This window comes from Bufo bufo, chromosome 2, assembly GCF_905171765.1.
Source record: "Bufo bufo chromosome 2, aBufBuf1.1, whole genome shotgun sequence".
Taxonomy (NCBI): domain Eukaryota; kingdom Metazoa; phylum Chordata; class Amphibia; order Anura; family Bufonidae; genus Bufo; species Bufo bufo.
The window spans coordinates 250,841,404-250,973,026 of NC_053390.1; the positions used below are offsets into that span (position 1 = coordinate 250,841,404).

Consider the following 131,623-nt stretch of genomic DNA (forward strand, 5'->3'; position numbering starts at 1 on the left):
ATTCCAATCATCTTAAATCTAGCGCTGTACTACTTACTACTAACCTCTTGGCAGTCAGGAGGCCGGGTGGGTGCTCGTAGCGTAGCTCACTACGTCACGCGCCTGCTCCGCCCACTGTATGAATGAAGCAGGCACCGGGCCCCGCTGCCATTACAGAAACAGAAGCTGGCCCCCATTCACTACACAGGGACACTGTTATGGGGGGGATCTGTGGATGACACATAAGATGCTATATATGTGTCATTCACAGATGCCCCCATAACAGTGCAATCCACAGATGCCCCCACAATGATCCCCCATAACAGTGCCATCCACAGATGCCCCCATAACAGTGCCATCCACAGATGCCCCCACAACAGTGCCATCCACAGATGCCCCCACAAAAGTGCCATCCACAGATGCCCCCATAACAGTGCCATCCACAGATGCCCCCATAACAGTGCCATCCACAGATGCCCCCACAATGATCCCCATAACAGTGCCATCCACATATGCCCCCATAACAGTGCCATCCACAGATGCCCCCATAACAATGCCATCCACAGATGCCCCCATAATAGTGCCATCCACAGATGGCCCCCATAATAGTGCCATCCACAGATGGCCCCCATAATAGTGCCATCCACAGACGGCCCCCATAACAGTGCCATCCACAGATGGCCCCCATAACAGTGCCATCCACAGATGACCCCATAACAGTGCCATCCACAGATGCCCCCATAACAGTGTCATCCAAAGACCACCCTTAGTTCAAACCCCACCAAAAGCACACCTTTTGGTTCAAAAATTTTTTTTTTTCCTCCTCAAAAACCTAGGTGCGTTTTCTATAGGGCGAAAAATACGGTAATTAATTATAACTTTTTTTAAATTGGGACATTTAAACTTGCTTTTTTTTTTTATTCCAATTTAAATCTAGTAGGAGTAGGTTCATTTTTTGCCGACTCTGACTCCAGGTACCCAAAATTGCCTCCGACTCCTCAACTCCGACTCCACAGCCCTGATATTAGGCATCGCCGCGTCAGTAATAACCTGCTCTATAAAAATACCACATGATCTAACCTGTCAGATGAATGTTGTAAATAACAAAAAATAAAAATGGTGCCAAAACAGCTATTTCTTGTTGCCTTGCCTCACAAAAAGTGTAATATAGAGCAACCAAAGATCATATGTACCCTAAAATAGTACCAACAAAACTGCCACCCTATCCCGTAGTTTCCAAAATGGGGTCACTTTTTTGGAGTTTCTACTCTAGGGGTGCATCAGGGGGGCTTCAAATGGGACATGGTGTCAAAAAAACAGTCCAGCAAAATCTGCCTTCCAAAAACCGTATGACATTCCTTTCCTTCTGCGCCCTGCCGTGTGCCCGTACAGCAGTTTACGACCACATATGGGGTGTTTCTGTAAACTACAGAATCAGGGCCATAAATATTGAGTTTTGTTTGGTTGTTAACCCTTGCTTTGTAACTTTGTACTATAGGGGGAACTATAGGGGTCATTATGTGAGGAAGTCCAGGCACCATGCTGAGGGTAGGGCTGGCTTGGTGTTGTGGCCTACATCTCACCTCCTAAGCGCCCTGCTCCATATCCATATCAGAGAGAAAAGAGGACAGAACATGCAGCTATTGATGGTCACCACAGAGGGACATGGTTCTGTGGGATGGTAATTCTGTGCTGCACTATGGTATTACTGACCCTGGCAAATTGTATTGGCCCCGTCTACTTGTTTTGTCCCACCTTCTATCAATTTGGACCCACCTACAACATTGGGGCCACTTTTAGGTTTTTCCAGGGCTACTTTAAGTTCCCAGTCCCCATTAGACCTCTTACACATATTTCCAACACATTTGTATGGTCAGAACCTTATGGTTCCTTGTGTGAAAAGTCAATTTTTCAGGTATAATTATATGCTTGAACAATTTTTCATATAGACATTAGCACAACAATAAACTGAATATAGACGCGTACACCAAATAATACCATAATATCCACAATTATTTAATACACATGGTGTCTGAGGGTTCTGGAGCAATATGCTATAGGTTTATCTATTTCCCAGGTCTAGAGAGAGTGAGCACTGCGCCTCCAGGTCATGGATGATGATGACGACCTCCAAATATATTCTTCATACATCCAGCAGGGGGAGACATCCTCACAAAACGCTTGAAGACCCCCGCTCCCATTCTATGCCTCCATAGTAACATTCCCACCCCTGAGCGTGCGCCCATCTTTGAGTCTGCGCAGCCGGCTCGTCAGTGCGCCTGCGCGGGTTAGACCTCAGTCATACCGTGTGTCCCGGGCGCCGCCGGCGGATTCTCCTCAGGACACGGTTTGAGCTGCGCTTGGAGCCCGAGGCCGGACTTGCAGCCATGGCGCAGATCTTACCTATCCGCTTCCAGGAGCACTTTCAGGTAATCTATGGGTGTGAGGGGAGAAAGGGCCATTAGCAGAAGGAGAGCAGCTGCAGCAATGGTGAATAGCGGATATTTGGGGGGGATGATTGGTGATGCTCGCTGGAGGGCGACGGACGAGACGAGGACCACTCAACCTGTGTGAGCAATAACGCAGCTGTTTAGGGGGCTATGCATTATGGCGGGGGGGGGGGATGCGTCTTTTGTGGGCAGTAGGGGTTTACCGATGCATCCCTCCAGGGGAGGGGTTAGTAGCTCTTGTGCCCCCCTGTGTGATGTAGGTATGTATTGGTGCCAGGTCCACAGTGGGCCTGTCATAGCTGATCTGCCCTCTGATATATGGCTGATTCTGTCCTTTGTAACCCTTGAATGTCTGCAGTCCAGTAATACTGTGTGCCCCCCCCCCCCCCCCAGATTTGGCCTACGCAGGTTACATGGAAGCTGCGGCTAATGCAGATGTGCAGATCCCCCCCCCCACCCCACCACCTCCTCTTAGGGTTATTGATTTCCAGCAGTGAGGAGGAAGGAGGGGTGCTGTGTGCAGGGGCGTCTCTGGGTACCAGTGGAGGTGGCATAGACACAGATTTTGGATGCCCATGTCATCTGCTGGTATGAGGGGACCTCAAGACATGGTAGTCATTCATCGTCGACGCACTGGAATGGCTGGCAGAGAACTCATTCATCCTTGTACAGTATTTCTCTGTAGTCATCGCAGCAAATATCAGTCCAGCACTAAAGAGGTTAATCTGCATTAAAAAGAATTGAGAGCAGGAAGTGAGCCTTTCTTATCACGGAGGGTCCTCAAGTGCCGGGACCCCTGTCCTCCCTTTTATTTGTTGCTTGTGATTGCGCTGGAAGACCCTGCTCTCAGCTGCGCTTCTGTAGATAGGCCGCAGTTGTGACCGAGCCGATGACACAGTCTCCTGCTGTGCCAGGGTAATTGTGAGCAACTTACCCAAGGTCAGGAGGAAATGGAAGACTTGTGTCAGGGATATGTGCTGTGCTCGGCTTCTGCCGCGCTGCAGAGGTCTGACTCATTCCGTGGGGTTACGAAGGGCATTGCAAGCGAGTTCTGCCGATCGAAGGGGCACGAGATGGATCCACCAACGTGTGGGATCTTGTTCCTGGAGACCTGAAATGCAAATGATGAACCAAGACAGGAATCTGACAGATCGAGATGTTTTGAGTTGCCCCCATCATATTGACTTGACGTAGGTTGCCTGACAGAGCTTCAAATGTAGGAAATATATGTGCGTTTTCAGTTTTTTGCACATTTGTAGCTGTGTCAAAAGTGAAAAAGGCAAAAAATCTTTACATTCAGAAAGCAGCAGTTCTGGGGACACCTTAGCAATACCGCCATGTAACGTAAAGACAACCTGCACATGTTGCGGATTTTCCTGCCAGGAAAAAAAGCAGTGCTATACAGTACCAGCAAAGTGTATGAGATTAGCCAATTGTCATGGACACATTACATATTTTTATTTTTTTTCCGCGCAGATTTTGAAATCCACAGCATGTCAATTGTTTCCCTGGATTTTTGGTACAGATTTGCATTGCAAAGGATGAGATTGGGGCAAATCCGCAAGTGACGCATGCAGATTTTGGTGCAGAAAGGCCTCTTGCACACGACCATTGTGTGCCCGTATCGCAGCCAACATATGGCGGGTCCGCAATACACAGGCACTGGCCCGTGTGCCCTCCACATCACGGATGCAAACCCATTCAGTTGAATGGGTCCACATTTGCGGAGATGCTAAACGAAAGCACGGATCGGAACCCCATGGAAGCACTACGGAGTAGGGTTGTTTCGGGTATCGAACTTTCGATACCCAGTCGATACTTTTGTCCCGGTATCAATATGATACCGGGATTTGCCTTTTATCGATACTAGGCTGTGCTACTGCACAGCCCAGTATTGGAGAACATGGCCGCGCTGCTCTCAGTGCGGCCATGTTCCCTCAGCAGCATGGGGAGAAGGAAGTAATCTCTCCCTCCCCACTGTGCCGCTGCTGCCACCAATGGGAACGAAGAGGACGGGTGGGCGCACTGCGCCACCAATGATAACGTTAACTATCATTGGTGGCGCAGTGCGCCCCCACAGTATTAAAATCATTGGTGACACAGTGCGCCCTCCCCAGTATTAAAATCATTGGTGATGCAGTGCGCCCTCCCCTGTATTAAAATCATTTGTGATGCAGTGCGCCCTCCGCTGTATTAAAATCATTGGTGGTGCAGTGCGCCCCAACCCCTCACCCCCCAGTATTAAAATCATTGGTGGCAGTGGCCACAGAGTCCCCTCACCACCTCTCATTGGCGGCAGTGGCAGCTTCTGATTGGAGCCCCAGCGGTGTAATCCTTGGGCTCCGATTGTTTACCATGGCAGCCAGGACGCTACTGAAGCCCTGGCTGCCATGGTAATCTCCCTGATGCTGTGTGTGCTATGCACAGGGCAGCAGGAAGAGTGTGAAGTCCTATTCACCCTAATAGAGCTCTATCAGGGTGAATAGACAATCCCAGGTTCTAGCCCCTAAGGGGGGAAATAGTTATGTAAAAAAAACAAATATTAAGTATAAATCACCCCATTTCCCAATTTTATATATAAACAATAAATAAATTAACATATTACATATCGCCACATCTGAAAAGTCCAAACTCTTAAAATATTTTAAAAATCTCCTATGCGGTGAACGCTGTAAAAGAAAAAACAAACACTGCGCGATTCCCAATTTTTTTTTTTTGTCACCCTTTCCCCCAAAAAAATAGGATAGGACTGTTCGATTATGGGCCGGACGTTCAATAAAATGCAGAATGAATGCTGCTTTTTTTTATTTTATTTTTTTCATGGTATCGAGTATGGTGATGCTTTTTATGGTATCGAAACCGAATCAAAATTTTGGTATCGAAACAACCCTACTACGGAGTACTTCCGTGGTGTTTCTGTCTGTGCCTCCACACCAAAAAAAAATAGACTTGTATTTTTTTGTGTTGTGTACGGATCACGGACCCATTCACGTTAAAAGGGTCTCAATCCGTCCCTGCTGCCTCACGCACGTTGCCCGTGCATTGGGGACTGCAAATTGCGGTCCCCAATGTACAGGTGAATGCACAACGTTCGTGTGTAAGACGCCAAAGGCAGAGAAAAACGACTTGTTTGCTGGTAGCCTGAAGGTCACCTTCCTGGTAATCTCCAGCAAGGTGGGCTCATTGTGGCACAAATGCAAGTGGCTTTACCAAATCTGATATGAAAATGGGCTAAACAGGAGATTTTCCCCCATACGGTGACGCTAGACGAGTCTCACGTGACACCAGGGCTGCTAGTCCCCAAGTGGCAAGTAGTGCGCCTGGTGGTATGCTACTGGTGCCCAATTGTTTGGATGTTTTCTGTTATTTTTTTCACCACGGCACTGCTCCATTCACACGACTGTATATCGTTTCTGCATCCGGTCTGCATTTTTTTGAAGATCCCTTCATTTCAATGGGGCTGCAAAAAATGCGGAGAGCACACATGACCGGCATCTGTGTTTTGTAGACTACAAAACGAATGTGGTGGAGTGAATGGGTCACATTGGCTCTTGGAGTGGTAAATATGGTTTCTAAAATCTATCTGTAGGAGTACCTTACAGCAAGTAACCGCGGGTATCAGACTGGCCTCCTGCCGTTGTATGACAAGAACCCTCAGAGTCAGGCCTTATGTCCGTGACGGACATAAGGCCTGACTCTGAGGGTTCTTGTCATACAACGGCAGGAGGCCAGTCTGATTTCTGATCCATGTGGCCATTCTGCAAATTAAACAACATGTCCTATCCCAGTGATGGCTCACCTCCAGCCGTGGTGAGAACAGCCAAGCAAAGGGGGCATCTTGGGAGTCGTAGTTTTACCACAGCTGGATTTCCCGAGGTTAGCCATCAAAGTCCTATTCCCTCCATGCTGCGTGAGAGAATAGTCCTTTTTATTGACGGGAGTGAGAAAAATGAGGAACGCACTTGGAAGGTTTCCATATTTTGCCGATCTCTGGTTTGTGGAGGCTTCTGTTGAGCACAGTCAATGTAAAGCTGTCCATGCAGGTTACTTATAATCCTGTCTACATCATTATTTCGGGATATGCCGTTGTATGAAAAGTGTAGTCTCACCATTGACCGACCTACGCAAACTTATTAGGAAATTGTTCCCTACAGTCAGCTGAGTTTCTGATCGTAAGCCGGCAAAACTGTGGGGACTTCACATTCTTTATCGTTTCCCAGCAATCAGCCTGTATCCGGTCCATGGAGCAACAGGCACAGGGAAGTCCATGGCCGACAGTTTGCTTTCATGGTATCTTCACCCACAGAAGATTTATCGCATTCACATTTTTGTGGGTAAAAATCAATTCCAAAAAATTTTGCAGTAAGTTTGACCGCATGGCGACATCTATACATGACGTAAATTAAACAGAAAAACATCTGTGGATTTGGTTTAGGCCGCAGGCACCCGGCCGCGTGCTCCCCGCATCACGGATGCGGACCCGTTGACTTGAATGGGTCCGCAATCCGGAGCTGCGGTGCGGAACTGAGGCATGGAAGCACTACAGAGTGCTTCCGTGGTGTTTCTGTCCGTGCCTCCGCTCCACAAAAAAATAGAACATGTTCTATTTTTTTTTGCGGTGCGGACGGATCACGGACCCATTCCAGTTGAATGGGTCTCGATCCGCCCTGGCGGTCCCCAATGCACTGAAAAGGCCGCACAACGGTCGTGTGCATGAGGCCTTACATGCAGATTCTGCAGATGATTTGCCGCAAATTTTATTCTATGCGCTGCAAGGCTGAAAATCTGCAACATAAAATGAAATGCAAGTCATTTTTCACACTTATCTTCCCCTCACAGCTTGTAGGTGAGATCTCATCAGCTTTAGGACTCGTGCACATGAATGTATTTTTTTTTTCCGTCTCTGTGCCTTTTTTTTGCGGCCCGTATGCAGATCCATTCACTTCAATGGGTCCGCATAAAAAACTGTATTTACTCCCATGTGCATTCCGTTTCTGTATTTCCGTTCCGCAAAAAAATAGAATATGTCCATTATTGTCCATATAATTTATGGCCATTTATAATACATCCGGATAGGGTTTTCAGAACTGTAGTTGGGAAAACCCCTTGCAGATTTTGGGTCATGCTCTGGATCTCCAAGTCTAACAGGCCCACTGTGTATATAAAAATCTTGGCGATTTCATATATTTGTGGTACATGTGGGTGGAGCTTGTGGGAAGAGGGTGGGGCCACAGCAGCCTGACACATTAAAGGGGTTGGCCACTTTCTGGTTACTGTTGACCAATGTGTATGTAACATGACTATATGGCACTTCCTAATAAAGTCTTTGTTGATATCCTGCGCCATTTTCTATATTTTGTAAGGTATGGCCCCCTGGTAGGGCAAGTCTTTTGTGCTATCTACACAGAGGTCTTGTCCATAAGATGGCCACTGATGGCGGGTCATGTGACCAGGCTAATCACCCATTTATGTACACTGCACTTGCACGGTTGGAGTTTGAATGTCGGAGGCTGAGTGATTTGCTTGGTCACATGACCCCCGATCAGCGGCCATCTTATGGATAGGACCTTTATGCAGACAGCACAGGACATTTGCTCAGCAAGGGGGAAATTGCTTAATAAATGTGGACATCTTACCTACACCTGGTCAACAGTAGCCAGAAAGTGGCCAACCCCTTTATCTATAACTTATGCCAGAATATTGGCCTAAATTATAACAGAAATCTCCTTCAGCTCTAGGCTGGTGTAGATTTCAGCTTCTGGCGCACGGACAGCAGAAAATGAGACGGATATAAATTGGTTGGATCTTTCTCCTGCAGGCACCCATGCACATTAGTGTATTGTTGCCTGAGCTCGCCAAGTACAGCGGGTTCGGCTGACGGTCTAATGTGTATGGGGTGCTCCCTACACATGATTTTGAGGGAGAGAAGGATCAGACGAAGTGCATATTTTTGCCTGATCCTTTTGTTCTCCATGTTATGGAGACTTATTGACAATGCTGCATTGGAAAACATTATGCAAAGAGGGATCTCCCAAGGAAAGAGAACCATCTTGTTAGCGCCACCTTGAGGAAGTGGCTCCCTATGAGTCAAAATCTAACTTTCTAACCAGCCTTGGAACATATGGAAAAATAACCAAGCCAAATATCCATCTGTAGACAGTTATGTGGTGCTTGCCCCTCATCAGTACAGAGACCAGTCCTGTATGGAGTCATACTGTAAAGTGCTCCATGGTATGGAGACCTATTAGCAATTCTCCATGGGGAAAAAAGTATGCAAAGAGGGATCTCCCAATAAGCACCATGAAGTACTTCCAGTAAGTCTCCATACAGGGCTGGTCTCTAAGGAGAGCCCGTACCCTACCTGAGCTGCATACAACGCATCGCACTCAGCCAGCCAGAATCCTAGTCCGTACTGATGAGGGGTAAGCACTGTATAATAGCTGTTTATGGATGGATATTTGGCTTGGTTATTTTCCTTGTCATGTCCCAAGGCTTGTTAAATTGTCGGATTTTGACTCATTGGGAGCCACTTCCACAAGGTGGCGCTAGTGAGATGTTCTCTTTCCTTGGGAGATCCCTCTTGGCATCTTTATCTTCCAGGGGATAAGCTGCCCTCAGAAGTGTCTGTCAGTGGCTTTCTCCTCTCTACCCATTGAATACACATACATGTGCAACAGAACCATACATACTATACAGTATGTGTATGGGGAAGTCGGGCGATACAGCTATCGGCTGACTGATCGTTTGGCCAACAGCTATTTAATGTCAGTAGGCTGGCTTTAGACTGGTGTGTGAAACGCAAGTCTATTGTAAATGACCCTCTCTATGTTAATTCTTAGAGATACCCTTTTAACTAATGTAGTTGCAGTTAAAGGGGTTGTTCGGGTTCATAGCTGTACCCGGACATCAGTGTATCAGTGGAGCATTGGATCGTTTCTAAGGCCTATTGCACACGACTGTATGGCTTTTTTAGTATTTTGCGGTCCTTTTTTTCACGGATCCGTTGTTCCGTTTTTTGTTTCCGTTGTGCTTCCGTTTCTGTTCCGTTTTTCCGTATGGCATATACAGTATACAGTAATTACATAGATAAAATTGGGCTGGGCATAAAATTTTCAATAGATGGTTCAGCAAAAAACAGAACGGAAACGGAAGACATACGGATGCATTTCCGTATGTGTTCCTTTTTTTTGCGGACCCATTGACTTGAATGGAGCCACGGAACGTGATTTGCGGGCAATAATAGGACATTTTCTATGTTAGAACGGAAAAACGGAATGCATACGGAGTACATTCCGTTTTTTTTGCGGAACCATTGAATTGAATGGTTCCGTATACGGACCGTATACGGACCGCAAAAAACGGCCAGTTAACGGGGAAAAAAAAACGGCCGTGTGCAGGGGGCCTAACTCTGATGCTCCCCTTTGCCCTGCGCTGCATTGCACAGAACAAAGTTTTTTTATTTTTTTTGGAACGGGTGACGTACTGGGCTTCTCATGAGCATGCTAGATGGAAGCTTCCTCCTAGCAGTGAGCCTGGTGACATCACCGGCACAAATGGGGTGGTTCGCCCATTAGTGCTGGTGACATCACCGGGATCACTGCTAGGAATAAGCCTCCGATGCTCCACTGATACAGGCTAATTGTGTGAAGGGGAGCTTATGTTCGGGTTCTGAACCCAGACAACCCCTTTAAAGGGATTCTGTCACCTCGTTTTAGGTTATAGAGCTGCGGATATGCACGGCTAGATCGCCGCTAGCATGTCCGCAATATACCTGTCCTATAGGGCTGTGTGCTTTTATTTTGTTTAAAAAATGATTTTAGAGATATGTAAATGAGCCTGGTAAGGTGCCCAAGGGTCTGTACGAACCTTCCTGGTGCCCAGCCATGCCCCTTGTGAAGGAGCCCAGCACCGCCTGCGTCCTCCGAATCTCCTCCTTTCTTCATAGATTACGGCTATCTAACTGTGAAGAAAGGAGGAGATTCGGAGGACGCAGGCGGCACTGGGCTCCTTCACAGAGGGGCGTGTCTGGGCACCAGGAAGGTTAGTACAGCCTCTTGGGCACCTTACCAGGCTCATTAACATATCTTTAAAATCATTTTTTAAACAAAATTAAAAGGACACAGCCCTATAGGATGGGTATATTGCGGCGATCTAGCCGTGCATGTCCGTACCTCTATAACCTAAAACGAGGTGACAGAATCCTGTTAATGGTGTATAGTGTCTGCGTATTGACCTGACAAAATGCTTTCATGTGACAGTCACGCTGACAAGTCATGTGGCTCCGAATTAAACCCCTTGCATTAGAGTGTAGAGGACCATCACTTTTACAAAGTGATGGCGATAAAATGGGAATAGATGGGTTAAAGTAACGTGATGATGTTGGTTTATCCTTTTGTATTGTATGTTTTTTGTGGTGCGCAGTTGGAGGCCTTCTAACTCTGGCTTGCTGTGCAGGAGAATTTCAGTAAGCAGATGTTCAATATCTATAAACGTATTTCGGAGATCTCCGAGCTGTGCACGCGTCCTGATGCAGCATCTTGGCCTGTAAGAAATGACTGCAGTAAAAACTGATGTTCTTTTATAGACTGTTACCGGTCGTGTCTTCAGCCTTCACTGCTAACACTCCAGCAGTCTGCAGATACTGGCTCACATTTACTAATGTGGGTGCACCTGGTTTTGACATCAATTATGCAAAAAAGTGGTGCAATATGGCACATCTACTGTAAATTTAGAGAAAGTTTAGTCCAGAAAGGGGCAGGCTGCAAGATGCGCCATTTTGTACCAAACACGCACAGCAGTTCTGGAATAAAATTCTGTCTGTGTAAACCAAGCATCAGACACGTGCCTATCCTTTCACCACACTGGTCATCCCGCATGAGGCCCTGTGATACATTTGATGCATGTCTAGGCAGTCTGGGTTTACACCATGTATTGGATTAGCACATCTACCTCACTATTTTAAGAAAGGCAAGTTTTTTATTTTAATTTTTTTCTATTGTGATTTACCAAGATCATGGCTCAGCATGGACATATGGCTAAAGGCATTGTGTCAAGATTTAAACTTATCCCGTATTCACATTGTAAGGGAGAAGTGGAGGCATGACTGTTTGGATCCCCACACCAATCACTAGAATAGGTGCCCTCTGTCCTCTCGTATGAACAGTTTGGTTGCTATGGTGGCCTGGGGCCTTTTGAAGGCTCTGAGGCCTGCCATAGTAAAGTTGCTATCAAGCCCTCCTGTGGCAGAGCTTAATAGGAACACAGTGATTTTTCCCATAGATTGTAATGGTAAACCCTTGCAATCCAAGCTATAATGATCACATGGTGAAGGTAAAAATAAAAAGAACATAATTGGTATCACCGCATCCAAAAAGGGCTTAACTATTAAAATATAAAAGCATTTATCCTGTAAGGTGAATGTTGTAATGGGTGAATCAACGTTGATTTTGGTTGCTTTGCTTTCCAACAAAATTAAATGAAAAATGATTCAAAATTCATAGATGCCCCGAAATAGTATCAATAAAAACTATAGCCCCTCTCGCAATCAGTGAGCCCTACATAGACATAAATATAAAAAAATTCTGAATATGGTGGTGCAAAGAGATTTTTTTTAAGTTTTTTTTTATTTATTATTTTTAAGTATTAAATCACTGTTCCGCTATAATTTGTAGAATTAAATATAAATATTTTTTTAAAATATTTTTTTTACCACCCCATTTAGAATATTTTTTTCCCCCCAGCTCCCCACTGCATCTTATGTAATATGGGCCTGAGCGAGATACCAAGCACAACCGCTATGCAGTGTACGCCGCTGTACTTGGTGAGCTGCGAGAAGGCAGCAGCGCTCACAGGAACGGCGGTGCCAGCTGATTGGTGGGGTTTCCTGATGTCGGACCCCCACGATCAGATACTGATCACCTATCAGGTTTTTTTTTTTTTTTTTGCAGACAGTATGCGGAACCATTCATTTCAATGGGTCCGCAAAAACAACCCTGAAATTACTCCGTGTGCCTTCCATTTCCGTTTTTCCGTATTTCCGTTCCGAAAAAAAAATAGAACATTTCCTATTATTGTCCACATTACGGACAATGATAGTACTGTTTTATTAGGGGTCAGCTGTTCCGTTCACTAAAATACAAAATGCACACGGACGTCATTCGTATTTTTTTCGCGGATCAATTTTTTGCAGACAGCAAAATACATAGTCGTGTGCACGAGCCGTAAATGGGAGATTCAGCAAGGATTCCATCCCAAGATGGGGCATGGTGCTTCTTTTTTCCTATTGAAATGAATAGTAGGAGGCTGTTTTGAGGTGTCTTTTTTGGAGCTGATTTTGAGGAGGAAATGTGCCAAAATCGGCACCCAAAACTAGAGCTGCATAACTGGTTCTGATGAATCATGGGAAATTTAGGTGTTGCATCCGTAATATGGGAGCAAGCTACAAAATTATTTTCTTTTGTGAAAATAATTGAAAGCTATTGTTTATGGAGACAGTCTGTTGGAAAAGTTGCCTTTTCCCTGTGTCCGAAATATATTAGATATTCCCCTCTAGTAATAATCATTATCACTATTACTGTAGCATGTAATTGATATTGCTAGAGAAGCAATATCAAAAGAAGGACCGGACTTGATTAAGTGCCGTTCCTTCTTTTGATATTGATATGTGGGACGCCAACCCTAGGACACGTGCACCGCTGATCCCAGGCTGCAGTGCCGACTGAGTTTACAATATATTGCTAGAGAAGCAGTCAGCATATCTAAGGCCTCTTTCACACGGGCGTTGCGGGAAAATGTGCGGGTGCGTTGCGGGAACACGCACAATTTTTCTGCGCGAGTGCAAAACATTGTAATGCGTTTTGCACTCGCGTGAGAAAAATTGCGCATGTTTGGTACCCAAACCTGAACTTCTTCACAGAAGTTCGGGCTTGGGATCGGTGTTCTGTAGATTGTATTATTTTCCCTTATAATATGGTTATAAGGGAAAATAATAGCATTCTGAATACAGAATGCATAGTAAAATAGCACTGGAAGGGTTAAAAAAAATATTTTTTAAAAATTAAACTCGCCTTAGTCCACTTGATCGCGCAGCCGGCATCTCTTCTGTCTCCTTCTTTGCTGATTGCAGGAAAAGGACCTGTGGTGACGTCACTCCGGTCATCACATGATCCATCACCATGGTAAAAGATCATGTGATGACCGGAGTGACGTCACCACAGGTCCTTTTCCTGCAATCGGCAAAGGAGACAGAAGAGATGGCGGCTGCGCGATCAAGTGGACTAAGGGGAGTTTATTATTATTATTATTATTATTTATTTTTTTTTTTAACCCCTCCAGCCCTTTCTTACTATGCATTCTGTATTCAGAATGCTATTATTTTCCCTAATAAGCATGTTATAAGGGAAAATAATAATGATCGGGTCTCCATCCCGATCGTCTCCTAGCAACCGTGCGTGAAAATAGCACCGCATCCGCACTTGCTTGCGGATACTTGCGATTTTCACGCAACCCCATTCACTTCTATGGGGCCTGCGTTGCGTGAAAAACACAGAATATAGAGCATGCTGCGATTTTCACGCAACGCACAAGTGATGCGTGAAAATCACTGCTCATGTGAACAGCCCCATAGAAATGAATGGGTCGGTATTCAGTGCGGGTGCAATGTGTTCACCTCACGCATCGCATCCGCGCGGAATACTCGCCCGTGTGAAAGGGGCCTAAGGCCTGTTTCACACTGCAGGCAGACTGTTCCACGATCGTCATATTTGCTGGATCGCGGTCAGATCACCACCGGACCCTATTATAATTAATGGGGCCGGACGGCGTTCTGGCAGCATCTGGATGGGAACATCCTGCCGACACAAGTCTGAAACACTAAAGATCAGGTAGGACAGTGTCAAATGTAAACTTTATTGCTGTTTGTGTGTGTTTGGTGCGACTTTAAAGCTGTGGTGCAAACTGTAGTAAATGTCTGGGTGATGTGGGATCAGTAAACAGCCTAACTAAGCTCAAAGGTGTGCTTATCTTTCTTTCTTTCTCCTTTTCTGGTAAAAAAAAAAGGCCCCCTTCCCATGTGTGACAATCAAAGCAGACATGTTTTTTTTTTTTTGGGGGGGGAGGGGGATAATATGCACACAAGGCCACGAGCGCCCCCCCCAGCTTAAGTATAGGGGAGATACTTCAACCTGCTCTATTTCAGGCTATATAGCAGCTAGAGATACAGGTTTTGAATTGTGGCTTTAAAATAAAACTGGGATAACTACTATACAGCCAGTGAACCAGTAGGGTTGGGAGAATATGGGCTGCAGGTATATGCAGCTCCAACGTCACCCAGCTGCATCTCATAGCTATGATTCTCAGCTTTAAAGCAAGACTTGTATCTCTAGCTGCTATATATTCTGGGATAGTCCGCCTTACTATTGGCTCTATCTAATAATCCTTTGGCTAATGAAATGCCTCCCTGTCAGCATGTATGAGATACATCCTTGGCAGGAAAAAGGGTTAAAGGGCATATGTCAGCTGATTTGTACCTATGAAACTGGCTGACCTGTTACATGTGCGCTTGGCAGCTGAAGACCTCTGTTTTGGTCCCATGTTCATATGTGTCTTCATTGCTGATAAAAATGAAGTTTTTATATAAGCAAATGAGCTCCTAGGAGCAACCGCGTCGTTGCCATTACTCCTAGAGGCTCAGCTCTCTCTGCAGCTGCTGAGTCCTCTGTACTTTGACAGGGCTAGGCTTGATGATGTTTATACTGCCTGGCCCTGTCAAAGGGCAGAAGGTGCACAAGTTACAGAGAGAGCAGAGCCTCTAGGTAGGCTTATTTGCATATATTAAAACATCATTTTTCTCAGCAATGCGGGCAAATATGAACATGGGACCAACACAGATGTCTTCAGCGGCCAAGCGCACATGTAACAGATCAGCCAGGTTCATAGGTACAAATCTGCTGACAGATGCTCTTTAACGCATTGCACCCGCACTGAATCCTGACCCAATAATTTCTATGGGGCTGTTCACATCAGCGGTGATTTTCACGCATCACTTGTGCGTTGCGTGAAAATAGCAGCATGCTCCTCTTTGTGCGTTTTTCACGTAACGCAAGCCCCATAGAAATGAATGGGGTTGCGTGAAAATTGCAAGCAAGTGCAGTTAACCCCTCAGGTGCGGCACCTGAGGGGTTGACTGCCGCTGATCTGCCAGTACCCGCCTCCTGTATTAAGGGGTAATTATCATTGGTGGTGCAGTGTGCCCCCCCCACCCCATTAAAATCATTGGTGGCACAGTGCGTCGGCCCCTCTCAACCCCCCCAGTATTAAAATCATTGGTGGCAGTGGCCACAGGGTCCCCTCCCCCTCATTGGTGGTGTAGTGGCAGCTTCTGATCGGAGCCCCAGCAGTGTAATCCTGGGGCTCCGATCGGTTATCATGGCAGCCAGGACGCTACTGAAGCCCTGGCTGCCATGGTAACATCCCTGATGCTGTGTGCACAGAGCAGCAGGGACAGTGTGAAGTCCTATTTACCCTGATAGAGCTCTATCAGGGTGAATAGGACAAGGGATGAAAAAAATCCCAGGTTCTAGCACCTAAGGGGGGAAATAGTTATTAAATAAAAAGTGTAAAAAAAAAAAACCCCAACCAAAATATTAAGTATGAATCACCCCCTTTTCCCTATTTCACATATGTAATATATTTATTATTTATACATTTTATATCGCCACGTCAGAAAAGTCCAAACTATATTAAAATATTAAAAAAATCTATGCGGTGAACGCCGGAACAGAAAAAATAAATAAAAACTGCGCAATTCGCCATTTCTTAAAATGCAGAATGCACGTGGCTTTTTTGGTTTATTTTGTTTCGCGTGGTATCGAGTATCGCAATACTTTTTCATGGTATCGAAACGGAATCAAAAATTTGGTATCGCAACAACTCTAATTTTAACCATATAGTTGGTACAGTTGTAAATGAACAGAGCTGTAGCAGAGACCCATTCACATTAGGTTATAAACTTCAGATAAATAGAAATGTGGCTTTGACACGTAATCTTATATAAGCAATCCAATAGTTTGGGTAAGAGCTTTAGGGCACAACCCTGTCAGCTAGTCTGCTATAGCTATGACGTTTCTGTTCATTGTTTTGCAGCATATTGAGGGCACTGTATAAAATATAGACAAATCTGTACAATTTATAAGTATAACCATTGCCTCGACTACTCTTGTGTTAATAATGGAGATGGACCCATGCCGCTGTTGTAGAGGCACTTAAAAAATGGAGAAGAATAAAACTAGTTCCCCCTGGGTATTCGCTGCGGTGCTGTCTTTGTGGAACATCCTGCGCGTATCTTGCTTCGCTTACCTTTTCTCGCAGTTTGCCTCTGTAATAGTCGCCTCGGGTTAGTAGTTTATTCAAATGTGGATTCATGTTCAAAGCTGTCCCAGAGATCACTATGGGTATGGCAGTCTCTGAACTTCCATTGCTGTATTGTGTTGGTATTTAGAGCAAAACCTGTCATGGCTGTTCATTGTAAGAATGTATGAAAACGAAAGTCCCTATAGAAGAAGTGGAAAAGGTTATTTGATAACAGATTGACTTGTACTTTAGCTATAATGATAAATTCTAATATTAATACAGGGTGGCCCATGAGAAAGTAGCCCGCCTCCAGTGATAGAATGGCAAGATGAACCAGCAAGTGGATTGTTTTGTTGTTGTTGTTGTTTTTTTTTTTTTTTTTTCTTTTTTTTTCTTTTTTTTTTTACACCCACAAATCTAAAAAGATGCTGAAAGTGGTCCCCGTTCGCGCCTATGCATCTTTGGGCACGTTGGATTATGTTGGCTGATACAGTTCATGAACTGTGAGCAAGGGGTTATGGCCGCCACGTTCTCCAGACTTGGCCACATGCCATTTTTATCTGTGGGGAAATGTAATCCAGAAAGTGTCCGCTAACAATCCACATCCTCTGGATGAGCTCACGGAGAGGATCACAAACCCCATCCGCAGCATCACAAGCCGTATCCGCCGGCATAATCCGACCTGCCCAAAGATGTAGAGACCTGAATGGAGACCACGTTCAGCATCTTTTGTGATTTGTGGATAATATGAACACACCAAAAAATAGCACCAAACACATACATGTATGAACATGAAAAGTCTTTATTAGATATACATTACTTGTAACATGTATAAAAACAGCAGCAAGGAAGGGGAAACCTTCAGCGAGGAACAAAAACAACCCTAGAGAGGGCTGAGGGGTCCACACACAGCAGAAAAAGCCACACATAAGAGCCAATGAGGCAATAGAAGCCACCAGACATATGAATCCGATAATAAGGCATAATAGCAGGCCTATGTGTGGAAATGAAGAAGCAATAACTACCCCAAGGTGCGTGTTGATCCCTCAGCCGCCTCCTCCCGAAGTCGTTACGCCAGTAACACCTGGCTTCTTCCAGATTCTTATCCCCGGAAGAAGCCAGGTGTAACTGGTGTAACATGCATCGCGAGATTACAGCAATCTAACTGTGAAGAAAGGCGGTGCTGGGCTCCTTCACAGGGGGCGTGGCTGGGCACCAGGAAGGTTAGTACAGCCCCTTGGGCACCTTACCAGGCTCATTTACATATCTCTAAAATCATTTTTTAAACTAAATAAAAGGACACAGCCCTATAGGACAGGTATATTGCGGACATGCTAGCGGCGATCTAGCTGTGCATGTCCGCATCTCTATAACCTAAAACGAGGTGTCAGAATCCCTTTCATATCAGTCATGTCTCAAGGCCTGTTTATATGGTTGAACATTGAGTTATAGCAGACATACTCAACCTGCGGCCCTCCAGCTGTTGCAAAACTACAACTCCCAGCATGCCCGAACAGCCTACAGCTTTCAGCCTATAGCACGGCATTGTGGGAGTTGAAGTTTTACAACAGCTGGAGAGCCACAGGTTGAGCATGCCTGACTTATAGGATAGCTACCTTACATCTGGTGGCATTAGAGGCAGAGCTTGTTAAGAGCTCATTTGCATCCCTGTCTTGCCATGCTATCACCTGATGTGGATTACTTTTTCGTGGGCCACCCTGTATTTACAGTGGGTTTCCAGGCTCCTGATATTGATGACCGATCCTTCACGTCAGTGGGAGCTCAGCTGCAGTAACCCACTACACTTTGAACAAAGCTGTGTTTCCAACTGTTCAGGTGGCTAGTTCTGGCGCTGGAGGCTGCAGGAAAAGGGCGCAGGGTGTCAGATCCCCACTGACTGGGTATTGATGACCTATCTGATGGTAGGTCATCAATGCCAGGAGACTATAAAGTGGGGTACTCCAGAAGTTTAATGCTGCATCAGTAAGATAGGGCATTAATATCTGAAAGGTGGGGATCTGACACCCTGCATCCCCTGAACCGGAAGTCGGCACTAGAACTACATTGTGTAGCAGATGGAGCTGGTAACTGCAGCACTATTCCCATTTACTTTAATGGCTGCAGCTCCATCCACTACAAAGTGAACAGTGCTGGAGTTACAAGGTAAAACCTGATCAGATATGGGTGGCCTATCATGATATTAAACTCCCGGAATACCCCTTTAAAATGAATGGCCCATCCTTAGGTCAGTCTGTGAATATTAGGACGATCCTTGGAAACAGCCGTATTGTCATACAGTATATTTATTGTATTTTTTTTCCCCTTAAATTTCAGCTTCAGAATCTGGGAATCAATCCAGCCAACATAGGCTTCAGCACTCTAACCATGGAGTCTGATAAGTTTATCTGTATTCGGGAGAAGGTCGGGGAACAGGCTCAGGTGGTTATCATTGATATGGCAGATGCAAACACTCCACTGAGACGTCCAATATCTGCTGAAAGTGCCATCATGAATCCAGCCTCCAAAGTCATCGCTCTGAAAGGTGAGTCTCAAACTTGACCACTGCAGCTCCATTACAAGGAATTCTCTTATATGCGCTTATTATTCAGGACTTCGGGTGTCCGTACAGATTATCTATGGAGATACAGCTGGACTGGACGGCAGTTCTCTGAAGATGAATTTATTTATGGCCTGCATTACTATAATGGTCATTCGTTTATTAACCTTTTTGTTTTTCTAAAGGTACTTTCACGCTAGCGGCAGGACGGATCCAACAGGCTGTTCACCCTGTCGGATCCGTCCTGCCGCTATTTCACCGGACTGCCGCTCCGTCCCCATTGACTATAATGGGGACGGGGGCGCAGCACGGCAGTGCGCGGTGAGAGGCCGCTGGACTAAAAAGTCGGACATGCAGTACTTTTAGTCTGGTGGCCTCTCGCCGTGCTGCGCCGGAGCTCCGCCCCCGTCCCCATTATAGTCAATGGGGACGGCACGGCGAAATAGCGGCAGGACGGATCCGTCCTGCCGCTAGTGTGAAAGTAGCCTAAGTAGCTATTGTAATGTTTTTTCACATGCCTGGACACACAACTCTATTATGCAGTGAGGCTCCTAGAAGGTGGTTCTAATATAGATACTGCTGTTGAATAAAATTTTCTCGTAATCCATGTTTTTCATCATTTGCCATAAATGAAACCCATGGCAAGTAGTATAAAGATCCTTTTTCCCCTCACAGTAGAAAATGTACATATAATGTCTGTCTTGTTTTTGATAATGTCACATGCAGTATAGAATAGACGTGCAATGTTAGTAAGTCAAAGGGGTTGTCTCACTACAGCAAATGGCATTGATTATGTAGAGAAGGTTAATACAAGGCACTTACTAATGTATTGTGATTGTCCATATTGCCTCCTTTGCTGGCTATATTGATTTTTCATCATATTATACACTTCTCGTTTCCATGGTTACAATCACCCCACAATCCATCAGCTGTGGTCGTGCTTGCACACTAAAGAAAAAAGTGCCAGTCTTTCTAGTATAGCTCTTTTTCCTATAGTGTGCAAGCAAGGCCACTGTTTCAGGGCGGTTGTCACCATGAAAACTGGCAGTATACAGGTGAAACTCGAAAAATTAGAATATCGTGCCAAGTTCATTTATTTCAGTTACGGCTCATTCAGACGAACGTATGCTGTCTGCAAAAATGCGGATCGTTTTTTTTTGCGGACAGTTCAGCAAGTACGCAAAAAAAACAGATTGCTTTCAGTTTTTTTGCTGATCCATAGACTTCAATAGGGCCATGTCCTGATTTTCACAGACAAGTATAGGACATGTTTCATTTTTTTGCAGAGCCGTGCCATGGAAGTAAAGTGCCCCATAGATGTGAATGGGACAACATCTAATCCGCAAAAAAAGATCCGCATTTTTGCGGACAGCATACGGCCATCTGAGCCCTAATGCAACTTAAAAGGTGAAACTAACATATGAGAGACTCATTACATGCAAAGCGAGATATTTCAAGCTTTTATTTGCTATAATTTGGATGATTATGGTTTACAGTTTATGAAACCCCAAAGTCCCAATCTCAGGAACCCTTTGCTCAGGGGATATGGATTAATTAGCTGACTAGAGTGTGACACTTTGAGCCGAGAATATTGAACCTTTGCACAACCTTTTAATTTGCATTACTGAAATAAACAGACTTATGCACGATATTCAAATTTTTCGAGTTTCACCTGTATGTGATAAAAAAATAATACCAGCCAGCAAAGGAGGCAATATGGATAATCACAATACATTAGTAAGTAGCTTGTATTACCATAACTTTCTCTACATGATAAATACCATTTGCTGAAGTGAGCCAACCCCTTTAAGGCTGTGCACACTTTTGGTGCCTTTTTAGGGCTCATTCAGATGACCGTATGAATGGGTCCGCAATTGCGGAACGGGTGCGGACCCATTCATTTCAATGGGGCCGCAAAAGATGTGGACAGCACACCGTGCTCTATCCGAATCCATAGTTCTGTTCCGTGGCCCTGCAAGAAAGATAGAGCAAGTCCTATTCTTGTCTGCAGTCGCGGACAAGAATAGTCATTTCTATCATAGTGCTGTCCGTGTGCAGTCCACAAAATGCGGAACGCACACGGCCGGTATCCATGTTTTGCTGATTCGCAATTTGCGGACTGCAAAACGCTACAGCCGTCTGAATGAGATCTTAACTGTATTTGGGGCTCAAGAACTTTTTTGTAGCAGGTTTTTATTAAACATTTAGCTTTCTTTTGGCTTCTACTGATTCTGCGTTTTACCCTATGCTGCAGAATACCGTTCATAGTGAAATCCATTGGTCTGGCTCAGTTTAGTCTTTCTCCTCTCTAAGGCCTCTTTCACACTTGCGTTGTCCGGATCCGTCGTGTACTCCATTTGCCGGAAGTGCCTGCCGGATCCGTAACACCGCAAGTGAACTGAAAGCATAGTTCAGTGTTACTATGGCAGCCAGGACGCTATTAAAGTCCTGGTTGCCGTAGTAGTAGTGGGGAGCGGGGGAGCAGTATACTTACCGTCCGTGCGGCTCCCGGGGCGCTCCAGAATGACGTCAGAGCGCGTCACCCATGCGCGTGGGGCGCCCTGACGTCACTCTGAAGCGCCCCGGGAGCCGCACGGACGGTAAGTATACCGCTCCCCACTACACTTTACCATGGCAAACAGGACTTTAGCGTCCTGGCAGCCATGGTAACCATTCAGAAAAAGCTAAACGTCGGATCCGGTAATGCGCCGAAACGACGTTTCGCTTAAGGCCGGATCCGGATAAATGCCTTTCAATGGGCATTAATTCCGGATCCGGCCTTGCGGCAAGTGTTCAGGATTTTTGGCCGGAGCAAAAAGCGCAGCATGCTGTGGTATTTTCTCCGGCCAAAAAACGTTCCGGTCCGGAACTGAAGACATCCTGATGCATCCTGAACGGATTTCTCTCCATTCAGAATGCATGGGGATAATCCTGATCAGGATTCTTCCGGCATAGAGCCCCGACGACGGAACTCTATGCCGGAACAGAACAATGCAAGTGTGAAAGAGCCCTTAAATAGTCTTGTATGACCAAATCAAAGTTCAGCTTTGGTCATCATTCAGTTTTGACATTTGTTCAGAAGAGGAGAAAGTGTCTAGAGACCGAGTCACCAGACAGTCTGATGGATTTCACTGTGAATGGCATCCTGCGGCAAGTAGTGTAAAACATAGAGGCTGTAGAAACCAAAACAAAGCTAAATAAAAAAACATAGCAAATCTAATGCAACAAAAAATGCTTCAAATGTAGCAGAGCCTTTAATCTTTATATTATTGCTTTTCTGAATGAGGTCTATAGTCTCCCCGATCTCTGTTGGACATAAACTGAGAACATTATACATTTCCATTAGCTGCCTGCATGTCAATAATGGTTAATAGAAACCAATAATGTTCTGTCCTGACCTCACCATGAATTTGTGACGCCCTTACTTTAGCTTAGTGTCCTGCTGGATATAATGAAGGTGAAAAGGCAACCAAGACGTTAGTATTTACCATGTGCATTATCCAGGTAGAGCTGTACAGCTGTCATCTACAGGGAGTGCAGAATTATTAGGCAAGTTGTATTTTTGAGGATTAATTTTATTATTGAACAATAACCATGTTCTCAATGAACCCAAAAAACTCATTAATATCAAAGCTGAATATTTTTGGAAGTAGTTTTTAGTTTTAGCTATTTTAGGGGGATATCTGTGTGTGCAGGTGACTATTACTGTGCATGATTATTAGGCAACTTAACAAAAAACAAATATATACCCATTTCAATTATTTATTTTTACCAGTGAAACCAATATAACATCTCAACCTTCACAAATATACATTTCTGACATTCAAAAACAAAACAAAAACAAATCAGTGACCAATATAGCCACCTTTCTTTGCAAGGACACCATGGATTCTGTCAGTGTTTTGATCTGTTCACCATCAACATTGCGTGCAGCAGCAACCACAGCCTCCCAGACACTGTTCAGAGAGGTGTACTGTTTTCCCTCCTTGTAAATCTCACATTTGATGATGGACCACAGGTTCTCAATGGGGTTCAGATCAGGTGAACAAGGAGGCCATGTCATTAGATTTTCTTCTTTTATACCCTTTCTTGCCAGCCACGCTGTGGAGTACTTGGACGCGTGTGATGGAGCATTGTCCTGCATGAAAATCATGTTTTTCTTGAAGGATGCAGACTTCTTCCTGTACCACTGCTTGAAGAAGGTATCTTCCAGAAACTGGCAGTAGGACTGGGAGTTGAGCTTGACTCCATCCTCAACCCGAAAAGGCCCCACAAGCTCATCTTTGATGATACCAGCCCAAACCAGTACTCCACCTCCACCTTGCTGGCGTCTGAGTCAGACTGGAGCTCTCTGCCCTTTACCAATCCAGCCACGGGCCCATCCACCTGGCCCATCAAGACTCACTCTCATTTCATCAGTCCATAAAACCTTAGAAAAATCAGTCTTGAGATATTTCTTGGCCCAGTCTTGACGTTTCAGCTTGTGTGTCTTGTTCAGTGGTGGTCGTCTTTCAGCCTTTCTTACCTTGGCCATGTCTCTGAGTATTGCACACCTTGTGCTTTTGGGCACTCCAGTGATGTTGCAGCTCTGAAATATGGCCAAACTGGTGGCAAGTGGCATCTTGGCAGCTGCACGCTTGACTTTTCTCAGTTCATGGGCAGTTATTTTGCGCCTTGGTTTTTCCACACGCTTCTTGCGACCCTGTTGACTATTTTGAATGAAACGCTTGATTGTTCGATGATCACGCTTCAGAAGCTTTGCAATTTTAAGAGTGCTGCATCCCTCTGCAAGATATCTCACTATTTTTGACTTTTCTGAGCCTGTCAAGTCCTTCTTTTGACCCATTTTGCCAAAGGAAAGGAAGTTGCCTAATAATTATGCACACCTAATATAGGGTGTTGATGTCATTAGACCACACCCCTTCTCATTACAGAGATGCACATCACCTAATATGCTTAATTGGTAGTAGGCTTTCGAGCCTATACAGCTTGGAGTAAGACAACATGCATAAAGAGGATGATGTGGTCAAAATACTCATTTGCCTAATAATTCTGCACGCAGTGTAATATACCATGGTGGAGTTACATGTACTTTAAACTGAGAATGAAGGAGAATTATATAAAGGACACTGTTTTTAGACATTTCCACTTTATATATACCTTGCTGCGGTGATCATCAGTATACATGTGACCACTGCATCCACTTATTGGCTGGAGCAGTAAAGCGCCTCTATCAGCGAGGTATATAAGGTATCGCCTATATTTTGCCTTATTGAAACCAGAGACCAGAATTTGGGCTGTGTATTGCGGTTCATTCGCATGAATGGGACTGAGCCATGTCGCTGATGGATGTAATGTCACAGGCCAAGCAGGAGGCCGCAGAGCTTGCACATGCACAGTGCCCCTTTTCAACAGTTGGTTGGCGGGGGAGCTGGAACCACACATGCTCGGCCACCCTTACCCCGCTTTGGGAGCTCTGAAAATAGTGATGAATGTAGAGATGGCCATGCTCTCCATTTACCAACAGAAGCGGAGCATGCTCTCAGATATTTTCTGAACTCCCATAGCAGTTGAGAGCATGCTGTGCATGTGCGGTGTGCTCTCCTTCACTTTGGGGGGCCCCGTTCTGAAAATAGGTGCTGGTCTCAGAGGTGGTACCAGCACTTATCTGACATTGATGGGGTATCCTAGAGAAATCATGTCTGAGATGGGTATTACCCTTTTAAAGTCAGTGTTTTCATGATAAAAGCTTTTTTACTAGCAGGGTAACTTCCTTTTAAGTCCTAATTTGCTTATTTTCTGATTTTCTTTTCAGTGTTGGCATGGTGACACATGGCAGAAGCAGCCATTTTGGCCCTTCACAGGGTAGCCATTCACCGTGTGCTGGTGGCCGCCTCTGCTGTGTGTCGCTGCTGGTTCCACCGTATTACTGCATACTTCAGCCTGTTGTCTTGTATCCTCTTGCTTCTTAGTATTTAATATGCTGTTCCCTTCCCTTTCTCTTCCGTTTTTTTTTTTACTTATGCTTTCTATCTTTTGTTTCCTTCTGCTTTCTCTTCTCAAACAGACGGTGAGTTTTTACTTGGTCCTGTCTCTTATGACTTTGTGTGTGAGGTAACGTTCATCAATATGGACAACTGTTATGTCTCATGTAGGTTGTACATGACTTCATGTTCTCAATTCCCTGTTTGATGAGAATCACAATCACAACTACATTTGTATTCACCAGTCCGCTGCATTTCATCATCCACTCTCCATTATTGCCTGTATCGTTGTGGAGAGACGCAGGCAACGCACTGGCCAAGGCCTGAGTCCTATTCTAATTAACAGGACCTGTACATGAGACTCCTCGGACATCTTATGGTTGCCTGGGAAGCTTCACAAGACTTCTCGGGTGTCTTGCAGTTTTGATATTTAGTCGTCACGCGGTGCTGCTCATTGAACAGCAGGGGCCGTTATGGGGGATTTATGATCCACATGTTGCATCAAAAATTAAACTAAAAACTCCATGTTAGTGCACTGCCTTTTTAAAGGTAGCTCACCACTTGAACTGATAAACCTTAAAAAGGACCTGTTACCCCTCCTGACGTGTCTGTTTTAGTTAATAGTTGTATCCCTCATAAAATAACAGTTCTGAAGCCTTTTTTCTTAGAATTGACGACTGGTCGCAAGGCTTTGGGTACACAGCGATTTAGGTCGCCACAACCGTTGTCTGGTTAAAGATCTCAGCAGCAGTGCAGCCACACAACATAATGGAAGTCAGTGGTGTCACCGTGAGACTTGCAAGTTGCCATTCCAAAAAATGTAACACTGTAGCCACAGCCTTACCATTCCCTTCTCAGAAAGGTCTGTTATGTGTCCAAGAGGAATGGCAACCACAGAGAAAAGTTGCTCCATGATTGTTACTGAATAGGTAAGTATTTAAAGGGGTTGTCTCACTTCAGCAAATTGCATTCACTAATGTATTGTGATTGTCCATGTTGCCTCCTTTGCTGGCTTAATGCATTTTTCCATTACAGTGCACACTACTAGTTTTTTATGTCAATATAAATGCCATTTGCTGAAGTGACACAACCCCTTTAACAAAGCAGGCAGGTTCGATTAAAAAAATAACTTTCAGAGAGACTGAAAGCCCCATAGCTCTTACCAAAAGCACATTATTTAAAAAAAAAAAAAACACCCCTACAACAGGCGTTCTCTCCACAGCACTATTGACTGGCAAGCAGCGGCGTTCTCTCTGCTGCTATACTAGCAGCTTATATTAATACATAGCACCCGCAGTGGTAAATCTGAATGTTTTCATTTTACTGAATCATTTTTAAAGGGGTTCTCCGGGGCTTTGACTAAATCCTAGCTGTCGGAACAACCTGCGGAAGGAAGATCATTTCACCACTACCTACCTTCCTGTTGCACCGCCAATCCCAAAATCTGGGCTTTGCTCACTTGACCGTCTGTCTGGCTTCTGGGTCTTCTGCTCAAATAGGTGTGTTCCTGAGTCTTCCTTTACGGCAGCATTTACAGTATGCAGCTGAACAGGACTCTGAAACGCGTCCAGTCAAGACCTGAGCGGAAGACCCTGCAGTCATAATGAGTGCAGATTGATGGAGATGTAACTACTAACCAGGCTACTTCCAACAACAGCTCAGAAGGCTGCAGGACTTTTCATAAAGCTTGGCGGACCCCTTTAATGCATGCAAATATTTATATATGTAATATATGTCTTTTAAAAAAACCACATGGCCCGTCTAGTCTGCCTTTACATTATTTTATTGTTTAATTTCATTAATGCTGAATTCATCTTCTCATCTGCTGCAAGTTTGTTCCAAGCATTTACTATCTTTCAGTAAAATATTTTCTGACATAACATCTGTTCTCACCCCCATCTAGTTTAAGATTTCTGTTTAATCCACATCCTGAAAGAATGCAGAAGTATTCCAAAAGTTACACTTTTGCACTTCACCACAAAGCCTTTTAGAAAAGAGAGAGGAAAAAAATATTCTTATCTATAGCCAAAGTGGAATGTGAATTTGAAACATCCTGTGAATTTGGGAAACGGAAAGGGTTGGGTCCAGGGTGGAACAGCAGCTTGGTGTGTACCGGCACAGACTCACACTATCCAATCAGTGCTGCTGTTTTCAGACTGTGCAGGTACACCCCCCAACTGGTTACCACCCTTCTGTACCCTTACTGCAGACTGCTAGCAATTCACTCATAACTTCTAGTAGAAATAATAAAGGAATGGCACAACGTACAGCCATAAGACTAGATGCTCTAGAATTGTTATTACATGGGGAATGCATTTATCTATGAAAACAGACATGTCAGGAGTGGTGAAAGGTTCTCTTTAAATGAGCTTACGGTTCACTGTGGCCTTTTGGTGCTGTTTGTATCTACATTGTGGTACAGTTCAGCACCCATATCAGCATTTTTAAGCCATTTATAATGGATCTGCCAACCTTAAAGGGGAGATAACAACAAAATTAAACTAATTCCCCCAAATGCTGTAAATGTAATAAATTTGTGAAATGCTATAAATGTAATTAAAGTTAGTAGAATGTTTTATTCTCTTGGACAACCCCCTTTTCCTTCCAGCTTTACAACGCATTCTTTTTAGTGGTTGGTATGTTGTTTTTTCCTCTTCTCCTGATTGCATGTGCCGAACAGAGGCTTCATACATAACCAAATGAGAGAATACATGAAGTCCATCAATAAATCGCATTGATAAATAAGGTAAAGAAAGCGTGTTTGTGCGCTAAGAACTGCAGAAATGTTCTAGATGTATCGCTGAATTCTGCAGTCATAACAAACACCCACTGACTATGCTGAGCGCTATCCTGCTGAAATATCCCAGGCTGCCCGCTGAATTCCTGGAATCTTCTGCCACAAACAGCCACGTGTTACATACATTTCTCCTGCCTGGACCCGCTCTTCCCTATTAATATGGCTTACTCATTTTATACTTAACCCACAACCTACTGCCGATCTAATTCAGCCCAGTAATAGTTCTGGCAGGGAATCAAATAATGGGGAAATATATTCTGATTCACGTTTTAGTATGTATCGTGAGATGGCATTCCCAGTTTCCCGTCAAGACAAATGCAGAACATATGACTTTAGTAGACGTGTATAAACATACATACTGTCTGAGCATGTGTCTCCAGTTCTTTTTTTCTTTTTTCCAAAGACTTCCTGCCAGGAAGTTTATTCACACCCTTACATCCACATATTTTTTTATGTATTAATTACTGGAACAGTTTTAGAGTGTTACATCATTTTTTTAATTGTGCGTTTTATCTCACTTGAACCATTTGAGGATTCTGCAGGTTCATTTGTCTGCTAGATGAATCTAAAAAAAAATCGATTAAATGACACCAAGATGCCAGAAGTGAGCTCCAACTCCTAAGTTTACTAGCAAACCTTTTTATTTGTATTTTACCAAATAATGATAGTTTTGTTATTAAAATGGTTATCCCACAAAAAGTATTACAGTGCAGTGAATAGAGCATTGCAAATGAAGTATTATTGCAATATATATGTAATAATAAAAATATTGTTTAGTTTTTCCTCTCTGGTAGCGCCCCCTTCTGTTTATGCTTCTGGTCCACCTTCTCCTGCATTCAGTGGTCGGCTAACCTGCTTCTCTGTTCCTCTCCCCTCAGTGCTGGCATACTGATCTCATAATGAAGAGGTCCAGACACCTTACATTCATTCATTTATTCCTACTGCTAAATTCAGAGAGGGGTATATGTATGTGTGTGTGTATATGTATATATATATATATATATATATATATATATATATATATATATATATATATATATATATATATATAATATAGCTGTATCTCTATCTACACCGAGAAGATGGAAATTTTGGAGGCATTACATACCATAGTGTGTGTCTCTTGGGCTATATGTTTGGGCTATTTTTTATGCAGGAAGGAAGGGATTTACTTGAGCTTATTGCAGTGCATCCTGGGAGATGCTGGTGAATGATGACAAGCTGTACACCCACAGAAAGGGAAGAAAGTCCTCCAGATCTGTAAAAAATTAAAAAAAATAAAGTTTTAAATTTGTGGGATTACCTATTTGGAGGTTCTGGAAATGAGGCTACATTCACATGGCTGCATTTTTTTTGTGGTCCGCAAACTGCTGATACCGGACGTCTGTGTCCCACATGGATCCCACTCTCAAAATGCCTATTCTTGCCTGCTAAATTGACAAGAATAGGACATGTTCTATAACTTGTGGCACTGACGTGGACAGCACATGGATGACATCTGTTGGGCAGGGACACACCGCATTATGTATCATTATAATGCTTTGAGGTCCCATCACAGGAGCAGAGGTCAGGCCCCACACTGTTTCCCCACGATCAATACTCGTCTGAGATTGGCCATACACTTTTTTTTTTTTTTTTTTTTTTTTTTACTGCTTTAATAAAACCTGTCCTACCGTTCTGTGTCAGGATGTGAGGAAAAGATTTATTGTGGAATTGCCTACTGCATACGCATTGGCTGAATCTCTGCCTATTAAGGCGCATTCAGACAACCTCGCCGTGTTTTGCTGTCCACAAATTGCAGATCCGCAAAACACGGATGCTGCCAGTGTATCTTCTGCAATTTGCAGAACGGAACTGCTTTCCATAGCATATGACACAGTTGCTGCTTACCGTGCCTGTATTGTGGGAATGAAGCTGTCAATAGAGGGAGCTGAAGACACTTGGAGAGGTTTTTAGGAAAAGGCAGCATTAAAAGGAGTCTCTCACCTCCAAAATTTGTTTCAAAATAAGCATATCACCATGTAGGGTAGGTGCCTAAAAAAATGAAATCCTGCCCTCTAATCCTGGGGAAAATACGGTTTCTGGTGCACGTAGCTTCCCCTGCATCATCACTGCTGGCTCAGAAATCTCAAGGACCATCATTGAAACAAGAATGTGCACCTAATGGATGGTCACAGTGCACCAAAAACACTTGCATAACGATGAAAAGGAGCATTTCTCAGGTTTAAAGGCAGATGAATTTACAGTAATGGTAGAGCATAAGAAGACTACCAGCTACTGTGGTGCTCGGTGGGTGCACAATATGAGCCTGAAGTGTTGTTTGGGTCTGACCCCTATACAGTATATCAGGCTTGACATGTTCTTTTGCACATTTTGAATATGGGCCTAAGAATGGGTTCAAGTGGAGTAAACATTCCATAAGGCCTCCCTCCACTTGTATATATTACATTATTCTGTCATCTGATGCTCCAGCATACACCCATAGGAGAAGCCATGGAAGACATCCAGGGGAGGATGAACTCTGTGTCACGTTTTTTGTATTTTGATCTGCTGCTCCACTCAACCAGAAAGCACGTGCCGCTTCTCTGGGTGTGGGTGGGTAGCTGTGGTACGCTTAGTGGAATGTCATTTTTGTGCTATTTGATGTCATTTTAAGAAGGCAAAGCAGAATGATGTGTTCTAAAAAAATCTGCCCAAAATAGTAAGACATCGAAAACCTACCTAACCCTAAACGGGTTTCAGGGATTTTAATAAATTAGATTCGCACCTGAAAGGTTGAAAAATAAATCGTTAATGGGGGGCAGGGGGATATACCATGAGGGTAATATTTTGTCAGTTTTGATTGAATTTGCTTTGACGCACTTTGCACCAAATTTATCAGAGATAGCATGTTTGATAGGTTTAAATGCTTCATATTTTTCGTGTCATCATGCCTTGCGCAGGAGCACATCTCCCTTATGCCTGTGCCTCTGCCGTTCCCCTCTCTGGTCAGCGGCTTCATCCACTGAGCTGTACAAGCGCCAGATGGATGTGCAGTCTAGTGGATGAACCAACAGAAGGGTACAAACAGCGCAGGTGCAGACATAAGGGAGATGTGTGCTTGCACAAGGCATGATGATGTTGAAGAAGGTAGTTGATGGAGAGAAGAACAGGAGGGGAGGAGTGGGACTCCTTTCTAATGGGTGCGGCTGGGGTCCTTTAGAGATGACTACAGCCCCTTGGGCTCTCTTACCCTCAATTGCATATTTATAAAGACCTATTTTTTGGGACCAAAAGAGGGATCAGGACAGAAAGGTATGTTTGGAAATGACATTAGAAGAGCTACAGTGCTATGCAAACAGAAGTGGTGACAGAATTGCATATTTACTTACAGGAATTTAGAAAAGTTATTTGTTCAGAAATTGTATTCCAATAAATGTTTTATGTTCTATCTATGTAGCCTGATTATTACATGTATGAAGTGTAATAAAAGGCAGGCGTTGGAGTCGGGACGTTGGCCTGTGTGTGTGTCACTGCAGAGATGGGAAGGGGTTTTGCTCATGAGTACACCCAACTCCCCAAAAACAATTATCTGGTGTATTCTTTCAGAGCTCCTAATAGCCAAACAGCACATTTTTTGCCATTCTTGCTACTAGTATGGATCCGCAGCTATAATGTGCTGCCCTCACATAGGACAGCATATTACTCTAACAGAGCAACTTTAAACGTTTAACTTAATGACCTTGTTCTGATGTGTGGGGGATGCATTTTATTTTCTTCTAGCATGGAGCCACACAGCAGGTGAGGTTTAGCTTGGGTCATGTTTCTGCATTACTTCCATTATGGGATCTCTCTTCGGCCTGCTGTTTCCTGGGATGGAGCCAAATTCCATTGAATACTCTTATGAGAAAATTCTTTTCATGTTTAGAAGAACTGCAGGGAGGTGTCGGCGGCATTATTATTGTATATTTATGCAGTCTTTTAAAGCTTCAGGTAGTGTAGTTTAATTCCAAAATGCATCTTAGGCTACTTTCACACTAGCGTTTTTGCTGGCCCTGGCAGGATTCAGCAAAAACGCTTCCGTTGCTGATAATACATAGATACTGAACGGATCCAGTTGTATTATCTTTAATATAGCCAAGACGGATCCTTTGTGAACCCCATTGAAAGTCAATGGGGGACGGATCAGTTTTCTATTGTGTCCCATGACTGTTTGCTTTCCGGTATGGGAACGCAACCAAACCAACCGAATGCATTTTGGAGCACTCCGTTCTGTTCAGTTACATTTTGTCTCCATTGACAATGAATTTTTTCGATTTTGAGACCCTATGACTGATCTCAATACCGGAAAATAGAAAAGTTAGTGTGAAAGTAGCCTAACATATAGTGAAGTGGAAGTATGTGCAGCGTTTTGGGGTCCGCATGACGATGCGAAGGCAAACTGATCCGTCACCATTGACTTGCATTGTGTGTCAGGACGGATCCGTTTTCACTGACGCAATTTGGCACAATAGAAAACGAATCCATCCTACATTGACTTTCAATGGTGTTCAAGACGGATCCGTTTTGACAATGTTAAAGATAATACAAACAGATCCGTTCTGAACGGATGCATGCGGTTGTATTATCAGTGCGGATCCGTCTGCGCTGATCCATGATGGATCCGCACCCAACGCAAGTGTGAAAGTAGCCTGAGAAGGACCGAACAGGTTACTAGACATTTCTCGGTGATACTACATACTACAAAGTCTCTTGTGGTCGCTTGTACTATTAATTTATGTGTTCCAGCGGTGATAACTTTTTTTTTTTTTTTTTTTTTTTCTTCTTTAATTTGGCTATATGAGACCTTGAATTTTGCGGGATGAGTTGTAGGGCTTTCTTTAGGAACACTTTTCGGGTGCATGTAGTGTATTAAATAACTTCTATTTTATTTTTAGGGGAAAGATAAAAAAAATATTTTGGGGGATACATTTTTATGGCGTTCACTGTGTGGCATAAATGGCATGATAACTTTATTCTGTGGGTCAGTGCGATTATGATGATGCCAGATTTATATATTTTGTTTTAAATATTTTTTTCCTCTGCTATACTGCAGGCTAAATTCAATAGAGATGTAAACCTCCTGGCACTCTGGAGGGTTGCTGCTTGGAGGCGGGTTCCCGCCCCACGTAGTAAATAAAATAGAAAACTCCAGCAATGTGCATTTGTATCAAAGAATATTTCGTTTATTTTGAAAATGCGGCGTCGTGATGTGACGTTTCGGCCACTTAGGCCTTTATCAAACTACTGCCGCTGTCGGGAAATACGCCAGTTGTAGTTGCGCTATTAGATGCTGATAGTGTGTATCCACACACTAGATGAGGAAGCGCCTCATCTAGTGTGTGGATACACACTATCAGCATCTAATAGCGCAACTACAACTGGCTTATTTCCCGACAGCGGCAGTAGTTTGATAAAGGCCTAAGTGGCCGAAACGTCACATCACGACGCCGCATTTTCAAAATAAACGAAATATTCTTTGATACAAATGCACATTGCTGGAGTTTTCTATTTTATTTATCTATACTGCAGGCTGTCAGTCCCCCCACTGCCCCCCTGTCCTTCAGGCTGGCTGAGATCAAAGGCTGGGTAGCAGCTAGAGATATCAGCCTGGTCTTGTTTGAAAGCTGACAGTCTTTAAAGAGGACCTTTCACCTTGAAAAACATTGAACTAAGTATGCTGCCATGCAGAGCGGCGCCCAGGGATCTCACTGCACTTACTATTATTCCTGGGCGCCGCTCCGTTCTCCCGTTATGCCCTCCGGTATCTTCTCTCACTAAGTTATAATAGGCGGTGTCTGCCCTTGTTCTGTGGGCGTCTCCTTCTCCTAGGCTGTAGCACTGGCCAATCGCAGCGCACAGCTCACAGCCTGGGAGGGTTTTTTCTCCCAGGCTGTGAGCTGTGCGCTGCGATTGGCCAGCGCTACTGCCTAGGAGACGCCCACAGAACAAGGGCAGACACCGCCTACTATAACTTAGTGAGTGAAGATACCGGAGGGCATAACGGGAGAACGGAGCGGCGTCCAGGAATAATAGTAAGTGCAGCGAGATCCCTGGGCACCGCTCTCCATGGCAGCATACTTAGTTCACAATGTTTTTCAAGGTGAAAGGTCCTCTTTAAGGCTACTTTTACACTAGGAAATCCAGCAAAAACGCTTCCGTTACTGGTAATACAACCGGCTGCATTCGTTATGAATGCATCCGGTTGTATTATCTTTAACATAGCCAAGACGTATCCGTCATGAACTCCATTGAAAGTCAGTGGGGGACGGATCAGTTTTCAATTGTGTCAGAGAAAACGGCCCTATTGACTTGCCTTGTGGGTTATGACGGATCCTTCTTGCTCTGCATCTCAGGACGGAAAGCAAACCACAGCATGCTGTGGTTTGCTCTCCGGTATAAGAACGGAACTGAATGCATTTTAGAGCATTCCATTCTGTTCAGTTACGTTTTGTCCCCATTGACGGATCTCCATACCGGAAAACATTAACGCTAGTGTGAAAGTAGCCTAAAACAGGACTAGAATCACAGCATTCTCTCCTACATTGGATCGGGAGTGAAAGCAGCTGAAACCTGCTTTCAATTTCAGCTGCTGTCACTCCCAACCCGATTTCTAACCGCTATATCTCCCGATGTAGATGAGATAATATGGTTATTTTGGTCTTGTTTTAAAGCTTAGATTGTCAACTCTTTACAAGTCTGTTATCTCTACCCAGCCCAAGATATGAGGAGTTTAAGCAGCCCTTCTGCCCCACCCCTTTATGTATTTAAAAGTATAGACACATAGAATGTGTCGGCAGATAAGAACCATTTGGCCCATCTAGTCTGCCCAATATATCTGAATCCTATGAATAGTCCCTGGCCCTATCTTATATGAAGGATAGCCTTATGCCTATCCCATGCATGCTTAAACCCCTTCACTGTATTTGCAGCTACCACTTCTGCAGGAAGGCTATTCCATGCATCCTTTACTCTCTCAGTAAAGTAATACTTCCTTATATTACTTTTAAACCTTTGCCCCTCTAATTTAAAACTGTGTCCTCTTGTGGTAGTTTTTCTTCTTTTAAATATGCTCTCCTCCTTTACCGAGTTGATTCCCTTTAAGTATTTAAAAGTATAGATTATGTATTTAAAAGTTGATTGAGCTCTGCTTGGGCTGAACTGTTGAGTACTTCTCTCAAAGCCCGAGCAGAGCTCGGGCAAAACTGTTAGGTGCTTAAAGGGATGACATTGTTCAAATTTTATACTATATGGCCAATTTTAAGTTTGGGATGAGAAATTTTCTTTAAGAATTTGTCAACTTCAAGAAATGTCAGTGGTCTTCTGTGCTGGTCTTCTAACCCATTGCCATATATCACTGACCTACTCATTTCTTATTTTTACATAATTATTTATTTATTTTCTTAAAAAAAAATGGTAACAGAAACCTGTATTTATATTGTTACTGTTACTTTTTCATATTCTAGCGGGAAAAACCCTACAAATCTTTAACATTGAGATGAAGAGTAAGATGAAGGCTCACACCATGTCTGAGGAGGTTATCTTTTGGAAGTGGATATCTGTCAACACAGTGGCTCTGGTGACTGAGACAGCGGTTTATCATTGGAGCATGGAAGGAGACTCGCAACCACAGAAAATGTTTGATCGTCATGCAAGTCTTGCTGGCTGTCAGATCATCAACTACAGGACAGATGAGCAACAGAAGTGGCTTCTTCTGATTGGCATCTCTGCCCAGGTATTATCATGTGAAGTCATCTCATCACTTACTGTGCCTATACCCTAGAAAATTCCAGCTGTGACGTAAAGTGGCTATAGACATCAGATATGTTAATAGTTTCACAAAGATCCTCCAAAGATCTGATAGGTTCTTTTTCCAACTGTTCTGTTTTAGAGGGGTTGTCAATTCAGCAAATGTCATTTATCATGTAGAGAAAGTTAATACAAGCCGCTTATTAATGTATTGTGATTATCCATATTGCTTCCTTTGCTGGCCTGATTCATTTTTCCATCACATTATACACTGCTCATATCCATGGTTCCGACCACCTTTCAATTCAGCAACAGCGGTCATGCTTGCACACTATAAGAAAAAGCTCTGACCTCTCTGGTGGCCGGGACCATGGTATCAGCCATAGGCACACATGCGTAGCAGCTCCCGTCCTGTCAACCTCATATCTGTGCTGCAGTGGTGGCCGTAAGCCCTGGAAACCAGCAGCGTATAGTGTGATAGAAAAATGAATCAAACCAGCAAAGGAAGCAATATGGACAATCACAATACATTAGTAAATGCCTTGTATTAACTTTATCTACAAGGTTACTCACTAAAAGGCAACAACAGAGATGTCTGACAGTCATTCATCTTGTCCCTTTTCCAAAAGCACGCATGTTTTGGCTGGGGCAGACAATCCATATATATGGTGCTGTTGGATACTTGTGAGTGACTGACTGTGGTCAGCTGTATCTGTTGGCTGACATATTTCTTCTGACTTCATTATAACCATGCAAGTATGCATGTTTGTTTCCATGGGTAAAGGGCATTAAACCATTGTCCAATTGCCCTGGCAGTAACGTATCTCCTGTGGGAACAAAGGATCATTATAGTTGATTTCCCTCTTTACTTCGACATCTGCCTTCAGAGGACATTCTGGAGGCTTGTATACATAGTATGTGATCGGCCAATCCTACTAAATTTCTCTTGTCCTCGGGAAATTCTTATTTGTCCAGTTGAAGAACAGGGTCCAGATGAATAAACATCAACGGCATAATCTGATCCAGACTGTGTAAATCATTCTGCCTGTTTAAAGTGACTACAAACCTGACATGACTTAAAGGTGACCATACGGTCTGCAAAAAAAAAAAAAAAAAAACAGATTTCATTTGTGTGCTGTCCGCATCCGTGTTTCTGTCCCACAAATTCTAAAAGATGTCCTACTCTCGTCCTTTTTCCAGACAAGAATAGCCATTTCTATTAATTCGCACTAAGAAAAATGCGGATTGCATGCAAAGGTTTCTGTATTTTGCAGACTGCCTAATTAATACGGTAGTGTGCATGTCGCCTAAGACTGTCTGTCTAAATTGATAGTCTTACTTTTAGACAGTATATTAGCCATGAGTAGCTTTTTAAAAAAAAAAATCAATCTTGATCTTTTCATTTTGTGTATGTTGAATTCTTATCTACATCATTGTACTGTGTTATAGCAAAACCGCGTGGTGGGTGCAATGCAGCTGTATTCTGTGGACAGGAAGGTCTCACAGCCCATTGAGGGCCACGCTGCAGCTTTTGCGGAATTTAAAATTGAAAGAAATACAAAGCCCTCAACTCTTTTCTGCTTTGCTGTTCGTGGTCAGGCAGGTGGCAAGGTAAGTCAGAGACTGAAAGTTATAATCTGCTTTGGAATTGCCTGCATAAAGAACTTTAAAATTGTGTTGAACGAACAAAAAAAAAAAACTTAACTGAAGAAGGCCAGAAAATAAATGTAGATTAGCTGTCATTATATTCATAAGTCAGTAGTGTTGTATGATGACCCTAACCAACCACAAGCTGATTAGACTTCTTACTAGCTGGAGAATCTGGGTTTAAAGTGTAACTGCCGTTTCATATTTTATTTATTTTGCTAGTGACAGGGAACACTTTTGTAATATACTTTATTTAGTGAAAACGTTTATTTGTGCTAGAAAACTGGGGCTGAAATGTCCCTTAGCAGCGCTCTTTCAGGGACATCTGTCTTCTATTCGCATAGAAGAGAGGGGCTGTGCGGGAGCTGCGGGCCTCTGCCTGCTCTGCTCCCTCACAGCCTGGTGGAGAAAAGACCCTTATGTGTTTAGAAAGTAAATCTACATTCCCCCTTTTTATAAAATATGAACTTCTACACTAGAGTGGCCAGCGCTGTCAGTGAGCTGCTTTTCCCCTGCCCTCCCGGCGGGCTGACTAATGAACCAGCCGCCGGGAGCGATGCCTGTGTGAGCGGTAAGCGCTTACTACTGGCAGTGCAGGCAGGCAGGGGGAAGAATGTATTAATAAAACATGCTAATTAATAAAACTTATACAGTATAATTCTAAAAGCTCAACCGTTGTCCAGATTTCTGACCAACCCCGTTTTGCGGTACAGAAAGCTCCACTTCATGCTCAACATGGGTGGAGAGCTTCCATTCCCCTATTTGTGGCCCTCTGTCTGGGTCAGTTCCTTAGCTAAGCCAGCCCTCTTCTCTATTATGGCTGATGTAGAGGCAGAGAAGGAAGCTGGCTTAGTTAATAAACCGGGCCATACACTCGAGCCATGGTCTGAGAAAGCTCTCTGCCCATGTTGTGATGATGGTGTTGGATGGAACTTGCTCCACTGCAAGAGGTGGTGTGAAGTTAGGACATCGGTGCGGCTTTCATATTTTATGCTATGTTATTAAGTTACATTAATTGTAATTTTCATAACATCTAAACAACTTTTTATGTCACCACACAACCCCTTCAACTTCTCAAAAAAATGTCATGTACATTCCATTTATTTTAAAGGTGCATATGACATGGTTTTGTCTGCTTCCATCTAGCTGCACATTATAGAGGTTGGACAACCTGCCAATGGAAACCAGCCTTTTACAAAGAAAGCTGTGGATGTCTTCTTTCCTCCTGAAGCTCAGACGGACTTCCCTGTGGCTATGCAGGTATAGTGCTTTAAAAATATACAGATGCATATGAATTAATTAGAATATTTTCGAAAAGTTTATATATTTCAGTAATTCAGTTCAAAAAGTGAAACTCATATATTATATAGATTCATTACACACAGAGTGATCTATTTCAAGCGTTTATTTCGTTTAATGTTGGTGATTATGGCTCACAGCTATTGAAAACCCAAAAGTCAGTATCTCAGATAATTAGAATATTGTGAAAAATTCCAGACTCATATTGTAGACTCATGGTGTCACACTCTAATCAGCTAATCAACAGAGGACACCTGCAAAAGTTTCCTACGCCTTTAAATGGTCCCTCAGTCTGGTTCTGTAGGTTACACAATCATGGCAAAGACTGTTGACTTGACAGTTGTCCAGAAGACAGTCACTGACACCCTCCACAGGGCGGGTAAGCCATAAAAGGTTATTGCTAAAGAAGCTGGCTGTTCAAAGTGTTTACATCTGGTGCATCATGGTCATTGTCACCTCCCTGCACTGGCTTCAACAGTGATGTGACGCTTGTGGCCATGTCACTGTTGAAGCCAGTCATTGGCTGCAGTGGAGCATGTGACCATGACCATTCTGCGCCAGATGTAAACACTGCAGTGACTTGAACATGGACACACTAGAGCCAGCAGGGAGGACCAGACCGGAGAGTTTAATGGATGTATATTGCAATAATACCTTATAACCCATTTAAACCTTTAAATCTTTTAGCCATTTTGTAAAATGTTTTCTGATCAGTTATGTCTCTACCTTCCCATTGTGTACAGATTGGAGCTAAACATGGTGTGATCTATCTCATCACAAAATATGGCTACATCCACTTGTATGATCTTGAGTCTGGTGCCTGCATTTACATGAACCGTATCAGTGCTGATACCATCTTTGTTACTGCTCCTTATGAACCTACGTCTGGAATCATTGGTGTGAATAAGAAAGGACAAGTAAGAATGTTACAATGTTTATTAATGGTGTTGTGTAAATTTGGATATTGCAAACTGTAAGCTATCAATCTGAATGGGAACTTACTAGGGCCTATATATAGTACAGCTTCCAGAGGAGGAAGGAGACTGATTAGGGACTGTATATTTACAGCTACAAGAGGGTAAAGGAAAGGGTCTGGTAGTGATGTGGAGCAGTGGCTGGTGAGAGACATGTGTATGCAAGGCTTTTTGGCAGTTGTTTATGGACTAATACTGTTTTCTTTCCCTTTCTGTCCCTTGTTCAGGTACTATCGGTTTGTGTGGAAGAAGACAACATTGTCAACTATGCTACAAATGTCCTACAGAACCCTGACCTGGGACTGCGTATGGCTGTCAGAAGCAACTTAGCAGGTGCTGAAGAGCTTTTTGCACGGAAGTTTAACACTTTGTTTGCTCAAGGGAATTATTCTGAATCTGCTAAGGTGGCTGCCTCTGCTCCAAAGGTACCTTGGTATTCGTTTTCCAGCAGATTTTACAGAGTTAAAAAAATGTGCCTTTCATTAACGTCCTGAACATCTCTCCAGGGAATCCTTCGTACTGCAGAGACTATCAGGAAGTTCCAGAGTGTACCTGCTCAACCTGGGCAAGCTTCCCCTTTGCTTCAGTATTTTGGGATTCTGTTAGATCTGGGTCAACTGAACAAGTTTGAGTCTCTAGAACTTTGCAGGCCGGTCCTGCAGCAAGGGCGCAAGCAGCTCTTGGAAAAGTGGTTGAAAGAAGATAAGGTAGGGTTCTATAATATTGGTTTTTAGCTGTTATGTTTCATTGTCTTGTTGCTTGATACATTTTTTATTTTCTTTTATTTTCCTGTCACCCCTTCACCAGTTGGCAGTTTGAAGGGGCTGTGGCTCTTGGGCTTAAATGGGATAAGGCTGCATTTAGGCTACTTTCACATCTGCGTTTTTGCAGGATCAGTCATGGATCAGCAAAAACGCTTCTGTCATGATAACACAACCATCTGAATCCGTTATGAACGTATCCGGTTGTATTATCTCTAAAATAGCCATGATGGATCAGTTTCTATAACCATTGTAAGTCAGTGGAGAATGGATCAGTTTTCTTTTGTGTTAGAGAAAACTGATCCATCACCATTGACTTACATTTTGAATCATGACTGATCCGTCTTGCTCTGCATCCCAGGACGCAAGTAAAAACGCTGCATGCAGCGTTTTTGTGTGCGTGATGGGAACGGAATGCATTCTGGTTCCTTTCAGTCCAGTTTTGTCCCCATTGACAATGAATGGGGGCAAAACTGAAGCGTTTTCCTCCGCTATTGAGATCCTATGGCGGATCTCAATAGCAGAAAGGGAAAGCGCAGATATGAAAGTAGCCTTAGTTGTAACACATTGCTATAAAATGTACAGCACTGTGTCTGGTTAATAGTGAAGGAGCCGTAGTGCCTACAGCTCCTTTTTAACATCTAATTGGTGGGGGTCAGACCCTCACCAATGTGATATTGATGGCCTACCGTAAGGATTGTCCATCAGTAAATGTACCAGAAATCTCACACATTTCATTGTGGTTTATCTTATTTATGGATTTTTCTCTTTTATATTTTTCTCTGTTTAGCTGGAGTGCTCTGAAGAGCTGGGAGACTTGGTTAAGGCTGTGGACCCAACGCTTGCGCTTAGTGTTTATCTGCGTGCTAGTGTGCCAAACAAAGTCATTCAGTGCTTTGCAGAAACCGGCCAGTTCCAGAAGATTGTCCTTTATGCCAAGAAAGTATGTTTTTACCGCTCATGGCTGAATTCTCATTTTATTCAAGGATAATTAGACAGTGATATTTTTATGTCTGTTTTGCTTTTTGAAAGGTTGGTTACACCCCAGATTGGATCTTTTTACTTCGGAGTGTTATGAGGATCAGCCCAGATCAGGGTCTACAATTCTCTCAGATGCTTGTACAGGATGAGGAGCCACTGGCTAATATTAACCAGGTAAAAAGTTGGAATATTAGCTAGTGTGTGTGCGTCTGATTCATGCCCATGTTACATGATTGTGCTTTGCCACTTCCGAAAGCAAATGTTGCTGCGAAAGGATGAACTGGTGATCCAGCTGCATCCCTTGTTTTTCTTTATTCTATTTTTACATTTAATTGACCAATTATACTCTCCCTTATCAATAATTAAACTGTAATTACGTTATTGTTGCAGAGGCTTGTATAAACCAATTACTTAGGTCATGAAGCCCACACAATGCAATTATGAGTCAATGTTTGGTATCTGTGCTCATAGTAGCCCTGCAGTTAGTTTATAAGGGAAAGATATTTGTATTATAGCTATTACATGTAAAGACAAAAGTTTTGGGAAGTCTTGCGTTATGTGGAGATATTTTATTTTATTCTGTCTGTTAAAGGCAGTAGCTGCATCACTGTACCCATCTGGAGAAGGGCCTAACTAATGCCAAGTCTTTGGGCAAGACAGTATTCTGGTATTGGTTACGGTGGAGTTTTATATACCGTCATTGAAGCTCATCAAACATGCGACCCAGAGCAGTATCAGTTTGACTTGATGTTTTCTAAATCCTAGATTGTGGATGTCTTCATGGAAAACAGCCTTATACAGCAATGCACGTCATTCCTGCTTGATGCGTTGAAGAACAATAGACCCGCAGAGGGCCATCTGCAGACTCGCCTCCTGGAGATGAATCTGATTCATGCTCCACAGGTAATTAATTCTTTGCATTGCCTTGTTGTTTGGAGATAAATAAGACTCACATCGTTGTGAAAGCCTAACATTACAGCTCCTTACAATAACTGCTCGTTCTCCTCGGATTCCTCCAATTTTTATATTTTATTTATTTCTTTCTCGCAGGTTGCAGATGCAATACTTGGTAACCAAATGTTTACTCATTATGACCGGGCTCACATTGCCCAGCTGTGTGAGAAAGCAGGACTGCTGCAGAGAGCTCTGGAGCATTATACAGACTTGTATGATATCAAGCGGGCCGTGGTACACACACACCTTCTAAACCCAGAGGTGAATTTTAATTTATTTATTTTTTTAGATATATTTTTTTCATTCCAGTGTAAAAAATGTTACTTTTAAGGCCTCGTTCACATTTCTGTGTCCGTTTGACGTACATAGAAAATCTGTGTTTTATCCATGAAGAGGTCTGTGAAGGATCAGTGTGTCTATTTCTTGCCGTCCGTGGGTCATCCGTATTCCTTGGACACTGCTTAGCTGAAAATTAATTTACAAAGCATCTCCTACCAGTGCTCAGTGAAAAACCGGACCAAACACAGACCCATAGACTTCATTGGGCGTGTTTTGTCCGCATCATGGACCAAAGTAGTGTATGTCTCCGTGATTTTCTTTCATTGACCCACGGTTAGTGGAAAACTACTGATGTGTGAACAAACACATTAAAATCAATGGATATTTTTGCTATCCGCAGGAAAAAAGGCACACCAGTAAAAAACGGAAATGTGAATGAGGCCTAACCGTATATGAATCACTCATTATGTTAGTTTTCACCGACCAACACCAACATCTGTTTTTATGGCCCCCCTCCTTCCCATTAGTGGCTGGTGAATTTCTTTGGCTCTTTGTCGGTGGAAGATTCAGTGGAGTGTTTGCGAGCTATGCTGTCTGCCAACATCCGGCAGAACCTACAACTCTGTGTCCAGGTGGCATCCAAGTACCATGAACAATTGGGCACTGAGGCATTGGTTGAGCTGTTTGAGTATTTTAAGAGTTATGAAGGTATGGTCATAATGAAATAATGTTTTTCCCGCCGTCAACTATTTACATAGATTTTTTGGCATATAATAGAAAGTATCAAACTTTTCAGTGTATTTTCCATACAGAGTCTCCACCGATCCACTGCTCTCCTTTAACATGCCATGTCTTCTTTTTAAGCATTCACGTTGATATGTCACCTGTCGTGACAACACCTTTTTAATCATTTTAAATTATTCTTCCAAATGGGTAATAAAAGTAGAATTAGTTTAAATAGAGCCCGCGGCGGCCTGTACGACCGTGCAGTACACAACCACAACGCAGATGCGACACAACCGCACCCTGTGGTTATACTGTTAGACAATTTGGTTTCATTTGTTTATGCTTCCTTGGCTAACTGATACTCTTCTAAGGGCTCTTTCACACTTGCGTTCTTTTCTTCCGGCATAGAGTTCCGTCGTCCTGATCAGTTTTATCCTAATGCATTCTGAATGGAGAGAAATCCGTTCAGGATGCATCAGGATGTCTTCAGTTCGGGACCGGAACGTTTTTTAGCTGGAGAAAATACCGCAGCATGCTGAGCTTTTTGCTCCGGCCAAAAATCCTGAACACTTGCCGCAAGGCCGGATCCGGAATTAATGCCCATTGAAAGGCATTAATCCGGATCCGGCCTTAAGCTAAACGTCGTTTCGGCACATTGCCGGATCCGACGTTTAGCTTTTTCTGAATGGTTACCATGGCTTCCAAGACGCTAAAGTCCTGGCAGCCATGGTAAAGTGTAGTGGGGAGCGGGGGAGCAGTATACTTGCCGACCGTGCAGCTCCCCGGGCGCTCCAGAGTGACGTCAGGGCGCCCCACGCGCATGGATGACGTGATCACATGGATCACGTCATCCATGCGCATGGGGCGCTCTGACGTCATTCTGGAGCGCCCGGGGAGCCGCACGGACTGTAAGTATACTGCTCCCCCGCTCCCCGCTACTACTATGGCAACCAGGACTTTAATAGCGTCCTGGGTGCCATAGTAACACTGAACGCATTTTGAAGACAGATCAGTCTTCAAATGCTTTCAGTTCACTTGCGTTTTTCCGGATCCGGCGTGTAATTCCGGAAAATGGAGTACACGCCGGATCCGGACAACGCAAGTGTGAAAGAGCCCTTAAACTGGTATAAGATGATGCATCCATTTTTTTAAAAATTAGGAGTCTTGTAATAAACTAAAGTGTCTATACTATCCTTTTGTGAAGAGCAGCGAATGGTTGGGACGATTCTTCCCCAAACACATCTAGAGGCATATTCGCAGCAAGCAATATACGACAGCCATAGTCCACATCATATGTAGAAGATCCACTTGAGGAAAGTTACACCTAAGGCAATTAGATGTGATACAACATATTGTGTCATTTCAGTGATGACTCAGTACATGTTGGTTTATGCTGTTTAATGATGTGTATACTGGAAATAAATTTGTCTGTCAAACTTTTTTATTTTTATGCGCAAGGAAAAAAATTAACCATAACTAACATGGAGAACACCAAAAAAATGCAGTACTAAGTGATGGCAAAAAAGCCTTGAAAAGAATGTCTCCATTATCTGCTTTGTCATTTTTAGATGTAATAAACAATGTTCGTTTTCAAAGGCAGTGTCATGTTGACTGTCAGATGTGAGATATGTTCTTCTCTTTTTCAGGGCTTTTCTATTTTCTGGGATCCATTGTCAATTTCAGCCAAGACCCCGATGTGCATTTCAAATATATCCAGGCAGCTTGTAAGACCGGGCAGATAAAGGAAGTTGAGCGAATATGTAGGGAAAGCAACTGTTACAACCCTGAACGTGTCAAGAACTTTCTCAAGGCAAGTATGCTTAGTAGGAGGTAACAGAGGACTAAACAATTTTTTTTTTCCTGTTTTATTTTTTTTTACTCAATAAAATTTTTATTGAAGATAATTTTCCAATACACACAGTGACGAGTTACAGAAAGAAAAAAGTACATAAATAATCATATCCAGACAGAAACAGGGACAAATAAAAAAGGGGGTTCCACATATGAGTACTAATAATATGACATTCAGACAGTATGGAACTGCACTAGCCATGTATAATAACAATATTAGAGACAATAACCTCTCCTCGCATTAGTGGTGCTGCATATAACATTGTGTTCAAAGAACATCTCAATAACGTACATTATCAGACAGTCATATTCTTGCATTGAAAAAGAAGGGACAGATCCCATATGTCCACGCCCCAGGGAGCATGATCATGAGTACATACATAGAGCGTGATTAAAGAAGGTAGTGAGGCAGAGTATCTGCAAATGGGCTGGACAACCAACACAACCACCTATTGTGTGCCGCTATCCTTTCCTTTACCGACGAGGCAAATGTGAACTCACAAAGCATATGAAAATTCACTACTTTGATAACATCATTAATTAATGGAGACCTAGCATCCTTCCACTGGCGAGCGATTATTTTCTTCGCAGCAAACAAGACATGCGCTACTACTCCTCTAAATTCAATAGGTATGTTCCCTAGTCCTATACCCAGAACTGCCAGCTCAGGAGTTAATATGTCTTTAACCCCTAATATCTCTGCTAAAACCTTAGAGACTAAGCCCCATAGTTCAGTGAGATTGGGGCATGTCCACCACATGTGGAATGGGGAACCTATCTGACCACATCCCCGCCAGCACAACGGAGAGTATCCAGGGGTAGAATGGGCCAACCTATCCGGTGTGAGGTACCAACGTAGTTGGACTTTCCTGTTCTGCTCAGTATGGTTAATGCACTTCGAGCACTTCATGGACCAGTTCATAGCATCCGACCAGTCTCTCAGTGAGAATTCTTTCCCCATTTCAGCCTCCCATTTAATCATAAAAGGTTGTTTGCACTGTTTGCCTGAGGACAGAAAGAACACGTACCAGAATGAAAGGCTGGAATGAGAGGTAGTTCCCCCCTCCAACAATTTAGCTAGTGTCTTGCACTCATCTCCCTCCTCACCACCTGTGAGGGAGGAGAGGAAATGCCGCAATTGTAAATACTGGTAAAAGAGGGAATTTGGGATCAAATAAGTGGAGTGTAGTGTCTCAAACGCTTTCAAAGTGGAGCGGTCAAAAAGGTCCCCCAGTGAATCAATTCCACAATTAAGCCAACTAGTGACTTGAAGTGTAGGGATATGATATTCAATAGCCGAGATGGGGAGATGCTTTTTCTCCAAGGGAAAGGGCGTTTTAGGTTTAAAAACATGGGTCCATGCAAATATGGTAGCTTGCATCGTACTTAAGGGCAGAGAGAACACGAAGGGTTTTAACAAGTAAGCTGCCAAAATTGACTTTAAGGATCTCCTTCTGACATAGTTTTCCTCAATGCTAAGCCATCCGTGAGGCATTTTTGGGGCCCACCATTCCATAGCCTGATCCAATAGGCTGGCCAGGTAGTAGCTATATAAGTCCGGGACACCCAAACCACCCGCGTGCAGGGCTGGATAGAGCACTTTTTTGTTAATCCTTGGACGGGTACCTCCCCAAATAAAGTGGAGCATATCCGATTGTAGTTCCTTGATACAGGATTTAGGAATTTTTAGGGGAATGCATCTAAAGATGTATAATATCTTTGGCAGAACCAACATTTTGACTGTATTAATTTTTGCCATCCATGAAAGAGTAGCTTTGCTGTAATTGGAGTAATCCTTCTGTATGTCGGATCTCAAGGACTTAAGGTTAAGAGACAACAGTTCTGCCAATGAGCTTGTCAGTTCAATCCCCAGATATCGTATTGACTCAGCATTCCAATTGTAGGGGAACTTCCCGCATAATTCCTGCTGCAAGTCTACAGGCACATTGATGGGCAAGACATTTGTTTTTCCAACGTTCAGCTTGTAATACGATATCGAGGAATACTGGTCCAAGACTTCATTGACCGCCTGAAGCGACGTTAAGGGATCAGAGAGCGTCAAGATAACGTCATCCGCATATAACCCTATAGAATGCATCTGTTTCCCCACCTTAACTCCCGAGATCCGAGCACCGGTACGAATTTTTTCCGCCAGGGGTTCCATCACCAGTGCGAATATCAGGGGTGATAATGGGCACCCCTGTCTAGTCCCATTAGTGATCTGGAATGGCGCTGACAGGAAACCCGATGCTAACACTTTTGCTGTAGGTGATGTGTACAACCCCAGAATTGCCTGAAGTATATGCCCTCCAAATCCAAATTTCCGTAGGGTATGGTCCAGGAACCCCCATTGCACTCTATCGAACGCTTTTTCAGCATCCAGAGAGACAAAAATCGTGGGGGCCCTGGACCACCCTGCAATCTGTATTAAGTCAATCATTCGTCTTGTGCCATCCCTACATTGCCTTCCTGTCACAAAGCCCACTTGATCGTGTTTAATCAGAGCAGGCAAAACTACATTGAGACGAGAGGCTATTATTTTAGCAAACAATTTCAGATCTGCGTTTAGCAGGGAGATTGGTCTAAAGTTTTCGGGGGCATCTGGGGTCTTCCCTGGCTTAGGCAGGGTAACTACCGTGGCTGATAACATCTCTGGCGGAACATTCCCTGTAGACATGAATGTGTTAAACAGCTTGACCAGGTGAGGGAGCAGCGTACTTCGGAAAGTCTTATAGTACTCCACTGGGAGCCCATCTGGCCCCGGAGCTTTATTGGATGGTGAGGCCTTAATTGCCGCAAGAATTTCCGTATCTGAGATTGGACTGTTCAGTGCAGCCAATGCATCCGCAGACACTGTGGGGAGTTTAATAGAGTCTAAAAATTGTGCTATTAATTCAGACGACGGCTGTATCGTGCTATCATCTGACTTTAGGTTATATAGGGAAGAATAATACGACGCAAAGGCGTCTGCAATATCCTGGGGATGCGTGTAAACACTACTTCTGTACTTTAATGTGGTTATCCTGGCCGCAGCTGCTCTGCTCTTTAACCTACGTGCCAGCAGTGCCCCTGCTCTATCACCCGAGTGATAAAAATTAGAGTGCATACTTTTCATGCCCATTTCCTGCCGGTATAGAAGAATGGCTCTGAGCGCTTTCCTACACTCTTGCAGGGAAGCTAGTGTTGAGGGGTTATTGCTGAGTTTATGGGCCTTTTCTGCAGACTGCAGTTTATTTAAGGCGTCTTGGAGTGCTTTGCGCCTGCTCTTATTCAATCTAGCCGCAAGCTGTAACAGAATTCCCCGTATAAACGCCTTATGAGATAACCATAAGAGGTTCGTGCTAGTCTCAGGGATATCGTTAAACTGCATAAACTCTTTCAATGTGTCTGTAATTTTTTTAACTCTTTCAGGGCATTTAAGAAGGAAGGTATTCAATTTCCACTGAGGGTTGGGAGGGTTAGGAAGACCGTCCGCAATGACAATACTCACAGGGGCGTGGTCAGACCACGTCGCTCCCCCAATGTCGGCGCTGATGACCCTATGCAGGAGGCCTTTGGACACTAAAATATAATCAATACGAGACTGAGATAGATGTGAGGTGGAAATAAAAGTATAGTCTCTCTCATCACTATGCTGGTACCTCCATATATCATGGAAAGCAGATTCATATAGCGTCGTTTGTAACTCCAGGCGCCTACGCCCCCCCACTGACCTGCAGTCTAATTCAGAGTTAATCGGGACATTAAAATCTCCGCCCATTACCACCTCCCCAACCGCCATTTTTTCCACCTTGTTGAACAACCTCCTGCAGAAGGCCAACTGTCCGACATTGGGGGCGTAAACTGAAACCAACGTAAATGGATTCCCATCCAGTGTGCAAATCAGAATAACGTACCTCCCTGCAGTGTCTGTCACACATCTCTTCAGGGAGAAATCAATTGACGATCTCACACCGATAAACACCCCTGCTTTCCTCTTCTTCTTAGCGTGTGAGTGATAGATCACAGGGAAAGTTTTATGTTTGCATCTAAAAGCATCTTTCTCTATTAAGTGCGACTCCTGGACAAAAAGCACATCGCATTTAGCCTTCATAGCATCAGACCATAGTTGCGTTCGCTTAAACGGAGTGTTCAGGCCCCGCACGTTAAGAGAGAAGACTTTAACCCCCATTAGTTATACAGACAATTACCCTTAACATACGCTGCACCATTCTTCCATACCCACCCTCATGGCGATCACATACATGGCGTACAGTAAGCATAACATACTCACGGGAACCAAACGAATAAAGAAAAGAAAAACAATACATAGGAAAAATAAAAAACAGAAAATGGAAATACATCATGGTCAGCAAGGCTTAACTAGCCCGACCAATAATAACACGGTCTTAGGACCGAACAATAGAGTCCAGATAGGGCAGAGAAATAAGCTCCCCGCTGCGGGCTACCGCCAACAATATAAACAATAGAATGGTTACTCCCGATCAGATTAAACTCACTCATCAGGCAACGTCCCAGTCCGGAGGGATCTTATCTGGTCTTGCGGCAGGTTCTTTTGCCCGATGAGAGTCCTCAGTGATAAGGCCCCATTCAATCATTCGTCGGTTGGCCATCTGCGGCGAGTTGAAAACCTGCAGGCCGCCGTTATAAGTGACCAGTAACTTTACCGGGAATCCCCATCGATATTTTACTTGCTTTTGCCTCAAAACTGCAGTAACCTGCGCAAACTCTCTCCTCTTCGCAAGGGTAGCTGCCGATAAATCAGTGAAAACCGCAATACCGGTAAATTCTTCCGATGGGGTCGGGTTCTGACGTAGTACCCTCAGGAATGCTTCCTTAATAGTGTAAAAATGGATCCTAGCGATGACATCGCGTGGTAGAGACGGGTCGAGCCCCTTGGGCTTAGGCACTCTATGAATGCGGTCGATTATCAAATCCCTTTCAGTGGATTCAGGCAACGCTGCTTTAATCAGTTGCTGTAGAAGGTGTTCTAGCTCATTTGCCTCCACAGATTCAGGAACCCCACGGATTCTAACGTTGTTTCGTCTGTGACGATCCTCCAGGTCCTGCAGCTTAGCAGTGAGTTTAGCGATGTCTTCCTCCATAGCCTCATGGGCATCGATGAGGGTGTTATGAGAAGCCGCGAATTCGGCCATTTTGCCCTCCAGGTGGGACGTACGTTCCCCAATACTCTGAATGTCCTTTCGGAGGTCTTTCAGCATTCCCATCATGTCCTCTTTCATTGAGGAGCGCAGGTTCTCCAGCATAGAACGCATGATATCTGCGTTAAGTTGGGAGCCATCTAGGGAGTCACACACAGGCCCTTGCCTGCCTGCAGAACCATGCGTAGGCGGCGAGGACGTTCCCGCCGGAGAGGCCGGCGCGCCCGCCTGAGGTGGAGTCCCATTCCGGTTGGGCTCCGCTGGCGTCAGCTTACCGAAGAACTCGGTCAATTTCACTGGAGCAGGACGCCTCCGAACTCTCCCCATGCCTGCAGCCACTTTAGGTCACTTTAGGGCTCAGGAGTAATAGCTGTGAGCTGCTGGAAAGCGGTCAAGCCCGGAGCAGAAGCGCTATGCGGCCGGCGCCATCAACGTGCAGGCCACGCCCCCCTTTTTTCCTGTTTTATATCAGCATTTTAATTTACACTTCTCAGTGAGTGATTTTTCATACAACGCTCCTCCGCTTGAGCCACCGCCTCCTCTTCCAGATGTACTGACGTCAGTGGTGCAAGCACAGTTGATATCTGTGAGGCTCGCATAGAGGCAGCAGATCTTCTGCGCTTTCACAGATGCCTAGGACCAGCCATTCGTTGCTCATTTTGAACATATTCAATTCATTAGAATTGGTTCACTCAAAAAAATTAGTAGAATGGAATGTTTAAAAAAAAAAACTGCCCCCAAAAGTGTCCATAGCCTTTAAGCTGTTTTTCTTTTTTTCTTTTTCTCTGCTGCTGTTGGTAATGTCTTCAGTTCTTTTGATTTAAATATATTATTTCCTTAAATCCAATATTTGTATAAAGCATAAATGTTAATGTCCACATTGAAGTCTCCCAGGCATGATGAGGGCCTCTGAAATCTGTCCAGATCTTCCAATGAAATAGCCATGCATGCTTCTGTTTTTAGCTTGTGTTATATATGCTCACATTGACCGCACTCAAAGACAGTAACCCCCTGGATAAAACTGACAAAACCTCTGTAAGGGCTCATGGTCATGCACACGACTGTATGTGTTTTGTGGAACGGAACAGCTGTCCCCTAATAGAACAGTCCTATCTGTAATACAGACAATAATAGGACATGTTCTATATTTTTGCAGAACGGACATGGAGAAAAAAAATGTTTGTGTGCATGAGCCCTAACTCGTATACATGTGCTCTCATATTGATATTGGTTGGCTAGTTAAAATTAATTTCCATTTCCATCGCCAGGAGGCCAAACTTACAGACCAGCTTCCACTGATAATTGTGTGTGACCGATTTGACTTCGTCCATGACCTGGTGTTATATCTGTACCGAAACAACCTCCAGAAGTACATTGAAATTTACGTGCAAAAGGTAAGGTGTGGCTTGTTCTTTGTTGTGGAAGGACATGACGTTGGTTCCTATAAAGTGCTCCTTTCACGTCACATAACTTTGTCTATTTATGTCTGGTATTCTGTACTTTTCGATGGCAGGAATAGAGTAGTCTAAGAGAACCTGATGAGCTCTAGTATCAATCATATGAACAGGATGCCTTCTTGTGTGAACAATGAAGGGAGACAACATGCACAGGAATGCTGGGACCTCTTAATAGTGCTAGACGAAGGTCAGAAACATTGATGACCTATCCATAATGTGTATGAAACAGACTTTTCAGGCTGCAGCTTGTAAACCTATCCTAAAGCAACTCCTAGGTTCTAACATAACGCCCTGTCACATACAACTGTCCCCAAGAAATAACAGTACATTTTCCACTTCCATTAATCTGGTCATTAAGAATTACTGCTAATCCCACATCCTACAAACTAGTCCTCCAAAAAAACCGCCATATGGTCTCATCTTGCAAAACAAGGAAAAGCTGAGTCATTAAAAAAAATAAATGTACATGATGTTTATTTTAGCTAGAATTGTGCTGAAGACCACACGCTAGAAACATATGTTGTGCTTTCTACCTCCATAGTCCATCGTCAAACAGGGTTGTTTCATTTATAAAAAAAAAAGAGCTGACTGCAAAAATGCAGGCTCAGCCTCCCTGACATGATCGGCGTGATATTTAGAATTCTGTCAGTGGCTCTGACACTGGCAGCCAAAACTGTGCACTATTGGTAATGCCAAGCAGGTTATTAATTTCTGAGAGGAATAATGGAGGGATTACACAACATAGTTATAAAAATAGATGCTCCAGAACAGTCATTTCAATTCGAAAATTATAGGAAAATCCAGCTAAAGAATGGTGGAAAAAATTCGTAGCTTTATTGCGGCATAAAATCTTCGACAGAAACAGGAATTGTTCGGTTACGCGTTTCAGACCACAAACAAATATCGGTCCTTCCTCATGACATATCGAACTGGTAATGGGATCGCACCATATGAGCAGCTCACACAGCTGGACATGCAATCAATCGATCACATGATCGTGAGGAGCTGCACACACGGCGCAATCACATGTGTCCAATCAGTAAACATAGAGAGAATTAAAATCCCATGTGCTGACCAAAACACCTACACAGGTGTGTAGTCAATACATATATAAAAGAACAATGGCAAAACAAAAATATATAATAATAATGAAACCTCTGAACACAAAAGGAGAAAAGGAAGACTCCCCTAATAGTGTAGGATTAAATCATGCCTTTTGTTAAGACCTTGAGGCTGTCTTGAACCCAGCTGGAAAATCCAGTATGCCTCTCGATTCAGGAGTTTCCTCCTATGATCGCCCCCCTCTGGTGGGAAGGAAAACTCTCTCGATTCCTTGAACCACCAGATTGGAGGTGTCGCCTGCATGCAAAATCGCAAAGTGTGTACTGACAGCAGACACGTTGCGGTTTTCGTAGTGTAGGATATCTGAAATGTGCTGGGTATGCGGGTTTTTATTTCATTCGTACACACCCCACATATTGCAACTGACAAAGTTCGCACTTTATCATATAAACCGCGAACTTTGTGTTGCAATTAAGATAGGACTGTATGGAAAATTCCTTATTGTTAGCAGTAGATTTAAACTTCTTTGTGGCTCTGGTATGATTGCAGCAAATACATTTTGCATGACCACATTTATAGCTGCCCTTATTATTGAGCCAGGTTGGTCTCTGCAAAGTCTTCTCAGAGAACAAGCTGGGACTTTGCCCAGGGTTGGAGCCCTTCTTGCTACACACCACTCCCTCTGCGACAATATGCATCCACTGATTATCGCATGACAATAAAGGAAGATATTTCTTAATGATTTTGCATATGCGATCATATTCCAGGCTATATTGTGTCACAAAGGGAGTAAAATCGCGCTTGCATTTTGATATGGCATTTACCTGGGGCAGTTATTTTACTTCCGGAAACACAAGGGGAGCTCAATCCATGGATGAAACTTCAATGACAGAGGAGGCAACAGATTTATGAGTAAGCCCTACCAGTTAGCCTATCTGTAATATTCCTTGCTTCTTGTGCGAATAAATTAATATTCAAACAATTGCGTCGAGCTCGAATGAGTTCACCTTTGGGAATACTCTGTATTGTGTGAGGTGGATGACACGAAGTGGTATGCAATATCGTGTTGCCTGCTAGTTCCTTTCTGTATGTAGTAGTGATAACTTCGGAGGTGGTGCGATCCCCCTCCAAGCACAAATCTAGAAAGCATATGCTATGATGTTGGAGACTAAAGGAAATAGACTTCACACACAAATTAATATAGTCAAGGAACAGTGGTATGGCCGCCACATGTCATTTCAATTGGAATATGATTTTTTACCAAAATATGTCAGGAGTGGTGACATGTCCTTTATACAAATACTAAACCTAGAAGGGGGCATGACTAAGCATGCTGAGCTCCTATACTAAATTCTGTCAGTTCTCCTGGAGTGCTGTTTTTCTGGGCTGTTGGTACTTACCACTTCCCAAACACCTGTGGAGGGTAACCATTGAGCTGGAAACCAACACAATCCTGAAAAAAAGGGAAAGCTCTGCTCAAACCAGACCGCAAGTCTCCTATCCAAGATGTCCCAGCACCAACAGAGTGGTGGTTCCTACCAATACCGTAAAGCAAGATATAGCGGCACGGATAGAGAGATTTGCACGCAGACTGGAGGAGCCCTGGTCAGAGCAGTAGATACCTAGTAGGGCATCCGATAATAACCAGTCTGGCTCCAATGCTGCCATTGTCTTCAGATAAGGAGCACCCTGCACGGTTGATGCAATCCTGTTTGCTAACCCAGAGATGCAAGCGTCCTATGCAGCTTAGTCAAGGCAATGGGGGGAAAGAACCCACTTTGAAAGATGTTATGGCAGTCGTCACTAAATATAATTCTGCACCATACAAGTGGGGAGCATGATAGTGGACTTGTCTCTGATTAGAAGTGACCTGCATAAAGTGTTGCAGTGTACCTGTGCAGTGGAGGGTTATGTTGGACTCCTTAAAATGGCAGCTGCCTTGCTGGCTAAAACAGATTATTTGGAAAACAGGTTGCAGTGTTCAGATTGTGGAAATCCCTGAAAAGGCGACGGTAACAACCCTACTGACTTTATTGAAAACGGCTGGCTCAAAAGTTTAGTGGAGGGGGCTTGTCATCTCTGTATGGTATGGAGCAGGCACAGAAGGTGCCAACTAGGCCACTGCTCCCGGGATGACCACCCCACACTTGCAGAAATCCTTCACTTCAAAGACAGAGATGTTCTACTGCACAAGGCCAGCGACTACCTAGACGTAACGTTGAATGGCAGCAAGGTGTCCATTCTTCACAGATTATTCTAATGAAGTGCACAACTTCAGGATCTCCAAGTCCCGCTTGTGTCTGCTGGTGAGCAGGCGTCATCTTTAAAGACCAGACACCAGCTGTACATTTACGTCGGAGGTCCACAATGGGTTAATGTTGGTTCAGCATCAGCACATTCAGTGGGGGATGCCCTGTTGGTGTTCATAAGCCCATTAGTACGGTCAAATGTCAGTCCTGAGCTTTAGATCTAGCTTTGCATTTGTAGGAGCGCCCTCTCGGGGGACTAGGAATCCAAGCTAATCACTATTTGTTAGACGTAGACGATAGGAAAAGCTGCTTTTTCAAACAGAGGTTCGTTGATGAAGGGGAAAGGGTGGGACATGTAGTCTATGGTAAATAAAGTCCTGTGACGTGCCCTCTCCTTTGAGCATTGAGGTGCTTCACAGCCCCACCCTCTGCTCTGAGTGACAGCTGTAGTATCCAACCAGGAGACCACTATACCTGTCCGATAGCAGAGGGGAAGGGGCTGTGAAGCAGCTCAATGCAGAGAGGAGACAGCACTTCACATTCTCATGATAATAAAAGCTCCACAAAAGTTGTTTGTACTGATTTCCCCAGCTGCTCCCTAGTGCGGTAAGCAGCTTAGCATGGTCAAAACTGCTGACCGGCTCCCATTTATTTATTTTCAAGCGTGTTTTCAGAAAATAGTTTCTTACATGCACTTGTATACTGGTTGGGCAGATCAGCAGCTTTCATAAATATATTATAGTCCAAGACGGTTAATTTCTAAGTTTATTTAAGGGATATTCTGATATTTTCAAGTTATTCCCTACCCACAGGATTGGGGATGACTATTAGATTACGTGAACGAGGATCCAAACCCCACAGGGTCCTCCAAAATGAATGTAGTGGCTGGTTAAGCATGCATTTGTCTCTATGGTACCTGCCAGAAATAGCTGTACTCTCCATTTTTTTTTTTAGGAGCCCTGCAAGATACGGGACTCCTGTTCTTGTGATCAGAGGGGGTCCCAGTGGTAGGGCTCACACCGATCTAGTTAGACAATATTCTGTAGATAGGGGATTACTTGAAATTACTGGAATACCCCTTTTTAAATATAATTTATATAACCTCATTAATGCATTTTATCTATTATAGATGAATTTAAATGTGTGATTTATATTGAAGTTATTCTTATTTTCCATTTCCATCCTCCTGCAATGACGTTGAGTGCTGCTGATACTGTAATCACAGATGTAATACATTAAATGGCTTTCTGTGTCTAGGTTAATCCCAGTCGCATCCCAGCAGTGGTGGGAGGCTTGTTAGATGTGGACTGCTCAGAAGATGTGATTAAGAATCTCATCATGGTTGTACATGGGCAATTTTCCACTGATGAACTTGTAGCCGAAGTAGAGAAAAGAAACAGGTGAGCGATCGTAGTACAGTACTTGAGGATACTGAATATTTCTGTATCGTGTATAGTTTCCCACATTAATACAAATGCATATATATGACAATAATCTCATTATTAACACCCAATCCATATTTTGAATTTCTTGGAAAATCTGACCATTCCAGCAGCACTACTTTTCAGTGATCATCTCTCATTGCATTGGATGATAATTTACAGATCTTTTCAATCTCCTCCATATCAGGTTAAAGCTGCTATTACCATGGCTGGAATCCAGAATCCACGAAGGATGCGAGGAACCTGCGACACACAATGCTCTGGCCAAGATCTATATAGACAGCAACAACAACCCGGAACGCTTCCTGCGGGAAAACCCTTTTTATGACAGCTGTGTGGTGGGCAAGTACTGTGAAAAGAGGGACCCGCACCTTGCCTGCGTAGCCTATGAGAGGGGCCAGTGTGACTTGGAGCTAATTAAGGTGAGTGCTTTGGATCTGCCACAAGAGAAGAATACTATAATCATTTCTTCACAAAACATCATTTTAGTAATTGTATCATTTACATTGGCCTAGGTGTGCAATGAGAACTCCCTATTCAAGAGTGAAGGTCGGTACCTCGTGCGGAGAAAAGATGCAGATCTGTGGGCCAGTGTGCTGGAGGAAAACAACCCATTCAGGCGACAGCTGATAGATCAAGTAAGCTAAAAATATAATTGTGAAAACTTAGTCCTTTGGTTAAAATGTTATTTTTCCAGATGCTTTCCTTTCATCTTAGAAGCTTTCATAGCTACTGCCTAAAAACAATTTCTGCATAGCACATGGTAGGAGACCTTCTTCTAAAATGTTATTTTGATTTCCGGAATACCGATCTTTCCACTGGTCAGACATTAGTTACTGAAAATCTTATGTATCGCTCTGAACAAGCTGCCATTGATTTAAATGGTCATTTGCAAATAATGATGTGCCAGGTTTCCAGTTACAGAGATTTAAAGAGGTATTTCGGTTTTAATGATTACGATTATTGTTTTAATATATGCAGATGAGGCTCTAGGAGCAATAAAGATGTTGCTGGTACTCCTAGAGTCTCAGCTCTCTGCAACTGCTGCTTCCCCTGCACTTTGATTGACAAGGCTAGGCAGTGTATAAGTTGCAGAAGCGCTAAGTTGTAACATCAACGCTCCTAGAGGCTCATTTGCGTATATTAGAATATAATTTTTCTCAGCAATGCGGGAACATATGAACATGGGACCAACACAGATGCCTTCAGATGCTAAGTTCACATGTAACAAGTCAGCCAGTGTCATAGGTACAAAGCTGCTGACAGATGCTCTTTAAAAAAAACTGGATTACTCCTTTAAGTGCTATACAGAATACTTCCATTCAGATTTTCTCACATGCATCTATGATATCATAATAGATTATTATATTTTTTTTATCAGACGTTTAAAGGGGCTGTGCAGTGGCTTAATATTGATGACCTATCCTCAGGAGAGGTTAACAATAGCAGGTGGTGCTGGGTCCGACTCCCAGCACCTCCTGCCAATCAGCTGTTTTAAGTGGTTGCGACCATTGTGCCAGTGCTGATTCCTCTTGAAAGTTTACCTGCACGTTATCTCCTTTGCAGCAGTGATGCAGTCCTCTTAAGAAATGTAAGGGAATGACCACACGGAGAGGCTGTGCTGCACCTGCATCCTATTGACTCATTACGACCACATTACTTCTTCAGTCTTCATTGATAATGGTCGCAATATTTTGTGGGTTAGCGTGTGCCCATTAACTATAATGACAGAAGAAACAATGCCTTTGTAATTGGTTAATAGGAAACAGCTGTGGCTTGTAGTGAAGTGGTACTTGTCCACAGGTATCTGCATCCTAACCACAGCACAGTCATTCCGTATGGTCATACCCTTAGACTTCCTGCACACTTTGATTACTTATGGATAAACCGCCGTGTAAGAGCACATGCAGACGGCCATTGCTCAGCCATTCCATGCATTGTAGACCACATTTTGCGGTCCCCAATGCACGGGCACCATCCGTCCGGCTGCTAGAGGTGGATCCAGACCCATTCAACTTGAATGGGTCCGTGATACGTCCGCATTGCAAAAAAAATAGAACATGTTCTATTTCTTTGCGGTGCGGAGGCACGGAGAGAAACCAAGGTTCTGTGCCTCCATTCCACACTGCTCCTTCTGGATTGCGGACCCATTCAAGTGCGGGAGTGGCTGAGCAATGGCTGAGTGCTTGAGCCCTAATACGGTACCAGCAAAGTGTATGAGATTATACAAACTATTTTGTTCTGTGCAGAAATTGACCTGCTGTGCGGATTTTGAAACTACAGAATGTCATTTCTTTGTGCAGCTTTCACCCTTTAAAATGAAAGGGTGAGATGTGCATAAAAAACACGTCAAATATGTACCAAAAACCAACGTTTTTTTTGGGTGGAAACTCACAGAATGTCACATGGAAATGAGTGGAATTTCTGCAAAATGACATGCACCCGAGTGCAGGTAGCCTTAGAGATTGGCTCATGTTTGTTTATCGGTCTTTTTTCATTATATCAAAGGTTGTCCAGACTGCTTTATCAGAAACTCAGGATCCAGAAGAAGTGTCGGTGACTGTGAAGGCTTTCATGACTGCGGATCTCCCAAATGAGCTCATTGAACTTTTGGAGAAGATTGTGCTGGACAGCTCTGTCTTTAGTGAGCACAGGTCAGTGATGTAGGCAGGTGCTTGACTGGTGCCTGAATCTCTGGTAAGGCCAAATATCCTTAGTACAGGTGATGGCTTTAGCCCTGCGCTGCAGCGTTCTGTTATGGGAGGAGACCAGGGTACAAGAACTGCAAACTGCTGCCCTGCACTGTTGTAGCCAGCATATCCTGTAGCTAGATGGAAGCAAGAATTGTGGCTATAGGCATTTGTATAGCCCCTGCTAAGAAAAACAGGAAGCTATTTTAATGGATGGGTGTTTTTTGTGTGAACATCGGTCAGACACCATAGATTTTCCATTTGTTTGGTTTCAGAAATCTGCAAAATCTGCTCATACTGACAGCCATTAAAGCTGACCGTACAAGAGTAATGGAATATATCAATCGTTTGGATAACTATGATGCACCAGACATCGCTAATATTGCCATTAGCAACCAGCTCTTTGAGGAGGCCTTTGCCATATTTAGGAAATTTGATGTAAATACATCTGCCATCCAGGTGAGAAACATGAATTGTGTCTATATACTGATATAGGGAATGAAAGTGGCCATACGCATTAGATGAACGTCTGCCGAACCTAATGTGTATTTGCCTGGCCAACGTTCGTTCGGTCTATGTCAAAGGAAACTAAGAATCAATATGTTGAATTTTAGCATGTTTTGTATCCCATGCTTGACAGATCCAAGTGTGCATGTGTATGGGGAGGGTGGATGGAATAGCAATTAGTATGCCTGTGTTGCGGTATTTTTTCCTTTGGAGTACAGTTGGTTGTAATAATCTAAAGCAGCTCTAGGGGAGGTGGTGCCACTTTTTATGTACATGTATTCAGTAATCTTTATACTCTTGTTCTGCCTCTTCTCTTGTAGGTCTTAATTGAGCACATTGGAAATCTGGACCGTGCTTATGAATTTGCAGAGAGATGCAATGAACCTGCTGTATGGAGTCAGCTAGGCAGAGCTCAGTTACAGAAGGACTTGGTAAAGGAAGCTATCGACTCCTACATTAAAGCTGATGACCCCTCTGCTTACATGGAAGTTGTGCAAGCAGCAAGCAAAAACAGTGAGTGCTTTATTCTACCTTTTGAAAGGGTGACATTGGCATTAAAGTGTCTAATCACCTTATTAGTCTGTCATCTATGCCATAGTTCTGTCCTGAGCCTGTTCCTGCTGACAAGGCTGTGTGGCATCTTTCTAAACATTTGGCGGTGTCTGCTTTCACAGGTAACTGGGAGGACCTGGTAAAGTTCTTACAGATGGCACGGAAAAAGGCTAGAGAGTCCTATGTTGAAACGGAGCTCATATTTGCTTTGGCTAAAACAAATCGCTTATCAGAGCTAGAAGAATTTGTCAGTGGTCCTAACAATGCACATATACAGCAGGTACTGCACTGAATGTCGTACTCGGAACATTTTTTATAAGTGAAGTCTGTATTACCTTACAGTATTTCCTTTGCCTTTTAGGTGGGAGATCGCTGTTACGATGAGGGCATGTATGATGCAGCCAAACTTCTTTATAACAACGTGTCAAATTTTGCTCGGTTGGCATCCACTTTAGTGCACCTGGGGGAGTATCAGGCTGCGGTGGATAGTGCCCGAAAGGCCAATAGCACCCGCACATGGAAAGAAGTAAGAACTTTTTTATGATCACCATAACTTTGTTACCTTTTATGAAATGATGGGTTGCATGGTATTCTTTCTCATGCAGGCTTTACTGTATACATGTTATATACAAACTTTTTTCATGGATCTCTTTACTAGGTTTGCTTTGCTTGTGTGGATGGCACAGAGTTTCGCCTGGCACAAATGTGTGGTCTGCATATAGTGATCCATGCTGATGAGCTGGAGGAACTTATCAGCTATTACCAGGTGGGTGAATCTTAGAACAGACAGTTCCAGAATCATTTCTTAGAAGATACTTAAATGGGTTTTCCAAGTGTGTTTTTTTCATATATATATTTTTTTTATATATACTGATGACCTATCCTCTGAATTGTTCATCAGTGGGGGTCCGGCACCCGGGACTCCCCCACTCACAGTAGCGACGCGGCCTACTCTCTGCTTACCAAGCACAGTGCCGTACATTGTATATCGGCTTTGCTTGGTATCACAGCCCAGGGCCATTTACTTCAGAGGGGCTGAGCTGCGCCTAGGCCATGTGACAATCACATGGTCTAGGAAAAGCTAGAGAAGGCCGTGGTGCTACTGTGAGCGACACTGCCTTCTCAAACTGCTGATCGGCAAGTATCAGACCCCCACAGATCAGATACAGATCATTAAAAACCTCTTGGAAAACCCTTTAAGCGTTTGACCACTCACATACTTTACATTATATTTTGGGGCTTTCTTGGGCTCTCTGTGATTTTTATATTGATAGTTAGGATATGTCATCAATATCAGATCAGAACCCCTGCTGATCAGCTGTTTTTAGCAGTTCTGGAACTATACAACTCCATCCACAACAGCACTGCTCTCATTCACGTCACTTGGAGTAGTACTACACGAACTTGCTCAGTCTACTATTACTATGTAGTGGACGGAGCTATGTAGTTCGACTGCCTAGTTCTGAAAAACAGTTGACTGGCATGGGTGCAGGCAGTTGGATCCTCCAGATCTGTTGTTGCTGATCTATCCTAAGGATGGGCCATCAATATAAAATTTCTGGAGAAACCTTTTAATATTGGGAGAGAACACCTTTGCTCTGTTCAAGCTAAATAGTTCCAGAATTGTCCATATTTAATAAACTGTATATTGTATGTCTCAGTTATAGCAAATCTCTGAACCATCTGACAGTACTAAAAGTTCTCACTTATCAATGGAGCCACTCATTAAATAGATCTGTATACAACATTCTGTGCCATGGTACACTTTTTGTATACATAAATTGTAAAATGTATGTTCATAGCCACAAAATACATATAAAGCTTAAAACTAATAGCATTCTTGACAGTCATCCACATTTTAATGGCTCTACATACAGTCATGTCCATAAATATTGGGACATTGACACAATTATAACATTTTTGGTTCTATACATCACCACAATGGATTTGAAATGAAACGAACAAGATGTGCTTTAATTGCAGACTGTCAGCTTTAATTTGAAGGTATTTACATCCAAATCAGGTGAACGGTGTAGGAATTACAACAGTTTGCATATGTGCCTCCCACTTGTTAAGGAACCAAAAGTAATGGGACAATTGGCTTCTCAGCTGTTCCATGGCCAGGTGTGTGTTATTCCCTCATTATCCCAATTACAATGAGCAGATAAAAGGTCCAGAGTTCATTTCAGGTGTGCTATTTGCATTTGGAATCTGTTGCTGTCAACTCTCAAGATGAGATCCAAAGAGCTGTCACTATCAGTGAAGCAAGCCATCATTAGGCTGAAAATACACAACAAACCCATCAGAGAGATAGCAAAAACATTAGGCGTGGCCAAAACAACTGTTTGGAACATTCTTAAAAAGAAGGAACGCACCAGTGAGCTCAGCAACACTGGAAGACCACGGAAAACAACTGTGGTGGATGACCGAAGAATTATTTCCCTGGTGAAGAAAACACCCTTCACAACAGTTGGGCAGATCAAGAACACTCTCCAGTAGGTAGATGTGTGTGTGTCAAAGTCAACAATCAAGAGAAGACTTCACCAGAGTAAATACAGAGGGTTCACCACAAGATGTAAACCATTGGTGAGCCTCAAAAACAGGAAGGCCAGTCCTGGAACAACATCCTATGGACAGATGAGACCAAGATCAACTTGTACCAGAGTGATGGGAAGAGAAGAGTATGGAGGAAGAAAGGAACTGCTCATGATCCTAAGCATACCACCTCATCAGTGAAGCATGGTGGTGGTAGTGTCATGGCGTGGGCATGTATGGCTGCCAATGGAACTGGTTCTCTTGTATTTATTGATAATGTGACTGCTGACAAAAGCAGCAGGATGAATTCTGAAGTGTTTCAGGCAATATTATCTGCTCATATTCAGCCAAATGCTTCAGAACTCATTGGACAGCGCTTCACAGTGCAGATGGACAATGACCCTAAGCATACCGCAAAAGCAACCAAAGAGACTTTAATCCGATTGAGCATGCATTTCACTTGCTGAAGACAAAATTGAAGGGAAAATGCCCCAAGAACAAGCAGGAACTGAAGACAGTTGCAGTAGAGGCCTGGCAGAGCATCACCAGGGATGAAACCCAGCGTCTGGTGATGTCTATGCGTTCCAGACTTCAGGCTGTAATTGACTGCAAAGGATTTGCAACCAAGTATTAAAAAGTGAAAGTTTGATTTATGATTATGTCCCATTACTTTTGGTCCCTTAACAAGTGGGAGGCACATATGCAAACTGTTGTAATTCCTACACAGTTCACCTGATTTGGATGTAAATACCTTCAAATTAAAGCTGATGGTCTGTAGTTAAAGCACATCGTGTTCGTTTCATTTCAAATCCATTGTGGTGGTGTATAGAGCCAAAAATGTTAGAATTGTGTCGATGTCCCAATATTTATGGACCTGACTATTTATCTATAACAAAGCATCCCACATCATTTATCATAGTCTTTGAGCAGATTTCTAAACTAGATTGCTGGATGTGTTGATCTTAGTACAAGGCTAGGGTATCACTCAGGTAGGAATATGTTGAGTCTGTAAACCCCAAAATGGTTGCAAAGCTGCACAGTGTACCCCAACATTCACTAACATCACCTTTGGCGTCTGTGAACTGAACTTCAGCACAGCCAAACCATGTTCACTGGCATTATTTTTGAGTTTCATCGTTTGTCTCTTTCACTTAGGATCGGGGATATTTTGAAGAGCTCATTTCTCTCCTGGAAGCCGCCCTGGGCTTGGAGCGTGCTCATATGGGCATGTTCACAGAGCTTGCCATTCTATACTCCAAGTTTAAACCTCAGAAAATGCGTGAACATTTAGAATTATTCTGGTCCAGAGTCAACATCCCCAAGGTGAGGAAACAATCAGTTTTTAAGTCTTTTTATATACTGGTCTGTGTTTTCTGACTGACACGATTAATATATGACAAATTATACTCAGCCGTTTTCTGATGCTTACAGGTCTTGCGTGCAGCGGAACAGGCCCATCTGTGGGGTGAATTAGTCTTCCTTTATGATAAGTATGAAGAGTATGATAATGCCATTATCACCATGATGAGCCATCCTACCACCGCTTGGAAAGAAGGTCAATTTAAAGACATTGTCACCAAGGTATACCATTGCTGTACAGTGTAGTTTATTTTCAGTGCTGCAACACTTCACACAATTTCAATGACCATAATTTAAACTTGCAGGTAGCCAATGTGGAATTATATTACAGAGCACTCCAGTTCTACTTGGAGTACAAACCTCTTCTGATGAACGACCTTCTCCTTGTCCTGTCTCCACGTTTGGATCACACGCGAACAGTCAACTATTTTTCCAAGGTGAGTTCTAATGAACTTCATTCACTCCTTGGTAGTCTCAGCCTCTTCCCCACACTTTTGTAATGTGTTTTGTATCTGTTTCCATTCCTCTATATAATTATGTATTTATATAGTTATACTTTTTCCTGAAATTTCAGTTTTGTTCTTTAGTCACCTCTGAATTCTTGATTTCTTTTAGATGAACCAGTTACCCCTTGTTAAACCATACTTGCGCTCTGTTCAAAATCACAACAACAAGTCAGTAAATGAGGCTCTCAACAACTTGCTGACAGAGGAGGAAGATTACCAGGTAATACAGTTTGTCATTGTTATCTTACTTTTATCTGTGTACAAATTGCCACTTTTAAGGTGGCCATGTACCTAAGATAGCTGCTGGCTGAATGCTCGTTTGTTTTTTTTTTAAACCAGATGCTTCTTTAGATTTTTTAAAATATTTTTTATACATCCCAATTCAAGTCAATCCAACACATTAATATATTTATTTTACTCGCTTATATTGCGTGGACATATTCTGCAGCACTTTACGTAATGATAATGTCTGTACTGTAATGTCCCCCAGTGGAGCTCACAATCTAGATATATAAACAATAAAGGAAAAAACGCATCTATAATAGTAAAAAAAAAAAATATATATATATATATATATATATATATATATATATATATATATATATATATATATATAAATTCTTCTTGCCTAACCTAAAAGGCCACGAGCCCCACTCCCTCCGTCTATGCAACACAGACCTCTCTCCAATCGCATCTAGCCAATTGGAATTACAATCTTGAATGTTACAGAAGACCCGATGGTCTGGAAAGTGTTAGAGAATTCCTTCTCCCAAGCTGTAATTTAAGGAATAATTTAAGGAATAGGAGTATCTGTAGAGGGAGCCTTCAATGCTTTAAGAATTTTTTAGATGGTCTTTAGAACTAGAGACCATAGGGCCACCAATTTTTCAAACTAGGAGAATTCCCTTTGTGGGTATCCCATTTTCAGAATTTTTTTTTTTAAGTTGGTTAATAGCTGAGAATAAATAAGGCCATCTACTGAGACACCTTGAACCAAGGACTAGAAGGTAAAAAAAAAAAGTCTGGAAAGACCTCATCAGTTAGGATGTCTCCAATACTTATCGAATCTATGTTGTAGACCTAGGGAATCTCCCAGTCCTGTCAAGGGGAAGGATGAGGCCATATAAGTGGAGTGTATTGCGACTTTAGTTAAAATATTACAGTTAGGGGGTAATGAGGTAACCATCTGTATAACGACTAAGGCTTGGCTAAGAGAAAAGTTCTTCAGTGGAGATGTAGGGCTTCATTTATCAAAGCTGTCTAACAGGAAAACAATAACAACCAGTGAGAGCTCACCTTTCATTTTTCATAACTCTTAGAGAAATTAAAGGGGAGCTCTGATTGGTTGTTATGGGCAACTAAGACAGTTTTGCAGTAAGACAGTTTTGATAAAGGAGGCCCAAAGAGTTTGCTAGGTAATCGTCTATGCCACTCAAGGATTTGAGCCAACTGGATGACTCCCTAAGTTTTAAAATATTAATATGGGCATCTTGAAGAGAAACCATTCTGCCGTGGATAAGTTCTACATGTTTCGTTTATATGGTGAAAAAAGCTGAGATTTATTTTATTACATTAGTATACTATATTCAGTTGATCCTGTAGAACTAAAACACTAAATTCTGTTTTTCAACACGTGGCATTTTATTAAAAAAAAGTTAAGAAATGGCACTGTAAATCATGTCTGCATTTATTCTCAGGGTTTGAGGGCATCCATTGATGCATATGATAACTTTGATAATATCAGCCTGGCACAACGTTTGGAGAGACACGAGTTGATTGAGTTCCGCAGGATTGCTGCCTATCTGTACAAGGGAAATAACCGCTGGAAGCAGAGTGTGGAGCTGTGTAAGAAGGACCGCTTGTATAAGGTAAAACAATAGATTTTATAAAGCCACCACCTAATCCAATATAGGATGTAAAGAAAGTGATCTACTTCATTGAATTTATTTATGCTCCTCTACTTATCCGAACTATGACATCAGCAAAATCAGATTTGGAAATCCTATTTTATTCTATAAGATTACCAGTAAAGTTTTGATAATTTTTGATTTGAGACAGATCTAAACTACTTTGAGATATTTCACCTTCTAGAAAGGGTATGTAGCATTCGGATCTCTAGGCTTCCACTCGTCTGTTTTCTGGGGTATGTGAATCCTACCAACAAATGATATAATACAATTAGCTATAGCTAAAATACTCAAGTTAACTTGACAACTGATAGACGAGATGTCTAACTCTATGATCCTAATGGAGAGTGAAATGTTTTTGAAAAGAGGGACACTCACGAAATTTGGGGAAACAGTGGGATTTATGGCTGGATAAGCCTGGATTGGCATCTTCTACTCTTGAGAACTAGACTACTTATTGGCACCAGGTAAATTGTAACTGCATTAAGTGCTTAATTGGCCCCATGTTAGTCAGGTTTACTTGCTGGGGTGGGGTTCTCATGTAGCCATCTGGGGTTGGTTGACATAGGCAAGAACTCGCATACCTTGATGCCTATTAATTCCAATTTGGATGCACTATAACCAGGGAGGGGTTGTTGGGGGTGTTTGTATTGTATGCTGTGTGTTCTATATATGTACATTAAAACTTTAATAAAGCTGGTTTGGACCAGACCTTTGGCGCTGGAAAAATATGTGGCGCATCTGATCTCATCTGCAAGATACACATCTAATGACTGGACTCTTGACAAATGGAGCAGTGGGTGGTGGATGAGTATTTTAGGTACAGAGCGTCCTGGCCCTAAGCTAAAATGGAGGTTAAAGTTGGAAAGCCCCTTTAAAGTCCTTCAGCAGCTATTGGATAGCATGGCCATATAAGAAGTGAATGGATGGGAGAATCACAAGACTTGGAAAACCGCGTTTAGAGTTCTTGAAAATTTACATCCACCTTTTATGGTTGAGTAATTATGAAGGCAATTACACTCTTTGTTCATTAGTATAAAAATGAGCAAGGACTAAATAGATTTTGAGAACCTTTATGCATCTTGAGTCATATCTCATGATTCTGGATGGGCTCATCCCTATGTTCAGCTATAGCAATGCTATAAAAACAATGTAAGAAACATAGCTGGGTTCATAAGAGATATTTCTGACACTTTTGGGATCTGCTCTTTGTATTGAAGTGTGTTGCCTTTGACTGTATTCACTACTCTATTAATAAATTAACCAATCTTTAAATTTTTCATGCAATTATGTGTATTTCTGCAGGATGCAATGTTATATGCTGGGGAGTCTAAAGATACAGAACTGGCAGAGAAGCTCCTTCAGTGGTTCCTTGAGGAGGGAAAGCAGGAGTGCTTTGCAGCGACACTCTTCACCTGCTATGACCTTCTGCATCCAGACATTGTATTAGAGTTGGCCTGGAGACACAATATCATGGAGTTTGCCATGCCTTATTTTATCCAAGTCATGAGAGAGTATTTAACCAAAGTAAGTTTTTTGTTTCCTGGTTAAATGTTTATATTTTTGTAGGTTGATTGCTTGTAAAAATCTGAGTTAGTCCTCTTGCACACGACCGTATGGCTTTTTCAGTATTTTGCGGAACAGCTGGCCCCTGATAGAACCGTACTATCCTTGTCCGTTATGCGGACAATAATAGGACATGTTCTGTCTGAACGGAAATACGGAAACGGAAGGCATACAGAGTACCTTCCGCTTTTTTTGCGGATCCATTGAAATAAATGGTTCCGTATACGGTCCGTATATGGAACGCAAACTTGAAAAAAAAAGGCAAGCGGCCTTATGCTGAGTATTGGGCCAGTTTCACACATGCTTGTTCAGTTTTGAAAATACAATCCATGTGACAGCTGCATTTTCCGAACCGCCTGCTGCTTATCTAACCTGAATTTACTGCATTATAGAGATCTAGGATTCTGTGAGTTCCTGCCCACTGTGCTTTACTGTCCTATGCTCACAGCATCATGTGAGTACAGACACTAGACCCACGGTCGGGCAGGAACTCACAGCATCACAGATCACTATGATAATGTGAGTTCGGGTCATACAAGCAGAGGTTCGTCTGAGACTCACGGCCATCACACAGACCAAGTTTTTCAGACCGTAAACGTTTATGTAAAACTGGAGAGGCAAAACATCCCCGGAAAAACGTCTGTTCTCATTTCAGGATATTAATCACAAAAACTTTACTACAAAATGACCTAGTACTGTAAGTTATAGATTATAGAAGATTAAAGCACCTTCTCACCTACTTATAGTAAATCAAAACTGGAGTAACATTTTTAGACAAAAGTGTTAGGTTTAAAGATGCACCAAACTTAACAAGCACCATGCAACATTTGATAAACTTGGTACAAAGTACTCCAACGTAGACTATTGCAAAACTGACTGCAAATATTCCCCTCATGATACATTTTCCCCAATCTGTCTTTATGGCGAACATTACATTATAGCCAGTATATAAGAAGAGCTAGCTGATTGGCGAGGGTTCAGGAGTCGGTCCCCCACCAATCAGATAGGCCATCAATATTTAAAAAACAAAAATCCTTTACACATGACAACAATGGAATTTTTTGTGTGTTCCTTAAGTATGTAATTTTTTATAGTTGGAAGCATTGTGGCAGAACAGTTTTAGCAGATTCAAGTCTGATTTTTAGCTTCTATTCTCTTTACAGGTAGACAAACTCCATGCTGCAGAGAGTTTGAGAAAGGAAGAAGAGCAAGTAACAGAGCCCACTCCAATAGTATTTGGTAAGTATTCCAGAATCAGAAGCATTCATCTTTTCTTGCTGGAAAGAGGTCACATAATTGCTTGATTTATTTGTAATTATGTATCAAGACCTATATTTAAAGGGATTCTGTCACCTGGATTTTAGTGACAGAGCTTTTAACATCATCACATCAGTCTGCTCGTTTTGTATTAAAATATACTAGGATTACTACCCTAAGTGTTGTCCTTTTGTCTAGACAATCGCTTTTATTAATATGGTAATTACCTAAGGAGCCCAAGGGGCTGTCCGTTGGAGCCCAGACGCTCCCCTTCTCCTGGAGCCCAGCACCGCCCCACTGCTAATTTATTCACTCCTCATTGCCGGCTGGCGCATGTGCAGTGCGTCCTGTGAGGCCGATTCCAGGCGCTGACATGTGTATCCACGGAATGCGTTCCCTGAGCCATAAGCTTGCGTATGCGCCGTCGATACACATGTCAGCGCCTGGAATCGGCCTCACAGGACGCATGCACATGGGCCAGCTGGCAATGAGGAGTGAATAAATTAGCAGTGGGGCGGTGCTGGGCTCCAGGAGAAGGGGCGCGTCTGGGCTCCAACGGCCGGAGGGACAGCCTCTTGGGCTCCTTACTCAGGTAATTACCATATTAATAAAAGCGATTTTCTAGACAAATGACAACACTTAGGGTAGTAATACTAGTATATTTTAATACAAAACGAGCAGACTGATGTGATGATGTTAAAAGCTCTGTCACTAAGATCCAGGTGACAGAATCCCTTTAAAGGGTTTGTCACCTAAAAAATGGGTATTAAGCTGACTGACATTAGTGATGTGCGAATGTCAGCTGAACATAACTATATTAGTGACATCTCCCTGCCTGAAGCCATTACTGAGAAAAATAAACTTTTATAATATGCTAATTATCCTCCAGGAGCAGGGGTGGGGGCGTTGCACCTGCTCTTAGAGGCTCCGTTTGCCCACCTATTTTCACGCCCTTCTTCTCTTGATTGACAGGGCCAGGGCAGCGCAACTCTCCTGCTGCCGGCTGTGTCTACTGCGAAAATCCCGTGCCTGCGCCGTCCCGTTCAGTATTCGGCGCAGTGAGGGAAGGACGCTCGGCGGCTGCTGGCTTCCTCCCTGCGCCTGTGCTGATTACAGCAGAGTGCTCCCGGAAGAGAAGACAGCCGGCATCGCCGAGAAGGAGTAGATTCGAGTGACGTCGCTGGATCCTTCTATGTGGTAAGTATATTCCTTGTTGCCCAGCGTTTATTCCCACTTATACCACCAATGATTAAGGGGGAAAATAATAAACTTTATTTTAGAAAAAAATAATAATATACTAATAATATATTTATAAACACTATATCACCAACGAATCAAATTAATTTGTAACAAGATTATATATATATATATATATATATATATATATATATATATATATATATATATATATATATATATATATACATACATACACACACACACACAGTACAGACCAAACGTTTGGACACACCTTCTCATTCAAAGAGTTTTCTTTATTTTCATGACTATGAAGGCATCAAAACTATGAATTAACACATGTGGAATTATATACATAACAAACAAGTGTGAAACAACTGAAAATATGTCATATTCTAGGTTCTTCAAAGTAGCCACCTTTTGCTTTGATTACGGCTTTGCACACTCTTGGCATTCTCTTGATGAGCTTCAAGAGGTAGTCCCCTGAAATGGTCTTCCAACAGTCTTGAAGGAGTTCCCAGAGATGCTTAGCACTTGTTGGCCCTTTTGCCTTCACTCTGCGGTCCAGCTCACCCCAAACCATCTCGATTGGGTTCAGGTCCGGTAACTGTGGAGGCCAGGTCATCTGGCGCAGCACCCCATCACTCTCCTTCATGGTCAAATAGCCCTTACTTTCAAAGTTTCCCAATTTTTTTGGCTGACTGACTGACCTTCATTTCTTAAAGTAATGATGGCCACTCGTTTTTCTTTACTTAGCTGCTTTTTTCTTGCCATAATACAAATTCTAACAGTCTATTCAGTAGGACTATCAGCTGTGTATCCACCTGACTTCTCCTCAACGCAACTGATGGTCCCAACCTCATTTATAAGGCAAGAAATCCCACTTATTAAACCTGACAGGGCACACCTGTGAAGTGAAAACCATTTCAGGGGACTACCTCTTGAAGCTCATCAAGAGAATGCCAAGAGTGTGCAAAGCAGTAATCAAAGCAAAAGGTGGCTACTTTGAAGAACCTAGAATATGACATATTTTCAGTTTCACACTTGTTTGTTATGTATATAATTCCACATGTGTGAATTCATAGTTTTGATGCCTTCAGTGTGAATCTACAATTTTCATAGTCATGAAAATAAAGAAAACTCTTTGAATGAGAAGGTGTGTCCAAACGTTTGGACTGTACTCAATATATATATGAAATTAATGGCGGCATCGGAGAAAAAGCAATGTGGGTGCTAAGTCCAGGGATGTAGCTGCTTACCCCATATGAACAGTGATGAAAGACGGACAGCACTCCAAGTAAAAAGCGATGGTGTTTATTCACCCATGTGGATGGCAACGTTTCAGCTCATACAAGAGCCTTGAAAAAGGCTCTTGTATGAGCTGAAACATTGCCATCCACATGGGTGAATAAACACCATCGCTTTTTACTTGGAGTGCTGTCCGTCTTTCATCACTATATATATATATATATATATATATATATCTATATCAGGAAAAATTCCACGGCACTTCCAAGGCGTAAAATAAAATCAGACTTTATTCACCAGACTGCGACGTTTCGATCCACCTCCTGGGATCTTTCTCAAGCAGTGACTGCTTGAGAAAGATCCCAGGAGGTGGATCGAAACGTCGCTGTCTGATTTTATGTTTTACGCCTTGGAAGTGCCGTGGAATTTTTCCTGCTAACTACTTGAAGGGGGATCGCCTTCACAGCCGCTGGCACTCCGTCTATACTGCATACACAGCTGTGCCGCTCTAATTCTCTATATTTTCTTCATATATAGATATATAATATATACCAAATTAATTTGATTTGTTGGTGATATAGTGTTTTTATAAATATATAAATTAGTATTTTATTTGATTTTTTTCTAAAATATAGTTTATTATTTTCCTCCCTTGATCATTGGTGGTACAAGTGGGCAACAAGGAATATACTTACCACATAGAAGGATCCAGTCACTCTAATCTACTCCTTCTCGGCGATGCCGGCTGTCTTCTCTTCCGGGAGCACTCTGCCGTAATCGGCACAGGCGCAGGGAGGAAGCCAGCAGCCACCGAGCGTCCTTCCCTCACTGCGCCTGCGCTGAATACTGAACGGGGCGGCGCAGGCGCGGGATTTTCGCAGTGGACACGACCGGCGGGAGGAGAGCAGCGCTGCCCTGTCAATCAAGAGAAGAAGGGCGTGAAAATAGGTGGGCAAAAGGTGCAACGCCACCTGCTCCTAGAGGCTAATTAGCATATTATAAAAGTTTGTTTTTCTCAGTAATGACTTCAGGCAGGGAGATGTCACTAATATAGTTATGTTCTGCTGACATTAGCACATAATGTCAGCCAGCTTAATACCCATTTTTCAGGTGACAGAAACCCTTTAATGTATTCCTGATATAGCTGGCACTAAATGACCTACAGCACCCTCCACGAGGTGCTAGGGGGTGTGATCTTTATCCCAGAGTTTAGGTATGGTCAGCAGGGCTGTTGCTATTTCCAGCAATAGGTTCTTGTTTTAGAAAAGAGTTAGAAGTTTACTAATTTTATAAATCTTTTCCACTATTTCTAAAATGTGGCCTAAATATTAGTCTCTAGTGGTTCAAGCCCACTTTCTCTTACAGCAGTCCTCTCTTTGCAGGTCAACAACTGATGCTTACCGCAGGTCCTAGTGGTGTGGTGCCACCGCAGCCAGGCTTCGCGTATGGATATACAGCACCACCAACATTCACTCCACCTCCCCCTTCTGTTTCTCCTGGCTATGGGTTCAACATGTAATAAGCAGTATTCTTCCTTTTCCACATGGAATTCACCTGGAGGAACAGTTTAGCCCACACTTCAGGAGATGACTGTAGTTCATCTTGGACACCTTTATTTATTACATTTGCTCTACAGACTTCACTGGGGCAGGCAGCTTTTCAGCCATTCACTACCATAGTTCATGAAATTGTTTTATTTTTTTTTCTGTATGAAGGGAATGGCCTGACGCTTATGTGTCCCTACTGGTTTAATGACTATTACTTGTGCTAACGGAGCAACCATTACGTACTGTATATCGCTCAACACAAAACATGGCAGCTCATGTTCGTGCACAAGCCCTTGCCAACCGCTGCATCATTAATCCACCTTAAGTGGTCAAATGGACAGTCAAGCGAGATACATATCCCTTTCTTCTTCCATCTCTATATACTGGAGCTGGAGTCACAAAAAAAAAGAAACTTTTATTCACAAACGTGTAACATTTTACAATATCTTATCAACTGTTTTCTTGCTGTTATCAAAAAGGGTACTGTTTAGGAACCATGCCAATGTTTAAAGCTTGTACAGTAGGCTTATGTTAGACTGGCATTGCTTGTGTTGCAGTTTTGGCCTGCTACAATTCACAAAATATCAAATACAGTAAAAGTATAAACCTCTTTAAACTCGCTCTACCCTTTGTGTCTGATCAGAATGGTTTACAGAAGACACACAAGATTTCCTGTGTCATCACCTCAATAGCAATACAACATGGAAATGTGTGAAGGTCTCCTATTAGAAAAAGTAGGGTTAATTTCCATGCAGGTGAGAATAAGCAGTCCATTGTAGCCGTTCCGGTTAATGTTTACTCCACTGACATATAATTCGGCACCAGGTCATACTACAAAGACTGTGTGTCGGCTATAAATGTGAATACTATATTCTCCTGACCTGTGCTACACAACTTTTATGAAATGACATTTTATTCTCATACGTGTACGTTTATAGCAACATATTACATTTTCATGTTTCAAGTTTGTTTTTAACCCCCTTTGAGGTTAACGCCCTAGAGACGAAGCATGTTCTTTACACATCCTGCAACAATAGAGAAACACTTCTCTCTGTCATATATACTTTGATGTGCATGTCCTCCTTGGTTAGGATGTAGAACCTGTGTAGAGACCACTGAGAGATCTGTTCAACCATGGCTCAAATTCTAGAGGTCTACCCTGAAAGGAATGCAAAGAGATTGAAAGTTAAAATGTAACATTGTGTAGTGTGGTTGAAGAGCAGATACAATTAAAAATGTGTGTATAGGTTCACACAAAGCATTTTAATCTGCTTTTCATGGTTTCACTTCTAGGAAATACACCTATAGAACCTATCAGTAAAAAAAAAAAAATGCTTTTATCTTTTTCTTTTTTTTTTTGTGTGCATCATTTCCTGATTTCCCTCACAAAAAAAAGAAAGAAAATAACACTAATTTTTGTAAATTGTTTTACCAACAAATAGGCTGGAATGAAGTCATACACATTAGATTAATGCTGAGCCTATTTCATCCGTGTTAAAGTGCGAATGTGTGCCATGACGTCTGGTCATTTTGCCCGTTTACTTGCTATAACAGCAGCTTGTTATCCTCCTTTCTGTTAAACCGCTTGCATGTTTACATGGGGGTGTTGGAGGATATAACTAGGCTTGAGCGAATCGAGCTTTGGGTCAAAGATCCGAATTAGATTCATTCAAAAACGTCAGTTTTAATGCTGTTTCCGTACAGCATTAAAATGAAGTGACGCAAGACTTGCTTGCTTCAGTATTCCCATGTGCGTATTAAAAATACATTTTCAAATAGAAATCTGAAGGGAGCTTTGGTACTTGCTGGTACCTTGGTAAGTAACCTTTTGGGGTTTCTTTATTTTATAACTATTACTGTAGTTTCACTTTTAAAACAATCAGACAAGCCTGTTAATGGGTGACTGTGTACTGCTTAATGAATTTAACATATAAACTGTATGATCCTGGTGGTGAGAATAGGCCAACAGTACCGTGAACTCGGAGAAGCCCTTAAAGTTTGTCTATGCAGTGGATTTTAGCTTTGTGTCGTAACAGCTGTGACATCATATAAGGCTATACTAAGAAATTAAATGGCACAAAATGTTGTACCTATAGAAATAAAATAAAAATGTTTCATGGTGAGCATTGAAAAGGAATTCAACACGGATATGTTTTTTAAAGGCAACCTTACCACTCTGGACCTGAGAAGGGAAGCATACTTGCATGCTCTCTGCCACTCGGTTTCAGCTCTGTGGGTCTATCGCTTTCTTAACTGTGCTTCAGTTCCAGCATGGATATGGTCATGTCTGCGCGGCAGCCAATGACTGGCCTGTGTGGTGACGTGGCTCCAAATCACACGTAACTACTTGGGGACATGTCATCAGTCCACGCTGAAAGTTTACATGCAGGGATCAAAGTGCAGTTAAGAAAGTGGTGGAGCCAGAGCCAAGGCTAAGTGTACACTGTTTTGCCATTCGATACCATATTATTTTTTTAATATAGACATACATTACAATACATTTCCCAATAATCTGTATCAGAAAAAAAAAACATAGATTTAAATGTTTTTTGTGTACAGATGGCACATTTTGTAGGAAAATATATAGGTATATGCATTACATAATAAGCAAATGTATGTGAATAGTGAATCTGGCTTTAGGTATATAGGGGTTGTCTATATACTAAGAGGTCATAAATATCGGATCATTCTGTGTCTGACACCCGGCACCCCCGCTCAAAATAACAGAGAATGAAGCCAAAAGCTCCATCCACTTTGTAGTGACTATATTGTCTTATTGCAGCTCATCTACCCTTCACTTGAATGGCAGCTGGGCTGAAGTATGGGGCTGCCGGGTGTGGGACCCCTCCAATCTGATTTTAAGGACCCCAACCACACCTTTAATGCACAAAGTCAGATCTTGAAGATCATACTTGAAGTTCTAGATGCTTGCTTGATGAATTTCTAATTTGACACAGTACTTACCACCGTGTTCTTTTAATCTTTTATGGGGTTTTTTAGTGTTGCAAATTTTACTTGTTTACTTTGGTCTATGCCTGTTAATCCATATAATTTTATGTACTGAAATTAGATTTATCTGTATAATTTATGGCTATGGATGTTGTGCTAATCATAAATATAATGGGTTAAGCATTCAGTTATAAGAGTGTATGCTGATAATCCCTGTCCCTACTGTATTTTGTGTACAGAATGCCATGGCTGCTGAATTACATGTACTCTGCCTGCATATGTAATGGTTAAAACTGGAACCTCAATAGAATATGTACTAAATTATGGGCTGTTCAAAATTTCAATGAAAACCGTTCCGTATTTTCTGACCTCCATTTGAATAAATCCTAAATATTAGTGTTATATATGTGCATTTAAGAAAAATCTAAAAAATACACTACATAAGCCTGCAACTGTTAAAGGAACCCTGTTGTCAGTTTCATGGTGCCCTTCTTACAAAGAACTGTTTTTTTTTCCTGAAACGCTGGTGTTTCAGAGAAATCGTAGTTTTAAAAAGTCACGCACAAGGAGAAGTGTTAAGTTTAAGTCATCCCTTTGGTATCTCTCTGTCCAATTCTATAGACAGGATTCTTCCTACTTGTATATGAAGACAAAAGGGGTTCTTATATTGATATCCCTTGCGCTTAATTTGTGGCTGGGAACAGGCCTAATCATAAATTAGGTGCATCCCTGGCAGTACATGCACCTAAACTGAAATCTATGGCAGCTCCAAGCTGCCGTAGATTTCAGTCTTCATTTACGCCAGAACCGTATTCCTCAACTCCAGTGTCCATGCTTCAGAACGGGGATATTCTCAAATCATGACCGGCAGGTGGGCCCTTAGGACTGGAGTTGAGTAACTCTGCTGCTCTAGAAGACTGGCGTAAGAGAAGATAATTGTGGCAGGCCTGCTGGCTCTGCCCCATACCCGTCCTTGTCACGTCACATTCTCGAAAAAAAAAAAAATGGCAAGGGTGGCGTAGAAATGCCACTTGCAACTAAATTTAGTCGCAGTGGCATTTAAAAAGTCGCAAACATGAGGTTTCAACTTTTTTACACCAGAAAAATGGCGTAGGGAAATGATAAATCACCCCCATTCTTTATAAAGGAGGAGTCACTGTTTTATGCTGTTAATGGTTAATATGAAACTCATGACCAATGCTGGCCTTTAAAGCTCCAGGCAGTTAATTTTATTTTTATTAGCTTTATATAATTTAGGATGAACATTATTTCACTGCTCTACTTAGTGTATCATTAAAAGTTATGGAAATATTGACTCAACAAACTAGTTCAAATGTAACCTAATGTAGCCTTGTCTGAAATGTATTTTCTTCAGTCTTGGTAGCTTGGAAGTTGATCTAGACCAGGGGTGGGCAATTATTTTTTCGATGGGGCCACATGAGAAACTGAAAATATTTTGGAGGGCCGGGCCAAAAGGCTAAACTCAATACTGCATAAAATCAATTGTATTTCTTTATAAAAAGCAGTAAATATCATTGTTGGACAACTGGTACGAGTACTTGTTATAGTTAAACAATGAAAAAGTGAGGTTGCCTTACAAGAAAAAAATTTAAATTTATTAAACAAAATTTCCCAAAACAATGAACATTTTTCACTATTTGTGACTCATATTAGTGAAAGCCATTGTCCCCCTGTGAATCCAGCCATTGTCCCCCTGTGAATCCAGCCATTGTCCCCCTGTGAATCCAGCCATTGTCCCCCTGTGAATCCAGCCATTGTCCCCCTGTGAATCCAGCCATTGTCCCCCTGTGAATCCAGCCATTGTCCCCCTGTGAATCCAGCCATTGTCCCCCTGTGAATCCAGCCATTGTCCCCCTGTGAATCCAGCCATTGTCCCCCTGTGAATCCAGCCATTGTCCCCCTGTGAATCCAGCCATTGTCCCCCTGTGAATCCAGCCATTGTCCCCCTGTGAATCCAGCCATTGTCCCCCTGTGAATCCAGCCATTGTCCCCCTGTGAATCCAGCCATTGTCCCCCTGTGAATCCAGCCATTGTCCCCTTGTGTACAGAACACCCCCCCGGCCCCCCCATCATATACAGAACACCCCCCCCCCCCCCCCCTTGCCTTTAGAAACGTAATGCTCAGAGATGATCAGCCATGTGTTAGTCACACTGACTACACACAGCACAGGGGGAGGCGGCCGCAGCTTCATGCTTGTCGGCTCTGTGACTGTCAGTGTCAGACAGTCACAGCCGATACTATGAGAGCCGCGGGCGCTGCGCTGTTACAGAGAAGGGAATAATTGCGGCCGGCCGGGTCCCGGGTACGGCTCGCACGAGGCACCCCCCCCCCCCCCTGCTGTGTCTTACCTAGACAGTACTGCCGCTGACGCTGCCTCCCTGCCACCGCGCCATGCCACACGCAGCACGCCGAGTCGGAAGTCCTCTTCATTCGCGGAGGAGGGGTATCGTTGCTTGGCACGCCTCTGGCTCCGCCCGGGGGCCGGATTAAAAGGTCCGCCGGGCCGTATACGGCCCGCGGGCCGTAGTTTGCCCAGGTCTGATCTAGACTATATGATAAAAGTATTAGGTCACACCTCTTAAACACTGAATTCTGGTGAATTATTTGCTCCCACTACCACACGTGTAAAATCCAGCCCCTACCCATGCAGTCTGCCATTACAAACATTTGTGAAATAATGGGTCATTCTTTGGAGCTATTCGAATGTGGTACTGTACTAGGTTGCCACCATTGTAACAATTCATTTTGTCAAATGTCTTCTAGATATTCCACAATCATCTGCGAGTGGTATTATTACAAAGTGGAAGCGTTTAGGAAACACAGCCATGAAGTGGAACACCATGTAAAGTTAGAGTGTGGTCGCTGTGGCGCATAGTACATAAAAGTTGTCAATAACTGCAGAGTTCCAAACGTCCTTTGGTATTACCATCAGCACAAAAACTGCTGCATGTCATAACATGGGTTTCCACGGCCGATCAGCTATATGCAAGCCTTACATCACCAAGCACAGTGCCAAGTGATGGATGGTGTGGCCTTCTTGTCCAACATCAGTGTATGACCTCACAAATGCTCTTCTGGATAAATGAGTAAGAATTCTCAGACACACAAAAAAATCTTGTAGAATGCCTTCCCAGATCAGTGGAAGCTGTTTTAGCTGCAAAGGTGGATCAAACTCAATACTGATTCCCCCCCCTAACTGCTTTGCCTGAGCTCTGCTTGGGATTTGAGAAAAGGACTTAATGGGGTTCTCCGGGAATTATTTCAAATAGCCACCTGTCTGAATGTGAGCAGGACCACTTGCTGAGCTGCCTATGGGGATGGGGCCTCTCTACACACCGCACTGCTCTACAATAGATGGTAATGTGATGTGATCGTGTCTACAATACGTCATCGTGGTTGAGAAGCCTGACCGGAAAACTCACCAAAATGTAGTATATGCAAGTGTCAAAGTGTAGTAAAGCTTCACCCATCTGCAAGTGGAGACAAAACCAATCCTGCTCTCATTCTAGGACAGGTTGCTAGCGGGCATTTAAAATCATTACCGGAGAAACCCTTTAAGGCTGGTTTCACACGGGCGTTGCGGGAAAAGATGCGGGTGCGTTGCGGGAACATGCGCGATTTCTCCGCGCGAGTGCAAAACGTTGTAATGCGTTTTACAAATAGAAATAATTGAGCGGCACTCACCATTTGATGCGAATGTTTCTTTTACTGGGTGCAAAGAGGGGAATAAACAGTGCAATCACAGAAACATGGCGACGGCCGTTTCGCGTATCACCGCTTCATCTGGTCAGTATTGGCCAGATGAAGCGGTGATGCACGAAACGGCTGTCGCCATGTTTCTATGATTGCACTGTTTATTCCCCTCTCTGCACCCAGTAAAAGAAACATTTGCATCAAATGGTGAGTGCCGCTCATTTATTTCTATTTGTGGAAGCATTTTTGTACTTTACAAGCTGTGCACCACCAGATTGCGAGAGACCGTGGCCCCTGTTTTCTCCATGTGACCAGTGGTGAAGCGAAAGTTTGCCATAGTGCCACCTAACCCTGAATCTCATTTTATCATTTGTATACCATTGTAATGCGTTTTGCACGCACGTGAGAAAAATCTGCATGTTTGATACCCAAACCCGAACTTCTTCACAGAAGTTCGGGTTTGGGTTAGGTGTTCTGTAGATTGTATTATTTTCCCTTATAACATGGTTATAAGGGAAAATAATAGCATTCTGAATACAGAATGCATAGTACAATAGGGTGGGAGGGGTTAGAAAAAAATAATTTAACTCCCTTTAATCCACTTGTTCGCGCAGCCCGGCTTCTCTTCTTTTTCTTTCGTCAGGCCCTGGGTAAAGGACCTTTGATGACATCACTGCGCTTGTCCCATGGTCCATCACATGATCCATCACCATGGTGATGGATCACGTGACGGACCATGTGATGAGTGCAGTGATGTCACCAGAGGTCCTTTTCCTGTGCACAGCAAAGATGAAGACAGAAGAGAAGCCGGGCTGCGCGAACAAGTAGATTAAAGGGAACCTGTCATGTGGATATTTGACATTCTACTAAAACTACTAAAAAGTGCCTTAGATGTATTCACTTACTGGTGTGACAGATGGTTACCTCATAATATACACACAAAGATGCCACATGCTGTATGTTAATGAGCTGATTTGAGTCCAGCGTGATGTCATTGAGTCCAGCGTATATTTAATTCAGAGCTATAGCCACTCCCCTGTCCACCTGCTGCTGATTCATATGGAGAAAAAAAACTGTCATTCAGCAGCAGGTAGGCGGGGAGAGTCAGGAGCTCATGAATATTCAGGAGTGACTCATCATTATCAGCTGGAGCTTTTCAATACAAGATGTTGGCAGATTGACTGGTTCAATTAAAGAAAGTGACCCAGCATTTTGCTAGGAGAATCAGTCACTTATTTATATTGCCCTTAGTTAGGACACCATAAAACTGGTGACAGGTTCCCTTTAAGGTGAGTTAATCGGGTCCCCATCCCGATCGTCTCCTAGCAACCGTGCGTGAAAATCGCACCGCATCCGCACTTGTTTGCGGATGCTTGCGATTTTCACGCATCCCCATTCCCTTCTATGGGGCCTTCGTTGCGTGAAAAACGCACAATATAGAACATGCTGCGATTTCCACGCAACGCACAAGTGATGCGTGAAAATCACCACTCATGTACACAGCCCCATAGAAATGAATGGGTCCGGATTCAGTGTGGGTGCAATGCGTTCACCTCACGCCTTGCACCTGCGCAGAAATCTCGCCCGTGTGAAAGGGGCCTAACAGTTCAGCCTGAGCAAAGCTCATGCAGTGGGGGGAGGGCTGATTAACCTTTCATCTTTCAGGATCAGTAGCACCTAGAGATATGTGCCATGAAAGCTGACAATCTATGCTTTTAAGCAAGACCAGAATCACATTTACCTCCTACATCTGGAGATATAGCTGTTAGAAATACGGTCGGGAGTGAAAGCAGGTTTTGGCTTTCACTCCACGCCCAATTAATAGCTATATCTACTGAGTGGAGATAATCCTGTTTAATTCTGGTTGTGTTTTAAAGCTTGTCCGCTTTCAAGCAATACCAGTCCCATATCTCTAGCTGCTATGCAGCCTGAGATATGAAGAGTTAAAGCAGTTCTCAGCCAACCTGAAGGATGAGAGGGGAGGCAGTGGCGATCTGACAGGCTGCAGGGAATAGAGAAAAAATTATATAAATTTGGCAACATTCTAATCGTAGTGACACACAGAGTAAGGCTACTTTCACACTAGCGTTCGGAGCGGATCCGCCTGATGTTTCATCATACGGATCCGCTCCTATAATGCAGACGTTTGCATCTGTTCAGAACGGATCCGTCTGCATTAAAACTTAGAAAATTTTCTAAGTATGAAAGTTGTCTGAGCGGATCCGTTCAGACTTTACATTGTAAGTCAATGGGGAACGGATCCGCTTGAAGATTGAGCCATATGGTGTCATCTTCAAGCGGATCCGTCCCCATTGACTTACATTGTAAGTCTGGACGGATCCGCTTGCCTCCGCACGGCCAGGCGGACACCCGAACGCTGCAAGCAGCGTTCAGGTGTCCACTCACTGAGCGGAGCGGAGGCTGAGCGCTGGCAGGCGGATGCATTCTCAGTGGATCCGCCTCCATAGAGAATGCATTAGGGCTGGACGGCTGCGTTCAGGACCGCTCGTGAGCCCCTTCAAACGGAGCGCACGAGCGGACACCTGAACGCAGGTGTGAAAGTAGCCTTAAGTTATCATGTTATTTATACCTCACAGTGAACACCGTAAAAATAAATCCCACACAATAATGTTAAAATGGCTGCTTTTATCTTTCTCCCTAAAAATAAAATAAGTTATTTCATACGCTATGTACCCCAAAATGAGTTGTCATGAAGGGGTTAAAAATGCACTTATGTGCTAACTAGATTTATTTCAGACATTTAATTTAAAATCCTCAATAAAAAAGTGACACTTTCGAGAGGGTTTTTCCAGTTTTAATGCGACTGTTGCGGGTTTTCCTATCCATAGGGTAGGTCACCATTATCTGATTGGTGGGGATCTGAATCCCAGCACCCCCGCTGATCAGCTGTTTCAAGAGGCTTCAGTGCTCCACTGAGGTCAAGTGAATGAGACTGCTGTGCATGGAGGCAGCAGCCTCCTAAAATACCTGATTGGCGGGGGTGCCAGAAGGTGGACCCCTATAAGTCAGATACTGATTGCCTATCCTGTGGAAAACCCCATTAATGCTTATGGATTTAGAATGAAATGTCATAAAAGATCCTGTAGGTGTCGCCATACTTTTGTCCATATAGTGTGTTTCACTAGCTCTATGGTCAATGACTTTCTTACCTGCGCTGTATTTTATAGTCCGAGTTAGAAAATAACATTACACATCCGCTTTGACTGTTCATGTAGGCACCAGTACATAACTAGTACTCAATACTCCGTGCTCTGGGTCCCAGCAGGTAGTTGTGGTTCCAGTCAGCTATTACATCAGATGGCTATGCACCTTCCTTCCTCCTTGGCTTCCCTAGTGCTGGGCAGCAGCTCTTCTACCTGGTGATCAAGGTACACACACACCAAAAAAAAAAAGGCACCAAGAATGAGTTGTTGGATTAACATGAAACGTTCTATGTGTGAATGTAAGTGATTACAATATTAGAGAGAAAAGATACATTTATTGGGGAAAACTGTACAATTCAAAGGAGGCTCTAGGACCTTGTTGGTCACCTCTAGCCTGGATACAAGATGAGTTTTGGTTTGACATGGAGGCATACAGGTTCTGTATGGTATCCTGAAGAACATTTGCCCGCAGATGTTGCAGCCTGGCCTGTAGATCATGCACACGCATAGGATGCCAAAGCTGGTGTCCCAGCTGGTCCCATAAATGCTCAGTTGGTGATAAATCTGGTGACTGGACAAGCCAAGTAAAGTGTTGCAATGTGAAGAAGACATTCGTGGCAAACCCTTGCTGTGTGTAGGTGAGCATTATCCTACTGAAAAATGTCATTTTGATGTTCTGCCATGAGAGACAATACATGTTGCCACAGGATGTCCTGCACATATCTCTGAGCTGTTAGTTTCCCTCGTATCAGTACTAGAGTGACCGACTGTCGTGCAGTTGGGGCTGTGTGTCACTCCACAGTAAAAGCAGGTTTGACAGCATTATGTCAGTGTCATCTAATACATTCCAAAACTGTAAGGGTTAGTGTACTTTCATACTAGCGTTTAAGTTTTCCGGTATTGACTTCCGTCATAGGGACTCAATACCAGAAAAAAACGCTACAGTTTTGTCCCCATTCATTGTCAATGGGAACAGAACGGAATGCGTTCCGTTTAGTTGCGTTCCCAGACCGGAGAGCAAACCGCAACATGTTGTGTTTTGCTTAACGTCTTGGGATGCGGATGCAAAACGGATCCAGCATTACCCCTATGGGACGGATCCATTTTCTCTGACACAATCAGCCACAATAGAAAACGGATCCTTCCCCCATTGACTTTTAATAGAGTTAATGACTGATCTGTCTTGGCAAAGTTAAAGATAATACAACCGGATCCATTCATAACGGATGCAGATGGTTGTACAGTAACGGAATTGTTTTTGCTGTACCCGTCCGGATCCAGCAGAAACGCCAGTGTGAAAGTACCCTTACATGGCATCATAAATCAATACAATGCTATGCGACCCCGGCAGTGATGGGAGTTCAGGACGGGAGGTGCGCTGCGGACTCAGTATGACACGCTTGTCTGCAAGGGGCCTAAAGATAAGGTTCCAGTCTGTAGCAGTCAAGGTTTCTCGTTCATGACACCGCTGCAAACGAAAGCGGCACTGGCAGGGTGCATAATGGGTGCTGTGACGCCAAGTTTCCTTCTGCTAAGCGCCTGAAAATTATCTAGCTAGAGACAGGGGTGTGTAATGAAGGTGCCACATGTATCTGGATGAAGGACAACAAAACTGTGGGAGTTGCTCTTGCTTGTCGGTAAATCAAACAATCCTTTCTACGTTGTGGTCTGGATGGGCTGTCAGAAGCCTGTTTGCCATGTGTGCATGTTCTCATGTAACCACTGCTCCCAACTGCTAGGTCAGAACGGCCTAAATGGTGTGCAATTCATCAAACTGACCTGGTCACTGCTGCAATGTTGATGGTGAGCCCCAGAGTGAGCCCACATGGACACCACCCCCTGATGATTATTAGCCCCAAATTCCTGAGTTTGTGGGCAACTCAGGAATTCTGATCGATTGTGCGGGATTCACTGAGCTAGATTTTTTCCAAATCTTCTCTGAAGATTTAATAAATTTATTGGTGGCCCAAACCTATTTATACGCCCAACAATTAATTGCTCAGAACCCTAGGTTGGACCCCAATAGATGCAGCAGAGATGATGAAGTTTTGGGGACTTGTGCTGCATATGGGCGTAATAAAAAAAAAAAAGTTTGGCAATATTGGAGTTTTGACATTTTCTACCAGACTCCAATTTAGGCTACATGCACACGACCGTATGTGTTTTGCGGTCCACAAAAAAAACTGATGACGTCCGTATGGCATCCGTTTTTTTTTTTGCGGATCCTTTGTAATAATGCCTATCCTTTTCCACAAACTAGAAAAAAATAGGACATGCACTATTTATTTTGCGGGGCAACGGATCGGACATACTGATGCGGACAGCACACGGTGAATGGGTCTGCATCCTATCCGCTAAAATAACAGAACAGACAGGGAAACAAACAACGTTCGTGTGCATGTAGCCTTACAGTCAGACCATGACCCGGAAGCTATTTGAATCAATCTGAAAATTCCTACACTACAATGACAATTTACAGTGCCCACCCCAAAACGACCCAACATTTGACCGACTGTTCAAGGTTAGGCCTGTCATTGACCACTTCAGCAACAAGTTTGCTGAGGTGTACAACCCGGAGAAAAATGTCAGTGTAGATGAGTCCCTATTATTGTTCAAAGGGAGGATTAGATTCCGCCAATACCTGCCTAGCAAACGGGCAAGGTATGGCATAAAAATATACAAACTCTGTGAGAGTAGCTCCGGGTACACCCACAAGTTCCACATTTACGAAGGGAAATATTCCAGGATAGAAACCCCAGAATGCCCCCCTGTCCTAGGAGTTAGTGGGAAGATTGTGTGGGAATTACTGCACCCACTGCTGGATAAGGGTTACCACCTCTATGTTGATAACTATTATACCAGCATACCCCTATTCAGGTCCCTAACTTCCAGGGGTACTGTGGCTTGCGGCACAGTATGCAAAAATCAGAGAGGCCTCCCTAGATCCCTGGTAGTGCAACCACTGAGAATGGGCGAAAGTAGGGCTCTCCGCAATGAAAATATGCTGGTGGTTAAGTACAAGGACAAGAGGGACGTCCTTGTACTGACCACCATTCACACTAGCGCCAGAGGGATAAGGAAAGACACCATTTATCAATGCGAAACCTGCCGTGAAAAACCTGGTACCCTTTCAACCACCTGAAATGTTCGTACGGGGGTGCTCTTTCCAAATGGGGTCACTTCTTGGGGTTTTTCATTTCTGGGGACCTCAGGAAAAAATTTAAATACAACATGGCAGCTAAAATCCATGTCTGCCAATTCAGGCCTGCAAAAAACATATTTTGCACTTTGCCTCTAGAGGCCTGCTGTGCGCCAATACAGCAGGCTACGAGCACATATGGCTGTTCGCAAAATGGGGAGAAAATGGGGAACATATACTGGGGTGCATTTTCTCCTTCAACCCCTTGTGAAAGTGAAAAATTGGATTCTTGATAGTAATTTAAAATTTTTACAAATGTGTGCTTGGAAATGCTTCTCTCAAGTAATTCTGCCTTCTGTGAGACACCTGTTTGCTAAAAAGTACCCTTTCCACCACTTAAAATGTTCGTACGGGGGTGCTCTTTCCGAAATGGGGTCACTTCTTGCGGTTTTTCATTTCTGGGGACCTCAGAAATTTATTTAATGCGACATGGCACCTAAAATCCATGTCTGCCAATTCAGGTCAGCAAAATCCATATTTAGCTGTTTGACTCTAGAGCCCAGCCATGCGCCCATACATCATTTTTTGAGCACATATGGGTGTTGGCATATTCGGGGAGAAATGGGGAACAAAATGTGGGGTGCATTTTGTCCTGGTACCACTTGTAAAAGTGAAAAATGTTTATTTTCACAGCCAAGCGTTTCCTAATTCTGTGAAACGCCTAATGGGTCAAAGTGCTCACTACACACCTTGAAATATTCCTTGAGGGGTGTAGTTTCCGGTATGGGGTCACTTTTTGGGAGTTTCCACTCTAGGGCCACCTCAGGGTGTCTTCATATGCGACATGGCTCCCAATTACCATTCCAGCTAAATCCACTCTCCTAACCGCCATATGGTGCTCCTTCCACTCTGAAGCCTGTTGTGCGGCCATACATAATTTTTTGAGCACATATGGGGTGTTGGCGTATTCGGTAGGAAATGGGGAACAACATTTTTGAGGTGCATTTTGTCCTGTTACCCCTTGTGAAAGTGAAAAATGTGGGTGTAAAGCTGCTTTTTCTGGAAAAAAAAAATATTTTTAATTTTCATAGCCAAGCGTTTCCTAATTCTGTGAAACGCCTGATGGGTCAAAGTGCTCACTACACACCATGAAATATTCCCTAAGGCCTCATGCACACGGCCCTGTTCCGCGTCCGAGAGCAGTCCGTGGTAACCCGGCCGGGATTCCTTCTGACAGCAGGAGCGCACGGCGTCATTGGTTGCTATGACGCCGTGCGCTTCATGCCGCCGCTGCTGTACAGTGATACACTCTTATAGATCATACGAGTGTATCACTGTACAGCAGCGACGGCATGAAGCGCACGGCGTCATAGCACCCAATGACGCCGTGCGCTCCTGCTGTCAGAAGGAATCCCGGCCGGGTTACCACGGACCGCTCTCGGCCGCGGAACACGGCCGTGTGCATGAGGCTAAGGGGTGTAGTTTACGGAATGGGGTCACTTTATGGGGGTTTCCACTCTAGGGCCACCTCAGGGTGTGTTCAATTGCAAGATGGCGCCTGTCAATTATTCCGGAAAATCTGCCTTCCAGAAGCCATTTGGTGCTTCTTTCCTTCTGACCCCTGTGGTACGCCCATATAGCAGTCTACAAGCACATATGGGGTATTTCTGTAATCAGTACAAAATGGGTAATAAATTAGGGGGTGCATTTTCTCCAGTTTCCACATGTGAAAGTGAAACATTTGGGCCTAATGAAATTTTTGATTTTCACAGCCAATTCCATGAATCACCTTTGAGGACAAAGTTCTCACTACACATCTTGAAATGTTCTTTGAGGAGTGTAGTTTCCAGAATAGGGGCACATTTTGGGGGGTTTCCACTCTAGGGGTACCTCAGGGTGTCTTCATATGCGACATAGCTTCCAAAAGCCCTATGGTGCTACTTCTCTTTTAAACCCTGCCATGCGCCCATACATCATTTTTTGAGCACATTTGGAGTGTTGGCGTATTCGAGGGGAAATGGGGAACAAAATGTGCGGTGCATTTTGTCCTGTTTTCCCTTGTGAAAGTGCAAAATGTGGGTGTAAAGCATCTTTTTCTGCCAAAAATTCGAATTTTTCATTTTCACAGCCAAGCGTTTCCTAATTCTGTGAAACACCTGATGGGTCAAAGTGTTCACTACACACCTTGAAATATTCCTTGAGGGGTGCAGTTTCCAGAATGGGGTGACTTTTTTGGGGGTTTCCACTCTAGGGCCACCTCTGGGTGTCTTCATATGCGACATAGCTCCCAATTACAATTCCAACTAAATCCGCTCTCCATAAGCCATATGGTGCTCCTTCCACTCTGAAGCCTGCTACATCCGTTTTTGAGCACACATGGGGTGTTTCTGCAAACTCCAGATTTAGGGTAATAGATTTTGAGTTTTGTTTGGCTGTTAACCCTTGATGTGTTGCAGAAAAAATTTATTAAAATTTAAAATCTGCAAAAAAAAAGTGAAATTTTGAAATGTCATTCCCATTTTCATTTAATTCTCGTGGGGCACCTAAAGGGTAACAAAATTTGTAAAATCAATTTTGAATAGCTTGAGGGGTGTAGTTTCTAAAATGGGGTGATTTATGGGTGGTTTCTAATATGTAAGCTCCAAAAAGTGACTTCATAACTGAACTGGTCATGAAAAAATTGGGGTTTGGAAATGTTCTTACAAATTTTAAGATTTGCTTCTAAACTTCTAAGCCTTCTAACGTCCACAAAAAATAAAATGTCATTTTCAAAATGATCTAAACATGAAGTAGACATATGGGGAATGTAAAGTAATATCTAAGATAGAACTTGCAGTCAGCTATTAGAGGAAGGGATATATACAGGGTGGGCCATCTATATTGATACACCTTAATAAAATGGGAATGGTTGGTGATATTAACTTCCTGTTTGTGGCACATTAGTATATGTGAGGGGGGAAACTTTTCAAGATGGGTGGTGACCATGGCGGCCATTTTGAATCCAACTTTTGTTGGATTCAGCAGGAAGAGGGTCATGTGACACATCAAACTTATTGGGTATTTCACAAGAAAAACAATGCTGTGCTTGGTTTTAACGTAACTTTATTCTTTCATGAGTTATTTACAAGTTTCTGACCACTTATAAAATGTGTTCAATGTGCTGCCCATTGTGTTGGATTGTCAATGCAACCCTGTTCTCCCACTCTTCACACACTGATAGCAACACCGCAGGAGAAATGCTAGCACAGGCTTCCAGTATCTGTAATTTCAGGTGCTGCACATCTCGTATCTTCACAGCATAGACAATTGCCTTCAGATAACCCCAAAGATAAAAGTCTAAGGGGGTCAGATCGGGAGACCTTGGGGGCCAATCAAATGGCCCACGACGACCAATCCACTTTCCAGGAAACTGTTCATCTAGGAATGCTCGGACCTGACACCCATAATGTGGTGGTGCGCCATCTTGCTGGAAAAACTCAGGGAACGTGCCAGCTTCAGTGCATAAAGAGGGAAACACATCATCATGTAGCAATTTCGCATATCCAGTGGCCTTGAGGTTTCCATTGATGAAGAATGGCCCCACTATCTTTGTACCCCATATACCACACCATACCAACAATTTTTTTGTTCCAACAGTCTTGGAGGGATCTATCCAATGTGGGTTAGTGTCAGACCAATAGCGGTGGTTTTGTCTGTTAACTTCACCATTCACATAAGTTTGCCTCATCACTGAACAAAATCTTCTGCGTAAACTGAGGGTCCTGTTTTGTTTTGCCCATTCTGCAAATTCAGTGCGCCGATCTGGGTCATCCTCGTTGAGATGCTGCAGTAGCTGGAGTTTGTAAGGGTGCCATTTGTGAGTAGCTAATATCCGCCGAAGGGATGTTCGACTAATGCCACTCTCCAGTGACATGCGGCGAGTGCTACGCTGTGGGCTCTTGCTGAATGAAGCTAGGACAGCCACTGATGTTTCTTCATTAGAGACAGATTTCATGCGTCCACATTTTGGCAAATCCAACACTGAACCAGTTTCACGAAACTTAGCAAGCAGTTTGCTAACTGTAGCATGGGAGATGGGTGGTCTCGTAGGGTGTTTTGCATTGAAATCTGTTGCAATGACCCGGTTACTGCGTTCACCAGACATCAACACAATTTCTATCCACTCCTCACGTGTTAACCTCGGCGACATGTCAATGGCTGTAAACAAAGAGAAACTTGTAAATAACTCATGAAAGAATAAAGTTACGTTAAAACCAAGCACACCGTTGTTTTTCTTGTGAAATTCCCAATAAGTCTGTTGTGTCACATGACCCTCTTCCTATTGAAAAAACAAAAGTTGGATTCAAAATGGCCGACTTCAAAATGGCCACCATGGTCACCACCGATCTTGAAAAGTTTCCCCCCTCACATATACTAATGTGCCACAAACAGGAAGTTAATATCATCAACCATTCCCATTTTATTAAGGTGTATCCATATAAATGGCCCACCCTGTAGATCAGGCCCAAGGTTCCAGCGGCTGGGGGTCGCTCTTTTCAGGGCGAGTGCTCCAACTACAGCCAGTTAGCCTATCTCCCCACTCAAGACTAGAGTCAGGGTCAGAGACAATTAGGCTTAGCTGTATATATAATATCGAGCAATATCTGCAGATCTCGCCTAGAAGTGTGAGAGAAGGATTTATTATTTTATGCATATATAATGAGAACATTCTGTAGTACACATTTCTGTCCACTAGATGGCTGCAAACCATATGTATGAGAAGGTCAATAAGGGAGGGGGAAGAGGGGATTACATTATAGTTTTCAAATACACCTATAAACTCAGTTGAAGTTGCTGAAACCACTCCTATCAGGTTAAGGAGCGAATAGTCTCTTCTTAAGGAACACCCCTTTTGTGATGTCATGTCTGCTATTTAAGTGAATGTACTATGAATAAAGGGTCTCTTCTACCATGGCTCAGGGAAGATGAGAAGATGCTTTCATGAAACCACCTAGTGTGTCTGGTCTCATTATAAAGCAGTATGGTGTACACATACTTATTCTTCTAATTGATTTGGCACCACACAAAGAAGAGGGAGAAGCGCATGAATTGCGCTAACAGAAGCAACCCCCCACCCAAACCGCCAAGCCCTCACTAGGGCAAAAGACTGTATACCCCTCACCCAGCAAAGAACCATACGCACCAAAGTGCGTGTGTAAGAATTTTAGAAAGAATCCTGAGTTGCATCCAAAGAACACCATACCTACTGTGAAGCATGGGGGTGGAAACATCATGCTTTGGGGCTGTTTTTCTGCAAAGGGACCAGGACGACTGATCTGTGTAAACGAAAGAATGAATGGGGCCATGTATCGTGAGATTTTGAGTGAAAACCTTCTTCCATCAGCAAGGGCATTGAAGATTAAACGTGGGTGGGTCTTTCAGCATGACAATGATCCCAAACACACCGCCTGGGCAACGAAGGAGTGGCTTCGATAGAAGCATTTCAAGGTCCTGGAGTGGCCTAGCCAGTCTCCAGATCTCAACCCCATAGAAAACCTTTGGAGTGAGTTAAAAGTCCGTGTTGCCCAAAACATCACTGCTCTAGAGGAGATCTGCATGTAGGAATTGGGCCAAAATACCAGCAACAGTGTGTGAAAATCTTGTGAAGACTTACAGAAAACGTTTGACCTCTGTCATTGCCAATAAAGGGTATATAACAAAGTATTGAGATGAACTTTTGTTATTGACCAAATACTTATTTTCCACCATAATTTGCAAATACAATATTTAGAAATACGACTGTGATTTTCTGGATTTTTTTTCCTCATTATGTCTCTCATAGTTGGGGTATACCTATGATGAAAATTACAGGCCTCTCTCATCTTTTTAAGTGGGAGAACTTTCATAATTGGTGGCTGACTAAATACTTTTTTTCCCCACTGTATGTGGTATGGTATGAAGTATGGAGTTGCCAGGAGCTGAGGAAGAGAGAGGAGCTACATGTGCTCTCTCCTCAGAAGACTAGATCCAAGTCTCAGAGAATCACTATCTCTGAGATACTTGGCAAAGATGGTGGCGCGTGCACCACGCGAGGCCCAGCGTCTCCTCAGATTTATTAGGTTTTAGATTTTTTAGTTAGCAGTGTTTAGATTTTAGTTAGCAGTGTTATTTCTGCTCATTTAGGTTCTGTTCGTTTTATCAGCAGCCTTCGACCCATCCCTGAAATAAGAAGAACATCCAACGCCTCGCAGGCTACTCGGCCGACTGGAAGTGCTCGAAGACGGCGCAGGGACTGCAAACAAAGGCGGGGGAAACACGGTGGGCTAACAGCTAAGCTAAGGCTAACACCGCACCTGCTTTCTTTACCCAGCATTTTCCTTGCTAATGTGTGGTCCCTGGTGAACGAAATGGATGAGTTACGACTATGGATCACTGACAACAGGGCACTTACGGATTGAAATGTCATGATACTCACGGAAATATGGCTACACAGCGGAATATCTAACAATGCTATCGCACTGGTCGGACGCCATACTCTCCGGGCGGACAGAATAGCAGATGATTCTGGTAAGACAAGAGGCAGAGTACTGCATTTATGTTAATAAGGCTTTGTGTACGAACTCTGTCATTGTTGGAAAACACTGCTCAGCTGACCTAGAGTATCTCATGGTTAAGTGTAGACCGTTCTGTCTGCCGAGGGAGTTCACCTCCACTAAAATAACAGCTGCATATATCCCACCAGATGCTAATGTCAAGCTTGCTACAGTATAAGCGAACTCCATGCGGTCATCAGCAAACAACAATCTGCACACCCTGAGGCTGCATTTATTGTAGCGGGTGACTTTAACCACTCTAACCTAAAGTCAGTAGTACCTAAACTTCATCAACATGTCTCCTGCCATACCAGAGGGGATAAAACATTGGACCATGTCTATACAAACATTGTTGGCGCCTACAAGGCAACGCCCCTCCCCCACTTGGGACAGTCTGATTACCTTTCTTTGTTTCTCACCCCCAAGTACTTGCTGCTTATCAACCGTGTGAAACCATCAGTGAAGACAATCAAAGTGTGGCCAGTGGGGGTAGATTCTATACTCCAGGACAGGTTTAAAGACACGGACTGGAGCATGTTTGCCTCTCAGGCCACCTGTGGTTCTCACACTAACATCGACTCTTATACGTACTTAGTACTGGAATACATCAACACCACAACTGACAATGTTACCACAGAAAAGCAGATCACAATGTACCCAAATCAGAAACCATGGATAAACAAGGAAGTGCGGCTTCTACAAAAGGCACGTAACAATGCCTTCAGATCAGGTGACGCTCAGGCCTACAGTACGTCCAGGGCAGACCTGAAGAGGGGCATCAAGAAGGCCAAGCACAGCTACAAGGTGAAGGTGGAGGAACACTTTGTCAACTCTGACCCATGACGCGTGTGGCTGGGCATTCAGGCGATCTCTGACTAAGCCCAGTAATTCCATACAGACAGCCATTAATGTGTCCTCCCACAATGAGCTAAATTACTTTTACGTTAGTTTTGACAAGGACAACAAGGAAAAGTCTGCCTAAACCCTACACTCTGATGACTGCCATACCTTCACTCTCACCATCATGGATATCCATAACGCACTGAGAAGTATCAATGCTCGCAAGGCTGCTGGCCCTGATGGCATGCCTGGACATGTGCTTCGAGTATGTGTTGAGCAGCTTGCAGGGGTTTTTACTTACATATTCAACCTGTTGCTTGCCCAGGCAGTAGTACCAGCGTGCTTCAAGACCACTTCCATTGTGCCAGTGCTGAAACACTCCTCACCAACGTGCCTGAACGACTACCGCCCTGTAGCACTCACGCCTATAGTTATGAAGTGCTTTGAGGGACTGGTCCTGGCACATCTAAAGTTATGCTTGCACCCCACACTGGATCCACTGGTTCTGGGGGCGGGGCTTAGGGGGTGGGCAGGGCTGACTGATTCACGCGCATAAAAAAAAACAAGGTGCATATTAAAATATATAACACTATATAATGACTATATAAACTGACTATGGTCTCTGCTGCACTGGTCTCTGCTGCACTGTACCGTATTTTTTGCCCTATAAGATGCACCTAGTTTTAGAGGAGAACAATAAGAAAAAAATATTTTTCATTACACCTCAGGTCAGACTAGCAATCAGACCCCCAATGTTAATCAGACCTCAGATCAGACCCCCAATGGCTCAGATCAACCCCCAAACCTTTATCCATCTATCAGCCCCCAATGTCAGCCATAACCCCCCCAATGTCAGCCATAAGCCCCCCATTAGCCCCTCATGTCAGCCATAAGCCCCCAGTCAGCCATAAGCCCCCCATTAGCCCTTCATGTCAGCCATAAGCCCCCCATTAGCCCCTCATGTCAGCCATAAGTCCCCCATTAGCCCCCCATGTCAGCCATAAGCCCCCTATTAGCCCCTCATGTCAGCCATAAGCCCCCCATTAGCCCCTCATGTCAGCCATAAGCCCCCCATTAGCCCCTCATGTCAGCCATAAGCCCTCCATTAGCCCCTCATGCCAGCCATAAGCCCCCCATTAGCCCCTCATGTCAGACATAAGCCCTCCATTAGCCCCTCATGTCAGCCATAAGCCCCCCATTAGCCCCTCATGTCAGCCATTAGCCCCCCATGTCAGCCATAAGCCCCCCATTAGCCCCTCATGTCAGCCATAAGCCCTTATTAGCCCTTCATATCAGCCATAAGCCCCTCATGTCAGCCATAATCCCCTCATTAGCCCCTCATGTCAGCCATAAGCCCCCCATTAGCCCCTCATGTCAGCCATAAGCCCTTATTAGCCCTTCATGTCAGCCATAAGCCCCTCATGTCAGCCATAATCCCCTCATTAGCCCCTCATGTCAGCCATAAGCCCCCCATTAGCCCCTCATGTCAGCCATAAGCCCCCCATTAGCCCCTCATGTCAGCCATAAGCCCTTATTAGCCCTTCATGTCAGCCATAAGCCCCTCATGTCAGCCATAATCCCCTCATTAGCCCCTCATGTCAGCCATAAGCCCCCCATTAGCCCCTCATGTCAGCCATAAGCCCCCCATTAGCCCCTCATGTCAGCCCCATGTCCCCCAGGTCAGCCATCAGCCCCCAGTGCAAATAAAATAAAATAAAAAAAACACTTACCTCTCCTGCTCCTGGTCACCATCGCGATCCTCTTCATTCTTCATTCTGCTGTCGGCTGGCTGTGTATAGCGGCGCATAGCGTGAGGTCACAGAGAGACCTCACGCTGTGCGCAGCCCTGCACAGCCGATAGCCGAGCCGAGGACCAGAAAGCGGTAAGTACAGATCCTTCACCGCTCCCTGGTCCTTCTGTACTAATGAAGCGCTTCCATAATGGAAGATCGCCGCGGCCCGGCTAACAATCCTCCACGGCCCGGTCCTGGGCCGCGGCCGGCAGTTGGGGACCGCTGCTCTAGAAGGCACTACAGGACCATTCAGACTAAAACCAGCAGGTTTAGGAACAGCTTCTTCCCCATAGCTGTCACTCTACTGAACTCAGTCCCCCGATGAACCTTTCCATCCACACTCATTTAACCCTCTACACTCCTCCTCCCCTCCATCTCTCCCATGACCATGATCATGACTGTCATTCATTCGCAATATTCACTGTATGTTCACATTGGTTAATGCTATAATTTGGGAGACTGTCATAGCATAAGTCTCTGTTATATACGTATAGATTAACACATCTGCATAGCTGCACATCAGTACATCTGTATATTTGTTCATAGTACATCTGTATATTTGCTGTCTATATAACAATAGAGTTGAAACAAATACAGTCGGCACTCGCTGTTTCCTAGCGTTGCAGCGGGAAGGAGCGTAGCTACACGAGGAACAGGTAAAAGATCCCAGCAACCGCTAATATGCTTGAAAATAAATTTCTTCTTTATTCCATATCAATTAATCAATATTAATATAACGCGTTTCGGCACACAGCCTTTATCAATAGATACATAGCAATGACTTAAACCAACTTTATATAAGATATAACCAATCCAACATAAGTGACATCATCCACCCCTCAATGGGCGGGAGCATGTCTAGCACCAATCTGCAACTAAGCTTCACTTCCACCTAGGACAAACCGTAAACATAAAAATGTGATCAATGTTGATCTTCCACTCTCGAAATGTGATATCCTTTATGTTTACGGTTTGTCCTAGGTGGAAGTGAAACTTAGTTGCAGATTGGTGCTAGACATGCTTTTACCTGTTCCTCGTGAAGCTACGCTCCTTCCCGCTGCAACGCTAGGAAACAGCGAGTGCCGGCTGGATTTATTTCAACTATATTGTTATATAGACAGCAAATATACAGATGTACTATGGACAAATATACAGATGTACATATGCGTCGAGGAGCGCCACTACCTTGTCTTCATCTCTCTCTTTATTGGTATGTTGCCATTCATGCTGCATGTGTAATTTAGCAAGTAAACTTGTTAGTTATTTTGCTTCTCGTATTAGGCCTCATGCACACGACCGTTGTTGTGTTCCGTGTCCGTTGTTCCGTTTTCCGTGATTTTCTGCGGACCCATTGACTTTCAATAGGTCCGTTGAAAACTCGGATAATGCACCGTTTGTGATCCGCGTCTGTGATCCGTGTTTTCAGTCCATCAAAAAAATAGGACCTATCCTATTTTTTTCACGGACAACGGTTCGCGGACCCATTCAAGTCAATGGGTCCGTGGAAAAACACGGAGGCACACAAGATTGTCATCCGCGTCCGCGTCCGTTTTTTTTTCACTTTTCATGTCTGGTGATCCTACAAAAATCAAGGAAGACACGCGGAAACAAAAACGGAAACGGATCACGGAACAACGGACCGCAAAAAAATACTGTCGTGTGCATGAGGCCTTATGCACAGGTCACTTTCTGGCATACTTACCTATACATACGCACTTATATATATATATATATATATATATATATATATATATAATGACCGTTTTCACCCTGTATATGGGATATGTTATTTACATCTTTAGAGGTCGCTTTTTATTGCTGCTAATTGCTATAGTCTAGAGGCTATTATCGAGGTGGTGAGCTACTGTGTTTTTGTCCCTGCTTGTTCACAAGTTTGTATTGTGGATAATATTTTTATCATTGTTATTAATAAATATTACATTTTATTATTCATTGATGGTGTGTTTTTCGCACTCCTTTCTGTTGTTATTCAGACCTTTAAGGCTGCGTTCACACGGGCGAGATTTCCGCGCAAGTGCAATGCAGTAGGTGAACGTATTGCACCCGCACTGGATCCCGACCCATTCATTTCAATGGGGCTGTTCAGATGAGCGGTGATTTTCACGCATCACTTGTGCGTTGCATGAAAATCGCAGCATGCTCTATATTCTGCGTTTTTCACGCAACGAAGTGAAAAATAGAAGTGAATGGGGTTGCGTGAAAATCGCAAGCATCCACAAGCAAGTGCGGATGCGGTGCGATTTTCACGCACGGTTGCTAGGAGACGATCGGGATGGAGACCCGATCATTATTATTTTCCCTTATAACATGGTTATAAGGGAAAATAATAGCATTCTGAATACAAAATGCATAGTAAAACAGCGCTGGAGGGGTTAAAAAATAAATAATAATTTAACTCACCTTAGTCAACTTGATCGCGCAGACCAGCATCTCCTTCTGTCTCCTTTGCTGAACAGGACCTGTGGTGAGCATTCATTACATGAACAGGACCTTTGGTGACGTCACTCTGGTCATCACATGATCCATCACATGATCTTTTACCATGGTGATGGATCATGTGATGACCGGAGTGACGTCACCAAAGGTCCTGTTCATGTAATGAATGCTCACCACAGGTCCTGTTCAGCAAAGGAGACAGAAGGAGATGCCGTTCTGCATCATCAAGTGGACTAAGGTGAGTTAAATTATTTTTTTTAACCCCTCCAGCGCTGTTTTACTATGCATTCTGTATTCAGAATGCTATTATTTTCCCTTATAATCATGTTATAAGGGAAAATAATACAATCTCCAGAACACTGATCCCAAACCCGAACTTCTGTGAAGAAGTTCGGGTTTTGGTACCAAACATGCGCGATTTTTCTCACGCGAGTGCAAAACGCATTACAATGTTTTGCACTCGCGCGGAAAAATCGCGGGTGTTCCCGTAACGCACCCGCACATTTTCCCGCAACGCCCGTGTGAACCCAGCCTAAGAATGTGAAAAAAATAAACACCGGATCCCTTTTTCTAGATGACACCGGACAGACGGATCCGGTATTTCAATGCATTTGTCAGACGGATCCGCAAACAAATGATCTTGGTTTGCATGCGGATTTCAGGATCCCCCAGGCAGTTCCGGCAACGGAACTGTCTGCCGGATTCTTCTAACGCTAGTGTGAAAGTACCCTTATAGACATTTATTTTGAGTATTGATAAAACCATTCTCTTCAACTCAGATTTCTTTCCATAGTGAATATTAGACATTCATTTTAAAGGGCTATCAGTTATTTCCTTGATTGATTCGTTTACACCTCTGCTATGTACTTTGGGAACACGATTTCCAGATACCATACTTTTTCTGCAGTATATCTAATGGAAGCCTCAACATGTTGAACACCTCAGATGCGTATCTTTCTAGGAAATCCCATGTCACAGCTGGACTTCTATATACTGTCTTCTCATATTTCTGCTTAGTGTACAACAGATGTATATTTATCTAGTTATGATTATTTTCTGGTGCAGCAGTTAATGTGTTAACCTGTACAAAGCAACTATGCCTTGGGACTTTCATCACAAAGATGTTTGCCAGCTTTCCAGTGGTTATAATTACAGGTAATAGCAAACAAACACTATATGCAGCAGCACAGTGCTCCACATGCCATAAAACATGCAAACACTGGAAATATGGATAAATCTGAATTGCATCAGTACTATATTTATTATATGAAAATTAGGTTGGGCCCATCTACCAATGACAAGGTGGCTCCAACAGATGGGACTTACATTATCAAGCTAGCTTCTCCTGGACCTAAGCCTAAAAAAGTCAGGGCAGTGGAAAAGTCAGGGCTGATGGATGGGAGTGCAAGGTCCAGATACAGGCAGTCACTCCCCAAATGTACAGTGCAAAAAAACTAAATTCGACCAGCACCTCCAAACAATATGAAACAAAATACAGGTGCATGCTACCACGGCTATAATGCAACTAGTCCATGCGCAAAGGCACATGCAAACACTGGAAACTCAGATAAATCTGAATTGCATTATCGCTATACTTACTATTTGATAATTAGAAGCTTTTTGCGCACATTTGCACAAAATTGTGTAAGGCCCATCTACCAGCGACAAGGTGGATTCCAGCAGACAGGACCTAAACTATCAAACTGGTCTCTCCTGGGCCTAAGCCTACAAAATTCAGGGCAATATAGAGTTTAGCTATATTATACTCTGATTATGAATATAGCTAGATTCTATACTGCCCTGAACAGGTCTGATAGTGTAGGTCCCACCTGTTGGAAGCCACCTTGTTGTTAATAGATGGGCCCAACACAACTTTTTGATCAGAAAACTAATTTTCGTACAGCAAGTACAGCAGTAATGCAATTCAGATGTATCCATATTTCCAGTGTTTGTATGTGTTTGTGCATGAACCAGTATGCTGCTGTGTTTGATTGCTTTTACATTGCAGCCATGGTGGCAGGCGCTGGTCTAACACAGTTTTTTTTGCATAAGTACAGGTGATGTGCAATGTCAATTATTACTTACTACATTCAGCTTCCCTGACTGATTAGAAAACATATGCTTCTATCTTTCCGTTAGGGTGCCCTCACAAGTTGCAGAGTTTTCTGCAACTAAATTTGGAATATAAAGACATCCCCTATGTTAGTCTATGGGGATGAAATGTGTCAATACCTGCGTTCTGTTCCACTGTGAAATATTAAAAGGCTTTTCCGAGACTTTTACACTGATGCGCTATCCTCTGGATTGGTCATCAGTATTTAATTGGGGGGGGGGAGGGGAGTCTGACACCAGATATCCCCAGTGAGTACCTGTTTAGAAGGCACCAACGCCAGCAGTAATGCCAAGCTATCTTGCAGCTTAGCCTAGGCCATGTGATTTCATGGTCATTGGTCAAATGGCCTAGGCGCAACTGATTGATTGAAGTCAATGGGGCTGAGCTGCGATACCAAGCACAGCCGCTATACAATGTACATCGCTGTGCTTGGTGAGCACGGAGAAGGCTGCTGCGTTTACAGGCGCTGGTGCCTTCTCAGACAGCTGATCAGTGGGGGGCAGAACAGCAAAATGACAGGGCTCCATGTAAAGCCACATTCACACGTCCGTGTCCATGTTCAAATCTGTGAAAAATAATTTTCAAAGCATCTCTTCTTAATGATCCGTGAAACACGGACTAAAAACACTGACCCACACTGATGTCTGAATACACACATTAAAATAAATGGGGACGTGTGCTGTCCGTGGAGAGCACATACAGCACACGTCCGTGAAACACTGACGTGTAAATGAGGTTTAAAACTGTAAGTAAGATATTTTGCAGTTAGGGCGAACCTTAACCCTGTAGGACAAAAACTACTGAAAATGTTTAATAAAGACCAATTGAAAAATTATTTTTAATCCCAAAATGAATAAAATGCAATACATTTTGTTTGCCTCTGAAGGTGTTCATGGCCTTTAAAAATATTGTATTCTAGCATTTTAGTGATTTTTATCTTTAACTCAAGGAAACAAAACACTAGAGATAAATGTTTTCCTAGTAAAGGCCCATTGAATGCCTTCTGAATGTTTGTTCTTGATCACTGCCCCTGTAAACATGCCAAGCAAACAGCTGACACTTGCAAAACAATTGTTTGCCATTGATCATTGTCTTCAGCTAACCGCCTCATATTAAGGGCTTATGCACACGACCAGGGGTTCACCGCCAATGAGGCGAGGTGAGACAATTGCGTCAGGCAGCACCACCAAAGGAGCAGCAGAAGGGCCATGGGCAATGAGCGCTTCCATTGTGGAAACGCTCATCTCTACATTGCTGTACTCAGGACAGCAATACAGTTGAATACTGTGACGGGGCACAGGAGTGATGTCTCCCTGCCCAACCGTTTCCTCTAATAGACTTTAGCCCTAGTTCCTGTATCCTATCAGAGGCCAGTGTCATCATTATCGCGGTGCCTGAGTCGGGCTGCATAGAGCTCGGTATAGACTAGAAGAGGTCTGTGTCTTGCACTGAATTGTTGACAGCAGAATGGAAGAAAGTATTTGAGTTTATTATTATTATTTGGCATCACGCTGTTGCGCCACATTGCGGTGGAGGTTATTATTTTGTAATTGGAGAAAGCACTATGAGGACATTGCGGCTGTAAAAGCAGCATTTTTAGTACTGACACACGTTATAAGGGAGCATTTTTGTACCGGCACATGTTCTAAGGTGGCCACTAAGGGAACATTTGTTCTACAGGGGGCACAAAAAGGGTTTTCATTGTACTGGCACACGTTATAAGGGAGCATTGGAGCATTTTTTGGCAAACATTATAAGGGATCATTTTTTGTACTGGCACACATTATAGGGGGAATTATTACTTCTGAGGGCCAAATGAGGGACATTATAACTACGTTCAACTCACACATCGCATCCGCGCGAAATACTCGCCCGTGTGAAAGGGGCCTTAGACACAGAACAGGTGCTGATCGTTCCATTATACCTTATCTCTGTGTAGGCTTCCTGTTTTTTTTTTATAACATTTTATTTATTTTCTAATAAAAGCGTTTCAGAAGCAAAATATTATTCCATACAATGCTTAGGCACAAGAGTAAAGTCAAAACAATGACATATTATCCAAACAATCCATCATGTACAGAAGAAAAATATCAGCATCACATTTTACTTCATATGACATTTGTCTCCTCTTGTAGAATATAACACAATTTTAAAAGACGTTTTACAAGACTTTTGTTTTTCTGCTTCTAATTGATCCATCAGCATGAAATACAGGTATCTCATTTGTATTTGAACTTCTGAGATTGTGGGAGCTTTTGGTTGCAACCACGAGCTCAATAAACATCTGAGTGCCACCACCAAAACCCCATCCACTAATTTGGGTACTATCAGTGTATCCGGGTATACATGAAACAGGACCACCAGAGGTTCAAGTGGTAGATCTAATTGCCATAATCTCTTTATCCAGGCAAGCAATTCCTTCCAGAACATTTCTACCTGTGGGCATTCCCAGACACAATGATTCAGACCCGCTTTAGATAGATGGCACTTAGGACATTCCGTTATCCTATCAGGGAGATTATTTTTAAATGTAATGTTAAAAGCATAAATCGCCCTGTGTATCAGTTTAAAATGGGACTCTCTCCATTTTTCACAGGAAACTGCTCTCCTCACGCTCTCCCATCCTCCCAGAAGTTTATCCCCACAATCACTAGGACCCAAAAATGATTTCCATCCCTGGAATCTTTTGGTGGATATTTTATCATCACCTTTTTCTCTCAGAGTACTGTAACTGTCAGATAATGAGACTTTATTTTGCCTTTGTTTCAACAAGATGTCAAAAGGGTTAGAGATATATTCATTTTGCAGACCCCTCAGTCTAGAGTCACAAAAATTCTTGACTTGAAAGTATTGTAGGAATTGCTCCCTATTAAGCCCATATTTATCATGGAGCTCCTCTAATGATGCATATCTAGATTCTGCCTCATGAATTATATGTGACATTTTGTGAATACCTAATACTCTCCAGGCTTGGAACAACTTGTTTGTTTTTCCTAAAATAAAATCCGGGTGATTCCACAGCGGCATATGCTTAGATGCCAAAAATGATAAGCCAAAGAGCTTTCTAGTCTCCTTCCAGGTGACCACCGTATCCCTAATCACTACTGAATTTTTTATATTCGGATGTAAGGAGCCCAACCTGGAGTGTAGTAGAGATCCAAGATCCCATCCTCCCGCCAATTCTCTTTCCAGGCTACAGTTAGAGTAGTGTGATGTTTTATTCAGCCAGTCTCTACAGTACCTGAAAAGACATGCCAAGTTGTAGCTCCTCACATCTGGCATCCTTATCCCTCCCTTGTTAATGGGGGCCCACAGTAGTTTTAAAGCTATACGTGATTTCTTCCCTGACCAAATAAAATGAACAAAGGCCCTATTAATATCTACCACGTCTGAATGTCTAAGCAAAATCGGCATAGTTTGCATGGGGTACAGCAGCTTCGGAAAACTAATCATCTTGATTAAGTGGCATTTGCCTATTACTGACAGTGGTAATGTTTGCCACCTTTTCAGTTCCTGTTTAATTTGCTTGAATAGTGGTGGATCGTTTAGGGTGTATAAAGAGTGAGGTGTACGACCTATCTTAATCCCTAGGTACGTGATGTGATTTGTAACCAAAGATACCGGGCATTTTCCCATGACGAAATCTTTCCTGTGAGTATCCGTCCCTATTGTCATCAATTCGCATTTGCTTTGGTTTACTTTGAAGCCTGAGAAAGAGCCAAAATCCCTCATGACATCAAAAATGTTTTTAATATCCCTTTGCGGATTTGATAAGAACATAATGATGTCATCTGCGAATAGTGACAGTTTAATCTCCTGTTTACCTATACGAATACCCTCGAACACGTTTGTGGACTCTAGCAGTCTAGCTAGTGGCTCTATTGCTATATTGTATAGTAAAGGAGACAAGGGGCATCCTTGTCTCGTCCCCTTCAAAAGTGGGAAAGAGGTGGACAAAAATCCAGGCATTGCAATTTGAGCTCTAGGGGACCTGTATAAAGAACTAACATATGTCCTAAAGACTCCTGTAATCTGCATTCTGTCCATAACAGTTCCCAGCCAACTCCAGCTTACATTGTCGAATGCCTTCTCGGCATCAATAGTCAATAAGGCAGGTAAACGTAAATTATTTTCTTTCCTGTTAACATGGTCCAGCACAGATAGAACTCTACGAATATTGAACACCGCCGATCTCCCCTTCACGAAACCCACCTGGGAGGGTCCAATCAGTGATGGTAAAATATTGGCCAATCTGTCTGCCATTATTTTAGAGAGTAATTTGACATCTACGTTTATAAGGGATATAGGACGGTAAGAGGCAGGTAAAAAGGGATCTTTCCCTGGTTTGGGTAATAATTTGATATGTGCTAAATTGCTTGTTTCTGTCAGGTTTTGGCCTCCTAGTATGTTATTATAGTTGTCTACTAGTATCTGTGTAATGTCGTCTCTAATAATCTTAAAGAATTCCCCAGAAAAACCGTCAGGTCCCGGAGCCTTCCCTGACTTCAAGGTTCTTATAGTGTATACCACTTCTTCAGTTGAAATAGACTGATTAAGTGAGGCAAGTTGTTCTGCCTTCACATCCGGGAGAGAGATCCTATCAAGAAAAGAAGTAGGGGGATTGAGGGTCTCAGGATCTTTAGTGTATAACTTCTGGTAAAACTCTTTGAAGATCTCCACCACCTTCCTAGGGTCTTTTTGAAGGTGTCCCTGCGAATCTTTTAATGTCGGAAGTCGGATGGGTCCTCTGGTTCCCTTAGCCAATCTTGCTAGGATTTTCCCTGACTTAATACCAAATTTAAATAACCTAGATTCCTTTTGGGATCTATATATATCTTCCCAACGTATAAACCAGAGTTCGTATTCTTTCTTCGCCACTCTCCAGCTTAAATTATTATCACTTGTGGGATTGACCAAGAAAGAGACATACGCCTTCCGTAAGGACATTGCACTTTCGTCTAGTTTCGCCCTAGTCTTTTTTTTTATAGAATGCACATAAGAAATAATTTTTCCCCTTAAAACAGCTTTCGCTGTGTCCCATAATAGAGAGGGATTATTTCTATGTTCTGCGTTATCCTGCAAATATTCCATAACCCACCCCTTTAACAGATCCCTAAAATTTTCATTTTCTGACAGGAAAGAAGGGAATCGCCAGATGAAATCAGACCCCTTCTGAATCTGCTCATTTATATCTATCTGTACTGGAGCATGATCGGAGATTGCAATATCCAATATTTTGGAATGGTGGGTTCTGCGCTGGACAGAAGTTGACACAAAAATATGATCAATCCTGGACCATGAATTGTTTGGTGGGGAGTAAAATGTGTATTCTCTACCTTCAGGGTTTTCTAATCTCCAAAGATCCACTAGGTTGTTATCTTTTATGAAGTCTGCTAAAACGGTATCCCTAGCCCTTTGTGAGATGACCTTCCCAGATGTAATCCGTCTGTCTTCCCTGCTGTCTACACTTGCATTCATGTCCCCTCCTACAATGTAATGCGTCAAGGGATCTTTTCCCATTAGAGCACTCAATTCTCTGAAGAAAGGTCCGTTTTCCCCATTTGGACCGTACACATTTACTAAACATATTTCTCCCGAAGGAGATTGCATTTTCAGTTTCTGGAATCTTCCGTTTTCATCCGCTTCATGATGTATTATTTTATGATCCAAGTGCTTACTTATCAAAATTATTGTACCTGCCTTCCTATCCATAGAGGGCGATCCAACCGCTTTCCCGACCCACATCTTTTCCATGCGAAAAAATTCCCCTTCAGCTAGGTGAGTCTCCTGCAACATAGCGATATCCGGCTTGAGTCGATGTAGGAATTTGAGTATCATGTTGCGTTTCGCTGGGGAGCGTAGGCCCTTAACGTTCGAAGACACAATGCGCGTCATGGGATCTCGTCATGGAAAAGATGCATGTAGGGCTCAACAGTACACATCCAGATAATAACCATCCCGTAATCCCCAGAAAACCCCCCAACAATACAAAAATAATGCCTAAAGGCAACTAAGCAACAATTCCTTATCCGGGAATAAGGCAATAGATTCCCCCTCCTCCCTCCAACTGTAAACTGTAAGTTGACTTCACTTTTTTCCTGCCTATGTGCATTCTTACACATAATGTCTCCTCTATAGTACTACCTCTAAGCTCAGTCCCTGACCTACGGTAAGTGTCATGGCTATCTAGAAACAAAAATACATAACCCCTCTACTAAACACTCTTATTTAGAGAACACTTTCTAGATTCATATTATATAGACATGGCTATCTTTCAAACAAGAAAAGGTATACTTAAGTCCTTTAAATCTTCATCCGGAGCCCTTGGCGGCTCTTGTATTGAACTGACTGTCCAGATCTTTCCTCTGCCGTCCCATATATCTCTTCGGGCTTAAGGGGCGATCAAAGTCTCCATCCTTTTCCCTAACTCGTTTTTCCGGGGCACGATCTGAGGAATCCACTGTGATCTGTAAGATGTCAGCAGCCTCCTCTGGGGTTGAAAAGGTTTGCGATGATCCATCTCTTTTGAAGACCTTCAGCAAAGCTGGGTACAGTAGCGCGAACCTGGTATGTCTCTGGTAAAGCTCAGAGCAGATAGCTGAGAAAGCCCTACGTCTTTTGGTGACTTCTGCTGAATAATCTCCAAAAATGATGATTCTCGAGTTCCTCACTTCAACAGGTTCGGTGAATCGTTTGAAGTTCCGAAGAATAGTTGTCTTGTCTTGGAAATCGAGGTATTTCACTATTACTTGTCTCGGCTTGCGCTTAAACCTAGCACTGTTACCATCAGTGTCTTGTGCTAGATTTTTCAAATCTGCGCCCAGCCTATGAGCACGTTCGACCTTGCATGGCCCATTTAGGCCTAGTATCTTAGGCAATTCTTGTTCGCATATGGTGAGCAAGTCTTTTGCAGGGATCTCTTCCGATAAGCCGACTATCCGCAGATTGTTCCTACGGGATCGATTCTCGAGATCCTCCACTCGATCCCACAGTTTTCTATTTTCTTGCATAAGACCACGAATTTGCGCGATGCATTCATCAGAATATATTTCCAGGGTATGCACCCTATTTTCTATCTCTGACACACGCGTGTCTTGCTTTTGCAGCGCTTCATGTATTTGCTGCATGGAGGTTTTCACTGATGCCTCCAGTGTGGCTTGTAAATCAGTAGCCAGCTGTGAGGCCACTTCAATCGCTAGCAACTTGTAATCAATTCCTCCTGCTGTGGTCACCTCTTGTGATAGCATTATGGAGGATGAATTCTCCTCGTCCTCAGCGCGAGGTGAAGGAGCGTCAGGCGCCATGTCTTCCTCTTTGGTTAGATCGGCGGGAACATCAGCCGAGGTCTTGGACTTGATTTTTTTGCCCATGGTGATAATAAAACGGTCCATTCACCACTTCAGGACCCTGGCTTTCGATTGGAGCGATAAAGTGCTCCTAATAAGTGAGTATCTGGGCAATATGACTCGAATTTCGGTCAGGGATTCCGGAGCTGTCTCTCTCTGCTGCTCACATGCAGGCGCCGGAATCAGGAGTCCAGGCTTCCTGGTTTTTGCAAAAAATAACTGATGGAAATAACTGATCAAATAACTGACGTGTGAACAAGGCTTAACAGGGAAAGAGAAAGGACATGCCCCCTTGAGAAAAGACACACAGCCCTGATCTGTCAACCTGATATAACTCTAGCAAAACGATTGGAGCAATGCATGTGGTGCTCTCTGAACCCATGTCAGGTACAGGGCTGGTTCTAGCCTTGTTAGATAGGTATTGTCATGTACTATATGATGTCTGATTTTCATGTTTTACATCAGTCATGGCATAACTCCTTTAACCTCAAAAACTTGGTTTAGTGACCAGCTCGCAGTTGGATGTGTATGTAGGGGTGCACCTAGCCTTTCTGCTGCCTGAGGCGAAAACTGATATGGCGCCGCCCCATGCCAATTTCTTAACCTAACCCCTTTGCCACAATGAAAGCGCTCATGTCCCATTGCCCTTCCGCTGCCCCTCTCTGAAGCTTCCTTGAGGCGATTGTCTCACCCCTGTGTGTATGTTAAATATACTATGTAGTGGGGCTCTCGCAGTGATATCTTATTAGAACTAAGCACTAGCCTTGCAAAGTTTAGAGAATAAAGAATGTTCCTGTCTAGATACAGGTTGACACACATTTGGGGAGATTTATAACAACAGTCTTTTTTGCACATAGCAACCATAACTTTCATGTTTCAAGAGCACTATAAGGTTGGAGTCTGTATTTCAGAGGTGTCCCAGCCTGACCATGGGGTTCTGACCTGAAATTACAGCATCATAAGGATGTAAGATGCTGTGAGTTCTCGTCATTTAACCCACAATCATGTTTGAACACACGTCTCGAATATGGACTCATTTTAAACATTTTCATAATTTTTACTCACAGTTATTTGTTGTAATTAATGTCAGAATTCTAATTTACAGGGTGAGAATATTCTAATGAGCTATATAGGTAGATCAGGTTTTTAGTCTCCTATGTGAAAGGTTTCAGAAAAACAAAGTTTGCGTTGAACTAATTTGTGATAAATCTACTAAATGCCGCACAATGTTTGTCATATTTGGGACTTTTTTAAAACTGGCAATTGATAAATCAACCTTAAATCAGCTCAATGTGCTAACCACATCCACTTTCCCTTCCATTTTTAAAAACTGAAACTATAAATTGTAGCGCAAATAAGACCAAAAAGTTGCGAAACCCTGTTTTTGCAACTTTTTGAAGAAATCTGGAGGGCTTGATATATTTCCCTCTTAGTTTTGACTTTCCAGGCTGGGAGATCACTGCCATAAAGTCAGTGTGAAATGATATTGACATTTTATTGTGACCTGCACCAATTCTCATGTCCATCTTCTTTCTAGGGATCATTGACTAGCTGTGATCACACTACCCAAACATTGGTATATGACATAAGGCTGGCCAATGTTACAGTGTTGGGAAAGCCGTACGGTCACTCATCCAGCAGCTATTTCTACACACTGCCTTATAAGCCTTTGTGGCAGAAACTATTTTACGCAAGGCATAGACCAGTAGATAACTGCTGACGCCATCATTTCCTTGTATTTCCAGAAATTCTGGCTCATGTCTTCCTCCTAGTATATTATGTAATTTGATTTTGTGACGATAATTGCACTAGTTAATGATCAAATCATAAAGTTAGATTGGTGGCAGTAATCAGAAATAGGACTAGTTCAATGTATTATGCTAAAAGAAAAAAACGTTTTCTATCTAAGGCCGCTCTGACTGTTGCACAGACTGCCGGATGATTGTTTATGATAATTTATGACTAGGCCTTCACCTCTTTACAATTAGGTGCAAAGAGTGGCGTAAAATGTCGATGTTTGATAAATCTTCCCCATAGAGTGCTACACACCTGGAAAACCTGAAGCCTGAAAACTAATACCAAGCTTAGGGACAGCATGTATAATGGTGTCCCTATCCTAATGTGTGTATGTAGAGAGCATAGTGCTCTTTAACAGGGTATCCAAGTGTTTTATATTGATGACCAGTTTTGTTTTTTTTTGTTGTGTGTCTGTGGGAGGTGCAACCTATTAAAAGGGGTTTTCCGATTGTTTTAGGTCTCTTGCACACGAACGTTGTGTGCCCGTGGCCGTATTGCAGCCCGCATACAGTAGGTCCATAATACACGAGCATCGGTCCGTGTGCACTCCGCATCACGGATGCGGACCCCTTCACTCGAATGGGTCCGCAATCACGGAGATGCGGAACGGAAGCACGGATCGGAACCCCACGGAAGCACTATGGAGGCTTCCGTGGTGTTTCTGTCCGTGCCTCCTCACCGCAAGAAAATAGAGCTTGTTCAAGTTGAATGGGTCTCGATCTGTCACGGCCGCCGCACGGACATTGCCCATGCATTGGGGACCTCAAATTGTGGTCCCCAATGCACGGAACGGATGCACAACGTTCGTGTGCAAGAGGCCTTATACAGATGACCTATCCTCAGGATAGGTCATCAGTATCCAGTGAGTGTCCAACTCCTGGCACCCGTGCCAATCAGCTGTTTGAAGAGGCCATGGTGCTTCGGTGAGCTCTGCAGCCTCTTCCTAGGCCAGTGTACAGATCAGTCCCATTCAAGTGAATGGCCGTAGTCTGCAATACCAAGCATAGCCTCTATCCAATTGACAACGCTGTGCTTGGTAAGCTGCGAGGAGGCTGCATCGCTTACCGGAGTACCGCAGCTCTTCAAATAGCTGATTGGTGGGGGTGCCAGGAGTCCGAGCCTGCACTGAGATGTTAGGTCATCAGCATAAAACAATTGGAAAACCCTTTTTTATGGGTTGTGCCTCCTACAGACACAAAAACCACAACTAACCATTTCTACCCCCATTCTCTCACATCCTCTGTACTTCTACACTAAATATGTTAAACACTAATGTATTTAGTGCATGGTGGGTTGGTGGTTAGCACTGGTGCCTTGCAGCGCTGGGGTCCTAGGTTCGAATCCAACCAAGGACAACATCTGCATGCCGTTTGTATGTTCTCCCTGTGTTTGTGTGGGTTTCCTCTGGGTACTCCAGTTTTCTCCCATACTCCAAAGACATACTGATAGGGAGCCCCATTGGGGACAGCTTGATGCTAATGTCTGTAAAGTGCTGTGTAATATAGTAGCGCTATTTAAGTGCATAAAATAAATAAGAAAGGAAATATCAGAAAGAACGCCTGAAAATAATAAAAAATGGGCATAAAGGGAGAGCAGTAAGGTAGCCACCACTGCAATCCATGAGAAGTGGCAAAGCTTAGCTCACGTTTCCAAGACCTGTGTATGGTGCTCAAGTTGTATGATTCCAGACAGATGAGTTCCAACTGGAACTCCTCGCACAATATCTTCTTTTATTTTTACCTAATAGGTATTCCATAAGAAGCGCACTGCCCCATCATCATTTCAATAGGTAAAACCTTGGCATTAAGCCAACAACAGCTGACGATATGCGCAAAACCATTGTGGCTTTCAGGTCTACCGCTTTCTGCTGTGTGAAGAGTGACTTTTACCTAAGGCAATGACAGACATGACATGGACAGGAATATTCACATCACAGATAGAGGTAGGAGTTCAATTTCTAATTCATTCTGAAAATGCAAGTAGGTCCCGAGATGTTCTGTTTGTTGTAAATGCCTACCTTGTGTAGAAAATCAGCCATATGTGGAGTAACAAGATGTTTGGGATACACAAGAGGTTTTTTTTATGTTATTAACCAATTCTTTTAAAGGACATCTGTCAGCAGTTTTGTTCCTATGAAACTGGTTGACCTGTTCCATGTGCACTTGGCAGCTGAAGGCATCTGTGTGGGTCCCATGTTCATATGTGCCTGCATTGCTGAGAAAAATGATGTTTTAATATATGCAAATGAGCCTCTAGGAGCAACGGGGAACAATTACCAATCTGCACATGTAATGCTGCCCAGTAATGGCGTCTTCAAAAAAGTGCCCCCCATTAGTGGCCACTTTAAATATAGTGCCCCCCAGTTGTGGCCTCCTTACAATTAATGCCCTCTGTACATATAATCCATCAATCGTAGTGTTCTTAGGCCTGTCCCCACCGTTCAACTCCAGCACCCATTATGGACCAGTACCAGATGATCCACAGCCCGGTACTGGTCTGCATCCTGATGGTTGGGGACCACTGCTCTAAGGGCTAAAATATTTTTTACTTAATGCTCCGAGTATCAAGATGTGGATTACAACATATGTAGCGCTCTGTTGCTAGTGAGAGCTGGGCCTCTATTTGTGTCCTACTGTTCTTTCTTTTCGTTGTTGGCATTCATTAAAGGAGTTGTCTCACTTCAGTAAGTTGCATTTATCATGTAGAGAAAGTTAATACAAGCCACTTACTAATGTATTGTTATTATCCATATTGCTTCCTTTGCTTGCTGGATTCATTTTTCCATCACATTATACACTGCTCGTTTCCATGGTTACAAACCACCCTGCAATCCATCAGTGGTGGTCGTGCTTGCACACTATAGGAAAAAGCATCAGCCTCTCTGGTGGCCGGAACCATGGGACTCTCTGGTGGCCGGAACCATGGGAGCTCACATAGGCTAGTGCTTTTTCCTATATTGTGCAAGCACGACCACCACTGATGGATAGCAGGGTGGTCTGTAACCATGGAAACAAGCAGTGTATAATGTGATAGAAAAATGAATCCAGCCAGCAAAGGAAGCAATATGGATAATAACAATACATTAGTAAGTGCCTTGTATTAACTTTCTCTACATGATAAATGCCACTTACTGAAGTGAGACAACCCCTTTAACAGCAGTAGTTACCAAAATGGGTGGACGTTAGCTACTGAGGGCTGATGATTAAGGGTACAGCTACATGGTGTGAGAGAGAGGTTTTATTTTTCTACATATAATGTGAACATTCTGTAGTACACATTTCTGTACACAAGATGGCAGCAAACCAGATGTGTGAGCCTCATGTGCATTTCTTTGTCTTAAAAAGGACCTTTCACCAGAATAAAACATCTAAACTAACTATACAGACATGTAGAGCGGCGCCCAGGGACCCCCCTGCACTTACTGTTATACCTGGGCGCCGCTCCGTTCTCCCGGTATAGCCTCCGGTATCTTCATAGTTAGGCTCCACCCAGGGGAACCTGACGGCATCTCTTTCTCCTATGCTGTAGCGCTGGCCAATCGCAGCGCTCAGCTCATAGCCTGAGAGTTTTTTTTTTTCTCTCAGATGTTTTATTCTGGTGAAAGGTCCTCTTTAAGGTCACTGGGGGAGGGGAAGGGGGAGTTAGGTTGCCATTTTTGAATGTGCCAATGAAACTCAGGGATAAAATTAGCAAACTACTCCCATTTTGTCAAGAAGCCAATAGTCTTTTCTTAAGGAACACCCCTTTTGTGATGTCATGTCTGCTATTTAAGTGAATGTAACTTGAATAAAGTTCTCTTGCTCAGGGGGATGAGAAGATGCTTTCATGAAACCATGTCTGGTCTCTCATTATAAAAGCAGTATGGCACGTGCATACTTACACTTCTAATTGATTTGGCACCACATAAAGAAGAGAATCGCATGAATTGGGATAACAATTTGGCGTCCCTGGGTGGGTAGACAGCTTGCGTAGTTTTTGATCCAAACGCCACGAGAGGACTTGCCCAAAACCATCAGACGAGGTCACATTCTGCAGCAAGGTAAGAAAGCTTTATTTCTTACATACCTTCTCTGAGCCTTTTGCCCAAGTAGATTCTCAAGAGTTGAATTAGTGTTATCGCGATAGAAGGGTTCAAATTATAGCTGATCTGTCCTTTAGAACGAAAATATTCATTTGAATATTCCTTCTTTGTGTGGTAGGACGTGCTGGAACTAAGCGGGAATTGATAGACAGCTGAGTCGGATATCCGTGACATAGAATTGGACCTAAGCCAAGCTCTAACGAGAGTTTTTGAGATTCATGAGTAGTGACCAGGGGTCCTCATGATGGGAATTGAGTAGGATTAACACCAATTGCATAGTAATGTGGTTACCCTAATCAGGCTAGATAGCAGCTGAATATCTTTAAGACTATATGAGTCCCGAAGGGTTGATAACGGCTGCATATCTTTAGGACTATGTGTCCCTATTAGGAAGAATAATAAGCAATTGGCAGTTATTAAGATTTTGTATCCCTACAGAGGTGAATTGGACCAGGGGTCTTCACCAAAGGAATTTGTGGGTTCAATAGGGATTGCATATCGTTTAATCTTTGTGTAACTGCTCTTAGCTAGCGGGTTTGATAGTAATCAGATACTGTTTGATCTTTGCGCAACCACAAAAATGGGGCAATTCTAATGTTACAGGATATAATGAGGAGATGTTAACAGCGGCTCAGCTAATGCAAGAAAGAGAGGAAAAGTTTCTGTTAGAAAGTTGAAAGCATTTTTATGATACTGTGTAGCAGTGATGTCCAGTATTATCCGGAAATACATAGTATTGTGTAAGAGTTTCCCCTAGAGGCTTCATATAGAAACTGCATAAGAAGGAAAGTGCAGTAGGAGGTAGATTAAATAAAGGTTTGTGGATAAGTGTATTGAAGGAAATGGGAAGTTGATTAAAGGGCAATAGGCTGGTGTAAGCTGAGTTATATAGTGAAAATTATCTATGAAAGTGATTGATAGAAGTTGAAGTAAGTTGTAAAAATGAAATGAGCAGCATTTCTATTACAAGATGGAGGATTTTGAATCCTATAGAGAACAAAGAAGTAACCTTGTGGCACCCCTCCCATCGTGTATTCTGCTCCTTTTTTTTTTCATCCCCCTATTGTGCTCTAATGAAGCCCCCCCTTCACAGGAATTCAACCCCCCTTATGGTGGGGGCTGGTAATCGGTAATGCATCTGCAGATTGTGAAGATACTAACATGTGTGTTATCTATAAATCTTCCAGACAGGGCTCCATTCATGTGCTCCATACATGGGTCCCAGTATTGGATTAGATTCGATGATGTCTGAAAATAACCTTTACCAATTGTATGTTCCACTATTTTAAAATGTGCCTGCAGAGATTATTCCTATGATGCCAACTGGAAGTATCCCTGACCAATCTAAGCTTGCCCCTATTCTAAGTCCTTATTCAGATATGAGTGGATTACAGGAAAATGTGAGATTTCTAGCATAATTTTATTATGTATAAAATCTGCTGTACCTAGAATCCCCAGTAGTAACATCAATTTTATCCGATGAGTAGAATTCCCAATTCAGAGGACTTACCTATGCTGTTTGGTAGAGAATTAGTTGGAAAAAAAATTGAGAGTTTTCTCATGTTGTTAGTGAGATTTAGAAGGTTTAGTCCAATGTAGAGCTGGACATTCTTTCTCTCAAGATTGTAGCTTCAACAGTGGGTGGGGGAGAAAGCATTTAGGTGATTATCCTGTCACATTGTCTGAATATGCATCAATATAGGTCAGAAAGTGTGGAGAGAGTTTTCACTAGACTCCAGAAAAGTTGGGTGGATTTGGGCTTTGAGCATACCTTAGATATGCATGAGAAAATCTTAAGTGCTGCCTTTGTGGATGGTCTTAAGGATCACCTGGAAAGGTCTAGTATTAGCTAGGTCTGAGTAAAGTTCACTATAGCCCTCCATTTTGTTGAATTTGAATTGAACAAAGGCCTAAGGAGGGCATGGCTGCCTATCAGTCCTCCCCACAAGAAAGGGGAAGGAAGACTTTGTATGTACTTGCCCACTTCCTCGCCCGTGGGAGGAGCTACAAATGTTCAGCCCTTCAAGTGCAACGCCCATAGTGAATTAACAATCCAGAATCAAATGCTGGATCCCTATTATCTATACAATCCTTAGGATCTGCTTCCATTGCCTCATAGCAAACATGTTCCATGATCTCTCATGGCTAAGGGTAGTATCACATGTGTAGGAGCAGATAGTAATGCAGTTCCTACTCCTCTCACCAACTGTTCACCGCCTTAAAGGTGCGCAAATTTAGATCCGACTACTCTGCTGCCTCTGGAGGGGGGAGGGAGTAGAAGTGCCTTCCCACCCCTCCTTCTTAGTAGTGCCTTCCCACCTAAAAAAAAAAAATTCTAATTCACATGACTGTCTCCAATTAATAACCACAATTTTGAGTTTCTGGTAAATGATTTCAGGTTCTTGGAAGATGGATCATCTCGGACAGGATATGCTGTTCCTACTTAATCTGATGTTGTCAAGAAAGAACCACTCCCTCCAGCAATATTAGTGCTGGAGACAGAGCTAAAGACACTCGCTGAGATTTGTAAGAGGATAAGATTACTAACATCCAGGTATGCCTTCGGTATCACTCATTATTATGGTCTAATCTGGTGAAGCAGAGATTTTGTTTAATCCATGGATAAGCCCATCAATAATGAATGCTTAGTGTATGAAAGATGTTTGATGCCCTGATGCTGCCTGAGAAGGTAAAGGCTAAACTATTCTATGCTAAGTGGAAATTTGTGTGATACTGGATGGCTTAGGGCCAGTAGACTTCCAAAAATGTGTCTTTTTCAGATACAGGCTACAGAGGAAGAAAGGAAACATCAAATTATAAAGGTAGAAGTGATGATTGAGAATGGACTCTGGAGGGTTGGTAAGAAACTCTTCCTTCAGATGGCACTCTACCTAAAGAGGATGGATTCAGATCATGGGCAAATCAAGAGAGAGAAGGTGTGATTGGGTTCTGTGGTGGATGGCTCCTGGGTTCAACAATGCTGCCACTAGGTTAGTTGAAGGTGAATGCTGTAACAATGAGGGGAGAACTATGGGAGTTACAGGAAGGCATATGCCAAGGTCACCTTACCCATTTCAGAGACTGTGGATTGACTACATTCAGAACAAAGTTAGAACAGTGTGAATATGTCTGTGTCTGTATTGAGTTCTTTCCAGGATATTCTGAGATTTGGCCTGTAGCAAAGGCTACAGCTAAAAGATACTGACTGATGTGAGAGTACCTACCTCTGGGGCTTTTCTCCATCTGGTACACACCTAACCGGAAGATAGGTCTCAGTCCTTATGAAGTACTCTTTGGGAATGCCCCTAGATTAGGTCTCTATTTCCCCAACAGCTCCAGATGTAGCATAGTAGTTTTTCAAATTATGTTGTCTGTTGCACAAATTAATTGCCTAATGTGTATTTCCAAGTTTAGTTGTTTTCTAGAATGCATACTGTATAGAAGCAATTTATTCTTTACAATCAGGAGATTGGGTAGTGGTGAAACGAGAGACGTGTGGAAAGTCCTAGAGCTACGGTTTGAAGATCTACATCAAGTCCTGATAACCAGCGCCACTGCTGTCGAATTGGAAGAAGAGCCTGATTGGATCTACATGTCATATTGCAATCAAGTGCCAGGACTATAAGAGCCATAATGTTTTGTTTCATGTCGTATTGTTTGTTTCATATTGTACTGTACAAGGGGAAAATCACAGTCAAACTAAATTCCAACTGTGTTATATTATCAAGATGAGTCAGGAACAACTAAGTTGACTTTTGCAGTATAGTGGACTGTAAGACAGATAGGACACTTGGTTTTGGTCTGATAAGTACATCTGTGTGACTGGAACTGACCCAGTCTATAGTAATTGTGTTTAGATATGACTATACCAACTGTAGATATTGAAGATCCACTAGTCTGAAGTGTTGGGAATATAAACCAGTGGAAACTACCTCTAGAGTTAGTAAAGGTGAAGGTTTGTCGCAAAAAATGACTATCCTGAAGGAAACACCACCAAACTATTTTAAACATAATGAGTGTAATCCTCTGTTCCTATCCATTAGAAATCCTATCCAACAGGATTCAGGGATATATGTTTTAGGAGCATGGGTAAGTGACAAAGATCCGTTAAGCGAATTTATAATGTTGGTAAGGGAAAAACCTCAACGTTCAGTTGCATCTGTGGCTCCTACATCCTTACCTATAATTGGCATTAAATATTTGGCCAATTTAAAAATATGAAGACAAACTGGCCTTAGAGACTCGATTTTATGCAGGAAAGCCCTTTAGTGTTTTCCCTCCAGGATATTGTTCTTACATAATTTAACTGAATAAGACAATTAGTGACTCTGATAGTTTCTGACAGTTGGTTTATCAACCAAAATGATCAAAACGCAGATATCTGGTGATTGTGTGGAGATTTGAAACTCCGACCCAGGATGCAGGTGGAATGAAGAGGCCAATGTACCCTGATCAAGTATTGATGCCATTTCTTCTATTCTCACCTCCTGAGTGAGATCAAATCAGTAAGCAACACAATGTCTGGTCACGACTAAGGAGGTCACTCCTTACATCCTTTGACTCACATGTATACATGGATGCCATAGGAGTCTGTAGAAGAGTTTCTGACTAATTTAAAGCTAAAAGTCAGATAGCTACAGGATCATTAATAACCACGATTAATAGTAATAATAAAAAAGTAGATTGGATTAACATCTCTATTGTCATCAACAGAGATTTGTGAATTATACCTGTGATGCTGCAAAGGGAATGGCGGAACAACTGAGCTCTTTTTCCAGTGATGACTCTACAGAACCGACTGGTCCTTGACAGCAGGAGGGGTCTACAAGATCGTTGGAAGTTCTGCTACATCTACATTCCGGACAACACTGCCTGTGATAGAAGGATCACCAAGGATCTGAAGAAACTGATGGACTTTATCAAATGAACTGACAGGAAAAAATCTGAAATTAATCACATCATGGCCAGAACAATGTTTTAGGGACTGGTTCAGTGACTACAGTGTTTTTAGCATTTGGCTTTAACAGGCTGTTATATAGTTCTCCATTTGAGGAAAATTGTTTTTAAAAATGGTTAATACATCCATGCCCACACTATATACATGTACTGTGCCCATGTCAAAGACAAAGATTATTCCATCCTGAAGTAAATAAAACCTTCTTGATGGTTGCAGGTTAAAAATAGGACAAGGTGAAGGCAAACCCGAAGGAGTTGAGGGGACCTCGTGAAGCAAAAAGGAAAGTCCAGCTACTGGGCGTTGGGAGAGTACCTCACTTTGCCTGTTCATCTTTGGTCTATTTTCTGCAAAAGGAAGGATTTGTGAGAGAGAGGTTTTATTTCTCTATATATAATGTGAACATTCTGTAGTACACATTTCTGTCCAAGCAAAGCAGATGTGTAAGCCTCATGTGCATTTCTTTGTCTTAAAGGGCTTCTGTCACCCCACTAAACAGTTTTTTTTTTTTGGTTACTTATAATGCCTATAATGCGATTTATGCATACATACTGTAATTAATCATTTTCGTTCAGCAGATTCTGTTAAAAACTTACTTTTAAAATATGCAAATTACCTTGCTACCAGCAAGTAGGGCGGCTACTTGCTGGTAGCAGCCGCATCCTCCTATCCTAAAGACGCCCCCTCCGCATGCTGATTGACAGGGCCAGCGGACGGGATCTTTCTCTGCTGGCCCTGTTTGCATTCAAAATCTGGCGCCTGCGCCGTACCTGTCTTCAGTCGGCGCACTGAGAGGCGGACACTCGCTCGGTCGCTCCATCCTCAATGCGCCTGCGCCGATGACGTCACATCTACACCCGGCGCAGGCGCATTGAGGAAGGAGCGACCGAGCGAAGACAGGTACGGCGCAGGCGCCAGATTTTGAATGCAAACAGGGCCAGCAGAGAAAGATCCCGTCCGCTGGCCCTGTCAATCAGCATGCGGAGGGGGGCGTCTTTAGGATAGGAGGATGCGGCTGCTACCAGCAAGTAGCCGCCCTACTTTCTGGTAGCAAGGTAATTTGCATATTTTAAAAGTAAGTTTTTAACAGAATCTGCTGAACGAAAATGATTAATTACAGTATGTATGCATAAATCGCATTATAGGCATTATAAGGAACAAAAAAAAAAAAAAAAACAGTTTAATGGGGTGACAGAAGCCCTTTAAGGTCACTGGGGGAGGGGAAAGGGGAGTTACTGTATTTTTCGCCCTATAAGACACACTTTTTTCCCCCCAAAAGTGGGGGAAAAATAGCAGTGCCTCTTATGGGGCGAATGCTGCATTTTTCCGAATTTTCAATGATACGCCGCGATGCCGCGCGGCGGGTGTATCAGCTGAGAGGGAGGGGGGGCTGGGGGCCGGCATCCGCTTTTATAATGACAGCGGGGCCCGTGCAGTGACTGTATTCTACTACACGGGCCCCGCTCACTGTATATAATCGTATCTGTAATTGTAGGCATTGTTAATGTTGTGAGACAGTGACAGGTCTCACGCAGGTTGGGGGCAAGGAAGGGGTGGATAGTGCGGTCCACACCCCTGTTCCACCACAGGTGAGACAAGCTGGATGTAATCAGGCTGGCATAAAGCACCTCCCAGGGTGTCAGAAGGGGGAACTGTGTTACCTGTAGACAGAGGCCTGGAGGCTCTGTCTGTGTGGTCTCAGCTGGGCAAGGCTGAGGGACCACAAGGCTGGGAGATAGCCTGGAGGTGGGGGACAAAGCGACGCCTGGGAGGGTCACAGGGCTATAGTCAGGCAGACTACTGAGCCCCAATCCCCCACAAGAGACATTGGTCTGGTGGACAGAGGCCTGGAGGCTCTGTCTGTGTGGTCTCAGCTGGGCAAGGCTGAGGGACCACGAGGCTGGGAGATAGCCTGGAGTTGGGGGACGCAGCGACGCCTGGGAGGGTCGCAGGGCCATAGTCAGGCAGGCTTCTGAGCCCCAATCCCCCACAAGAAACCGTGAACTAGAGACAGTGGGCATACTGTGCTCTGTACAGCCAGGAGGCTGTGGGACATTGGCTGACAAAGCCGCACAAGTTCACAGGGTGTGAACTGTGACCTAGGTGAGTCAGGAAACTCTGTGTTAGTTAGAGCCTAGCCGGGCAAGTGTTTAGTATTTTATGTGGATGTCACATGTGTTAGGTGAAGCTGCGACTTCATGATGACCTGTATTGGTTGGAGTGTGTAAAATAAATGCATTGTTTGGACCTGAAACCTGGTGTCCTAAAGTCGTATCTGCGAGAATGACCCCCGGAGAAGAGCTAACCCCCCACAATGTATACAAATTCTGGGTAATCAGCGCCTGTATTACGGTACTTACAAGCGCTGGGTAGCAGAGAGGAGGGAGGAGGCGGCTACGTCACGCGCCTGCGCCGCCCACTTTATGAATGAAGCAGGCGGCGTGGGCGCATGACGTAGTGACTCACGCTGCCAGCGCCCGTCCTCCCGGCCTGCCTCCTCTCTGCTACCGAGCGCTTGTAAGTACCGTAATACAGGCGCTGATTACCCAGAATTTGTATACATTAACAATGCCTACAATTACAGATACGATTACGGTATATACAGTGAGCGGGGCCTGTGAAGTAAAATACAGTCACTGCACGCGTCCCGCTGTCATTATAAAACCAAATGCGACCCCCACCCCCTGTATTGGGGGTCATTCACACTACAGGGACACTGTTATGGAGGGGATCTGTGGATGACACATATTATAAGATGCTATATATGTGTCATCCACAGATCCCCCCCATAACAGTGTCATCCACAGATCCCCATAACAGTGCCATCCAGAGACCCCAATAAGAGCCATCCAGAGATCCCCCATAACAGTGTCACCCACAGATCCCCCATAACAGTGTCACCCACAGATCCCCCATAACAGTGTCACCCACAGATCCCCCATAACAGTGTCACCCACAGATCCCCATAATAGTGTCACCCACAGATCCCCATAACAGTGTCATCCACAGATCCCCCATAATAGTGTCACCCACAGATACCCCATAAGGGTCCATTCACACGTCCGTTTTTTCTTTCCTGATCTGTTCCGTTTTTTGCGGAACAGATCTGGACCAGATCTGGACCCATTCATTTTCAATGGGTCCTGGAAAAAAATCGGACAGCACAATGTGTGCTGTCCGTTTCCGTTGTTCCGTTCCGCATGTCCGTTTAAATATAAAACATGTCCTATTCTTTTCCGCAAAATTCAGATCCTGGTACAATACAAAGTCAATGGATCCGCAAAAAACGGAAGACATTCGGATGTCATTACGTATGTCATCCGTTTTATGCGGATTCCGTTCCTGGAAATTACATTTTAATTTTATATTTTTTTTCAAAGAAATCCAAACAACTTTATTTGCTTATTGAAATTTATACATGTTTCCGTTTTTTGCGGATCCGCAAAAAACGGATGACATACGGAAACATTTTCAGGAACAACGGATCCGCAAAAAACGGACCGAAAATCGGGATATAGAAAAATACTGACGTGTGAATGTAGCCTAACAGTGTCACTCACAGATCCCCCATAACAGTGTCCTCAACAGATCCCCCATAATAGTGTCATCCACAGACCACCATTAGTTCAAAACCCACCAAAAGCACACCTTTTGGTTCAAAATATTTTTCCGGTAGGTTGCCATTTTTGAATGTGCCAATGAAACTCAGGGATAAAATTAGCAAACTACTCCCATTTTGTCAAGAAGCCAATAGTCTTTCCTTAAGGAACACCCCTTTTGTGATGTCATATCTGCTATTTAAGTGAATGTAACTTGAATAAAGTTCTCTTGCTCAGGAGGATGAGAAGATGCTTTCATGAAACCAACTTGTGTGTCTGGTCTCATTATGAAAGCAGTATGGCACGTGCATAATTATACTTCTAATTGATCTGGCACCACACGAAGAAGAGAATCGCATGAATTGCGATAACCATTGTGACATAAAAAGGGTATGCCTACATGGCGACATGAATGTTGCACAACATTTCATAAAATGTTTTTTAATGGTGTCGCTGCGACTGTGGCGCAACAGTAGCCAAAAAATCTGATTTACACTGCGTGCAGAATTATTAGGCAAATGAGTATTTTGACCACATCATCCTCTTTATGCATGTTGTCTTACTCCAAGCTGTATAGGCTCGAAAGCCTACTACCAATTAAGCATATTAGGTGATGTGCATCTCTGTAATGAGAAGGGGTGTGGTCTAATGACATCAACACCCTATATTAGGTGTGCATAATTATTAGGCAACTTCCTTTCCTTTGGCAAAATGGGTCAAAAGAAGGACTTGACAGGCTCAGAAAAGTCAAAAATAGTGAGATATCTTGCAGAGGGATGCAGCACTCTTAAAATTGCAAAGCTTCTGAAGCGTGATCATCGAACAATCAAGCGTTTTATTCAAAATAGTCAACAGGGTCGCAAGAAGCGTGTGGAAAAACCAAGGCGCAAAATAACTGCCCATGAACTGAGAAAAGTCAAGCGTGCAGCTGCCAAGATGCCACTTGCCACCAGTTTGGCCATATTTCAGAGCTGCAACATCACTGGAGTGCCCAAAAGCACAAGGTGTGCAATACTCAGAGACATGGCCAAGGTACGAAAGGCTGAAAGACAACCACCACTGAACAAGACACACAAGCTGAAACGTCAAGACTGGGCCAAGAAATATCTCAAGACTGATTTTTCTAAGGTTTTATGGACTGATGAAATGAGAGTGAGTCTTGATGGGCCAGATGGATGGGCCCGTGGCTGGATTGGTAAAGGGCAGAGAGCTCCAGTCCGACTCAGACGCCAGCAAGGTGGAGGTGGAGTACTGGTTTGGGCTGGTATCATCAAAGATGAGCTTGTGGGGCCTTTTCGGGTTGAGGATGGAGTCAAGCTCAACTCCCAGTCCTACTGCCAGTTTCTGGAAGACACCTTCTTCAAGCAGTGGTACAGGAAGAAGTCTGCATCCTTCAAGAAAAACATGATTTTCATGCAGGACAATGCTCCATCACACGCGTCCAAGTACTCCACAGCGTGGCTGGCAAGAAAGGGTATAAAAGAAGAAAATCTAATGACATGGCCTCCTTGTTCACCTGATCTGAACCCCATTGAGAACCTGTGGTCCATCATCAAATGTGAGATTTACAAGGAGGGAAAACAGTACACCTCTCTGAACAGTGTCTGGGAGGCTGTGGTTGCTGCTGCACGCAATGTTGATGGTGAACAGATCAAAACACTGACAGAATCCATGGATGGCAGGCTTTTGAGTGTCCTTGCAAAGAAAGGTGGCTATATTGGTCACTGATTTGTTTTTGTTTTGTTTTTGAATGTCAGAAATGTATATTTGTGAATGTTGAGATGTTATATTGGTTTCACTGGTAAAAATAAATAATTGAAATGGGTATATATTTGTTTTTTGTTAAGTTGCCTAATAATTATGCACAGTAATAGTCACCTGCACACACAGATATCCCCCTAAAATAGCTAAAACTAAAAACAAACTAAAAACTACTTCCAAAAATATTCAGCTTTGATATTAATGAGTTTTTTGGGTTCATTGAGAACATGGTTGTTGTTCAATAATAAAATTAATCCTCAAAAATACAACTTGCCTAATAATTCTGCACTCCCTGTAGATGCAGCATGTCGCGTTGTGACACCATTGAAATACATTACATGAAATATTGTGCAACTTATCTCCATGTAGCCGTACCCTTAGACCTCTTTCATGAGTCAGTGAATGATGGATATGTGCTGTGTCCATGTTCTCCAGTAACAGCACATATGTCTATTGACTTTAAAGGCTATGTACACCTTTGTGGGCATTTTTTTATGATTGCATTTTACTCATTTTAGCGAAACTGCAACTCCTAGCAAGCACATCTACTCAAGTGGTCACTGTGCAGTATCCCAGAAGGATTACTACACAGGGTTAATTACTATCAAGACCGTTAAATATTGTGATTTATTTATATACACTTAATAGCACAGTATGGACAACATATGGTTAACATCTTGATAAATTGTGTTAGGTTGTCAGGGTGATGAACCAGTTCTGCCCCCTGGGTAGACAGAGAGAGAGAGTCTAGTTTGACGTAGCTTGAAGGAAACACGTGTGTGAGAGACCTTCTTCATAAGTTCAGAGAAAACTAGTCTCTGAGCCTACAACTGCCCAGAAGAGCTGTACTATCAGAGTACTCCAGAGAGAAGGTGATTAGAAGGTCCAGTACTTACAGTATCATGCTTGTTTATGTCAGAAATGCGTTTCTGCTGTGAAAAGGAATTATTTGTAAAGCATCCCCCACACTTTGAGACGGATAGGCCACCCCTATCTCAGTTTGACCACCCATATCTCAGTTTGGTAGTGCCTTCCCACCTCTCCTTCCCAGTAGTGCCTTCCCATCTCTAAAAATAAAAATTCTAATTCACATGACAGTCTCCAATTTTGTTTAATCCATGAATAAGCCCATCAATAATGAATGCTGAGTGTATGAAATATGTTTAATGCCCTGATGCTGCCTGAGAAGGTAAAGGCTAAACTATTCTATGCTAAATGGAAATCTGTGTGATACTGGATGGCTAAGGCCCCTTTCACACGGGCGAGTTTTCCGCGCGGGTGCAATGCGTGAAGTGAACGCATTGCACCCGCACTGAATTCATTTCTATGGGGCTGTTCACATGAGCGGTGATTTTCACGCATCACTTGTGCGTTGCATGAAAATCGCAGCAAGCTCTATTTTGTGCGTTTTTCACGCAACGCAGGCCCCATAGAAGTGAATGAGGTTGCGTGAAAATCGCAAGCAAGTGAGGATGCGGTGCGATTTTCACGCACGGTTGCTAGGAGACGATCGGGATGGAGACCCGATCATTATTATTTTCCCTTATAACATGGTTATAAGGGAAAATAATAGCATTCTGAATACAGAATGCATAGTAAAATAGGGCTGGAGGGGTTAAAAAAAAATAAAATAAAAATTTAACTCGACTTAATCCACTTGCTCGCGCACCCCGGCATCTCTTCTGTCTTCATCTTAGCTGTGTGCAGGAAAAGGACCTGTGGGGACGTCACTCCGGTCATCACATGGTCCATCACTATGGTAAAAGATCATGTGACGGACCATGTGATGACCGGAGTGACGTCACCACAGGTCCTTTTCCTGCACACAGCTAAGATGAAGACAGAAGAGATGCCGGGCTGCGCGAGCAAGTGGATTAAGGCGAGTTAAATTATTATTATTATTTTTTTAACCCCCCCAGCGCTAGTTTACTATGCATTCTGTATTCAGAATGCTATTATTTTTCCTTATAACCATGTTATAAGGGAAAATAATACAATCTACAGAACACCGATCCCAAGCCCGAACTTCTGTGAAGAAGTTTGGGTTTGGGTACCAAACATGCGCGATTTTTCTCACATGAGTGCAAAACACATTACAATGTTTTGCACTCGCGCGGAAAAATCGCGCATGTTCCCGCAACGCACCCGCACCTTTTCCCACAACGCCCGTGTGAAAGAGGCCTTAGGGCCAGTAGACTTCCAAAAATTTGTCTTTTTCAGATACAGGCTACAGAGGCTGAAAGTAAACATCAAATGATAAAGGTAGAAGTGATGATTGAGAATGGACTCTGGAGAGTTGGTAAGAAACTCTTCCTTCAGATGGCACTCTACCTAAAGAGGATGGATTCAGATCATGGGCAAATCGAGAGAGAGAAGGTGTGATTGGGTTCTGTGGTGGATGGCTCCCAGGTTCCAGGAAGGCATATGCCAAGGTCATCCTACCTAATTCAGAGATTACGGATTGACTACATTCAGAACAAAGTTGGAACAGTGTGAATATGTCTGTGTCTGTATTGAATTCTTTCCAGGATATTCAGAGATTTGGCCTGTAGCAAAAGGCTACAGCTAAAAGATACTGACTGAGGTGAGAGTACCTACCCCTGGGGCTTTTCTCCATCTGGTACACACCTAACCCAAGATAGGCCTAAGTCCTTATAAAGTACTCTTTGGAAATGCTCCTGGATTAGGTCTCTATTTCCCCAACAGCTCCAGAAGCAGCATAGTAGTTTTTCAAATTATGTTGTCTGTTGCACAAATTTAGTTGTTTCCTAGAATCCAGACTGTACAGAAGTAATTTATTCTTTACAATCAGGAGATTGGGTAGCGGTGAAACAAGAGACATGCGGAAAGTCCTAGAGCTACGGTTTGAAGATCTACATCAAGTCCTGATAACCAGCGCCACTGCTGTCGAATTGGAAGAAGAGCCTGTTTGGATCTACATGTCATATTGCAATCAAGTGCCAGGACTATAAGAGCCATAATGTTTTTGCATGTCGTATTTTTTGTTTCATATAATTGTACAAGGGGGAAATCACAGTCAAATCTAATTCCAACAGACCAAAACCAAGTGTCCTATCTAACACTATATTATCAAGATGAGTCAGGAACAACTAAGTGGACTTTTGCAGTATAGTGGACTGTAAGACAGATGACAGGTAGGACACTTGGTTTTAGTCTGATAAGTACATCAGTCCACGAACTGCAGAAGGATTAACAAGAACCTTATTGCAGACCTGTGCTTCTGCTAAAAGACACTGCAGTGTCTTTAGAGAGAGGGAGTACTATAACCACCATCATTGTTGCTGTCTATACCCTGCTATTGGAAGGATATTGCACTGTGATATACTTTAAAACTCTGCCTTTTGCTGCTATTTGTTCTACAGTCTCTATCATCAATCTAAGGCCTCATGCACACGACCGTTCCGTTTTTTTGCGGTCTGCAAACCGCGGATCCGCAAAATGGAAGCCACCCGTGTGTTTTCTGCAATTTGCAGAATGGAACGGGCGGCCCATTGTAGACATGCCTATTCTTGTCCGCAAAATGGTCAAGAATAGGACATGCTATATTTTTTTGGCGGGGCCTCGGAAAGGAGCAACGGATGCGGACAGCACACGGAGTGCTGTCCGCATCTTTTGCAGCCCAATTAAAGTGAATGGGTCAGCACCCGAGCCGCAAAAACTGTGGCTCGGATGAGGACCCAAGAAACGGTTGTGTGCATGAGGCCTAATAGAAAGAGGCTATTTATTACAACCAGCGGGTTGATTATTGTCTCCAATATCCACTGGTCCTGCCTTGCACACAACCAACCTATCTACTATCCAGGGCACCCCAATAGACGGGAGCCCCAATACCAGTGTGTCCCAAGGGAAGAAAGGGAACTACCACCATCATAGCCACTCTCACAGCATACCCCCTGCGGGTCTCAACTCCAGCAGAAATGAATAGAAAATACTGGGAGTTGTAGTTTCACATGCTTCCGTCATAGGGTACCATAGCTAGGGCCTACATAAATGCTGCAGACTGCAAATAGTGGTCCGCAATGCACTGGCACTGTGCCCGCCGTTTGCATACCCATTCACTTGAATTGGTCAGCAATCTGCAAGATTCAGTCCACACCGCAAAAAAAATAGAACACGTTAAATTTTTTTGCGGTGCAGAGGCACGGACCGAAATCCCATGGAACTTCTCCATAGTGCCTCCGCTGTACACTGCTCCGTATCTTGTGGTTTGCGGACCGATTCAAGTGAATGGGTCCTCATCTGTGATACGGAGTGTGACGAATACCACACCTCGTGCCCGCTTGACGTCGCGCTCATGAGTCGCGGTATGGTCACGGGTTACCAAAAACGTGACGTTACGCCCTCCAGAGGAGCTTACCAGCAACAAGCTGAGAGAGCCTTTTCACTGCCACAGTGAAAACAGCGCTGTCTCAGCCTGGGTATCTGCCACCAGCTCTCGTTTGATATAAGCCCGGTCCGCTAACGGGATTATACAGGGTGAGAAACCAACCCGCGGTCACTTATAACTAGGCCAAAAGACGGACGTGGGGATTCGTGATCGAGATACAAGACAGCACAAGATTAAATTATAGATTTAATCGCCGTAAGGGCACACTAGATATAACACAATACACACAGAGAATATATACAGTGGTCTGAGGTTACAGATACAGGTTATATGGGTACAACAGGGTTAGGCCTCATGCACACGACCGCTGTGTGCATCCGCGTCCGTTCCGTCATTTTTCACAGTTTAGCAGAGGTCCTATTCATTTCTATGGAGCTGTGAAAAAAAACTGATAGTCCTCCGTTTTTTCTCCGCGTCCGTGATCAGAGTCCGTAAAAAAAATATAACCTGTCCTATTCTTGTCAGTGAAAAACGGAGGACGGACCCATTCAAGTCATTGGGTCCGTAAAAAAAAACGGATGCACAACTGGTATGTCATCCGTGCCTGCGTCCGTTTTTTTCTACAAGACCTTGGTGCAATAAAATTACACTTTTCATTAACCTTCCTTTTTTCCCCCCTGTCAGACAAAAAAAAAGGAAGACACAAGGAAACAACTGAAGCAAAATCGGACACGGACCACTGAAGCCAAATCACTGACAGTGAAAAAACATGAGGCCTTAGGCGGACACGGATGACATACCAGTTGTACATCAGTTTTTTTTGACGGACCCATTGACTTGAATGGGTCCGTCCTCCGTTTTCCACTGACAAGAATCGGACAGGTAAATTTTTTTTTGACGGACTGGAATCACGGACGCGGAGAAAAAACGGAGGACTATCAGTTTTTTTTCACAGCTCCATAAAAAATGAATGGGACCTCCGCTAAACTGTGAAAAATGACGGAACGGACACGGATGCACACAACGGTCGTGTGCATGAGGCCTAACCCTGTTGTACCCATATAACCTGTATCTGTAACCTCAGACCACTGTATATATTCTCTGTGTATATTGTGTTATATCTAGTGTGCCCTTACGGCGATTAAATCTATAATTTAATCTTGTGCTGTCTTGTATCTCGATCACGAATCCCCACGTCTGTCTTTTGGCCTAGTTATAAGCTCCGCGGGTTGGTTTCTCACCCTGTATAATCCCGGAAGCACACACGACAGTTGTTTTTATTGTGCTTGCAAATTGTGAGTCCGCAAAAAAAACAAAAACGGATGCGGCATCCGTTTTTTTTGGAGGATCCGTTTTTTTTCACAGATCACTTGTAATAAATGCCTATCCTTGTCCACAAATGTGAAAAAAGTAGGACATGCACTATTTTTTTTGCTGAAGGGAAACACGGACAACGGACGCGGAACACAAACGGATGAACTATCAGCATATTTTGGCTGACCCATTGAAATGAATGGGTCCCCATCCTATCCGCCAAAAAAAGGAACGGAGGACGAGAAAAACAACGTGTGCATGAGGCCTAAAAGTCAGTAACTGAGTAGATGAAAGTTCCTTTGGGTCATAAGGGTGGAATAGCCCTTGGCTGCAGTCACGTGGGGGCAGTGAGGTCAGCTGGTTCCTGGTCTCTCCAAACACATTGGCACGATGTGACCCCCTTCAGAAAAGACACCGCCCGCTGGCTTGCATGGGCTTATGACCTGTAGCCGGCCGCCTTAGCAAATGACCCATAAAACCCCTTATGGCTCATAGCCCCAGACCAGAATGTCGCAGGAAGATGGTTCCGGACCCAATTGATCTGCCTAGGTTCCGGCTACAACTAGAGTCCAAACATGGTGCCGTTATTTGGTTTCTGTGGGGAGATATGGACATCTCCCTACCAAACAAAGTGGGCACGTACATTGTGGCCACCGGGACACAAATATGTATCCGGTTTGCGCCTGCGATGGCCGGGCGATTCATAATTCCTTATAAAATGTAGGTGCCAACATGTCTGGGAGGTAGCATTGATCCTGGCAAGGGCTGATACCTCCTTCTGGGGGGTTTTCCTGCAGGATTTAGCTTGCCTCCAAACTGGCTGATTGAGGTGTGACCTTCTCCACCCGGGGCCTCCTTGAAGCCTGGACCCCTGGGGCTTTCTTCCTTGCCAGCTGACAATCAGATGGCTGGGGATTTATTTTGCATGTACTGATCTACCTGCCAAAAGGTGAATCAAATCACAATCAGGGCTGCCAGTAAATAATTTTCCTCATACGGAGTGCACACGTGCTGTTTGCGGGCCTTAATGCCATTTGCTCGGGCCACTCACACAGATTGTACTTACCTCGCTCCCCGACACCTGAGTTGCTTCTGATGTCGGCATGGTGCCGCTGCATCTCCCCGTCGCGAGAATGAAAACATCCGGCGACTGGTTTGCGGTGATGGCTTGGGCAGCCAATAGCAGGCCTACGACGGGAACAAGCCTACCTAGCATCATTCCCATTCTGGCCTGTATTGGCTGAACCCCCACCCCCCCTGACGCCAGATGTTTTTATCCGTGCCGGCATCAGAAGAGATGTGATTGCCGGAGAGTAAGTACAACCTCTGTGAGGGGCCTGGACATATTGGGGGGGATGGGTGATGGATCATGTGATGGACCATGTGATGAGCCCAGTGACGTCACCACAGGTCCTTTACCCAGGTCCTGAAGAAAGAAGACAGAAGAGATGCCGGCTGCGCAAACAAGTGGATTAAGGTGAGTTAAATTATTTATTTTAACCCCTCCAGCCCTATTGTACTATGCATTCTGTATTCAGAATGCTATTATTTTCTCTTATAACCATGTTAGGCTACTTTCACACTAGCGTTCTGCTGTCCGCTCGTGAGCTCCGTTTGAAGGGGCTCACGAGCGGAGCAGAACGCTTCCGTCCAGCCCTGATGCAGTCTGAATGGATGCGGATCCGCTCAGACTGCATCAGTCTGGCGGCGTTCAGCCTCCGCTCCGCTCGCCTCCGCACGGCCAGGCGGACAGCTGAACGCTGCTTGCAGCGTTCGGGTGTCCGCCTGGCCGTGCGGAGGCGTGCGGATCCATCCAGACTTACAATGTAAGTCAATGGGAACGGATCCGCTTGAAGATGACACCATATGGCTCAATCTTCAAGCGGATCCGTCCCCCATTGACTTTACATTGAAAGTCTGAACGGATCCGCTCAGGCTACTTTCGCACTTAGAAATTTTTCTAAGTTATTAATGCAGACGGATCCGTACTGAACGGAGCCTCCGTCTGCATTAATATGATCGGATCCGTTCAGAACGGATCCGATCAAGCGCTAGTGTGAAAGTAGCCTTATAAGGGAAAATA

At 43.4% G+C, this 131,623-nt stretch overlaps 1 protein-coding gene across 1 annotated transcript; it reads left to right on the plus strand.

Moving 5' to 3' along the window:
• Positions 1 to 2,261: 2,261 nt before the first annotated feature.
• On the plus strand, positions 2,262 to 73,851 carry CLTCL1 (clathrin heavy chain like 1). Its single transcript, XM_040416366.1, has 32 exons — positions 2,262 to 2,408; positions 19,113 to 19,320; positions 35,601 to 35,869; positions 37,333 to 37,494; positions 38,677 to 38,790; positions 39,573 to 39,746; positions 40,031 to 40,228; positions 40,310 to 40,510; positions 41,355 to 41,507; positions 41,597 to 41,719; positions 42,311 to 42,448; positions 42,596 to 42,760; positions 43,306 to 43,486; positions 45,151 to 45,314; positions 51,786 to 51,911; positions 56,543 to 56,685; positions 56,915 to 57,149; positions 57,243 to 57,365; positions 59,236 to 59,381; positions 59,693 to 59,876; positions 60,245 to 60,437; positions 60,599 to 60,756; positions 60,838 to 61,002; positions 61,135 to 61,242; positions 64,167 to 64,334; positions 64,443 to 64,592; positions 64,676 to 64,807; positions 64,986 to 65,096; positions 66,574 to 66,744; positions 68,089 to 68,310; positions 69,513 to 69,588; positions 73,434 to 73,851. The coding sequence occupies exons 1-32, from the start codon at positions 2,367 to 2,369 to the stop codon at positions 73,568 to 73,570; spliced, it is 5,040 nt and encodes a 1,679-aa protein (XP_040272300.1). The 5' UTR covers positions 2,262 to 2,366; the 3' UTR covers positions 73,571 to 73,851.
• The last annotated feature ends 57,772 nt before the right edge of the window (positions 73,852 to 131,623 follow it).

Excerpts from the sequence above, each read along its gene's own strand:
- CLTCL1 (XM_040416366.1), top strand. The coding sequence starts at position 2,367 with ATGGCGCAGATCTTACCTATCCGCTTCCAGGAGCACTTTCAG. Across the intron at positions 61,243-64,166 it reads AACTTATCAGCTATTACCAG|GATCGGGGATATTTTGAAGA; the intron begins GTGGGTGAATCT and ends TCTTTCACTTAG. Across the intron at positions 66,745-68,088 it reads AGAAGGACCGCTTGTATAAG|GATGCAATGTTATATGCTGG; the intron begins GTAAAACAATAG and ends GTATTTCTGCAG.